At 41.0% G+C, this 137,047-nt stretch overlaps 6 protein-coding genes across 13 annotated transcripts; 4 read left to right on the forward strand and 2 right to left on the reverse strand.

Annotated features, from left to right (window-relative positions):
* Positions 1–2,557: 2,557 nt before the first annotated feature.
* On the reverse strand, positions 2,558–19,963 carry znf821 (zinc finger protein 821). 4 transcript variants are annotated; one of them, XM_084541964.1, is made up of 6 exons: positions 19,866–19,963; positions 10,656–10,787; positions 10,395–10,513; positions 9,258–9,353; positions 8,394–8,560; positions 2,558–6,431 (listed from the first exon to the last, which is right to left on the reverse strand). In XM_084541964.1, the coding sequence occupies exons 1-6, from the start codon at positions 19,867–19,869 to the stop codon at positions 5,441–5,443; spliced, it is 1,509 nt and encodes a 502-aa protein (XP_084398090.1). In that variant the 5' UTR covers positions 19,870–19,963; the 3' UTR covers positions 2,558–5,440. The 4 variants fall into 4 exon arrangements, with proteins under 4 accessions (XP_084398090.1, XP_084398089.1, XP_084398088.1 ...); XM_084541963.1 differs by lacking the exon at positions 19,866–19,963 and adding an exon at positions 17,815–17,940 and having other exon boundaries at positions 10,395–10,510; XM_084541962.1 differs by lacking the exon at positions 19,866–19,963 and adding an exon at positions 17,815–17,940 and having other exon boundaries at positions 9,258–9,350.
* A 77-nt stretch (positions 19,964–20,040) lies between these two features.
* ap1g1 (adaptor related protein complex 1 subunit gamma 1) lies at positions 20,041–40,789 on the forward strand. The gene is made up of 23 exons (XM_084541960.1): positions 20,041–20,140; positions 26,250–26,453; positions 26,557–26,681; positions 26,877–27,018; positions 27,191–27,287; positions 28,485–28,561; positions 30,334–30,429; positions 30,800–30,880; positions 30,970–31,068; positions 31,143–31,198; positions 31,352–31,465; positions 31,580–31,720; positions 32,183–32,237; positions 32,324–32,446; positions 32,583–32,672; positions 32,770–32,894; positions 33,476–33,580; positions 33,701–33,842; positions 34,060–34,183; positions 34,589–34,693; positions 34,849–35,009; positions 35,841–35,939; positions 36,062–40,789. The coding sequence occupies exons 2-23, from the start codon at positions 26,253–26,255 to the stop codon at positions 36,161–36,163; spliced, it is 2,460 nt and encodes an 819-aa protein (XP_084398086.1). The 5' UTR covers positions 20,041–20,140; positions 26,250–26,252; the 3' UTR covers positions 36,164–40,789.
* A 2,421-nt stretch (positions 40,790–43,210) lies between these two features.
* phlpp2 (PH domain and leucine rich repeat protein phosphatase 2) lies at positions 43,211–70,631 on the forward strand (the record flags this gene model as incomplete). The annotated part of the gene is made up of 18 exons (XM_084541726.1): positions 43,211–44,516; positions 48,383–48,516; positions 54,843–55,033; positions 56,760–56,885; positions 59,083–59,237; positions 61,523–61,669; positions 62,124–62,354; positions 63,331–63,533; positions 63,692–63,752; positions 64,771–64,866; positions 65,443–65,598; positions 66,711–66,911; positions 67,605–67,767; positions 67,856–67,986; positions 68,134–68,247; positions 68,701–68,895; positions 68,985–69,216; positions 69,351–70,631. Exons 1-18 carry the CDS (start codon positions 44,242–44,244, stop codon positions 70,629–70,631), a joined length of 4,092 nt encoding a protein of 1,363 aa, XP_084397852.1. The 5' UTR covers positions 43,211–44,241.
* A 4,771-nt stretch (positions 70,632–75,402) lies between these two features.
* marveld3 (MARVEL domain containing 3) lies at positions 75,403–78,004 on the reverse strand. The gene is made up of 4 exons (XM_084541824.1): positions 77,932–78,004; positions 77,251–77,514; positions 76,960–77,057; positions 75,403–76,503 (listed from the first exon to the last, which is right to left on the reverse strand). Exons 2-4 carry the CDS (start codon positions 77,508–77,510, stop codon positions 75,893–75,895), a joined length of 969 nt encoding a protein of 322 aa, XP_084397950.1. The 5' UTR covers positions 77,511–77,514; positions 77,932–78,004; the 3' UTR covers positions 75,403–75,892.
* A 1,156-nt stretch (positions 78,005–79,160) lies between these two features.
* Positions 79,161–99,043, forward strand: usp10 (ubiquitin specific peptidase 10). 4 transcript variants are annotated; one of them, XM_084541019.1, is made up of 15 exons: positions 79,161–79,429; positions 85,854–85,922; positions 86,331–86,376; positions 86,791–86,850; positions 88,524–89,753; positions 92,035–92,126; positions 92,553–92,662; positions 92,992–93,050; positions 93,138–93,241; positions 93,637–93,736; positions 93,891–94,071; positions 94,924–95,089; positions 95,820–95,964; positions 96,608–96,673; positions 96,971–99,043. In XM_084541019.1, exons 1-15 carry the CDS (start codon positions 79,409–79,411, stop codon positions 97,156–97,158), a joined length of 2,637 nt encoding a protein of 878 aa, XP_084397145.1. In that variant the 5' UTR covers positions 79,161–79,408; the 3' UTR covers positions 97,159–99,043. The 4 variants fall into 4 exon arrangements, with proteins under 4 accessions (XP_084397145.1, XP_084397146.1, XP_084397147.1 ...); XM_084541020.1 differs by having other exon boundaries at positions 88,527–89,753; XM_084541021.1 differs by lacking the exon at positions 86,791–86,850.
* A 5,552-nt stretch (positions 99,044–104,595) lies between these two features.
* crispld2 (cysteine-rich secretory protein LCCL domain containing 2) lies at positions 104,596–119,623 on the forward strand. Of its 2 annotated transcripts, XM_084541597.1 has the most exons (15): positions 104,596–104,917; positions 106,885–107,246; positions 108,293–108,411; positions 110,181–110,313; positions 111,499–111,614; positions 112,022–112,122; positions 112,203–112,382; positions 113,481–113,541; positions 113,679–113,745; positions 113,843–113,973; positions 114,136–114,179; positions 114,299–114,371; positions 114,501–114,576; positions 115,516–115,646; positions 117,915–119,623. In XM_084541597.1, exons 2-15 carry the CDS (start codon positions 106,977–106,979, stop codon positions 117,964–117,966), a joined length of 1,554 nt encoding a protein of 517 aa, XP_084397723.1. In that variant the 5' UTR covers positions 104,596–104,917; positions 106,885–106,976; the 3' UTR covers positions 117,967–119,623. The 2 variants fall into 2 exon arrangements, with proteins under 2 accessions (XP_084397723.1, XP_084397724.1); XM_084541598.1 differs by lacking the exon at positions 104,596–104,917 and having other exon boundaries at positions 106,052–107,246.
* The last annotated feature ends 17,424 nt before the right edge of the window (positions 119,624–137,047 follow it).

Here is a 137,047-nt window from a genome sequence, read left to right on the forward strand (position 1 = left end):
TAAAGCACACAAAATCATGGAAAAATCAGCAGCTGTGTGTTTCTGTAGATAGGTGTATTTTTTTTGTATAGATATCTTTGATGATGCTTGTCGATAATGCCTTAAATTCTGCTTTATACAATTGTGTGAAACTGAAATAATGGAGTAACGCTTCTCTTAGTCTCGGTGTTCCCTTTTCAGGTTGTACAAGAGCAAATCAGACGTGTCAAGCCTTGACGTTCTTGTCTTTTCTTATGAGCAGAAATTCATATTTAGATGTCTCAAAGGGTGACAGTGAATTCTCTTTGGGCCCCAGATGTTTCATTCATCACATCTGCAACTCTGTGTTTTTTTTTTTTTTTTCATTTTTTCCGTTACATTTTTAATACATTCTTTATGCTCATACTAAATAACATTTTAATTTGTTTTATTTTGTGGAAGTGGAATAAATGGAAGCTCTTCTCTGCACTTCCAGTCCATTAATTCCACACATGGAGAGACGGATAGACATGCACAGATTACTTGTTTTTAGTGTTGTTGCACAAGGTGTGTAGTTTTTAATCCCTAGAATTGATGGCTTGTGTTTGGTGTCTCGTGCTCTGTCCCACGGTCTGTGAACAGCAGAAAGGTGGGTTTGAATAAACGGACACAGACAGGCAGGCTGCATAAATCCAGTAGCTTTCCATTGGTGGTAACGTGGTGGTTTATTTTGTTTTGTGACATTTCTAGTCTGGATTTTTGTGAGAACTTCCTGTTGATCCAGTATTGAACTGCAAAGGTGAAATTAGGGCGGATTTGGTGTTGGCGATGTCGAATTAAATCAGGAGAATGAGAACGGTTCAAAGTTTTAAAGAAGTCTGTGTATTTTCAGATTTGACATTGTACTTTTTTTTCCTGCACAAGGTGACACTGCTTTTTATGTGACGTGTAACGATCTAAAAACAAAATGATAAACAGCATCTTTTTTGAAATGCCTAAATCTGCAAAATATATGCAATTATGTAAATGTAACATCCAATCCTCAAGTATAATCCAGGTTGTATGAACTTTGTATAGTGAGTTTTAATATCGTATGGCCGTACCAATATGTATTGATCTTTATCAGAAGCCTTAGAGTTGTCAACCCAAAGTGTTCCCTTAGAATACCCTACACCTACCTGAATTTAACAAAGCATTAATATCTCTATTTTGTTGCATTTTTATTTGTACCCTTTTTGAATAAAATAGATTTGTACTGTATATTTGTATTTCTCTGTGAACTACTTAGGGCGGTTTTTGTTTCTTTGTTTTGCTGTTTTAATTCTATGTACTTTAAGGACACAAAGATATTGTATTTTTATTGTTACAGCTAACTTGGAGACATTGCATTTATCATGTTTGTTAAGTAAACACAATATAATATATATAAATATATATATACAAATATAAATATAAACAATTATCCAACTTGTGTGCTGTCTTTCTTCTATTGCAGTTATTTTTACCGCTTCATTTTGCTGGTGGTTTGAGAATTAAAGTAGCAATACCTTCGTATAAAGTTACAGGAGTAAGTGTGATCCTTTCAAAGCATTGCATATATTTTAAATCACTGATGCTTTCTGATAAAACGTTGTTTTAATGCTGTAGCTGGTTCTGGATGTCAAATCACGATCTACACAGTAAAATGTACAACTGGCAAACGCAGATGTATAAACATTAAAGGCATGAAAGGTGGTAGTAGTAGTGTTGACTTTTATAGGTTTCCAAAGGTTCCACTAAATCAGTTTGGAAAAGAAATAGCTAAAACTAATTAGTCACAACCTGTTCTATGAAGTTCAAGTCAAGTGGAAATAATCAGAGCTTAAATTTTAATGGATAAATAATAGAATCTGACTATTAGTTCCAGGTGCTAGTGAAATATCCTGCAGACTGGGAATGAGATCCCTCAGTTTTTAAAGGTGCAACATCTGAAATGGTTTACTAAATATGTTTTAAAGCAGTAAATCCAAACCATACGGATTGTTTGAAATAAAATATTTAAGCGCTATGAAACCATTTACATTGATAGAAGTTTCATTTCACAATTTGCTCCATTTAAGTTCATTAAAATAACAAACATACATAATGTACTGTTGTGTCCTCAGTGCTCCAAGTCAGTGTGACCACAAAAGTCCCAGTGAAATCAAATGCTATGCATTTTTGTATGTGTATGCGTCACCTACATTTGACCCAATGATGGTTGTACACAGGATGCCATGTTGCCATGACTATGAGAGTAGGAAAAAGTAAATGCATCACAAAGTGCAGTGTATAATCCAACAGCAGAGCGCAGTATTAATCAATTGAAACTGCGAGTGAGTCTAGAAGAAGCGTTATCATTGAGGATCCAAAATCACAAGTTGACACCGCTCATATCTCTTGAATCCTAGCATCAGTTTGAACAATGGAAGGAAGTAGAGACGTATTTAGTAAAGTCTATGGTCTCAGCTCAAACGATTGGCCTGCTCAGTCCAATCAGAATAGACTGAACCTTTTGGGGAGGGAGTGGTCTCCTTATCTTTGTTTTTCCAAGAAAAATAAATACGCATAAACAGCATTTCATGGGGACTTTAAGGACAACTGTGTGCCTGGGAATATCAAGACAAAAACCAAAGAAGACAAAAACAATGCTGAACACTCAACATTATAATAAATTCATGTTTATTTCCACATTCTTTACCAGGATTCATCATGGTCTGTACATCTGTTAATCCAGTAACAGAGGATGGCGTCCCCAAAGTGCCATCCAGCTTGAATGCATTGATATCACAACTAGTATGTTGTTGTTGTTGTTAGCAGTTAGCTCATTCATTTGGCCTTGTTCGGAGAGATTTAATCTGTAAACATGGACATTGAGAGAAAATCCTGATAGAATTTATATAGAAAGGCCAACTTTTTTTTCTTTTTTTAACAATATCTTTTGATTAAACTGTAAAAAACAGGCAGGCATAAACTAACAGTAGAACACAAGCTCATATTGAACCATTCTAGGACAAGTGCAGTTTCACGACATGCAGTGCTTCCCTAATCCATACAGAGAGTACTGCTTGTAAAGTCCACAGTACGTCTTTTGCGATAGTACGTCAGACCACAGACGCTGAAGTTTTCTGCCCCATTATTCCACTGCAGGGGGGTAACAGCAATTCCAAAGAGCAACCTCTGAGAATACCCAGTATTCATAGTCTGAGAGAGGAGAGAAATAAACGACACCTGAAGCCTTTGTTGAGAACTCTGATCTGCCCTTGGTAGTGTGTTATGAGTAGGATGGCAGTAAGACCCTGTTGCTTTCATGTGCTAAACTAGGAAGAGAAACTCAGAAGAAAAGGTGTCTCTAAAAAAAAAAAAAAAAAAAAACGTAGTTAAACTATTCCTTTCACGTCACATGACATAAATGAATCTTATGGACCAGGGTGTTGTATCGAGGCTCTGAGCCCTCTCACTGAGTTTAATTGCCTGAGAAGCTGAACTCTTTACTTTGAAGTCTGTTTAAATTAAAGTTGGATTCTGCATAGTTTCAGTGAAAAGTGAATGAATTTCCCTTAATAAATAACACATCTGTTGCATAGAGGTTTGATGCACTCCTAGAAAAGCCTCTGAGGATAAAACCAAAAGTCCCTGTATATATATATATATATATATATCTATATACATACACATTTTATATTTATTTTTTATTTAACTTACTTTAACAAACAGTAGATCGCCAACCAGATAGACTGACTCTCGTCTAGGAGTGACTCAAACAGAAAAACTACTAGTCTTCGTCTTGATATTCTTCGCAGAATATTTCCGAAACTGCTCATTTGACGCTGTAAATGTTTGCATCTGGAGAAGCAAAGTCAAGAAAACTGGGAGGTAACAGTGCAGACAGGAAACTAAACAAGGGATATCCAAATATGGCCTCAAATATTTTAACATTAAAACAATTTTATACCAACAAAATTGCCCCAAACACTTTCACAAGAAAAATATATTCACATCATATTGCATAAATATGTGCTGGAATGAGGTTGATGAATATAGATAAATAAAATCCTCTGGTGGGGGCTGTACATGTCGTGAGATTAGCCTCAGTGCTCAGTAATGGTGAAATAACTTTTTTTTTTTTTTTTTGTTAAAATAATTTCCAACTGTTATGTGGCTCAATAAATACGTTTCTGCTGACTTGCAGGTATAAAAAAATAATAATAAAACGTACAGGGTACTGTTTACACATTTTGAAAGTACTGCAGCCTTACAAAGCATGTGGATGCTACGCAAGCTGCACGAAGCAGAGGTGGCATCGTCTATGTATGATTCTCTACAATAATGACCCATTTTAATACTGTAATTAACTCAATATCAGGAAAACAAATACATCTTTGTGGGCAGAATTCAAGTAATGAGACAAATTCTGAGGTCAACAGGTAACGTAGCAGATACTGTTTCAATAAAACCACTTAATAGAACATTTTAGCACAATATTCATCAACTTAATGAGCCCAAAATACTGTATATAAGAGGTAACTAATGTACTGTACAGTACAATAACAGCAGCACAGACTGAGTTTTCATGAGTTCTGTAACAGAAAGTAAACACAAATAACATTGGCAAGTGTAAAGATAAGTGATTCAAATCTTGGCAAAGACAATGTGAAGAGGAGGCTGCATTAAGATGCACAACTCAGGAGGGGAATGTTGTTCAACACTGGGCGTGTTCAATAGGACAAACATTCAGAGTTTATCTGTTAGGAAATGTCATAATCAACACTCTAAATACATGTTGTAAATCAGTCGTGAATGTTTGTGTCCTATTAAAGTGCCTGAATGATAAATAGAAACTGAGGAAAACAACCTGCATCCTCTGTAGTAGTGTACAGTAGATATAGAGCTTTGGAAGCTTGGAGTTGGGACGCAGTAAGCCACAGGACAGAGGGCGCCACCGTGGCGCCAGCTGAGGTAGTAGTTTGACTGAACACGAACTTCCCAGGGACCCACGGAGGCAGCTTGAAGAGAGAGGTGTAGCTACCGGTAAATCCGAGTCACTGGGCTGGCGGAGTGGACCAGAAAGGAGGAGGCTGTGGCTACAAAGTCCCCACTCCCATCACTGGAGGTCCATGTGCAAAAGATTCTTTCCACAAAGGAATAGAACTGCTCCTACTAGAGTGAACTGCGTTAAATCTGCTAGTCTGCTGACAAACAGATAAATCTCTTTACAACATGCTTTTAAGTCATCATCCGTACAACATGAAACATTCTCAACCCTGTTCCCAAGGTTTTCTAGACTGCAATAAATTAGAAATTGAATCAGTTTTTGCTGTATTTAACAGAGCAGTTTGTGTGAAGCTGAGAGGAGACCAGCTAGGAATGGTTCACTGTGACCATGGCAGCCTGATGGCACAGTGCAGAGGTTAATGACGCTGCTAGAAGCCAGTTGGTCTCTCCCCAAAGTAGCCTGGTCCAATTAGGGCAGCTTCATGAACAGACCATTATCAATGGAAGGGACAGGCATAGGGCAGGGGAACTGAAAGAGACTCATGTCTGCTGTGAGGGCAGCCATCGCAGCAGGATCATGCTCTATCTGTGTCCTGAGAGCAGGGTCGATCTTCTCCAGGCGTCGCTTGATCCTCTTTGCCTCCCTCTCGCGGATCAGCCTGGCCTGCCTCTTCTCTGGTGTCTCGTTGGCCCTCTTTAAACGCATGGCCTCCCTGTCTCTCTGCAGCCTGCGCGCCCGCTGCTCCTCTGTTTCCTGCATCCTCTGCATGCGCTTGGCCTCACGGTCCCGCAGCCTCCTCATTTCCCTCTCTTCTTCCGTCTCACACGCCCGCTTGTTCTTCTTTGCTGTGCGCTCACGCTCTAGACGCTGCAAGCGTGCCTCCAAGGGTTCATTCTTCCTCCGCAGAGCCCATTTTCGCATCGGCGACTGGGCCTCCACTAACTGCTGATAGGCCACGCAGCTGTTGCATACCAGCAGCACTCCTGCAGGATACACAGGCATAGGGCTCAAGATGTCAGGGATAGGGGGAAGGCCTGAAGAAGAGGAGTTAAGAGCGTCAGGGATAGATGCGAGCGATGGCCCTTCAGAGAGGAGACTGTCGGGCAGTGAAGGAAAGGAGGGTCCTTGATCAGAGCCTGTGCACGGTCCTGGCCCAGAGCATGGTCCTGATCCCAGGACTGAGCCGTGACATGGTCTGGGGCCTTGACACTGGTTCGAGATGTGGCCTGGGCCCTGGCAGGTGCGATGGGCTTGACATAGGTTGGGATTGGGCTCAGGCGCTTGACATGAGCGAGGACCCTGACAGGAACTGGGGCTTGGACCTGCTCCATGACACGAGTGAGTGCCTTGGTCTGGACTGCTCATGGGGCTGCTGGACAGGGACTGGGACAGGGAACAGGAGTCCCTTCCACAGCTGACATCTATCCTGGTCATGTCGAGGACATCTTTAAGTTTCTCCCTAAGAGAAAATACGACATTGATCAGTTTGGTAAAAGGACTCTCAAGACATAAAGCCTTGATACAATGGTTCTAATAAAAGTGATTCCAGTTATTATTGCCACCATTTACTTGTGATATCAACGCATTTGAGAATCCATCAGTTTGACAGCCACTAGCCAACAGCTTGTTACCACAACCTGGTCCATATGGTCACATATTTTTAGAGAAGAAGCAATTTTAGCTTCATCTATCAAGCTGCTATGACTGACATGATCTGAAACCATTTTGTCCAAATGGAAAAAGATGACTCATTTCAACTTACTCACTTCCTGAAACAATTTATCACAAAGATGAACAAGACAGTGTGTCCGGTGGTCCATAGCTGGTTGAGAGAGAGGCTCAGCCCACTGCTCACAGAATAAGAGGAGGCGACTGTTTTTCACATAACACCAGAAAATGTGTGTCAGATTAAGATGCTTTATAACAGCTGGCTAGATTAACATCAAGTAATGAAGACGCATCTTTCCTCAGTTAACACGTATTTATGAGGTGGTTCTGTAATGACATTCCTCTTCATTGCTTTGTACGACTTCTCGCTGCTTTTCTTTCTCCTATACATTCTGACCTTGCTGTTTTTTGTAATGGTGCAATGGTAGTTGCTAAGCAACATGCAAGTTTTACATTAATCTGTTATTACAGTACTAATTTTATTCATGCCTCATATTCTGCTTTATTCTCATATTGAAAGAATCACTGCTCCATTGTGAGAAATGCAGACAATTAATTTTAGATTGATCAATTTGATCTTTCCACAGGCAAAATATCTGTAGTTTAAGGACTGTTGTGAACTGCAATTTATTTTTTTTTATTTTATTTCCCATTACACTCCAGCTAAAATAATTTTTTGATGTTCTATGAGGAATTAAACTGACTCTGTCCTGTCTGCGTGTATGCTCATAAAGTGACTTGTTACTGAACCTTTAATTAGTAACACTAGAGATGTTACTTCAAACTCAGCCTTGATTATGATCTCCACTTTGTAGTGGAGATTTGCAATGTAAAGTTTAGAGACCAGAGACCATATCTTGATGCAATTGTGTTGAAAAAAATTAATAAAACAATACTGAAAAATAGACAGACATAGAAACACCCACAAAAGTATTCAAAACCACCTCAGCGGTATTGCCTGTGTTTCCAGGAACATAATTTGCCATGATGACACACACACACAAACACACACACACAAACACAAACACAAACACACACACACACACACACACACACACACACACACACACACACACACACACACACACACACACACAGAGAGAGAGAGAGAGAGGGTGCTTTCACTTTAGTTTCACACCTTGGACATTGTTCCACAACCAGTTGCCATTTAACAGCAGGTGTAAAAACGGAAATGACACTCCATCCGCAAAATCAACTGAGCTGAGACTAGCTAGAATTGCTCCTTGGAGCGATTTGTTTGCAGTGAAAACACAGATTACCCACAGAGCGATAAGTCTACTATTGACCTGACCTGACGTGTCTTTGGAAGACACAAACTCAAGAGTAGTCTGGCAGCAGCATATACTGTCCCTATACATTACCCACCTTCCTACCTACCTACCTGTATATATGCACTGCCTATGCATAGCCTAGATGCTTGATCAAACTTAATAGGTTGTTCAGAAGAGCAATAAATGCAAATGCCCACACTTGCTGCTGATGCTCCACTTTTCATAGGATTATCTAATGAAATCCAATCCCATTTTTCCAGAATTGTGTCTCGTCGAGGCTGTGTCAGAACCTTGTCTCGATTGCCAAATGAATCAAGTTGACATGCAACACTGTAACAGTACAGAAACTAGTACTGTTACAGCTCAAATAGTTAATTTATATATCGCTAACATCCCTTTAAAAGTGAAAACTGTCTGCTTTAAAAACCTGAGAGAAGAGCTACGTTAGAGATGAGCCAAACCTGTTAAAGTTGTTGGTGTCTGTGAAGCGTGCTCCACAGACAGCGCAGTTGGAGAGGCGGTCCTCGGAGTGGATGAGAAGATGCCGTCCAAGTGAGCCAGGAGAACTCAGGGCTCGCCCACACACTGGGCACACATAGCTCTTGGTGTTGCTCATCATAGTCGTGTGCTGTTAAAGACAGCAACAGAAGATTAAGAACACAAAACCCAAGCCCACCATCATTAAAAGATGACAGCTGTCTACTTTTTGTTGTGGTCGGTCGATTATAGCTAAATCAGCGTTTCATTTCAACATTTAATTTCACGATTGCTAAAGATTAAGTCAAAACCAATGATGGGGCTGTACTGCATACAAAGACGCATGCTATAAGCATTGTATGTCAAATTTAGTCAAGGACCACGAACACGGTTTGTTTGCCATTTTCAATGTGTATGTGTACAGTGTTGATGCTGTGGATTCTGCAAATCCTGGAGAAAGGTATAAATCAGTGACTGAAGGTAAAATGAGACTTCACAGCCACTGCTTAAAACACATCATGAGAGGGGAACATGTAGATGACTGCAGGTTAAAGAATTAAAGAGACAGGATGAAGATGTGGACCTGTGTAAACTTCAGCAGATACACTGTATAATAATTTTCTAAATATGTGACACTGAATGCCACTGAACAGTAACTACCACAAGATTGTATGAAATCAACTTTGAATAGCTCATGGCGATGATTTTAATTTGTTTTCGTTGCAAACTAAAGGACTCATGTATCATTATGGGACAAACTAAGCACTACATTAGATGGCTGTGAGCACACTGCTTTGCTTTCATGTGGCTGTATAGAATTAGGACTGCTGAGGCAGTGTAGTTCTCACCTGGTAGACATGGGAGATGAGTTTCTCGGGGCTGCTGAAATCCAGCGTGCAGAGAGGACAAACAAAGTTGTTGAGGTCTGCCCCTTCCTCGCTCTCCTGAGGAAAATCAAGCTGCATTAAAACACAGTTTAGGAGCAACACTTGTGCCATATGCTAAAACACTGTCTACAATTGAATGTGAGTGGATATTACATCTATTTTGACAATTAAGACAATAATTCTAAAAGTAGACTGAAGATTGAAGCAGTATTTGAGTTATTACATGCGAGTGAACTTGAGCCTCATGTAGCAGAGTCACGGTTTGTCTCCTGACAAGTGTAATCTAAGTAGTAAACTGAAGCAGTTGCTTGAGGGGTTGCTACTAGCTTTACATGTTTCCATCTGAAGCATCTTATCTAGTGTATGATGATGTGTTGAGTGTATGACTGAGCAAAATTCTCACAAGACCGAGTGACTCACTAACGGTGGCACGATGCTGTGTGCTGTCACAGATGTGACTCAATACAAGCTGAAACACAGAACATTTTCAAGCAGAAGGTCCAGGCAGAAAACATATTGTCTCATACCAGGAATCTATAAAATTGAAGGGCATGTCACTTTTCTTTTCTTGGTAGTGTAACGGTAATTTTTCTGATTTACAAAAGCCATAAGCTGTCCCTCCTTAGAAAAGTGCTTAAAGATGCTAAGAAAATTGATCTCATTTTAAGGTATGGACATACCGAGATCAAAGACACTGCCCCACATTGCCCTTGAACACACCGCATACACTACAGCCAACAGCTAGGAGGCTAGGAGCTACAAACCTTTGTACAGAGCTGGCCTGTCCTGAATCATAGTGATCAGATGGTCTATAAATAATTCATTCTGTATGATCGTATAGTTCTGAAGCTGTATATCACAAATCTGGCTGCACACTGAAGTACAAGCAGCTGAAACAGTGTCTGTATTTTCAAATCAATCAAATCAAGCTTTATGTCATTTTACATACAACTGTAATGCAGACAGAATGAAATTGTGTTTCTCTCTGAGATCTGTGCAGACATAGTTAGGTAAGCTAAATAGGTGGGACAGCACGCTCATAAAGAAATGGAAGTAGTTCCTAATATTCCTGTTTGATGCAAGTGCCAGCCCCCTCACCTCTTTGACTCCCGCTCTTTGTAGGCGGCACGGCGTTCTCTTGGTGGTCATGTGGTCGTCTGCAGAGGTGTTGGAGGACGAGTCTTCACCGTGGTTGTCGAGGTCACTATCACTGTCTTCTATGGAGGCAAACACAGCCCTATCAATACAGACGGACAACAGAACAGAGAGCAGGGCTTACTCTCACTAACACCCGTCAGTCCCAGGATGATCCCACAGTGTCCATCCAGTCCCTCCATGTCCCGTGCCTCCATCCTGTACCTGAGAGGCTATCCTGCCCTTGGACTTCCTGGGAGTTGTTGCTGCAGCATTCACTGTCTTCAGTGAATTCGTCCCTGCCGTCCATGTTAATAGTATGCCCGAGTCCTGCTATGCCTGAAGTGTGGAATGGCCCTGGAGATAAAAAAACAACAGCAGCAGGCAGTGAGATGTGTGTTTCCAGGGAGATCAATGAGCTGTTGTGACTGAGGAGAAATAGTGAGGGATGCAGTCAGAAGACTTCTGTTCTTCACTTCTGTTACAAGCAGAATTTTAAATTTTATACAAGTTTAACAATAAATGGGCATAGATGAAGAAAGACACTGGCAGCAATGTAGCAACCAGATAAAATTCAGAGATTGTAACGACCATATAATTCATTGACATTATGACTGATTGACAGTAAAGCAAATATGCAGTTTCCCAAATGTTTACCGTAAGGAAACACTGTCCACAACTCTGGGTCCTACTACCAACATCACCATGCTGACAGTGGACACGGAGCACCTGGTGAAACAAGAAGCGCTAGCTCCATCCATGCACTATCAATATTTTCATGTTCTGCTCCGACACATTCTGGGAGGGATATAAACAAAAGGGTTGCTTTCGACCAACTGTCAGCCACAAAGAGAGGGCCAAGGAGGGAATAGCTGGTGTATGGACAGGGTTTAAGGCTGAGGGGGATAACAGTATGTACCATGTCCTGATTAGAAAAACAATCAATGGATTTTGCATCACCATATTGTGTACTGGTCCCTTTAATGTGGAAAAAAATGACAATGGATGACTGGATGAAGATTTCACCACAGAAACTGATGTGACAGGCTAAAGATGTGAAAATACTTAAGTTTGGTGTCTGTTTGGTGTAATAACGGTAAATAAAAAGCACTATGTCACATTTCCGCAAACCCTAAACCATGCAGGCAGAACACAAGTGCATCTACAGACAGAACTATGACTGAACACCAGGATCTATTTCTGAGGAACAGATTCTCCAAATAACGTGTTTGGAGTTAAACATGCCGCTATATTAAGTGGATTATAGTACAGAAGCCACCATTTTACCACACCTTGTGTTATCTCCATAGCAACATAGATACAGGATCTTTTGTCATAGTGTACCACAAGATGGTATGAATTTTTCAACACTGGTGCATTCACCTATAGCTGACGTTTTATTGCTTCATCCAGGATCTCGCGACCCAACAACAGCATTTAATTAATAATAATAAAGACAAAATGATGTGAAACAACACAGTTCACCAAGAAGATTGCATCTAATAAATTATTGATGCAATCCCACATTTTTCTCAGGACTTGTGTGATCCGCTCAAGACGTGGACGGTGGAGAACTTATGCTGGTTCCACGTGAACCCTCCGACAATGAACCACAATGCATACTAAGCCAGCAAGGCGAGCCCACTGACATAAATGCACGCACATTAACTTAATTTGCATCCCAACCCCCACTTTTTCACACACATATACACTCGCAGATACACTATATTACCAAAAGTATTCGCTCACCCATTCAAATGATCAGAATCAGGTGTTCTAATCACTTGGCCTGGCCCCAGGTGTATAAATTCAAGCACTCAGGCATGCAGACTGTGAAACAAGACATTTGTGAAAGAATGGGCCGCTCTCAGGAGCTCAGTGAATTCCAGCGTGGAACTGTCATAGGATGCCACTTGTGCAACAAATCCAGTCGTGAAATTTCCTCGCTCCTAAATATTCCACAGTCAACTGTCAGCTCTATTATAACAAAATGGAAGCGTTTGGGAAAACAGCAACTCAGCCACGAAGTGGTAGGCCACGTAAAGTGACGGAGAGGGGTCAGCGGATGCTGAAGCGCATAGTGCAAAGAGGTCGCCGACTTTCTGCACAGTCAATTGCTACAGAGCTACAAACTTCATGTGACCTTCAGATTAGCCCAAGTACAGTACGCAGAGAGCTTCATGGAATGGGTTTCCATGGCCGAGCAGCTGCAGCCAAGCCACACATCACCAAGTGCAATGCAAGGCGTCGGATGCAATGGTGTAAAGCACGCCGCCACTGGCCTCTAGAGCAGTGGAGACGCGTTCTCTGGAGTGATGAATCACGCTTTTCCATCTGGCAATCTGATGGACGAGTCTGGGTTTGGAGGTTGCCAGGAGAACGGTACATTTCAGATTGCATTGTGCCAACTGTGAAATTTGGTGGAGGAGGAATTATGGTATGGGGTTGTTTTTCAGGAGCTGGGCTTGGCCCCTTAGTTCCAGTGAAAGGAACATTGAATGCTTCAGGATACCAAAACATTTTGGACAATTCCATGCTCCCAACCTTGTGGGAACAGTTTGGAGCGGGCCCCTTCCTCTTCCAACATGACTGTGCACCAGTGCACAAAGCAAGGTCCATAAAGACGTGGATGACAGAGTCTGGTGTGGATGAACTTGACTGGCCTGCACAGAGTCCTGACCTGAACCCGATAGAACACCTTTGGGATGAATTAGAGCGGAGACTGAGAGCCAGGCCTTCTCGACCAACATCAGTGTGTGACCTCACCAATGCGCTTTTGGAAGAATGGTCAAAAATTCCTATAAACACTCTCCTCAACCTTGTGGACAGTCTTCCCAGAAGAGTTGAAGCTGTAATAGCTGCAAAAGGTGGACCGACATCATATTGAATTCTATGAGTTAGGAATGGGATGGCACTTCAGTTCATAGAATGAGTAAAGGCAGGTGAGCGAATACTTTTGGTAATATAGTGTACATGCTAGCTGTTCCGACAGCCATGCTGCAGTCCCACGGGGGAAGCAGCCTGCGCTCTTTTCCTCCAGCTAACTGCCTAGCTACCAGTGTGTTTCTCTCCCTGTCTCTCTCTCCCTCCCTCTCTCTCTCTCAGTACCACCCACACATTGAACAGCCTGGCTCGCCCTCTGTCCTCCCCGCGTATATGTAGCTCTGACTACTTCCATATCTATACCATCGGATCTGAGGGGGAGGATAAAGCTTCATACCATGACAACCCATATGTAGCTCATTTCACTCCCTTGGATGCCATTCTTTGTTATATAGCAGCACTTTTGGATGCAGGATGCTGTAAAATCCCTTCACTTCTCTTCCTATTCCACGTGACACTGTATTAAATTGCCAACACTGCTTCGCTGGATACAGTTTTGTCGAACGCTCCTCTGGCATTCGCCCATAAGAACATGCCACTTCAGATAGCTACAATTAATGATAGCTTAAAATGCAATTTTTATCCCTTGCATTCTCCATCTACATTAACACAGACCACAGATGGGATAGACATCCCGACTTCAGTTACCTGAGACGGACAGAAGTAATTACAGCTCTCATCACAATCCTGAGGTATTACACTCTCTCTCCCTCGCTCTCCTCTCTCTCTCTCTCTCTCTCTCTCTGAGGAAAACAGAAGTGTCATCTTAAGGTTTGTCATTCAGCTATTTGGCTACTTGTGAGAAGTTGGTATGTGAGCGCAGTTTGGGCACTTTTCCCATAGATATCCAAGCATTCATTAGCAGTGGTGGAGTGGGTCGGAGTATTGAACTATGAACTACTACAACAAGCTGGCTCCTCGGCACATAGCCAGTGATTGATGTGTGAGAGATACCCATCCCCCCACCGCTAGGGCTCTGTCTGTACATCTGTCTCTCCTTGCTCCCTCGCTCCCTCCCCCCCCTCCCACAGTCTCTGCCACTGTGATGTTATCTCTGAGTCTGTGTGTCTGTAGGCAGGAGGTGACGCAGTGTCTGACTGAATCCAGACAAAGAGACAAACTCATCAGCCAACAGACACACAGAAGAGGGAGAAGAGAGGTGTGTGTGTGTGTGTGTGTGGTGGGGGGGTGATGGAGGGGTAGTGCACAAAACAAAACAGACAAAAGATAGAATGCCAAAACTCTACTCAAACACCAAGCAATGGGGGTCCTGTTGAATTCAAAGGCCCCTCCTTCTTCTTTTCAGCCGTCGTCCTTTCCAAAACACACACACACACACACACATATGTGGACACACAGACACACACAACAGCACCCGGATCTGCAGGAAGCACTGGGGCCCCCGTCTTCCATCGGCGCTCACGCACAGGAGAGCGAGGACGGTGGGCCAGACATCTGATCAATTCTCATCCTGATGAACCGAAAAGACGAAGTGATCAAACAATTATCTCGAAGATTTCCCGGGTTAGTTTGGCGCCTGACATCAGCCAAAAGTTTCACTGACAAACACATCAAAAAGTAATATTTACGTAGTCGGATAACACAAGCAGTTATGCTAGTCTGTCAAAGGATCTCGCCTGTCTCCGAACTCGGCCTTCGTTTGGGTCTCAACTCAACACTTGCTAAGTTCTGTGAGAGTAACTTGCACTGTTGTGAAGCTATTGGGGTGACACAATCAGTCCATAGACAGACAAGGATATGAACAAATGCCAAACACTTTTGCTACAGTACCCAGAAACATCAGACAAGTTGAAAATAATAGCAGTTGGTAAATATTTAAGCTGATGTGTACACATTGGGGTGTGTTTGTGTATACACATATGTACACTAGTGAAAACTAATACATTCTAATATAACAATCTCCACTAAATCCTCCTTTCATGACTGTTACAATGTTGTTTATATAAAAACAGCATCAGAGAGGTGGTTTTTTAACTGGATGATCATTTGTGGTGCTGTTAAACTGGACTGAATTGTCTCTGTTATTCAAAAAATCCTGAAATAACTTTATACTTTTTGGTACAAAATAATAAAGACTCTACAAAAATATATTGAAAAAGGTGCAGAAAAAAATTGCAACACTTCCAATCGGGATTCATTTGGAGATAATGCAACTTTTTTTCCCCCCTTTGTGTAAATCTATCTCAAGAAGGAGCACACATAGCTAGACAGACACCACTGTTGTATTATTGTCTGGAATTCTGTGTGTGTGTGTGTGTGTGTGTGTGTGTCAGCCCGCCTGCCTGTCAGACTGTCTCCCTGCCTGTCTGGTCTGTCAGTCTGTCTGTCTGTCTGGGTGGGGGTGGGGATGGGGTGAGGGGGGCCTCTGTGCATGCAATTCATTTCATACCTCACAAGAAAAGACAGGTAAAACAATGGAGGTAAAGCTGTGGAAAGTCAGTGCACAGAAGAACCATGAACTCACACTGCAGTGACACGGGGCATGTTGGGATTGTCAGTCTAAAACAAAATTTTATAGCATTTGTCACTGCATGCGCAGCGCATGGCAGCGTGATCGTATTAGGCCCTCTTGAGGGCTTTCACGTCCCTCTCTGGACTCCAGCACTAGTTCCAGAGCGACAAATGAGCTCATTAGCACATGGGGATTACCGCAATCCAAATAAGTGTGAGATGTATTTTCACAGCAGTTTAAACAAACTATCTTTAGAAGGCTGCGGCAGGCATTGCTTCAGTAGATTACACGGGACAATCCCCTTCAGTGGACAGAGACTTGTTGAACTTAAGAGGGCAGCGTGCTGTCCGCCAACAAGGGATCCTGGCAGAAGGTCAAAAGTCACACTTGTCTCATCCAGAGACACCAACAACGTATCTCTACCAGGGGTCATCTTAGAATCATGATAACTGTGGATAAAGCTAACTATTGTGTAAAACAATGGCTAATAAGATGTTTGTCTGACCCACAGTCCAAACCTTGAAAATATTCACTATATTCACTAAATATATCAGAGGCAGGTAGTGGTATTTTTTTGTATTAAAATTGTTGAATACTGACTTCACTAATAATTTCAGCTCTACTATGGTATGCTATTGAAAATGTGCAGGAAAGCTTTTCTAAAGAAAAGTGCCCAGACGCACTAAGCCATTGAGGAAACAACCATCAGAAGTTAATCAGTATCAGAACATATCTATGAATAGCAAGAAATACTGCAGATGCTTAATTCTATAAAAGGAAGAAAATAAGACATTTCTGAAAAGTCAAGGCAACAGCACATATTTTGACAAGCTGGGGCTTCTTAAATTTTTGCCACTTGGGCGCTCTGTATTTCTTTTCTGCAATGCTGCACTTAAACCGAGATGTCGGAGTCAACAGCCTGCCGATCCACCATGTGCAAAAAGCTGCAACACTTTTCCTCTCTGATCACCCTTTACAATGTGAGGGCACGCTTTTGGGACGCTAATCTACAGAAATAACATCTCGAAACAGAAACGCGGTGAGCTACAAGCCCTTACACACAGACAAAACAACAAACAAACAAACAAACGCAAGGCTCCTTTTGAAGGACTGCACAAGAACATACCGGTTTGAAAGGAGGGATATTTACATGGTTGTGTTGCAAGAGATGAGATCAGAGTGATGACCACCAGTCACTTGCCATTTCATTAGGTACACTAGTGAAAACGAATGTACTCTAATGTAACAGTCCTGCACTAAATCTCCCTTTATAGCTGTTATAAATATTCAGTTTATGTTGAAACGGTGTAAAGGTGGTGATTCAGCTGTTTGATCATTTTGGAGGATGTGTTATGTGATGCTGTTAAACTTCATTGAATTAAACACCCAAGTGTTTCTGTTATCCTAGCCCACTGACGACAATGGCGTGCTCAAAATAATAGAAACTGAAGCCTCCAAAATGAAAACTAAATTAAACCAACAGCTCCCTTAATTATATTAAATGAAGGCTGAATACCATAACCTTACTGAAGCTATGATTTACTGCAGGACTGTTATGTTAGAATGCATTCATTTACACAAGTGTACCTAATGAACTGGCAAATGAGTGTAACGGCCATGCTGTTTTTCCAAAACAACAGCGTTAAGGTAACTACTGAACATTTAACATGAACATCCGTTCAAATATGATGTCTGTTACTTATCATTTTCTCTTATTGGTTGATTGACTGACTCTGTGATTGATTTCAATTCACTGCCAACTACATTTCTGTCTGCAAAAGGGTCACTGTGAATTCAAAAGAAGAAAATCACACATCATTCACTAAAGTCTTGAGGCGTATTGTGTTGCCACAACACATCAGTATGAATTCATTACAGGGAAAGGAAAGCTGAAACACTGTTAATGCGGGTCGCCACAGAAACAATGAAGCATACTCCCCGTAAACCAACCAAAGTACACACGGATAAAGGACGTGACATGGACAAATAACTCATCAAATAGTAACAGACAATACCTGAAATACCTACAGTTAACTTTGAAGGGGTTGGTCTGTTTTCGCCTGGACATATTATTGCCCACTCCCGGTATTAAAAAAAAAAACCGGAATCTCCTCAATCCGGACGGTTACCCCCTTAAACAGTCCAGGTGTATTCCGCAGATGATGAACGAAATCATTAAAAAATGATTAGACAAATGGTCTACTCGACCACCGGAACCGGGCCGTTTACGGAGGTTATTTATTTTTTTAAAAACGGGTACATATAAGAGTCACATTCTTGCAGTTTCAGTTAAAAAAAAGCCCCGTGTCCAGCCGCTTTTAGGATGATGTCCAAGCCTGAGCAGAGAGACGCCGAGCAGCCCCGAGCTGCTCCGATCCCGAGCCGCTGGCAGCCGTGCGCTCACTGCAGCGGTGCACGAGCTCAGCTGATCTCTAACGTAAAGGCAATGAAGCCACGCCGAACAGCATTGTGGGATGTGACGGGACGGGGAGTTCACGCTAAACATACTATGCTGCGTTCAAGTAATAAGGGAGTAAAAAACGACCATGTAGAAAAATATGTAAGACTAGTTTAGGGGAAATATAAGAATATCTATAAAATAAAAAAAATAAAAAAAACTATTTGATTTGCTATTTGATTTATCTTTAAGATAGTCGTGGAAAGAAAATACACGTCTAGTGTCCATAATAACATGAATTAATGCCAATTTAATGTAATGTTGTATAGATTATGAGATATATCTTTATATACACTCACTTGCCAATTCATTAGGTACACTAATGAAAACAGTCTGATAGAATAGTTCTGCATTAAAACTTAGCTTCACGAAGGTTATGGTATCCAGCAAGTGTACATATATTAAGTATTAAGTCAAAGTAAATGAATTCAAATACATTTTCGTCACATGACTGAAGCTTCATGTTTAATGTTAATAATTCTTGAAAGTGTTTAAAACATTATGACATAACAGCCACAAATGTGCATGTCAACAGATCCATTTCCACCACCGCACGCTCATCTCTTCTTTGATAAATACAGAGAAAAAATTGAAAGCTGCTGGAAAAAAAATCAGCAGAGTGAGTGGACCTTAAGGTGAGAGTGTTTCGGAATTTGCTGCCCAATTTTTCTATTAAAAATATAATTCATGCTCCCTCAAGAAAATTAGGTATGGGTATTTGTTTGTGTATGTCATAGCTTCAAAATACATGTTTTCTTCAATGTAAAGAAAGAAATAAACACAAACAATACACTAACAATATATCTGATAACAACATACTGGCCAGTATTTGTTTTTTGAACATGGACTCTTAATTTAGTAGTTAAATAATTATGACCAAGTTGTGCACTGACTAGGTCATTTTACACTTAAACTTGCAAGTGCTCTCTGGTGGACAAAACAAGCAACGGCAACACCGGTGCTGAACAACTACAAACTACTGGAATTTCTGTATTTGTACTTAATGGCTAAAACAAAGACATACTAATGAACTGTATCTGTGATAAGCTAATACTGGAAGACAATGAAGTAATGTACTCTAGTGTGAATAAATCTGGCTCTAAGTGGAAATGGTCTGGGCTGTGTCAACCTACAGAACAATTTCGTGCATGGCGCAATACCACCACTAGGTGGTGCTACAAACCACTGGACGGCTAATGTCATAACATTGCATGTAGTCGTCATCACTGACTGCCACGAGTAAACTGACCGCAGCACGACATTGGCAGTGTAAAAATGTACTCTTCCGCAAGGTTAAGCGAAAATATGCCATCTCAACAAAATAATCTCGTCGTGTCATGAAATTCTCATTTGTATAGGGAGTGACAAGTGACAAACATTAATGTGCAAACCTAAAGTCACGTTACACAGTTATTTTGTTACTCGGTAAATGAGATCAATGAGATAACGTAAGCTAACTGGCTAACGTTAACAAGCCTAACATTAGCCCTTTATAGTCAATGCGAGAGCGATGAAAGCGAACAAGCTAGCCAGACAGCAATTAGTAAATGATAGCAAGGTTTTATAGGACAGTCACCTAGCTACACCGCTCATGATCATGAAGACATAATTCAACTATTACCCATGGTGTCCAGTGAACACTGGCATATCAGGTGGGAGTCTCTGGCAGAGGCACAGACTGTGATGAAGTCCTCTGGTACAAGCTAGCGTCAGTGTACGCTGATGATAAACTCAGTCCGCGCTTCTTTCACAAACCTCTGGGATATGTCAATGTATCCCTCCGCCTGCGGTAGATGTGCTGAGGCTGGAGTAGCCACCATTTTGCATGTCTAGTGTGTTCCTCCCTCCATTGCTAATAGAGAAGATTCCAGTTATTTTCTGGCATCATTACGGCTAGTAAGTACATTTTAAGAATAATATGTCGGCAGGAATGTGTAAAAATGAAGTTGCGTGTAAGTAATTATCCGTGGTTTGATTGTATCAACATTGACAACTCTCACTGTGGCGCTGCATAGGAAGTCGCAGCCCTCAGTGCACCGGGGTTGTGCCTGTCAGCAGCTAAGTTAGCTAGCATGCTTAGCATGCCTTGCTAACAACCTGCTGGGCTAGGGATGTGAAGCTCAATAGCTTTATATGCTGTATGGTTGTCCACTCAGTCACAATCATCGTGACAACACGTATTGCCAATTTTATATATTTCTAGCTAGACGACGCAGCTAACCCTTGCATTTATTTCAGATAGTATTAGGAACAGGTAGTACAGAAACAAACGAATGGACAGGTGCTAGCTAACGCCACAGACTCGCTAGCTTGATAATCCAAATGCTTCAAGAAGGCCTAAACTGCATCATGTCCTGATCAATCGGCGATCAGAGTCAGGTGTAATGGCCTCTGGTTTCAATTCGTCAGTGTTGTGTAATGCTACTGATGTTAACTACAATTTCGTGAAATAATGTCAACCAAGGTGAAGCTACTGCTAGAGTGTCAATCTAATTTCTTGCCCTTTCTCTCAAGACACTAGTGTATATTAGGGTTAGCTCGTTGTTAGCTGGCTTTGAAAGGTGTCTTTTGGGTTAGTAACACTGACCATATGTCGCTGGGCTGCGTGTTTAGTAATGAAATTAGACTCGCCTAACATTTAAATGGTAAACATTTAAGCCTTAAGTCAACGTTGCATTTGAATACCCAGGAAGCTAACGATAGCTAGCTTAGTGCGCTGAGGACGTGGAGTCGGTTTTTGCTGTAGTTTCGAAAGAGTGTAACTTTGAGTTGATAGCACCTTAAATAACAATGTAGCACCCAGATATATGTTTTTTCTAATAATGTGTCGTGGTCATATGAATGACAGTTGTTTTCATAGAACAGTTTGTAGCTTAAGGAAGTCGGCTGCAAGTAGGAAGTGATCAAATGAGTGTGACGTACACTATTGGTGACTCCTGCATGTAATTGTAAGACAAGTTTTCTGTAGTGCCGCACTCGTAGTCGGTACAATAGAGCAGACATACTTTACACAAATGCAGGTGAAGCCAGGTCTCCTGAGGTCTTAACTGTTCCTCGATCTGTTGCATTTCTTATGCCGACACAGGAAAACTGCTTTAGGAAGGCTGGAAGTAGTATGTGTTTGCCATATTGTGAACCACTGACAAGGTGTTTGGGACCAACTACACTGGTATCTGTGATGACATGATGTGAAAGTTCGATGAACATATTTCTACACCACTCCATCTACAAACCAAGCTTTACTTACCCTTCATTTCTGATATTGCACCTCCATTCAGCTTTCCCTGCCTCCACTATGTGGGACTACGCACACAATAATACAACTATACTTTTTGGAACTTCTCTGTTTCTATGTATTGTCTGTTCTATAAGTCAGAAGTGAGTGAAACGCACCTTTACTGTAATGGCTTGTCATATGTGGAAGTTTTTATGAAATATCACTAAACTTACTCTGGGCTTACATGTTGCTGTTTGAAAGCAGGTTTTAATTGTTCAGATAGTCATATTGATGTTAAATTACTCGGTGTTAAAATCTGATGATGATGCTTGAAACAAGGCAGCAGTTAAATACATGAAACCCACTTAACTAGTTATACGAGCAGTGACTCAAATAAAACACGTTTGACTATATGGCTCATATGCAGGGATAACAGTTCATTATCGCACCATATTAAACACATCCATGAATGACACACTGCCTTCGAACACATTTGACTTGGAAAGTGACTACTCAGCCTTCCAGATTTTTCATTTCATCACGTTAAAGTCAGTGGTGGAGAAAGTATTGTAGGAGTCTGCATTAGTAGCAGTTTTTCAATAGCAATAGTGATGTTTATTTGCAGGCTAGTTCTTTGTTGAACCTTCGTTATCTGATCCGTTCTGTTGAGGAACTGGAGAGCCTCTACAGTTAAAATTTAGCTAAGCAATGGCTTTTTGCCATCTCAGCTGACCACTAGACTTTGAGCATATACTTCAAGTAATTTCACATACATTCATGTTGTGTGTGCATGTAGTCGACCTTGGTGGTAGGAGCAACGCACAATGGCTGAGTTGCAGGACTCAACATTTGAATGTGCCTGTTGGAAGTAGGCTGTGAACATAGAAGCTGACTCAATATCTCTATTCTTTTGTTGCTCACGATTGAGTATTGATAACGTCAATTATTTGTGACTATGTAAATATGCTGATTTCTTGAAGTTGAATAAGGAATAGTGTGGTTTGCTTTGATATTGCTGCATTTATAACATCTGAGTGCATAGCTGATTACAAAAATAGTGCAGTGCAGTGCTTTTCACCAGTGGTAGCTCTGTTTATGTTTCATTGTAGATCTGTCTGAGGAGCTGTATGTGTAGTTTAACTGCACAACTCTTTTCCAACAAAGGATGTGTCTATCCCCTCTAAGCATACAGTCTTGGTTAGTAATCTTGTTTAAAACCATGTTAAACTGTGCTTATAGTTTTATTGATACTATAAGGGTGACTTCTCAGAGTGGATAGGTTTACTGCTCCCTGTGGAAAATGGTAGGTGTGGCACGCTTTTCACTTGTTGCTGGTTGTCAGGCTCTGCAAGCTGATCTAGGCTGCCTCCTAAAATCTCAAGAGAGGAAACGCTTGTTATGAACATTTCACAATGTACGCAGAATATGCCATTAAAAGTGAGATGTGTGTGAGTGAAACATTGCTTATATATCAGGATTGGTTTTGTGGGCATAACCTCGCATGATCAATAATAATTATCGGTGATGGATATATGTTTAGCCGTATGACCCAAAGTGTCAAGCTATTATACTGTAGCTCCAAGTGGGTGACTGCACAGAGATGTTAAAAATACGATGCCGTCAAACTCATTGTTTTGTCATAGTGAGTTGTCCTGTAATGTACTGTAATCTGCTCTTTTACTTCTTTGTCATTTCTTCAATCTGACGGAAATAATTCTGATCAGAGACTCCAAACTGTTTAATAGACGCTACATAAACTTATTTTATAAAATTATGCATTAACATGACCCAAAACATCAATCCGAATATAACATATGTGCAAAGTTCTGTCTGCTGTGGATCGTCGATTCTGCCAGAAGTTTGCCTTTTTCCTAACTTTATGGACATCATAAATTCATTTAGCAGAAGATGACTGAGGTGGACCTACGTTCTCTAGAGCACAGGCCACATCAAATCTAGCTTAGTTCATCTTTTCAAACACATTCTTTCAACCATTTGTTGTTTTGCTACCACTGTGTTGCTACTGCCATCTTTCTGTCCCTCCTGGAAACTTGTTGTATTCCCTAAGTGGGACAAACATGCACAGAAAAAAAATCTATGTCTTTCAAATGGAGAGAAACAATTGGCTCAACAGTTACAAGGTTATTACAAGCTGATATTCTTCTTTTGAATGGCTTATCAAATGTTTACACCACCCCCTCTTAATCTGATTGAAAATTCCTAGAGCTGGATCAGGCCAATCAGCTCTGATTGAGGTGGATTTTATTTTGATTGCCCTGTTATATGTAAAGATAGCAACTGTCACACCTGGGCAAGATACCTCCACTTACACTGAGCTGAACTTTATGCTGCCCCCCAACTGTTGAGTCAGTTTATGTGTACTCCATCCTCTAGACTGTCTCACACATCTAATGTCGTTGTCTGTTAAACTAAACGCACTGTTCCATGTTTTGGAAGTGGCAATAAAAATGCTAAGTAAATGGAAAATTAAAAAAAAATTGAGTTTGGATTGTAGAAGAATGTGTTGTTGTACTTCAACTCCTAAGAATGAGGAAATGTAATTTAATCAGATCTCAGCAGAGGCTGGATTTACCTTCTTTAAAGTGTTCACATTTGATTACAAGCACAGCAAGAGCAGGGCAGCTGTGACTTATGGAGCCCAACACTGGGTCCTTTCAGTTCAGGTAATTTAAATGGTGTTAAGACAGACAGTAGATCTCTAGCTTTATTAAAGTCTGGCCTTGCACAACCACCACCCTCCCCACTCCTCTTTGATCACAGTGAATTCTTATATTCTCCACAAACCTCCACCTTATTCAACAAAGGATGCCCTCATTCCCTCTATGTCTGGGTCCTTATTTCCTTCAGTAGACTGGCATTTTTTTTTTTAAAGAATTTCTTTTCATCGCATCAGTGATGGTTGGTAATAAATGGGTAGGGATTTTTTTCATTTGGATTAAATATAGCATCTTTTAAGCAATACAGGTATAAAGTCAAAAGCAAACTGGGTATGTCAAAGCTAGATTTAAAATGAATGCTAGGTTAGTTTGTGAGTCATGTGGGAACAGGAGTCAGGGTTGATTTTGTATTGTAAGGCTCTCTGGCCTCAGCGTCAGCTGATTCATAACCTAGTAATATTTCTATAGATGTTATTGCAGGGCTCTAGGGAGAACAATGGCCTCAACATTACTGGATAAAACGAAAGCTTACAGTACATATTTAACCATGTAACAAGTGAAGAGACCCACAAGATGAATCTATTTTTGGCATTTGTCTGCATAATGGTGTCACCTGTACTCTATGTGCCGTTGGAAGCTGTGAAGGAAAAAAATCATCAGACTGATAGCCAGTTTCTAATCTCTCCTTTGAAATCACTTCTCAAATTCGTAGGAAGACGTCAGTACCGCAATAAATACATTCTCACTTGACTAAAATACATAGTAATGCAGCCAGTGTAAACATATCTGTAATGTTGTGTGACATGTTCTTTGTGAGATACATGGTCCTTGAAATCCTCTACCTTACTTGGATAATAAAACCAAGGACAGACTACTCAGTTAGAGTTGAAGTCATGCTTTTATAAAGTGCTTATCGATGCAGTCTCACATCTACATGAGTTACATTATTCATGAGAGATGTTGTGGGTCAGCAGTGCCATCCACTAGTTTACATAGTCATTTATTTAGGGTCTCTGCCCTGTCTCCTCTATGAAAGTGCATTGTGTGCCTCTCTACCAAACATCCACTTCAGCACTGGGTAGTTAGATGGAGAAAATGTGTTTGTTTGACAGGTAATTAGCATTGTTTTGTTGTTGTAGCAGCACTGTGGGACAAAATGTACCTATCTCTAAGTTAAGGGTCACCACTAATAGCTCTCCAGTCTAATCTTAAAATGCAATTACAACTGACCGAGTACATGAGAATTTACATTTCCTAAATGTTTTTCCTGATGAAATTTCTAACATGAATTTATTTGTGTGAAATAAATTTGTTTAGTCGTCATAGTTTAAAATAATCTTGCAGTCCAATCAAGAAGCTGACTGAGGCTGTCTTGCATATTAAAAACAACCTACTCGCTCTCACAGTCAAACGGTTGTCATAGCACTTTGTGCCTTGATGATTATGAAACCCTGTTCATTAAAGATTACTGTACAAGCTATTACGGAGTGTAATGACTCTAAAGACCTCAAGAGATTTGAAAACATATTCTAAGAGCTATGCATAAACGCAGTATCTCTCTACTACTCAAAAGATTTTGTTAAGTATATTGAGTTAAATTTGAAGATTGTTTTCTTGCCTGATGAGACAGCTTTGCCTTTTACCACCTTTGTGACTATTGCATCTGTTTGCGTGTTTGTTTTTTTTATTTATTTATTTTTTTTGTAAAATTTTAATTTTGGGTAATTGCTAAACATAGAGACATGAGATTTTATTCTCCCAACTAAACATGTGCTTCTTATAAATATTTAAAAGCTTAAAGCCTGTGTGCTCTTAGAAGCTTCTCTGTGAGGGAATTGAATTTCACCTGCTACTCTCCATTGCCTCTGCACATGTAAGACTACTTAAATGCTCTTAGTCATATTTGTGAAGTGAAATCTACATCATACCAATGTTTAATCATATTTTAGGATGTGGTCAGTATGTGGTCTGTATTCATGAATAAATTCTGACATGTTTTAAGTGTATAAGTGAACTTAATTGTCTCTGCCAGTTTTCATCATTTAAACTTTAGCGTTTTGGTGTTATGTAGTCTTTTGACTAACCCCTTTCTTTCTTTTGTGTTTTCCAGAGAATGCCAGCCCCGATCAGACTGCGGGAGCTGATCCGGACCATCCGGACAGCCCGGACCCAGGCAGAGGAGCGTGAGATGATCCAGAAAGAGTGTGCAGCTATCCGCTCGTCCTTCAGAGAGGAAGACAATACATACCGCTGCAGAAATGTGGCAAAGCTTCTTTATATGCACATGTTGGGCTATCCGGCACATTTTGGACAGGTAAATTAGGTGATGATAGGAAGACAGAATGTATTGAAGGTGTTGTTTTCCAATGATGTCATAGTATCACACAAATATCTGAGTAACAATGTCTTGTTTTTAGCTGGAGTGTCTGAAGCTGATTGCGTCCCAGAAGTTCACTGATAAACGAATAGGTTATTTGGGAGCTATGCTGCTGTTGGACGAGAGGCAGGATGTCCACCTACTAATGACAAATTGCATTAAGAAGTAAGTGGTGGCAAGACTTGCTGTTTGAAGAAAGATTAAAGCTGAGACATGAAACTTTTTGCTTCTCCATTATCAAATCCTTTGTCATCATGACACGTCTAAATATGCCACTGTGTATTATAGCATTCAAAGTTCTTCATTGTATTTATATTTTTGTGTTTCGATCGCTTATCTGACTCCTTTCTCCTGCGCCAGTGATTTGAATCACAGCACACAATATGTCCAGGGTCTGGCCTTGTGCACTTTAGGCTGCATGGGTTCTTCAGAAATGTGTCGTGACCTGGCAGGGGAGGTAGAGAAGCTGCTCAAAACATCCAACTCTTACTTGAGGAAAAAGGTAAGCTTCACTGTTTGTTGTATGTTTATATAAATACCTGAAGAATGTTAAATCCATTGCACTTTCTGAGATGAAATGAAGGTGTGTGCTCTGTGGTGTTCTGAGTCAATTTTCAGAAATGAAAATTTGTGTTAGATGTTAAACAGTGTCATATTTAAATATTTGTCGACAGGCAGCTTTGTGTGCAGTTCATGTCATCAGGAAGGTGCCAGAACTCATGGAAATGTTCCTTCCAGCCACAAAAAACCTGCTGGGCGAGAAGAACCACGGTACGTGTAAACGGTTTGTCAGGATGCTGTCGCTGGTTCATGAGGGAGTGTTATTGTTCTCCACAAAGACAGACTTCCCCCTATTTTTTGCTACTCATAGTGCTCTTCTCAGAACAGCTGGGCAGCTGATGTCCTTTTATGTAGTGTCCTTTCTAGAGGAGAATGGAATTAATGAGCCTGTCATAAACTCTGAACCTGGTTTGCCCCCTCCACATATGGGGGATATGCCAAAGGAAAAGATTTTCTGTCGCTGCTGAAATAACCTGATCTTCTTTGACACTGTGTGCCAATGCAGTAGTGATTGTTTTACATAGGACAGAAGATTGTTATTGTCTGTCTTTTAAAGGACACCGTGTATAATTGGAGCATGATGTGACATGGCCATGAGATGCACAAATAGGAATAGTCAGAAACTGCTATTGTGAAATTTCAGATGTGAACTTGTAACTATACATAATTGTAGTAATTGGACCACAGATCCTAATCCTACTATGTATTTTCACTTGCAAACACCAACATAATTAATGTTTACAAGTTCTCTTGTGACTTCTGTTATTGGTTTCACCACCTTTCATAATAGGACGTATTTATAGCTGTGTGGCATCAGAGCTCACCCACAAATGCTTTCCACTGCTGACCCTCGGTGTGTTGAGACTTGTTCCATTGAGATCAGGTCACTGGGAAATGTTTAGCCCCAAATCATATTCATGGTGCTGTCATCTGATGTCCACGACAGTTAATCATACGTACTCTATTGTGGCATGTTTTTTGACGTCTGACTTCTGTGTGACTGATCAGCCTTGGTAGTGGCACATGGAAATTTTGCATAATTGTGAAGATATGTAAAACAAAGACTGGGTGGTGTGGTTGACAAAACAGAGGACTTACAAAAACAAGGCAAACAAAGAAAAGCTGCGTTGTTCAGCAAATACAGTGAATCCTGATCAACTTGTGGTTGCCCATAACAAAATATAAATCAAATGCATTGGCAAATGTGTAAAAAGGAACATTACTGCGAGATTGTTCTATAATTGAAAGGGGAAAGTGTTTACCTTTTAAAGGTCATTGTAGGGAACAACTTCTTTATGATAACATATATAGTATACTGTGCTGCGCAAGCCTACCATTACTCACTGTATTTCTGAATGCTGACATTTTCATTCAAACCAAATAACCTTTATTTTTCTGTTTCCCCAGGTGTTCTCCACACATCAGTTGTCCTCCTCACTGAGATGTGTGAAAGAAGTCCTGACATGCTGGCCCACTTCAGAAAGGTACAAGCAGAATCTCTTACTTAAAGTAGTTTAAAGTAATTACTTATACATTTGTCTTAAGCTCACGTCACATTTCATTCTCCGTTTGCGCACACATTTTCGGTTAGAGTTCGGTTTTGGTTAGAGTTAAGCTAGACAAACATGTTGAACTGTTTGAGGTTTGGATTGCTCTACAGGTTTCCGCTACATTCAGTATTTGTTCTTAGTCTTTGATCTCCTACCACTGTCTTTTCCTCTTGTATTTCAACTGCTACTGTACCTCTCCTTCTCTAGGTGAAACCAAATTATGCCAGAAGCACCACTCCTCATGCTCATGATCTGAACATTATTTTAAACTCTCTGAAAGTGAATGATTTCCAATTTCCCCTCCCTAACATCTACCTCATATTTTTTCTGTCATTTGTCTTTGTTACAATTCCTGCATTGTGTTAGAATGAGAAGGTAAGAGTACATTCTGATCTCATAGCTGGTGCATGCTGTAAATAGTAATCACTCCTCACAGTCACCTCAAACGTAACCTGATTTGTGTTGAGTAATGTCATGTTGTGTTTTAATTTAGAATTTTAATTTCTTTAACTTGTACAGTGATCATTACTCTGTCAGTGTTTTAAATATTTAAAAAAAAAAAAAAAAAAAAAAAAAAACAACTGGTCCATTCGTCAGACACATTTCTCACTATTGTTTTGAATGTCATTATTTGCCTAAAATGCAACTCATTAGATCACTGTCTATTTGAAAGGGTGGGTGTTTTCACATGGTTGCCTCAGGTGTTGTCACCTAGAACAGATGATCTTCACTTTATCTGTGAGACTGCAAGAGGGAAGCTTATTATTTCACTGCCGGTCTTAGGCTTATATAGTTGTGGAGAGGTTCTGAGGAAGAGTTTGGCAGAAGTGCTACTGTGGTGTCATTCTTCAGATGTTTATATTTCTTTTAAAATTCCACTCTGGCATTTGGGGTTGATCGTTTGTCATCACAATAGTGAAGATTTATTCCCATGTTATCTCCGTGCTTCCTGTAAAGTGATCTGGTTTGGTATAAAGGGGAGTAATCCAGGGAGCATTCTGAAAAAGAAAAAAAGGCCTTCGAAAAAAAACTCCAAACCTTTTTATTTACATGCAACAAGTTGTTGGTGAGTCACAGTTAAGCTCATCCACCAATCGGGCTAGCATGTTCCCTTCTGCTAGTCTTCTTTTTTTATTATTTACACCTAACACTGTTCACGGTGCAACGTGTTGAAAAAAATACACAGTCATCTCATTTAATGCTTGATAAGATGGCAAACTAGTTCCCTAAATGTTGGAGTATTCCTTAAAGGCTATATTTTGAGGACCTATTTTAGAAGCCCAGGAGAGGAAATATCGATTGTAATGAGATATTATCCTGTGGTAATCTGATACATGTTTGTATTTTTTGCTGCCATATAATTAAACCCTAGTCTTACATGTAGCCATGTTGGGAAATGACAGTGTACATCACAAAGTCAAATGTTCTAACCCAATTTGTTTACAATCAGGGTTTTGATTTAATAACCTCAAAAAATGTATGATTCTGTCACACATTTTTGTTTTAATCATATTACCCTCCTTCAAACAAGAATCTCAGTACCTTGAATTTGGCTGGATGCCACCATGAAAGAGAAACTGTAAACTTTAAATGTTAATGAAGAACATTGTTATATAAATGCTGATAAGGAGAAGTAGATCATTTAATAGATCCACACTAAATATTGTGACACCTCCTCTTTTCTCCTCTGTTGTTGGTCTTTATAGCTGGTTCCACAGTTGGTGAGAATCCTGAAGAACCTAATAATGTCTGGGTACTCTCCTGAGCATGATGTGTCGGGCATAAGTGACCCTTTCCTGCAGGTACATTTTCCTTTTTCTTGAATTCAGTAATCTCCATTTTATGTGCATCCCACCAACAAGAAAGCATAACCGGAGCTTGTGAGGTGTATGCAGCTTAATGAGTTTGTTGTTTCATTAGGACAGAAATGTAAAATAAAAATGCAGTATTTAAACCTTTTTTTATTAAGAACTTTTGTTAGTGTTGATCATTTGTTATTAAACAGGGAGTTAAGTCAGATTCACCAAAAGTTTAATCATGTAAAAGCACGCCTACAGTAAAAGTAGGTCAAGTTATTCCAGTGTAAAATCAAAGTAAAATTACCAAGTTACCCGTGGCCAACAATAAATGATCTTACATTAAACTGACAGGAATGTTGTTTCCACTCCTTAGGTGCGGATATTGAGACTACTGCGGATTTTAGGCAAGAGCGATGATGACTCCAGTGAAGCAATGAATGACATTCTTGCACAGGTAAGACTGTACAAATATTTCATTACTTAGACTCAAAAGTCCATGGATTAAGTATTATTCTGACAAATTCATTGCTTATATTCTTGCAGGTTGCAACAAACACAGAGACAAGTAAAAATGTAGGCAATGCAATTCTGTACGAGACCGTACTGACTATAATGGACATCAAGTCTGAAAGTGGACTGAGGGTGAGTTGATTTAATTTAAAGGGAACTTGATAGCAACATTTTTATCCTGTCTAAATACCTTTTGTTTTTTACAGGTCTTGGCCATTAACATACTAGGTCGCTTCCTTCTTAACAATGACAAAAATATAAGGTAAATAATTCAATGTACTTGATCTTGAAGGCTAAGAAGAATCCTAAAATCCATTATGTAATAATTAACCCTAACGCTGGTGACATCTCTTACTTAAACTCTGTAGCTCTTATTATGTGAGAATATGAATACTCTCAAACTCTGCTATTCCAGATACGTGGCACTGACATCTCTACTAAAAACGGTACAAACAGACCACAACGCAGTGCAGAGGCATCGGAGCACCATCGTGGATTGCTTAAAAGACCTGGATGTATCCATCAAGAGGTGATTCACATTGCTCTACTACAACTACAATTTTACCCATTATTTAGCCATGTTGTTTCTCACCTTGGTCTTATTATTATTATTATTATTATTTTTTTCCCCATTGATGTGTAGACGTGCAATGGAGCTGAGCTTTGCCCTGGTGAATGGCAACAACATTAGAGGCATGATGAAGGAGCTGCTCTACTTCCTGGACTCCTGTGACCCGGAATTCAAAGCAGACTGTGCATCAGGAGTCTTTCTAGCTGCAGAGAAGTACGTCACCCCCACACACTACTTTGTAGTCATTTCAAAACACAATGTTTCTGCCCATGTCATGCTCAAAGCTGTGAAAATTTCAGATTTTAATTGTGTGTTTTGTACTAGCACGGAAGTTCATAGGAGTTTTTTTTTTTTTAAAGCCATTGTATTTGTGTGAATTGGATGCATTTAAACTTAATCTCTCTGTTGAGAGGTAATGAAATTGGCATGTTATTACAGAATACAATCAAGACAAGACTCATATCCATCAAGCTAAATGTTTGTTCGTACCACAGAGATGTTAAGCACTGAAATGCTGTATGATGATAAAATGAGTGATCCATCGTCTGACAGACTATGTTGATGCCATTTATTTTCTGACAGCATTTGTTTCATGGCTGTATAGATTTAATAGAACATAACATTTACGTCTTAGCTCTTTTTCTGGGACTAATCCATGTATGCTTTGTGTTCCAGATATGCTCCTTCGAAAAGATGGCACATAGACACCATTATGAGAGTCCTGACAACAGTATGTACATTACAAAAAACATATCTACAAATAAATATTTAAGGTTACTCTTCATCCCTCATTGACGTCTCTGTTCTTCCTTATAGGCAGGGAGCTATGTGCGAGACGATTCTGTTCCCAACCTCATCCAGCTCATCACCAACAGTGTGGAGATGCATGCCTATACCGTTCAGAGACTTTACAAAGCGCTGCTGGAGGACATCTCACAGGTCAGAGCAGTTCTGGTTTGGGTCATTACTAGATGCAGGACATATTTGTCTTTGAAGCTTGCAGTTACAGACTGTGCATTTCAAACTAGCTTAAAGGAGCATGAGAGACTGACTTGTATTTGTCTGTGTTCTGTAGCAACCTCTAGTGCAGGTAGCGTCTTGGTGCATAGGAGAGTACGGGGACCTGCTAGTGTCAGGGCAGTGCGAGGAGGAGGAGCCTATTCAGGTACACCAGCCACACACAAATTTAAGATCACACAAACCTAAGATAAACCCTGGGTCAGCAGTTAATTGAGCTGTTCTGTTATTTCTTTTGAATTAAGGTGACTGAGGATGAAGTTCTGGATGTGTTGGAAGGCCTTCTAGTGTCCAACCTGTCTACACCTGTGACTCGGGGTTATTCCCTTACTGCCATCATGAAGCTGTCTACTCGCTTCACCAGTGTAAAGTAAGTCATGTCCTTTTGCACCTGCCCTGTTGCCTCTCTGGTATTCCCTTTACATTTTTTTAACAGCGTTTTTTGATAAAAGATGAAAAACATTGATTTGATATTGTTGTTATTCAATATGACAGTGACACAGAGTTTTGTCCATGTGACTTTTTTGTCACCGTAACAAGATGGCGCTTCAGTCGGGTTGCAGGTTTATTTCCGAGCAGCCTTTTCTTTGAGACTGGGGTGTTTTAATGACAACAGCTCTGCAAATGAGATGCTCCTGAGGTTGATGAGAAATTAGTTTTGTCAGATCACTTTAAAGTAGATCCAGAGCATGAGCATAACAACTGTCAGAAGGCATCCATTAATTAGTGTTTGTAGTTTGGTATTTGGTAAGTAGTACTGTATGCCTGTTATTAATATTATGCTTTTAAAAGGTTATAAACAATAACAATGCCTTTTTTAAGTCACTTGTGACCCATGACATGTAATGCTACACAAATATCTGGTTGCCAGTATGGTAAAGTACATGATCTATAACCAGTGCCACCTTTCCTCTTTGCTAACTTGTAACATTTAAACATTTTTTGTTACAGCCGAATCAAGAAGGTGGTTTCCATATATGGCAGTAGCATTGATGTGGAACTTCAGCAGAGAGCTGTCGAGTACAATGCCCTTTTCAAGAAATACGACCACATGAGGTAAAAGTGCTTCATTTTCAGCCATCACATCTGCCACATTGTACCAGTCAGTAAATTTAGAAGAAAAAAAAAGCTGTGAGTTTGGCCCATCATTTGTCCTTTCATGTTTTTTGACAATAGGCCAGCTCTCCTAGAGCGAATGCCCATTATGGAGAAAACTGCTACTAATGGCCCCACAGAGATTGTACAGACAAATGGGGAGACAGAGCCCTCTGTTGTGGAACCAAAACATCCACCACTTGTCACCCAGCCAACCAACCAGGTGAGGGCAGCTAAACTCGCTCTATTATCGAGAATATACAAATCCTGAATGACCTAACTCCCTATTTTGCATTGTAAGATGGTGTTGTGTTGGTCAGTAATTGATAATAAACCTTTTTTATTCTATAGTATTATTGTAAATGGATATATGTATACATATGTGCATGTACAGCATTGCAAGTGTTTTATAATCTTTACGTTTTGTCTTCTTTCCCAAGGCTAATGATTTGTTAGACTTGCTGGGTGGTAATGATGTGCCGGTAATCCAGACCACAATGCCCACCAAGCCTGCCTCAGCTGGTGGAGAGCTGCTTGATTTGCTGGGTGACCTCTCGCTAAGTGGTAGGATGCTCTGTTTCTTCTCTTATGCCTTATAGAACATAACAAGGACATGGCATTAACCTTGATTTTTGTTGTGAATGGGATTCCCAACCCTTGACTTTTCCTGCTTGATCTTAGTATGAAAAGTGAATATGTCTTCCTATAGGTTTATTTTAACGTCATAGTGTGGATATTGGTAGTGACCTTTTGGCCTCTAGACCAGAAGTTATAATCGTCAATTATTGTTCAAAATGTGGTTCAGAATTTGTGACAACTAACAACTGTTGGTAACCGATTTTAGCGATGCTCCAGCGTCTCATTGTAAATGACTCTCTGTTATGATATGAGACACGTGGAAAAGGTGACTCATATATATTATGTGTCAATGTCGCCTCAAACCCTGGTGTGTTGCTCTCCCCTTCCCAGGCGGTCCAGCCCCTGCTCCTGCTCCCTCAGTGCCCACTTCCCAACCTCCTTTCCTCTTGGATGGCCTCTCCTCACAGCCCCTGTTTAATGACATTGCAGCTGCAGGTGAGTCTGTTGTTCCCTTTGACCATCCATCTACTGCCAAATACAGAGTAGTTGAGTTTTTGTTTTCTGGGATTAGCATGACCCATCTAGTGAAATGTTACTGGTCATATCTGTAAATCTATTGACCATCTACTCCCTCTGAAATCTCTGTATAGGTATTCCTCCTATGACGGCATACAACAAGAATGGTCTGAAGATAGACTTTACATTTGAGAGAGCTAATCCCAACCCAAACATCGCTGTCATCACCATCCATGCATCCAACACGACGGAGGCTGACATGACCGACTTTGTTTTTCAGGCTGCAGTACCAAAGGTAAGCAGGTTTGACACTAATATTGCATGGCTTAAATATAAAACGTTCCTCCGTGTAGCAGTCTTCATTTTAATGTAGCTTCACAGTGAAGCTACTGAATAGCCTACAGTCTTCCAGTGGTTTTACGTGGCTGACTCAGTAAGTGCTAACAATGTGTACTACAAAAAACTATGAATATAGTAAATGCAGGATCTTTAACACGATAACACTGCTCACACTGCCCTGACTTTTTGTGGAAAAAAGTTATTTGCTGGGAAATAGACAGTTTTAATGTATTGATGTTCATGCTCTTGTAAGTATATATTTTCTTTCCAAGAACATGATGTGTCTAGTGTCAACACTATCTGAGATCAGACTCTGTTGGTTGACAGACCTGTTTGATGTTTTTAAGGAACTTTCGGTGTCAGTGGAATACCAAATCAACTCCAAGTATTTGGCTGCATTTTGCAAAGCGATTTATGTCAACAGGAAATGATTGTTTTTAGAAGCTGAAGAAGGGAGCCTTATGTCAACCATACTGCTCGTGACGCCATCCCAGTCTCCATTTTGCAAGACAAAAAGATAAAATCCATAAATAAGTGGAACCTCATACAGAGGTTCAGGCAATTTAAACGCCGTTTGAGTGACTTTTACTTGCCCACATTACCTAGTTTACAGTCAGCTTATCTAATGGATAAATTGTGTGTCATTAAGTCATTTGAACTGAACATCAGTTGTGATCAGTGCCTGATCAAAGCGAGCATCCTCAGTTTAAACTGTTGCAATGGCCTCATTTCTCCATGGATATCATTAAATTTTCATCTAACAGTGTGTCCTCTATCTGTTTCTCAGACATTCCAGCTGCAGCTCCTCTCCCCTAGTAGTAATGTTGTCCCAGCACTCAACCAGGGGACTGTCACACAGGTCATCAGAGTTCTAAACCCACAGAAGGTGAGTTTATCCACAAACCTATGTGGTCACTTTTGCTAATTATTTGCACACCTGGCACGTGTCATTTGTGATCTGTAAGAATTTTCTCTTTAATAAACGCAATCATCCTCACAAAATTTCAGCAACAGCTACGAATGAGGATCAAGCTGACGTACACCCACAAAGGCTCGGCTGTGCAAGACCTGGCTGAGGTTAATAACTTCCCCCCTCAGTCCTGGCAGTGATGAGCTGCTCCCGTTGCTCTTAAAAGCCCCACCAAGGGAACTATGAAAACGATTTTCCTTTCACCTCCCACCTTTCTTCCAACGGATCCCCCTGTGACATCACTGCAGACCGCTGCCCTCGAGTTGCATGGGAAGCAGCAGAGCATTGAACACAGGAGAAAAATACAGATGTTACGAAGACCCTATTGACTATCGACATCACGAGAATAATTGGGAAAAACATATCAATCAATGAACTTTCTCCTCTTTTTTTTTTCTTAATTGGTTTCCACAGTCTATTAATGCTTAGTACAACGCACCCTCTGCTCAGCACCATTCCCATCCACTAAAGCACATATGCACACCATCCACTGTGGTACACCTTACCTCTCAGGTCTCTGTAGAGAACAAGTGTGTTCCACTATGAGCACTTCAGTAACCAGTTTTATTTTAAAATGCAGTTGAAACACTTTGCTCCTTTGATATTTATGATTGGCTTCAGATTTTTATATGAACCTTCAGTCCCACGATGGCAGCAGAAAAACCTCTGAAATATCTGTTTAGTGCAGTTATAAATCACCTTGTTTTTGACCCTCCACTTCATGAGTGATATAACTTGTCAGAGTTGTATTCATTTTGAATTACATTAATTTGCTTAAAGCATGTTTGAGCATCGTCTAGATCACAATCACTCGGAAGGGGATTTTCTGATTCCAGTAGTAGGCCTCTTTTATCCTATGTTTCTATAGGACGGCGTCTACATTTGATTTGTCACTATGATTGGAATGGGAACAGCCCTCTTTGATCACCTGTGGTTAGTTGAAGAAAACATCCTCAGATTAACCCAGAGCTTTCATCTCATCTGTAGTAAAGTGACAGTTTTTAGATCTGTGTGATAAACGGTTAATTGTTCTGCATAGTTTGAGGACGTTCATTCGTTCCGATGGATATACAATAAATCCAGGCCTGAACATTATCTGAAAACAAATTGATTGCGTTTGTGTTTGAAATCTGTGTTTGAAATCTTTCTGCATCTGTGTCCTCAGTCTGGCTTGCAATTTAGTTACATTTCAGATTTGTTTAACTTGGTTGAACGTGGTCATCATATGCACATACATGTAAATTAAGCTTGTTATGAATGTAGTTACATGCACTGAATGCTTTCCCTCCCCCTCCTTAAGTCTTCTTTTTCATGTCTTCTTTGACGGTGACACTCATTACTATTGCCACTATTTTTGTGACAGTATGTTTTATTTCTGCAGTAATTTGACTTAATTTATGCCTGATATCAAAGTGATGTGCCTTTCTGACTTAGCTAGATAAAAGCCCCTGAAGCATTGGGTTCATATGAGCGCTGTTTGTAAGTCTGCTTGTGTGATGATGTTGTTTTCAATCTGAGGGAAGTGGTCCTGATGGATTAGAGTTGGTATATCACTTAATTTTATTAGAATTTAGAATTTCCTCACTTATTTGTCTAATAAGTTAATTATCAGTCACCCACTAATACTGGCCCACGTGGATATCCACAGAAATGTCTTGTTGTCTTGACAAAAGTATAAATTATTGCTACATGTTGTTGATTGTTTCTTTACAGTGTGGCAGATTTTTAAATAAATTCCTGCAAGTCTTGCAAACAAAGGAAATCTCTAAAGATAACGGCAGCTAAAAGATGTAAACATTTCATAAGCTGGCATGAAGGTTTCAGGAGAAAAGTAGGAATGGCGTTTAAATATCACTAAGGACTCCCTCCCCCAACACACACGCACACACACCAACAAACACTGAAATGTCAGTTTGGATCACTTGGTGAGGTACTGGAACAGGTTGTTCTGTGGTGACTGTTTGATGATTTGACTCTTTGATTTCTTTGCTCTCGTCTTCTCCGAATCAGAATTCTGACCATGCTGTCGGGGACGGTTACCTTAATACCTCACAATGTTCTCTTTCTTTTTTCTGTTAACCTTCAGTGGCAGTAGACAGCTTTGTTTAGTCATGAATTGCAATCAAGGGGAGCATCTGCATGAGAGAAACTAACAGTAGTTTGTATCTTACTTAACCTGCGATGCTGTGTTGACGTCCTCGGATGTTCAGTCGGGCTGTATAATTCTTTTCACTATGCTTCACTATCTTCTAACTTCTGTGACCAAATCAGAGAGACTATTAGCTTTGGAAATATTTTTGAGCTATGATATGTGTATATGGAGAAAATTATTTCGGTTTAACTTTTTTTTTTCTTCTTCTGTTGTTGACAAATGCTATATTGGCTTTTTTTTCTGTACATATTGAGGGCTTTTACAATTTTGTCTCTTGTACTATCTTTCATCCTTTTTTTAGATGCCATTTTCTAAAAAATTCCAATTATTCACAATGTATATTGTCTAAATAGATCTAGTCAACATCAGTCTATTGAGACTTCCCTGTATCATCACTCATTCATTGTAAAAGATATATGATCTGCTGCCTGTACATTGTAAATAGTTGTAAAACAAACGAACGCTGATCAGATTAAATAAAACCCACATGAAGACTTAAAAGAATAGCTAGAAAGTATAATTGTATGCATATATGTAAAAAAAGAAAAAAAAATAGAAGAAAAAAGATGCAATTGATCTGGATTTAATTTACTATTTGTCCTTCATGATCAGATGTGTCATCTTCTTTTACAAAGATAGTTGGCTGGTCAGCAGGTTACTTGGTGGGGCTCTTTGGGATGTTGAAATAAGGGTTGAGTCTGTCTTAACAGATGTTGTCTGAATGACGTACTGTACTACTGAGAAACTGAAGCACAGTGCTGCGCAGCGGCAGAAGTGGCACCTCGCTTCATCTGCTTCCCCTCAGTCGCCTCATGTATGCCCTCCTTTGAAGAGGAGGAGCAGCTTTCTTTGCTGAGAAGCAACTCTTCCTTCTGGCCTTACGTGCACTCTTGTCAATTCACATCTATTAAACTCTCTTCAACCTACAAACTGCATCAGGAAATGATGCCCCCTGTGATTTCTGATTTCGGTGTGTTCGCTCTCTTGTAGTTGCCTGGTTACCTTTTCGTCTGCCATGTTGCACCTTCCTAAAAGCATCATTTCAAGCAAGCAAGCAAGGCCACGAATAGTATGGTTTTTTTAGAACTCATTGTAAATCTTTTTTTTTTTTCCACATTGTGATTTAAATAGGTTTTTAGTAGGTAATGGGTGTGTTAAAGGATTTCAAACATGTATGACCCTGGGTCTGAACAATATGGTGCATTCTTTTGGTTTCCTTTCTTTCTTTTAGTTGCTTATCGCCGAAGTTATTTGTGTCTGCATGGCACGACATTCACTTAATCTTTGCACTCTCCGAAACAAAAGGTGATGCTGTAACACATCACGTGAAATTGATCTGAGCCTACGCTATTTTATTGATTCAAACTTGACGTGGCTGCAAATCAGGGCAGGATACGACGGTGAAAGGCAGTGGACTTTGTAATCCAGCTCTGGTTAACCAACACCTCAACAAACCTGGGGAAAGTTTGTGCTACACGCTAACAACCACAAGGGGGAGCTGTGCAAACTGGAAGTCTGACTGGGATGAGGAAAGGAAGTTTCATTCATCTATTCCTGAATGTTTTTTTGTTTGTGTTGTATGTATTATCTTATTCAACCAGTATGTACCCTTATTAATCACAACAGATCATTTTGTTCGATGATCAAGTAATTCATGCAGTTTAAAATGTACAAATGGAAAATGAACCCAACGTGAGCGCTCTGGACACTGTAACTTAAAACAAGAAAAGAAATGGAAAGCTATACCTATCAGCGGTGTGCTCAGTGATGTGTGTGTGTGAGTGTGTGTGTGAGTATATCAGAGAAAGACAGAAGCGTGATGGTGTGCAACATGTCTTTTAATCAACATAGGACAGGATTATTTGGTTTTGGCTGCAATTTCAGCTTTCATCTTCTGATCTGCATGTGAAAACCAGTGTAAATAATGCCATTTCTACTCTTGACCTGAGACTGGGTTTCTTTGTTTTTCTGAAACGCAAGAAAAGTTCAAATTGTAAAATCTGTCGCGCCATAATCCTGGGTCAGTTCTAACTTGTAACATTAGAGGGTGTTCAGGTAGTACTTACAATGCTGTTTTTAAGAGGGTCTTGAAAGTGCACATCTGTCATTTGAATTAATTGGAGAATTGATTTTTGTTTTAGTTTTGAATCCTGTGTGTAAAGGGCTTGGAGGAGCGTCTGAGTTACCACCACGTTCACTGTTGAATCAAAAATGAATGCATCGACTGTACTTTGAGAACAAAATCTGTAACCTGTACCCCCCCACCCACCCTCCCCTCAAAGACCTTCCCCGACTGACAGCAAAATTGTATCTGATTTGTTGGGGGAAGGTGAAGTCATGAGTTTCACTGTCCAGTTTGACGCGTTGAACTGTATGCCAGCTTCAAGGCTTCAAGGTGAGTGTGAATGTCGGACTGAAAATATGAAGTGATGATTAAAGACGAGAGGTTGTAAACTATTAAATGGGATATTTTCAATTTATGCTGTGTATTCTTGTCTTTGGGTTGGAGAAAATGATCAAGCGAATAAAAAGTCAAAAATCTAGTTGAACTATGGTAGTTTGTTTTCTTGGTTGGGTTGGGGGCTATACATAAATGTTCCATTTATCACCTTTATTATCAAATGGATGACAAGCATTGTTCAGTGTCCATATTGGATTCAGTTTCTACATTTATGGCATTGCCACATATAGAGATTTGATCAGAATAAAACTTTTATTCGTATTATCCACACTTAACCTTATTTTTTAATTTTTATTTATTTTTCTAATGGTGTCAGTAAACAAGGGAATTCAGTCGAACAAGTTAAATGAACATTGGTGCCTTTTAATCAGCTTCCCCACCTGTAGTTTAAGATTAAACTACAGGTTATGGCTATGGCTTCAAGATAATGTGTTTTTAAGAAGTATGGGAAATTGATGATTACTGAGGAAAAGTGGTGCTCTGCAGAACTGAGCTTTCAAGATAAAGTGTCAGAGTAGGCTTTGAAAAGCACAAGTGTGAAATAATAAATAAATTATGATTAAAAAACTTGCCTAACTGCTTTGGTGCCTGGGTCCTAACATTGTCTGTGGTGTCCACAGTCACCACTGAACACTTGAAAACACTTGTGGATTCTCCTACAAGTTTTATAAAAGCTGTTAAAAAGGCCTTACTGCACGATAGGATTTCAGAATTAATGTTAAATCAAAGCGACCTCTTTTGGCAATTCTGCTATACGCCGGGCATAACATTATGACCACCTTCCTAATATTGTGTAGGTCTCCACTGGGGACTGATCCCACAGATACTTGATTGGTTTGGGATCTAGTGAATTTGGAGGCCAGGTCAACACCTTGTGTTGTTCTTCATGTTTTTTGCTGCATCCTGCTGGGGATGGCTGCTGCCATCAAGGAGTGTCATTGCTATGGGGTGGGGGTGCCTGGTCTGGTCTAGGTGGGTGGTACATGTCTAAGTAACATCCACATGAATGCCAGGTCCAAAAGTTAAGATGGTCAATGTCATTCACTTCTCCTGACAGTGGTTTTAATGTTGTGGCTGATCAGTGTATATATCTTAAGCTCAGGGGCGTTCAGGGCTCCTGGACAAAAATGAGTTGTGGATTTAGCTTTGGCAGAGCAAAGCTAACTACACTGTCAAAGATTAACCAGAAATATTTCATACACAAATTCATTTTTTTCAATCTGTTTGGTTAAATCCATGAGAGCCGAAGACAGTGCCGACGATGAGAAACCCAGATTATCTTTGGTTAAACTCACAGACTGTTTAAAGATATATAAAGTGTTTGGTTAAACTCGCCCCATCATTATCACAGTGATGCCTCTCCCCTCGGAAAGGCCCATCGGCTCTTGAATAATAAATAGCCTGAACACGCCCACCTAATGTTTATTGATCAGCTCTCCGGCAGGCCTGTCTGACAGCAGTCAGATTAGTCGGGATATGGCGTCGCTGCACCGACACAGGATGAATTTTCACCGCTCCGTGGGAATTTACGAGTCGCGCACCGGGACGGCGCTCTGTTTTTGTCTCTCTTTCTAGGGGATCATACATGGCGATGGAGGACGAGGATAACAACGCGGCGGTCGTTGCGACTAACATCCAAGCGGGTACCAAGAAGGGAGGTGATGTCGGAGGTAACGGGGCTTGCATAGACAGGCAGCCGGACACGGTGGTCCACCAGGCGGGGCTGAATCCGACTGCAGGTCGCGGCAGCCGCAGTGGTCCCGGAGCTCACGCTGCAACGGGGATCCGAGTGCTAAAGGCAGGTCATAAGAGAGGGGTTTCTGTTCCTGCGATGCAGTGGGTGATTCAAACAGGACACGACACATATCTGTGTTGCGTTTGTAGGTTTGCTTACACTGCAGTGGGTGATTGAAACAGGGCAAAGTGCATGAATTAAAAGGCATCCTGGCAGCATTATGTAATGCCTGGAAGTGATTGATATTCTCTAATTGATGACTGATTAGTGCATGATCACCCTTCAGTGAGGACTGTGCCCACTAGTAGCCACAGACCACACATATATTGTAGTAAAGGAAGGCCCACTGCTGAACAATATTATTTTAGGGCAAGACTCATGATGTGTAATGACATGTAAGTCCCCAGCTATCTCAGGGACACAGAGAGAGAGAGAGAGAGAGAAAATCTCAGCTGTGGAATCTAAGTCTGTGTGCCTCACTGGGCTCTACATTTTAAAGAAGAGGCTGTATTCCCTAATATGCAGTAAAATATGTTTAATATGCAAGTATTAAACATATTTTATGATTTGTCTTAGGATTCCATTCAGTGTTACTGCTAAAATATGTTGTGAGACTGTTGACGTAGTGTTAAAGCTTATTTCTGTCAGTACTTTTCCGTCTTAACATGACCAGCCGGCAAAGATTTGCACACAGATCACATTCCGACGTCCGTCAGTCATTGACAAATATGTGAATTTATTCATCCAGAGTTGACATGTCGTGTCTTTATATATTTGTACTTCCTCCTGAGTCAGCAGGGCCTGCTACACATTCACACAGTGACACACACCCATACCTGGGAGCTGCCCACTACATCTGTAGTCGACCACTGAGTGACTGAACAGCAGCGGCTTAGTCTTAGTCCATTCACACGCTGACAGTAGCTGACAAGGGAAAGGGTAGATAGTTCCTTTCTCTGTGACCAAGCATTTTTTTTTCTTCCAACAGGTGTGGGTTTTAAACTCGCCTCTCTCCCTCACTGCTTTAAATTCTGGATCAATGCTGTAAATGTATAAAAATGTAGCTTCCTGTTGGAAATTGAAACTGCAGCTCATAGTGAAAGGATGTGTCACGTAAATAATTCCTTTAAGTAGGAGAAAATAACTTTGATTCGTAATTTTTCATTAAATCATTATTCAAGTAACAATTCCTAATATTAATTTGTCAAAGCTGCTGTGGTTTTGGCAGGCTGTGATCAAGATTTGTTTTTAAACTAACCAAAACTGTGTGTGACAGTTGCTACTCTTAACTGCACGGCTCATTGAATATCACGGAAGCAAGTCACCAACCTGGATGCTGTCCAGACGCGTGCTCTCATATACAGTCAGTGAATATTCTGGGTAGACGTGGGGTCGAGATGGATCCTGGACAAACTTTACGAGCAGCTGGTGTCGCTGACACGTTATCATTTTGGCGTAACGTTACTCCTGATAAATGTCGGTTTTAGATAGTCCAGCGCTGCATCATTTTTCAGGAAAACATTAGGCTATCCCACATCCGGCTAACATCATCACAAGTGATTAGGGAGAAGCACAGCCAGCAGCAATGCAGACCTATGGACAGTGCTGCTACAGAGAGAAAATGTAGAGTGAAGTCCAAATTTAAGTCTGATAACAAGCTTTAAACCACAAGTAATGAGGGTTATTGAGTTTATTCAGGTAACTACCAGCACAGATGTAGGGTTATTGTGAACACATGGCATACTGTGCATAGCAGGGTGGGCAGCACATTTTGAACCACCCTCTTTAGGCACCTCTTGGCTGTTATGTTGACACGTATCTGATTACAATCTGTGTGTTAAAGAGACTGTTTCTGTGTCAGCAGCGCAACATGAAGCGGAACGGGAGTCGAGGCTGCGTGACGAGAAAGACCAGATTTGGATCACGGGAGCGCGACTGGCTAAAGGGGGACACCCAGCGGGGCTGCGTGTGCCTGTATGGCGGGACGGTGGACCCCCAGCCACCTGCCTCCGGCCCGCAGGCCTCCTCCACTCCTCAGACAGACCTACAGCTGGTACTCTGCTCCACCAGCACCACTGTGGAGGAGCTGTGCGCTCAGAGGGACGGACAGGGACTCTACGTTCAGCTGCACGGAGACCTGGTCAGGTAAGAGCGCGCTATGACAAGTCATGACTGGTCTTTTTGTCCTCTGTATTTGAGCCACACTTTGGAATAATATATCCTTATTAAGTAAGATGCCCGCTCAGAGTCCAACTGCATGTGTTTGTTTGTAGGGTAGTGGTTTATTGGTCAAGGGCTATGAGAGGAGTTTCTTCATAAAAGTGTGGCTTAAATCTACTTCAGTTACTATGAAATGACAAACTCACGCCTCCAGTCCTTCAGCTGTGTCGTTTCAATCCATTCAGTGATGTATTCCTGCGCAGTCTGCAGCTCACAGCTGATTGAAACTCATGCATTGAAAGACTAAAAGCGAAAATGACGCAAAGCATGAAAAAGATGCTTCGGATCATTGTTGTGTGAGTATACTGCAAGTGAAACACGAGATGGTATGCAGCTGGTTTAGACAGTTCAAATGGAAGCATATCTCTAGCATCTCTCACAAAACACATCTGAAATGGGTGTAATGGCTTATAGTATCATCTAACTGAGGCAAATCAGAAGCATTTTGTTCTTGAATAAATGTCCATTTCTCTTTGCCATTTATATAATATATAAAAACTATATGTAAAAATTAAAATATACAATGAAAAGAGAATGTCACCTTGAAAAAGCTTGAATAAATTCGAAGACCACAGCCCTACCACCCCATCACAGACCTCATCTCCACAAGACATATGTAGACCCAAATAGCAAATGACCCCTTAATTATCTGTGAAAGGATAAAAAGCTGCTTCACTGATGCGTGGCCAGAAAGGAATCCATCCCTCATTTACTTTCTGTGGAAAATCTATTTGATAGGAGAGTTTAAAATCAGAGCTCAGCTATAGCTTATATCTCAGTGATTTATAGCCTGTTATTCTGTCTGAGTGCTTCTGTCCATTCAGGATTTTTTTGTGGGATATTGCCAAAAATCATTTCCATTTATTGTGTGGAAAGAATTAATTACTATGATGCCATGGGTACTTCAAGATGCATGACTGGAGGCTAAAGGTGTGAAACTAATTCTTTGACTGGAAGCTGTTGGCACTGGAGAGTAGTGCAGACTGGTAATGATTGAAAGGCTTTTGATAAGCCTGTGGAAGGGCTCTGTTGGTTCACTTTATATTTCAGCAGTAAAGCTCTTAAACTGCAGTCTGCCAGCGAGTATGACCAGGTGGATTTAAATTCAATATTAATGTCCTCAACTTTCAAAAACAGACTTTTGGCAGCTTGTGAGAACTTTGGTTTCTGTTTATTACTACAGAGAGACGGCACACTAAGGCGCGTCAGGGTAGCGTTAAATGCGTTACATTTCAAAACGTTAATGGGAAATACATGAACTAATACTCCATTTATGTTTAACCTCAAAGGTGCCTCTCCATGTTGTAAATCATATTCATAATCTCCTCTTACATAATCACGTAGTGTGTAATAATTTTTATTATTGCAATTGATCATAGATACAGGTACTGTAGAAAAGAGCTTCTGAAACACGCAAAGCTGTTGACAGCAGAAGGAAGAAGGGTTTGAAGTATGAAAATGACAGAATCGTTTTTTTTGTGATTGTATTTGAATAGTTTGTAGCAACGTGCCGCTTGTGGTGAGATTTGGCCTGGGTTCTTTCCTGCTTGTATTTTCAGTCGGACAAATCCCCTTTTAAGATATATTTACTGAGGCGGTAGAGTTGATGGAGGACATTCATCCTTTCATTCATCTGTTTTTTGAACCACTTATCCTGGTCAGTGTCACAGTGCCAGCAGGGTGAGCAAAGCCGTGCAGAGCTCTCTTTCCCAGCAACAGACTCTTCCTTGGGGGATCCCTAAGTGCTCCCAGGACGCATGGGATATATAATCCTTCCGACATGTTCTGGGTATGCCCGGCGTTTCCACCCAGTTTGTCATGCCCAGAACACTTCCAAAGGGAGGCTCCCAGACATATCAACTGGCTCTTCTCAGGGGAGTTAACAGCTTGATACCACGGGCCTCCTAAATCACTGAGCTCCTCATTCAGAAATGTAAACACGGGTGACCTTTGCAGCTCAGTCAGGTACAACCCAAATAAGTGATCCGGAAGCATTATCTTCTGACCTTAAGGGTGATAAGGAAAGGAGTTCTGCCTGGGAGAAAGGTATGCTGAAACTGATTGTGTGTTGTAAACCCTGGCTACAGAAAAAGCTGAAACACATTTCAGTCCTGGTTCATTTGGTGAGATCTGAAGTCACAGGTGGTTACAACAAACATAGTTTAATACTGCAACAATAAAAATTATCGTAATTTTGAATAAAGACGTCTGGCAGTAATTGTTGTTCTTTCATCAGTCGGTGAGCAGCTGTGATTTGATTTCATGTGCATACATCATGCATTTGCAAACAGTAAGGTGCAGAGAATGGACTTGGTTACCTTGTGAGGTGGGCAGCCGGCAGCTCTTTAGTGTGGCTGCTCCTTCTTGTTCCTTCACTCAATGCAAAATGTCAAAATGATCTACCAAGAAAACTTCTGCAACTGTTTTGTAGAAGAAGAATATGGAGTGTTACGCTTACTGAGAAACATATTGCATCCGCTTGTTCTTAAGCTGGAGCTGTAGCACGAGGAACTGTTTAGTTTGATTTAGCAGCAATCTCACATTCATATGCAATATCTGTTTAAAGAGATTACATTAGCATTTCTTTCACAGACAGACCGAGCTCAAAATAATATAGACCTATAAACATCACAATACTTTCATTAGAAGGGTCATAGGCTCAGTTAACATTGCGTTAACTAACTTGGCAATACATAACGACTTAACAGACATGATACTGGCTGGATATACAAAAGCACTGATGTATAGTCGTCTCTATACACTGATCAGCCACAACATTATGACCACTGACAGGAGAAGTTAATAACATTGACCATCTTGTGACAATTCAATGTTCTGCTGGGAAACTTATAGACCTGGTATTCATGTGGATGTTACTTAGACATTTACCACCCACCTAGACCAGACCAGGTACCCCCATCCCATAGCAATGGCTCTCCTTGACGGCAGCAGCCAGCCCCAGCAGGACGCAGGGGATGGCTGCTGTCAATGGATAACCTTTGTTACCATCTACTGGTGGTCTTTATGGTGTATTTGAAAGAACTGCAAACTGAAATTAAAATCCTTAAAATGGATGACTGTGTCTCACAACAGTCATCAGTAGTGATTAGCTGAGTGAGCTGTTTTGACAATTTCCAACTCATCAGTTTGAAAGTGAAAGTGTTATTTAGCTTTTGTTCTTGTGCTCACAAGACTTCCTTCATACAGGCGGAGAGGAAGCATCTACTGTATGTGAAAGGTTTCTTGTATCAGAACAGGGCCCCTCGGATGTCTTTAAAGTCACGACACGACTTCTCTAACCTTTCTTTGTACAGTTCAACAAATGCAGGGTATTGTGGTCTATAAATATGTATCTAGTTCAATTTGCTGATGAAACTTTGAATGGCTATGCTCTAATGGTATGAAAACATTTTGGAGGGTAGAGATTTCATTCCCATTATTATCTTCTTATTCCATCTCCAAAACTGTTGAAGGTGCAGATTCAGTACCAATTACATTTTTGGATTTTTCACAAGTGCACTCAGTTTTTGGTCTGGTCAAATTCCAGTTTGTTTCAAAACCATAAACGCTGCTATCCTGATTATGGTAATATTCTTGGCAGTAGTGGTACCAGCTTGGCCTGCTGCCCCATTGAAGATGGTTTATGCTTTAGTGGGTGGGTGGCTGTTGAGAGATGTTTTATTCCTTGCTGTACTTTGTCGAGTCTGATTGGTCAGATTCTCTTTTTTAACAGCAAGATGATATCTATTTGTGCATTGTCACTCCACCTCTCCCTTTCTCTGGCCCTGCAGGAGGCTCGACCCCTCTGAGCGTCCACTCCAGATGGTTTACGACTACCTGGTGTCTATGGGTTACGCAGACTCTGCACGAGTGCAGCAAGAAGCCGCCAACTCAGACCTGAGCTGTTTGATCCGTTTCTACAGTGGTGAGTACTCAACCATAGGGGGCCGTCCTCCCTTATTTTCACTACGCGCGATCTGGTATATACTTCGTGTTTTCATCTATAAAGGGATCCGAAAATTCAAAAATAGTTCTATTACATGTTTTTTTTAGCATGTGCTGCTGGGTAAAGCTCCGGTCAATTTCTCTTAGTATTGTGCCTCTCTGACGTTGTCTCTAGTGTCCAGCAGGGCCAAGGATACCATAAACACACACCCATCAAGGACTCATGATGGCTTACTGACCATCCTTCATCCTGCTTCATTGACTCCAGGACTGTAGTGACTAAGTGTACCTGTCAGTGTGATTAATGCAGCACCAGAATGGATGTGACTTTGGAGAAACCAGTGACAAATGCGTGTACCTGAGTGTATCTAAATACACCTCACACATCTCCAGCCCTCCTAGTTTGAGTTGGTACAGTGGTCTAAAGGTATTCGTACAGGAGCGGCAACTAAGGGTTTTACCATTAAGGGTAAATGGTGAGCGATATTCTGTAAAGCGTTTCCACTTAATAAACCCACTGATGTTCCTGCTGAGTCAGAGGAACTCCTTATGTTTGGGGTTAGAATTGCTCATATAATGCTCTGCAAGAGAAAGAGGAAGACTCAGTAAACCACAACATCGAAGGGACTTACATGTACTTCCTCCCACATCTATAATGCAGCACTTATTTAATTCATTATTAATATTTGGGTTTTGAACTTTATGGTTCTCAGCTGGAAAACTTTTGAATCCTAGACTATTTCTACTACCTGAAGCCCCATGGCGTCCTGTTTCATTTTCTGTAAATAGAACCAGGAGCATAATTAGAGCTATAAGCAGCCTTTATATTGTGTTTTGCTTTGTAAGACTCTGATGCCAAGCTCACTGTGGCCTCAGTTATTCCCGGTCCTCCTTATGTGTCCAATGGCCAACTGTTTTTCTTTTTCTCTTGACAACATGAGAACTGGTCAGATCTTGGCTACTATCAGTAGTCAGGCCACACTGAGTCTAGCCAGGCCCCTTGGAGACTTCCTGCCTCTTTTTGTTGTCTCATGGGAAAAGAGGACCAGGGACAAGGCATGAGTGGTATTCAGGCATTATTAATGCCCAGCTAAAGGCAAAGGGACAATTTAATATGCCCGTTTGGTGCCTGTAGAAGTGGTCAAGGAGTAACCGTAGATAGATGCGTGACTTCAAATGTTTCCGAATGAACAGAGGAGGAGATAATCTCATGTTGCAAGTAGGAAATCCTTTTGAAACCACAGCGTTTGCTTAGACGCTTGTTTTTCAAGCGCATCTAACAGCTGCATTTCTTGGGCCGTATACTGTCACCATTATTAGACGTTAAGTGCCTTACGATAAACAGCTAGTGGCACTGATTCTCTCCTCAGGTGCCATATTGACAACAGAATTAAGTGAGAGGGCATCATTCAAACCTCAAATGGTGGTGGTCAGTGATGTGGAAATAGTGATGGACAATTCAGGGGAGTAGAAACAAATATCCAGAGTGAATGTGGTCAGCTCAAATAATGGTAATCAGAATATTTACAGTGACAAGCCCAGTTGACAGCCACAGGTCATATGTTGCAAGTTTCATGAAATGAACTTCGGACGTTCTCTGATCATACAGCAGCACCACTGAACGACATTTTTGGTGCTGGCACAGGATAACCATGTTTGTTACCTTAGTAACGTCGTATGTGGGCTGTATGTGTGGATTGTCAGGGGTTATGATCTGCTACAGAACCACCTGATGTGATAGATAGACAGACAGACAGATAGACAGATAGACGGACGGACAGACAGACAGACAGACAGACAGACAGACAGACAGACAGACAGACAGACAGACAGATAGATAGATAGATAGATAGATAGATAGATAGATGTTGACCTGCAGTCAACATCACTGGACCTTATTAGTTGATTTTAGTCTTTGTATATGTTGCTCACAGCATTTTAAAAAAATGACATTTTAAAAGGTTCAACAGCAGTCTTTCTTTCCAGAAACTATTCACGTCTGTGTTACTCTGAATAATCCACAGACCAGATTGTTAATGGGTTTCACAGTAAGTTATTTCTGCTAGAGAAGTGCTCTTTGTGAAAACTGTTGATAAAGTGAAAATATGTTTCTTTGGTGAAGTGTATTTGTGACATCATTGTAAAGAAGAAGAAAGGAGCTGATTTTCTGAGCTTTCCTCTTCAGCTCTGTCCAATTCACTCAAAGGAATCAGTCTGAGGAGGAAATTTGCACTTTGGTCCCTGGCTCATGGGCACAGGGTTACAGGGTTAGATATTGGTATTTTTCATATTGAAATCTACGTGTGAATATAAAGGCGTGCTCTTATTTTGTCTGTTGCTGTGCAGCTCTCCACATTTGCCTGCGCTCCCATGCAATTTCAAGTGAGTTTTCTTTTGTAATCACATTGCTCCACGGCCTTATTACCTCTCGAGCCACTGAAGTGTTTCAAAGTGCAATGTGGCAGGTAATTTATTAAACTTCGCCACTGTCTTGCTCGCTCAGAATTCTTGTCTCAAATCTTCTCAACCGTTCTGCCCCCCCCCCCCCCCCCCCACCCTCCGGTCCCCGAACACACCCTTCTGCTGTGGTGCACAGGCGAAATTAAAACAAACATGAAGAAGGGAGTAAACATTTCTAAATACTGACTTAATAAAAAACGCTCCTAGTGAAAACAACCGCAGAGACCTGAGAGCCAGTGGTTCTTTATGTTGGCCCATGCAGCTGCAGCACAGATGAAGCCTGCTGTAATATCTGGCGATTGTCCCCTGGGCCGTGTTCCACCTCTGCCTGGGTGATCTCTTACATCTTTGAGCTTAGAGACCTGAAGCTGCTGTGCATACTTCATCCTAGGCTCACTGTCAGGGTCAGAGCAGAAGGAAATAAGTCATGTGAGAGCGGTCTGAACTCACCTAATAAGTTATTGATTTGACTGGTGCTGATTTACAAACGGAAATGAAAGCTAAATGAAGATGGTGGACGCCCTAAGCTGTGAGAGGCGAACCAGTGTCTCAGTTTGAGTCAAAATAATAATGTCCTGGAGCAACAGAAAGTCTACAGTCACAGTAAATCATCAAGCACAGGGTTACATCTTCCTTTTATGGTTTAAAGAGGACAGAGCTGGTTTACGGGGACAAAGAGAGGAGAAGCAGTCGGACTGAGATTCAAGAGAAAAATTAAATTCTACTCAGATCCGAGTTTCGACAGAATTGCCCAGGGCAGCAGAGCTCCGCAGAGAGCAGGAGCTCTGTGCTTTCCTGCCAGCTCCTCGTAATATGCCATTTCTGTGATGGAGTTCTGTTTCTCCCAAGGATTTTCTCTTTCCCATTTTAAACCTGCAGACTGTCTCATCCTAGACTCATGCTGAGATGGCTTATGAAACACAAGCACCATTTGATCTGTTATGTGTGTATTGAAAAACTGTATTCAGTTTTCTGTCTTCCATTGTTTTTTGCACAATGCACAATGATATATTTTTTCAGAAGTTAAATTCTTGCACAAAGTTTCAGTATTTTGTTTGTTTGTTTTTTAATAGTGGTAAACACAGACCACCAAGGGGAGGCATCTGGGTGGTGGGTTGAATTTGAATTTGCTGCCAAAAAGAGCTTGCTGTTCTGAGTCAAATCAGACTGTGTTTCCGCCTCCACTGGCCCCCTACTGCATGCTAATGCAATCGATGCAATCTTGAGCAACACAAAAAAAGCTCTGGGATACAAGAACTGTTGTATTCAACCGAGTGCTCGGCTCCTGAAATAATCTGATATGTGTATAAAAGAATTATAAGAACCTCCTGACCAAGATCAGGAGCGACAGACCACGCAAAAGAGGTGCAGTTTTTCGCCATGTCTGTCCTTTGACTAAAGGAACTTGTTTAGATTCCGTGTCACTCCCGCAGTGATGCATCATTTTAAATTTAGCATGTTTATGTGTTGTTGTTTTTCAGTACTTATCGAGTACACAGACATGGGAAGTTCTCTTGTTCATTAAAAAAGCATTTAAAATCAGTGAAAATGTCATTAAATTTCCTACAGCTATCGACCATCAAATGTCCTATTTTGTCATAAGTGACAGAATAAATAATAATTAAATATTAGTAATAGACAACTTCACAAGTATAGTTATTGAGACAGGCACTCTAAGGATCCATTCTTGCCTCCGTTTTACTACTTTGTTTCTAGCTTTCCACTCTGTTCTTGATCGTCAGATCACTTCCTGTTGTATCACCCGGTCACATCCTATATGACACCCTTTACGTTCCTCACAGATCCCTTTTTTCTCCCTTCTCTCTGTCGCCTCTCCCTCCCCTCCCCCCTTTCTATTTGGGCTGTTCATCTAACATGCCGCGTGAGGTGAGATGTCACAGAGTTTTCTGGGTGAAGGCTGCAGCCACACTTAAGATGAGCAGCATAGAGATAAAAAGCCTGTCCTATCTGTCATGCTGTCCCAGGAGGACATTTGACATCAGATGATGATTAGTGTAGTGGAGGCAGCGTGGGCCGTCCGTGGCCCTGCTCCTTGGAGAAAACAGCGTTTCACAACATGTCACCAAACCCCTCTGGAGCTGCTGGGAATGGTCAATATTACTCGTCATCTTTGGATGGGATTGAGTCGGCTGTCTGTCTACGGAGCGGGAGAGGTTGCAGGAAACAACATGGAGGTTTACCAAGTCAGCTTGGACTTTGATTTTTTTGAACACCCTGTTTCCCTAGCAACTTATCGACCTCGGGGGATAGAGTGTGTGTTTGTTTTAGAAGTTGCCGTTTTTATGCCTGGGACTTAAGTAGGGTAATGATTTTCAGGCGGGTGGTTGCAATGATATGGAAAAAAAAAGTGCGTACACGTGAATGGCGACACCCTGAAACCATGCATTTTCTTTTCTGCCCGTGCATATCACGTGCACATTTTTCATCTCAGTAGCTACAGCAGAAGACTGTAACTAACCAATCCTGACCAATTGTGAGCAGGTTGTGAGTATGCAGTACTTAAGTTGTGAGCATACACAGAACCATAAATAGGCATTTTCTGCCTCTCATCTGCTTGATAATGACGGTCACAACGAAACATTTCATTTAAACAATAAAAGGAGATTATTTGTGATTATAACAACTTCTGGCAGTTTTTTGGGTTGGTTATGAAATCTTTCTTCCATTGTGGATATTCAGAACATAAACTGAGACCGTGTCTGCATGTAGCAGGATGCTCCTCAAAATGTGCTCAGCGTAACAGTGATGTACTGTGAAGCCAAAGAAAGCATCCTGATATCTTGTGTCAGTTTGGAGAGAGTTGATATGCGCACTGTAGTGAGTGTGGCAAGTGTTCTTGTCTGAAGCTATGAGAAGTAAAGAAGAATACAAGTACTTGAAGCCTCCATTCTGCCCCACATTGACCCAGTCTGCTTTTGTGTCTGTAATTTTCTCTCTGAGTGAGGGGACACCCAAGGAATTACTATCGATCTGCCAGCCAGCCAATATGTTTGTCAGAAGCACTTTGCTTGTTCATTATCAGTTTTCTTGGCCAAGAAAAACACGCGGAGGCTTTCGTTTCGTTTGGATGCCCTTGTGAAGTGAAAGGGGAGGTGGAGAGAAGAAGGAGTTCGAGAGAAGGAAAAAATTATCAGCGAAAGCCAGTGAGAGTGGGAGGCAGCATAAGTTGGTTTGAGGGAAATGAAACAACGGAGGGCAGGAGGCTGAGGCAGTGTCTCCTCTGAGCCTGTTTGCCCTGCCATTAACCCGAGTGTAGTGGAAGCCTGGCAGAGAAAGGAGGACTACTGTCTGATGTGTCCTTCAGCATCGGCCAGCTCAGGCTGCCTGCTGTGCAAGTTGGCATAATTAGATTAAACCGAGCAAAGTTAAATGTGACAAATCCATGACTCATTCATCACTGTGACTTCTTCTATGTTACAACAGCAGAAGAGAGGAAACCTGCCCAACTGGGTTGAACAGCAGAACTCTAATGTGGCTTAAATTCAATAGATTGTAAAATAATGGAGTTTGCTTTAAGATCAAATGTGTCGTTCTGTTGATTTACTCGGATGTGTGATATATGAGCTAACAGGGCTGTGTCCATCCTAAGTACTGATGTAAGTTCCTGGCATTACTACACCAAGAAGAAGACTAATCTATAGGTGATATCATGCTGACCTAATGAGTAACTATATGACTTCATTTTCTGGAAACCTCATCCAGTGTGCAACTGCAGAGCATTTGCTATTAATTAGCTGAATTTGTTTATCACGACAAGGGAGGGAGTGCAATAGATGGATGCCTTTGGATCTGTGCTAACCTTTGTGTGTGGGCTTTTTCTTCCAGAGCGTCCAGTGAATGCAGACCAGCAGGAGAGGACCTTGCTGAAAGGCGTATTCAGCGTCAGGAAGGGCAAGACGCAACTGCACAAGTGGGCAGAGCGGCAGGTCATTCTCTGTGGCACCTGTTTAATTGTGGCCTCTGTGAAAGACAGTCTGACTGGGAAGATGCACATCCTGCCCCTGGTGGGGGGAAAGGTGAGAGTTCAGTGTGAGTGGGTCAGACACATCTGTGCTTCCTTCAGGGTGGAGCCCTGTTGTAGATAATCTACAATAGCACAGCTGGGTTGAACGACTGGATGAAGTTGAAAAAGATGACGTGCATGCAGAACTCATCAAAATGAACGTACCTCAGTCTTGTTTTGTTTAGATAAAGAAAAACAAAAAGGTTGACATTACAGCAAATGATGTCTAAAATTGACTTTACCTTGACCCTTTATATTCTGCTTTTTGTTGTCAAGAAATCCCATTTATAGAGACCTTTTACAGAACATTGTTATGCCTTGGACCTTAAAGCTTAGCTTATGCAGTGGGCGGCAGGTTTTGGCAAGAAAGAAGAATGTGTGTCATATCCATTTGGATTGTTTTTGCCCATCACCCAACAGTTTAAAGAAGTTAAAGTGCAACATGGCTGTGCTATATATCTGCAAAGTTCTCAGTCATCCATATCTTGGTATATCCAAGACCGAAGTTTCAAGTCGTGTATTGTCTCTTCCACATTATGTTAATAAAAACACAGAGATGTGCAATACTGTTTCTCCTAATCAGGCCTAATATTGTGTAGGTTTCCCTTGAGTCTCCAAAACAGTTCTGGACATGGGCCTTCAAAGGGTGTCCTGTGGTGTCTGGCAACAGGATGTTGTTAGTGGGGGCCTTTGGGTCCTATGGGTTGAGGGGAGGGACCTGGGATCTGCTGAATTTGGAGGTCAGGTCAACACCTTGTGCTGTTCTTCATGTTTTTTGAGTTGTGCCTAAACCGTTTTTGTGGGTGTTCCTGTGTCAGGCTGCATCCTGCTGGGGATGGCTGCTGCCATCAAGAAGTGTCATTGCTATGGGGTGGAGGTGCCTGGTACATGTCTAAGTAACATCCACATGAATGCCAGGTCTAAAAGTTTCCCAGCAGAACATTGAATTGTCACAAGATGGTCAATGTTATTTACTTCTCCTGTCAGCGGTCATAATGTTATGCCTGATGGGTGTATATGCTGACAAGACACACAGAATAATTACTATAACTATATCTACTACACTACAACATATTACGAGACAGAATACAAAAAGATTTTCTAACCAGAAGCTATACAGAATTTACAAGAGGAACTTTCAACTACAGTGAATGCACACTGCTATTGATACATACAACTGTACACTGTGTATAAAAACTGTTATTGATACTACAACTACACAAGATAGCTGCAAGTACAGAATGAATGAATACTCCTATTGATAGACCAGTAGAGGCTAACTGTAGGTACAACATTTAACTAGAGTGAACATCATTACGAGTATCCAGAAAACTGAAACAAGGGAAACTGGACCTGTAGAGTTTGTTGAAGACGTTTCTTCCAAGTAGCTTCTTCAATTCTAAAAGACCGGTGGAGAGCTGGGGTTCAAATGGGAACTTTTGTGGTTGTGTTACTCATCAGAAACTCATATGACCATAGCTATTGTGCTATTGCTGTCATCCTTCCACCTGATAGCTTGTCACGTAGCTGAAGTGAACAGTGCTTTAGTAATGTCATAACTCAGAAAGTCATGACTCAGAATCCCTGAAGTGGAGGACAATGATACGGCTACACTGAATGTGATGCTGCAAACAAAAGCATTATAACATGTATCAAGATGACAGAAAACCAAAGTCTGCTTATACCAATATCATCATTGTAATGCCTCTTTTGTGTCTCCGTGTTCTTTTTGTATTGAGGTGGAGGAGGTGAAGCGGAGGCAGCACTGTCTGATGTTCAGCTCAGCCGGATCACAGGCCCAGACATACTTTGTCAACTTTGACACACTCGCAGATTACCAGCGATGGCACCGGCAGGCATCAAAAGTAAGCAAGAGACAAACCGTTGTGAGTGTGCATTACACAGTATGTATCTGTCATGATTTATTTCAGCAGCAGTTTGTTTGTTTGTTTCCAGTTGGTCCATCTTAACTTGCTCTTAAATCAGAATTTCAGTGTTGGATCTGTTGTATTCCGCCTGGTTAGAGACTGCCGGTCGGTCTGAGTGTGTCTGCTTGGCTCCACAGAGGCATAATCTTAAAAGAGATGGGCATTAAGTGAATATCAAAAGACTTTTCAGACAGCTGATCTTTTTTTTTTACTGCAAAAAGAGAATCTGACTGATGAGGTATTTTTTACGAAGGCAGCTTTTATACCTAAGTCCCTTAGGATCATAGTATCCTAAATGACCCAGACTTATTTTTGTATTTATGTTATACACTGTGTGTCTTTTGGAGAATCCTGCCAGTTCTTTACAGCTGTTCTTCAACGAAAAAGGTTTCTGTACTGCTCAACTTGCTTTGTCTCTAATATCCTAATTAATAGCTGTTGTGCCGTTGCTCCTTCCTGGAGATGAACAGCCTCTGCGAGAGCCTCCAGAGAGGCAGAGCCAGCATACAATTATGGACAGAGAAAGCCAACAGGAGAAAAAAAAAAAAAGAAAATCCAATTAGTTGCAGATTCATGCTAAGTCCAGGATCTCTTTCTACCACGGTGGTATGGATTACTGGGTTAGAGTAGCACTGTATTTAGGCTGGGATTTAGACCAGAGGTTTCTATGGAGACCACTGATGAAGGTATTTGGTGGATCCGGGCCAGTGTTTATGCTACACTGCATAAATTGAAAATATGTGTGTGTGCATCAGGCGAGAGGGAGTCAGCAAGTGCATTTGTGCTTGCAGAATGGACATGCAGGATGAGAGGGAATACTGGAGTATAGAGACAGATTATAGAGCAGAACATCAAATGAGAAACTAAACAGATACTGTGGGTTTAGCTGTCAGCTGTGATAGTTGGTCAAGTTTGCTGAGTGTCCTAGTTACTCATCTATGCAGGAAATAATCAGACTTGTTGATAAATGACTGAGAGAACAACACTGAATGGTAAAAATCATATTTCTTGACAATGTCTCACAGTCACGATGTTTCATTACAAAGCAAATCATCTAAAGCAGCAAATAATCTCTGTAACTTTCTGTTTCTATCATCCACTCTCACATCACTTATTTACTCTTTTAAAGAAGGATTGTTTTTTTGTTTTGTTTTTTAAGTGGCTGGCAGATGAATCGTTTGGTGAGGAGACGAGCAGCTCTGTCTCCGTCTCTAAAAGCAGTGATGTGATGTCATGCTCTGCTGAGCAGCCGCCCCATTTTCTAGGTTGCTGCACAGTGTGCAGGCCTGTAGTAAATGGAGGAGACAGTCCTCCGACTAGACCGGACGAGCACTGATAGGTAGCCTGGAAAGAAGTCATCTCTGGGATGATAGAGGGTCTAATTTGCCTAGCATATTTTTTTTTATTTTTTTTTTTTTGGCGTTGTTTTTCATTTTTGGAAGAAAATAATGTGAACCAAATGCTCAGCAGTGATGTTGAACTGCGCTAAAACAAAGACTGTGATATCGTAAATGACCAGTAGTAGGATTTATTGCACATCTGTACAGTACATAATAAAATGCCAACTCCATGTATGACTGAATAGGACTGAACCGATCTCTCTGGAACTGGTTTAATTAAAATATTTATGTCCCAATTTTAATTCATGACCACTGTGGTTTTCCCTGAAGGTCAGTTTTATTGCACTGGAAGGATGTCTGTGTGAAAACATCCTTGACAAGGCTGCTTGGTACTTACTTACAGTTGCTTTCTCCGCAAATATACTCCGTTTAAAGAAATGGAGCCCACTAGTCTATTTCGGATTTACTACAAGGCACAAGGTGCTTGCATGCTGGTTTTCTTGATTAGGTTTGGTTTGTGCTGATGGGGAAGCCACGGAGGTTCAGTTCTCAACAGTGTTGTATCATAAAGTTCCCAAAGCCTTTTGAGGATAAATACTAAAGAAAGAAATGTGAGCTACCATTTTTCCGGTCTGTGCATTACACCAACATGCTGCTCAGTAAACGCTGAGTGTGGTTTCAGATTTGGAATGAGCTCCGTGTTATGATGCTGAAGATGTGAAACTTACACTCCAAACAGAAAACAATAGCACTAAACCCACTGTGTGTCTGTGTGTACCTGTATGCGTCTATAGGTGGTGTCTCAGACAGTAAGCTTGGTCGACCTGTCCTGCTACAGTCTGGAAGCTGTACCTGAGTATCTGTTTTACAGTCAGGACATCACCCACCTCAACCTGCGACACAACTTCATGAGCCTCCAGGGACCTGGGGGTCTTCTCAACCTCCCCAGGTAATCACACAAAATTTACTTTTATTCTCGTGGTCCACCACCAGCCTGGCCTCTTTCGTGCTGCTGAAGCTCACCAGGGGCATTTATCAGTAGTTCAGACTTGACTTGTCATTCTGTAACTGAAACAGTAGCATACTTGATGACGCCTGTGAAATGCATTCTGGGATACCTGGCTATCCTAAGTCCACTCAAGTTACCTCCCAATGTGTCTTTGATAAAACGGGCTGGACAAGTACACATCTGGGCATTTGGACTGTACTTGGGCATACTTTGAATTGGAACCGTTGGGTAGCAAGCGGTGATGTTACATACGTCAAGCACAGACGAGAACGCACACTGATGAACGGCCCAGGTTTCATTTTCGTGCCTATTTTCCTTTTTGATATAATTTATTGAAATAAACTATAACCCGGCCTCCACTGCTTGTTGCGGCTCAGAAGCCGTGGCCTAAAGGCATGATTCTGACCTGGGGTGTGAGAGGTTCCAAATCCTAGAGACGAACCCATTCACGGCTTGTGGGCTGTTTCACATCCGTGGCTTATTGAGTTATTCGAACCATTGCACCACCCTAAGACTTTTACACTGCTCCTGCAAGCCCAGAGGGGGTGAAGAGGGGGGTAACATTCAGTTGGAGAGCACATGATTATGTCTTCATGGTGTTAGGGATATGTCTTGCAATATGGCATATTTTAGCACATGAAAGCCTCCCTGCTGCAACCCCAGCTGTTGAGGCCATGCTCTGGCCTCAGAGTGGATGTCAGTGAAGCTGAATGTTATTTAAATGTTCAGGGCTTTAGAAGAAAAGAGTTGCTGTTGTCAATAACATCAGTTAAACTTTGCTGTTCAGCTCCAACATATTGACGGTTAGCACGGCAACTGCAGCACGTTGCTCACTCCAGAGTCATCAACCTCACCAACTTTCCAGCTACATTGCGGTATCAGTCATATATTGTGACGTGATCATTGGGATGCTCTTAATGTAAGCTTATAATGTGCTTCCTTTGCTCTTCGCACAGCTTATGATTCCCTCCCATTTATATCAGATGCATGGCAACAGAGTGGGCTCCATTTGTGTATGACGCAAGACAGGAAATTAACTGCACGTACATTTTTACATTGGGGTCTATTTAAACAAGTTGGCTTTATTATACATTCATTGTTATTAATCATCTTTGGCCCCTTTATCCAAAAAACTACTTAACAACTAGTAAACCAAGTTTCTGATGGGTTAACCCACAACTCCCCACCAGTCCTTTAGAACTAAAGAAGCTACTCGGATGAAACATCTTCAAGAAACTCAAGTCGAGTTGCCTTTCTTTAACGTTTTTGGATTACCATGTCCTGGATGACTGAGAATATTCACAGACCTTCAGCCCCTTTAGTTTTAGTTAGATGCATCAAGCCTTACTTGTTTAATGGGTGCGTGTACTGTATATTGTATTATTACTGAATACCCTGAGTACCTAGTTTTATAAAAGGACCCTGTTTTCTTCTTCAGAAGATGTATACATACACGTTTAACCCCTGAGTTTCTGGTGCTCCATCCTTCTTATAAAAAATGATGCGTGAATAAACAGTGTTGTGACTCACGACAGCCACCTCCAACACTCGCAGCACCTGGGGGCTGAAGAGTTACAGTAAAATACAAGAAATAAACCGAGCAGCAGCACAGGCCAGCTTCATTCATCACGCCCCAGTCTCTTGGATGTCACAGATGTGCACATGCAGTACAGAACACAGCCGTTTTGATGCGTAGGATATATTTTTATTAAGAACACCCAGCTGAGACCTTAGGAGGAGCTGACAACACTTTTTAACCACAAACACACTTTCAATTATCTTCATAAAATGTAGCAGGCGGTTTAGAACTGGCTGATCCGAGTCACTAACAGTCCTTTTTGCCCGCCACACTGCGACTTAACTCTGCAGCTTTTTAATCATCTTAATGACGTGGTGCAAACTTGAAACACAAGTAACATCATAAAACACCCACTGTGAACCTGTGGGGAGAGATTCTATAGTGTCTAATCTCCACAGTGTTCACAACATCACAGGCTTTGATTTCCATGTTGCTGAAGAAAAACAACCTCTCTGTGTTTTTATATGTAGATTTTTAACTTCTTGCACTTTGTCAAGTGCTACAGACACGTCAAACTACGTTGGTGTCCATTACAACATAGTGACGTGATTTAAAAATTGAGCAACAAATACAAAATGAAGAAAAATGTTTTTGCAGGTGTTTTTAAATGTCTTACATGCTGTGCTCTCTTTCTTCTTCCCTTTAGGTTTTCTCAGCTGAAGAGCCTGAACTTATCTCACAACCGCCTGGGTGTGTTCCCTGAATGTGTGTGTGAGATCCTCACCTTAACTGAACTCAACCTCTCCTGCAACAGTCTCCAGACCGTTCCCGTCCAGATAGGCAACCTTCAAAAGTGCGTCTCACACGTACAGGACAATTCAGATGCATGATTATCATTACACACAAAATTCTATTTGATGATGGGGAAAAGTGCACTGCACAGACAACTACACATTGGAATCATGCCCAAATTTCATCTTTTATTAGAAGAACGGTTTCATTTTTGCAATCAACTAAAGCAAACCTGGTCCATGGATAATTGAATTTTAAGGTTTTTATGTAGATGAAACAATGAAAATGACACTGCAAACAAATTAATAAGCTAAGAGTGATAATAAAATGTTAGAAATCATTAATTACTCGTTTTATATAATGCTGTCTTCTGTTGTGCATGTTTTGCTGTTTAACGTAGAATGCTGCTCCGTAATCAATGGATGTAACCACAAATGGATGCTAGCAGGTATTTTAACCACTCTCTAAAGTAAAAGGAAACCAAACTCTCCTGTTCTGTGCTTTTCGTCTCATAGCCTACAGACGTTGTCTTTGGATGGAAACCACCTCAGCTCCCTGCCTGAAGAGCTGGGTAGCCTGTTTCAGCTCAACAGCCTGGGGCTCTCCTTCAACAACTTCTCTCACATCCCTGCTGTGCTGGAGAGGCTGAGCGCGGTGGACAAGCTGGCTATGGCTGGGAACAGAGTGGAGAGTCTGGAGCTGTGCACTCTGGTCAGAATGAGCCACTTGAAAAACATTGACCTCCGGTAAGAGGCCGGTCAGGGAACAAACAGCTGTTGGCCCCTGCACTTCCTTAGTCTCTATCTCTTTTTTGTTTCCTTCCTCTCATAAGTAGCCCGTCTGTGTGTGTGTGTGGATGATATTATATCAGCATTTAATATTTAAAGAACCCAATAATCACTGTCAGTCATTCATTGACAATGAGAACAGATGGAAAATAATTCTCCACTGCCATCTATCCTTTTTAATTCTTTTTCCATCACTGACAGGAAGATACATGTCTGTACTTGTGCTTTTTTCAACACCCCTCTAAGCTGCGCCTTCTTATTTAACATTTTATTTATAGATTCTACATTTGCTGAGAACAAATGCTTTGTCCTGCTCCGCACCAACACTCACACCTGGTAGATACCCAAAACGATATTCATAGGTGTTTGTTGGCCTCTTATCAGCTCCACAAGCTGCTGAGTGGTCATTGTCTTGCTCAAGGGGACCTCTACTGCAGGGAAAGAGTGTCTGAAAAGCTCCTCTTACTGATTACTACATGTCTGGAGATCAGACCAGCAGCCACTGCTCTAACCGCACCAGATAATAACTCTGCTATGGTAGTTAAGCTGTGGCTTGACAATAGCTATACTTCTAAGGGCAAGGTGCATCTGTGGTTTAATTTGATTGCTGGCAGTTCTCATAAAACAGGAGTTGTTGTTTATTAACACGATGGATGGGCCTTGATCTCAGCTCAGGGCCTTAGCAAACAGCCACAAACTCATAGATTACATGAGAACCAAATGTTAACCACTATTATTTAGTTATGTATTCCACATCGATCTTTGAATAATGTCTGTCCATGTCCTGCCACTGGAAAACAAAGATGGATGTGGTGTTTTGGAAAATAAACTTGCCACAGCCTTAAATATCATGCTGCATCTGCATCATCACTGTGCTCCCTGCATGTAACGTTTACTTTATCATTAATACTTAATCTCCTTCTGTTAAATGTAGGCTGAATGGGCTGAGGTGGGTGAAAAGTGAGAGTCTAGAGGCAGTGAGCCAGGTGACCCAGCTGGACTTGCGGGACAATTGTCTGGATTCACTCGACCTGAGCTCCGTCTGCAACCTGGAGACTCTGCACTGCCAGCGCAACCATCTGGGGACTCTCACACTCAGCGGTTTCACGCTGCGCATGCTTCACGCCAGCAGCAACCGTGAGTCAAACCGAGCGTCAACTAGCTTGCTATTATTGCCCCGTGTGAATTCTTTTATGTTCAGGCCCTTCCCTTTTGATGGTACATTCATCACATAACCCACGCATAGAAATGGTCCAGATGTTTAGTCAATGATTGGTGCTTTTATGTGCCCACAGGCCTCTCAACGGTCAACATCTATCCAGTTCCCAACCAGCTGACGCACATGGACCTATCACAGTGAGTTCTTCCTGGGAATAAGAAGAAACTCTGGTGTCAAAAAATAATATCTTTATCATAATGGTAACAAATTCAAGTTATGTGGCGTTTTAACTGAGTTCAATCTAAATATTAAATTCGACAGTGAATATCTAACAACTATAAAGCACCTGAGGTCTCCTGGTGGTTTGTGATCTGACATATTTCCTTTTTCTGGGGTGTAAATGAAGGAATTGCACATCAACAAGTTGGTCTTTTGACTTCCATCTCATTTGCCATAACGACTATGGATCTATGTCAGTTCAATTGGTGGGTTTGTGGCCTGAGGTAGCGAGAGTAAATTCTGGAAAGCCTAGCACGTCTATTTTTCAACGTAGTCCCCTCCTACGTTTACGCATTTAGTCCAGCGCTTGTAGAGCATGCACAGGACTTCTTTGTAGAAGTTGGCATCTTGGACCTCCAGAAAGTGGCCTCCTCCCCTAGTGTTGTCGCCGTGTCCTTGTGAACCTCCCTGGAGGCTGAGGTGAGGGATAACTGTGCAGAGGGCCATGTTGTTGATATTCTCAGCTTTTCTGCATAATCACGCAAAGAGTTGAACTGCACGTGCATGTCGCAAATGCTTCAAAAACCCATCACCCTCTATCTTAGGCCACAAACTAATCAATAACCACTAGTATCTGCAATATTAAATAGGCTAATCTATTTATAAGGCAAACATTCTGGATGAAGGCTTAAAATGACTGTTTTAACATTAGACTGAATTCCCCTTGTATAGAATTTACTCTTCCCCCAGCTGCCAATATAAGAAACATCTGTAAAGTTTCTCAGTTAACTCCACTTCCGTCACTGTCTGAACAGTTTTTATTCGGATGCAGATGATTTGCATGTCTAAATAACCCTGGAGCAAATCAGTTGGGCCTCTTGTTTACCGTGATTTCCAAGCAGTTTGCTCCTACAGTTAAAAGTGAAACGTCAACTCTACTCACTTTGAGTGTTTGTGTGTGTCTCTCTATGTGTGCGACTGTGTGTGTTGAGACAGGAACCTCTTGGAGTACCTTCCAGACTGGGTGTGTGACTGCCGAAAAATTGAGATGCTGGACGTCACACACAACCTCCTGTCTGAGCTTCCTTCCAGGTTATTCCAGCTTTTTTTTGTCTCTATTCCCAAACCTTCACTGTTCTCAAATCATATATGTATGTAGAATAATATAAATTTATTCATTCTTGTGTAATAAACTGCTGCCCCGGGTTTAAAAGAGCAGGTGTCACATTGCACGTGGTCATGGGTGAAAAACAGCTTCACATAATGCTCATATAAATATTTAGTTTTGATAGTAGAGCCATGGAAAGAACATGGCACAAGTAACGACTGATCAGTTTCTTTGTCAAAGATTGTGTGTGTCTTGTGGTTTCAACATAAAACCATACTGTAGTGCTTGGCTCAGAGTGTCAGCACTCACTGCCAGGTTTTTATATTCCACTGAATCAGAATCGAGAATCAGAATCAGCTTTTGAAATGAAACAATATTCCTCTATCCACTGTACCCTCTCATAACTTTGGTGCTAGATCACTGAATGGATTGGTAAACATCACAATCACTCAAAGAAATATTCACTCATTCAGAAGTGGTCACTCTTCAATAGACAATGTTCCCTGTCTCTTTTTCTCGTCTTAATCTCGCGCTGTAATGTGTCATCTGGCATCCAACAGACTTCTGAACAGCTTGAGTTTGAGGAAGCTGCTGACGGGGAATAATCGTTTGCAGAGAGTGCCTGACCTACTTGACCATGTCCCCCTGGAAGCCCTAGACCTCCAGCACAACAAGCTCGCTGAGCTTCCTGAGAGTCTCTTTTACAAGGCCTTAAAGTGAGTGTCTCAACCCCTTTTCTCCTTTTCCCAGTGTGTCCTCATTATTACTTATAGTATAGCGCTTTTTTATTATCTGGTTCCTCTGTTTTTAATCCTTCGCTGTGTGTTTGCTGTGATGTTGCAGAGGACAGTTATTGTATCACACGCAGCTCATTGTTTTAGGTTTAGATTGTATGAAGGGATTGTGGTCAAGATCAATGGACCATTCTAGTCTGTAACTGGAGCTTCATTTGCTCTGCTGTTTCCTGTATGGTAAATCACTTAACACCCATTAGCCGCTCAAATGCTCTAATGCATTTTTCTGTCTCTAATGCGAAGACATAATGTCAGTCACTTATTTTTGTGTAATGGGTTTCCTCCTGAAACTGTATGTTGTTTAAGAACTGTACAACCTAAGTTTGCTCTTAAGCCTGCATGAAACTGAAACTAGGCTGATTACTAATCATTTTTACATATTCATATTTGTGTGGCAAAAAAAATAAAATAAATAAAAATAAAGAAACACAAGGGCAGTTAGATGTCAACAGTGATGCAGTGAGTTTATGGTCTGTAGAGATATTGTTGCTCTTCACTGATGTGTGTTAAAAGGAAACAGTGTGACAAGGTTCGTTCTTTAATGGATCAGAGGAACTGGTTTTATTACTGTTCAGTATGTGATATGCACTGATAAACCTTTAACAACACCAATTACAATAGAATCGCCCGAGCTTAAATTACTGCCGTCTATCTGTGCAGGTTAAGCAATATCTAAATCAGTGCCATTATAAATTAACAGCTTGTGTTTAAGAGTACCCTCGTGACAATGATAAGAAGAAGAATGGATGCTGGAAAACTTGAAATCTTGTTGAACCTCTCTCACCATAAAAATGCAAAAAATGACACCTCAGTCATCTCCATGTATTACTGCACTATCCTGTCCAGTGAAGAAGCAGTGGCCAACTTAAATAACATTTAATTTCCAGTTGGCTGACTGTTTACTCTGACCCCACCCTCATCATCTGTGTAATTATTTTCAAACTTTTGGCTTCTCCAGCCGTAATCATGAAAGGAATTTGTGCAATCCTAATTAGTCTAACATGTTTCTTGTATGTATTTGTATCCCATCACAGCCTAAAACACTTAAATGTGTCAGCCAATGCCCTGGAAAGTATTCCCCCCAGCAGCCAATCAGAGGAAAGCCTCAGCACGCTCCAGGAGCTCTACCTGACGGGGAACAACCTGAGCGAGAACTGCGGCGCTCTGCTGGTCGGGCACCAGAACCTGCGGATCCTTCACATCGCCTACAACCAATTACTCTCCTTTCCTGCCAGGTGTGTCACTCTACCTTCTCAGTCCCTCAGCTGTTAACTAAGTTTAACAATGTTAAAAACAATACAATGTTCTGCTTGGAAACTTTTGGACCTGGCATTCACGTGGATGTTACTTAGACATGTACCACCCACTTAGACCAGACCAAACCCCCCACCCCATAGCAATGACACTCCTTGATGGCAGCAGCCATCCCCAGCAGGATGCAGCCTGACACAGGCACAACTCAAATAACATGAAAAACAGCACAAGGTGTTGACCTGGCCTCTAAATTCACGAGATCCCAAACTGATCAAGTATTCATTCTTTATTCTTTATTAGGATCCCCATTAGCTTCCCCAAAAAAGGGTCGCTAGTCTCCCTGGGGTCCTGTAGTAAAACAAGAAAATAATACTTAAACATTTAGTCAGGAAGTATCTGTGGGATGATCCACAGAGGCCCCTCCCCTCAACCCATAGGACCCAAAGGCCCCCACTAACAACATTCTGTTGCCAGACACCACAGGACACCCTCAGAAGGCCCATGTCCACTCTCTGATAAGTCTCAACTGTTTTTGTGGCACAAGGGAGATCTACACAATATTAGGAAGGTGGTTATAATGTTATGCCTGATTGGTGTACAGTAAATGTTAGGGATGTGTTCTGCTTCTTCAGCTTACCAGTGTTTTTTTATATTTAATGTTTGTGTGTCTTCAGTAAACTGAGTAAGCTGGAACTGCTCGAAGAGCTAAATTTAAGTGGCAACAAGCTGAAGACTATCCCCTCCACTGTGTCCAGCTGTAAGAGACTGCACACCCTCATAGCACACTCCAATCACATCACTGTCTTTCCAGAGATCCTCAACCTGCCCGAGATCAAGGTCAGACTGGTTCTGGTTCTATTTGCCTCACCTGAACAGCGTGCATGTTATTGTCTTCAGCTTGTGTGTATGTTTTGTGCATCTTTAGCTTGTAGATTTAAGCTGCAATGAGCTGACTGAGATCCAGCTGCCTGACTCTCTGCCAGCCACTCTGCAAGAGCTGGACCTGACAGGCAACAGCAGCCTGATGCTGGAACACAAAACGCTCAATCTCTTCAGGTGAGTCACAGGATCCCGTTTAAAATTGTTCAGGTATAGTTAACACAGGAGCACAAACAGCTTCACTTTTGTCCTAATACATGCTAGAAGGATATGTGTTCAGTTTATGCAGTCAGTTATTCAGTTCCTTTCCTCCGTTTATTTTAGTCACATCACAACGCTGAAATTAGACCAGAAATCCACAACGACAGCCGGAGACTCACTGAGTGCCCCCACACCATGGAACCACGGATACTCTGAGATGAGTGGCCAGAGGAACAAGTGTGTACTGCTTTGTGTTTCTGTGTTTTTTTATTTTTTATTTTATTTTACTGCCACTGAAAAGTAAATTAATTAATAATTTTTTCTGGTCCAAATGAGTGGCCCAGCTATATCTTACTTCCTCTGTTGTCAAGGACATATTCACTGTTTAAAACTTGATCTGGTGCAGTGGATACACCATGTTTCTCTCTGTTTCGATATTGCAAAACAAGCACAGAGAGGTGTCCTCCAACATGTCAATATCTGAATCAATGGCATCGGTCAGTGGATATTTTTGTGCAGCAGAGCCTAATAGGTTTTCTGGATTTAAAGGCTGTAATCACCGGTTGAGGGCATAGTATGCCTGGCTGCTCCTTCAGACTCCTGGTGACTGCAGGGACCCACACAGCAGTGTCTGTTATCAGCTGTCAGCAGGGAGCTGTCTAATCATCTGTTTGTTTTGGTTGGGGACAGGTTGTGTGTGTCTGTGCTGGCTGTAGACCGGTTCGGAGACAGTGTGGAAGCCTGCTATGGTATCTTTGATGGCGATCGCAATGAGGAAGTGCCTCGGCTATTGCAGTGCACCATGGGAGATGTGCTGTGCGAGGAACTGCAGCACTCCAGCATTGACAGTGTGTATATGTGCAACACTTTCATCACGTCGCACAGGTAAGACAGATTTTTTTTTTAATGTTGGACTTTTATTAAAAATGCGTTGATTAGTACTGAGAGTGAGCAGCTTTGCTTTTGTGGGACAGGAAACTAGGTATGGCAGGTCAGAAACTGGGCGCCTCTGCCTTGCTGTGTTACATCCACCGTGAGACTTCAGATCCAGGTGGCTACTTCAGCCTTACTGTGGCCAACGTGGGCACCTGCCAAGCAGTGCTGTGCAGGGATGGACGACCTGTACCTCTCTCTAAGGTTTACAGCTTGGAGCACTGCACTGAGGAGATGGACAGGGTTAAACTCAGTAAAGCCATAATTACAGAGGTAATAAACAGCTTACCTGCATGCTGGGTACCTAATTTTAACCTTTTGATCGAGTGTTAATATGCAGCCCTTATTGTGTAAATATTATTGAGCTATACACTCATCTATTGTTCTGTGGGACTTCTGTTTTGTAGGATAACAAAGTGAGTGGAGTGACATGCTGCTCCCGCCTGTTGGGCTGCTCTTATCTTTCTCCCTGGGTGCTTCCAAAGCCCTGGGTACACACTGAGCCTCTCTGCTCCCAGGATGAGTTCTTGATCCTGGGGAATCGTTCCCTGTTTGAACGAGTGTCCTACCAGGAGGCTGTGTGCACTGTGAAGGCTGTACAAGATCCACGCGCTGCTGCCAAGAAGCTGTGTTCACTCGCCCAGAGTTATGGTTGCAAGGACAACATCGGGGCTGTGGTGGTGTCCCTGCGTATTGGAGAGGACAGCTGTACCTGTGAGCCACCAGTCTCCACTATTGAACCACGGGGTCCCGCTCCCACCCCTGTTCCTGTGTCTGTGACCCCAGGTCCCGGTGACCCCGCCAACCTCTCATCCAGTAGTGGTATTGTGACTGAATTCAGCAGTGAGACGTCAGCTTCAGAGGTGGGCAGCGAGGCAGGCTCCACAGCTTCAGACGAACACCCATCCTCTGGCCCTGGGTCCCGCCCAGAGAGACGCTGTAGCATTCACCCTGCTACTACACTGTGTGGGATCATGGTGCCAGGCTCAGCTGGGGCAGGTACCCATCCGGGCCTGTTCCAGCGGCAGCCCTCCTGTGCTGCATTCTCAAGTAACCAGTCTGACAACGGCTTGGACAGTGATGACGAAGCTCCGCTTGACGGTGTTATCTCCAATGGCAGCAAGTTAGAAGTGGAGGTGGATATTCACTGCTGTGCTTTTCAAATCCGGGCCGTTGAAACCCCCAAAGATTTGGACCTTGAAAAGCGAGGCACTGACTATGGCAATGGCAAAATGCGCAGACAGAACAGCGTGGTGGTTTCTGCTACAAACGGCTGTCTTCTAGCTGTATGTGGGAGAGAGATTGCTGACCTTAAGAAGTCTCCCTCCACATGCAGCCTGTTTGCGAAGAAGATGTCCAATGGCTCTGTGGTAGCCCCTGAGGACAGTCATAATCTTATTGAGGTTGCTCTAGAGGCTCCTAAGAAAAAGTCTGGCTACTTCACTGCCCCAGCACAGCAGGACCCAGAGGACCAGCTGATTGTGCCTCCTAGTCTGGAGCAAGAAGTCAGGGAGCAGCTCAGAGGCCAGAGCCCACTAGTGCAAGGCCCCTCAGCACCATCCACACCCACCTCCTTAAAAGATCCTGTGTGGGATCACCCACATCCCTCTTCATTTCCCTCCAACCTGGTCCCTGGTCCGGGCCCGACTCCCATCCTACACCAGGAAGTCTATGATACTGCCCTCTAGAGGGGGGCACAGCACAGTGCCATGAGACTGCAATTCTGTGGTTATACCATTCTGGGATAAGATTTTTCTCATACATGTGGCATATTCCAATTCAAGTTGCCATTCAGATTTTTGTGAGGACAAGCCAAACGAGCGGGACCCTGAAAGTTACTAAGTGATGCTGTGCCATTAATGTGAGGTAAAAAGGCGCAGGGTCTGAGTATCCAAGAGAATATAGGGGCGAAACCAAGATTCCACTTCATAACATGATGCTGTGAAACGGACAGCTGGCTATTACTGACAAAAACAAGCATGACCTGAAACGGGACCCCTCGTGTTCGTCAGCGGCATTTCCCTTTACCTGGAAAGTCAAGCAATCTGGTGGATGCGTTAGAGATCGTGTCAAATCTCCTCTCTGGGGGCTCTGTGGTCTCTCAGGTCCTGGTGTGAAGCCCTGTGACTGAAACTTGAAAAAGTGCCTACTACAGACAAAACAGCCTTGAGCTCCCCACATCCAGGCTGTGTTTGAGCTTGTTAGTTAAATGTGGAGGAGGGACAGTGTCTCAAAGAGACCACAGCTGGTACAGCTTCTGCTCTCCTCGTCTACCTGTGGCTTACAAAGGAAATCAGACAGTGTAAATGCTCATCAGACACAAAGGACTAAAAGAGGTGAAGACAAACTAACTGCATTTCCATTGCTAGAAACCTTACGGATGGGTTTTAATTTTAACAGTCTCACATAATATGTATAGAACCTTCTATATAGGACAAATCAATTCTAAACGGTATAGTACACACTCACAACAAGCAGCCAGCTGAGCTGCTGACATTGAGATTAAATAGTATCGCTGTTTAGGCCAATGCAGTCATTTGATTGTACAGAGCTAATATGTTGTAGAAGTCAAAAAAAATCCTTAGAGCAGTATATTCTGTGCATGATCAGACGGTCTCCTTAAAAACTAGATTCAAAGGAAAATCAGTGCTTCATTTAAATTAAGTCATGAATTCTTGTTCATAGTTACGATCATTGGAATTTTGAATATCATCTAATTTCATTCATTCGAACAAACCAGTCGGGCCACAAACCAGATGAATTACACAATGTACTGTAAAGAGATGAAGGACAGAAACTGTTTTTGTATGTACTGTATGTTTGGAAATATCTCCAGTGGTACCAAGATTGTACAACTGAGTATACTGAGACTTTGGAGGCTTTAAATTTGTAAACATCAGCCCATGTTCCTTTAGTCAGATTTGGCTCCTCTCACAATTCTTTTTCAGCTCAGCTCTCTGATGCACTACTCAAACAAGCAGGCGATGTTCTAGGAGTTAGAAATACATAAGAAACCAAACTGACCTTGAATTATCTAAGATCTGCTTTGTGTCCATGAGGTGTCACAAAGTCAGTGCGGCACATATACAGAAATTTGAGATATAAAAATATAGCCCTCTCTTTCACCTACATTGAATACAGTATATATATATATATATATAATATTTGACACAAGGCAGTGATTAATTAGAACTCAGCTCACATGACTACTAAATATTTTGCACAAACAGCATAAGGTACTGCTATAATAACACACCAGTTCAGTCCCTTACTATAAGAATAGTTAATATTTTTTCACATATACTTCAGTAGCACTGTATCATCATTTTATTGTAATACAAATGGAGGACTAGTCATATTTATTTTAGCAAAAATAAACATTATTATTTGAATTTTCAGGTAAATATTATGCAGTCCTGGAAACCACAGTTTGTCCAGTACTGAACATTCCCACCTTGTGCCAAAAGAGAAAGCAGCTCTGTGGGGCTGCTGTGGTTAGACTGAGGCCAAAGTAGGGTAATTACTCATTACCAGTGATTACTTACATTAGATGTATATTTTTGGGTTCCCGCTCCAAGTGGGCAGTGGTGCAGTTTGGGGATTCCACAGTTATTTCATAGCTGGACCTTTCAATGTTCCCCTGTAGCCTTAAAGTAACACTAATCCCATTCATGTTATGTTTGCTACCGAGGTCTATAGCTCTGACAGTGTTGTTTCCGTCGCTCCGTGTGAATGACTGAGAATCAGTGATGAAGCCTTAAAATGATGTGTGAGTATGAATGCTTTCTTGTTTTTGTCTTTTGAAAGGAATAAACACTGTTAAAGGCACTTTGTACAGAGAAAATAGTGATATACAGTTATGTATATTTGAGTTTAATATATGAGCTATTGATCAACATAGCGTGCTGGGATTGTTGCGGCTTGCCTCTGCCCAACGCATCACCTCTTGTCCGAGAACGCACCGACAATGGAAATAATGTAAGGTGACATAATGGCCATTGATTCACTTTGTGGCGTGTTTGTGATACAACAAATATTTCTCGTTTAATTAATTGTGTTTTTATTGGCTCTCGATTATGTCAGATTTTTTTCCCCCACCTTAACTTATATGTGACTATTCAACATCACCACCACAAATATTGACTAAATATTCTAACAGGCATTAATTAATAATAATCCCTAACAATTTGTCATACTTGTAGATGTATTCATTTAAAATAATGATATGTAATGCAGACTGGTGTTGATGGTTAACTAGAGGCGTTATTGCCCTTATTGTGCTTATTTAGAATTCAAACTATTTTTTTGTTGTTCTGAAATTACTAATCTATAAGGCTAAAGATATATTTACAGACATTTTATTGCAGACTGCACAGCGTCTGAGTTGCCAAACAAATGGGACTCCCCTTTCGCACACAGACATCTGGACTGATTACAGTGAAATATCAATGGGCACTGAAGCTTGTACCTGCCACGGGGAAGGTAGGGGAGGGCGGGGGGGGGGGGGGCTAAGACAGATTATGATTGTGAATAATATATCTGAAATGTTTAGCAAGTTCCAAGAGGAGGAATCTAACTGTTCTTAAGGTAATGTTGTTCGCAGCAGCGCTTGGGAATTACCTTGTAACATATGCAAATGTCTACTGTATATAAACCTGTATATGAGCGCTTCATTTTTCCATCACCTAAAACTAAAAGAATCCTACTCCTCCATATGTCTGAAAATGAATATTGGCTGGTGTGTGTGTATGTATGTTGTACGTAGGGGTTGTGTTAGTAGGTTGCATCTCTCTTTTGATTGGCAGTATAGTATTATTATTTTTCTCCTCATAGTCACACTGGGACTGCATTGCACTGCTGCTTCAAACCAACTGGGTCCATTCTTTATACACTTGTACCCTCACCGTCTGTCTCCTGGATGATGCCATGTATTCACCCACTGTCCTGTTTAATATACATGTTCAGTATACTCGGATTATGGTCCATCTGTAGACTCATCGGTGTGCATGTATCCGTATGTATGCAGACTGTATGCACAAGTACAGGAACAGCGAGCACAGGGTGCAATTTGTCTTAAAATAGTCCCTTTAATACATTAGTGGAAGGAGTCCGGTAGTACTCATAAATCCCTTCATACACCAAAGTGAAGGGTGTGTACCTTTGGCTACCGTGTTGTTTTAAACTGCTGATTGATTTAATATCTGTAAGGGATCATTTCCTCTTTGCACAATTAACAAGCTCCCTGTAAAACTATGTTGCAAATGGTCTGTGTTTGTGTGTAGTTCAAAGCTTTAGTGCACACATACAGTACGTGTATGCATGCCTGTGTGAATAATGGACTGAGTGTAATTCTGCGTGAATACTGGATGAAACTGATCGGAGATGTGCCAGTTGTTTAACATGTGACCAAAGTAGCCATCGTTTAATCTCACGATTCCTTTTCTGTATATTATTTTCGAGAAATGCTTGAACATTTTTTTTTTCTCTATGCCAAGGAGCTGATGTTTATTTTTGTACTTCATTGTTTCATGCAAATTTATATTTCCCTGTCCGCTACAGAATTTAAAGGGATTCCACAGAAAACTCGCTACGGTACTATTGAGGGTGCAAACTATAACTGTATCTAATGTTGAAAGCATGCCCTAAATATAAGTCGACATGAATACATAGAGTACATACAAAATGTGATTTGTACAAAATGGAACATATCTAATATTTTTAGGTTTTTATTCCAAGCATGCAGATGCTAAAATTGATGTTCAATAATTCTAAGCGGATTTATTATTCAGAAACAGAACTAACAATGAGCACTTTTGCCGTTCGTCAGACATAACTATACTCCCTTGAACTCTGAGAGTGGAAGATGGTCGTTATTTTATTTTAAATGCTGCTATCATTAGTTTTCAGCAGACAAGCTGTTTTTTTTTTTATTAACTTTAAGCCAAGTAGCAATAAAACTTTCTACTGTGATTTTTTTTGTCCCGTGTCCATTTTACTCACCATTTTTATGATGATTTCATACCAATAAATAGTGTCAAAATGACATTTTGAGTCAGTATAAGATGTAATGTCTGATTTAATCTTTAAATCTAGAACTATAATGAAGAGGTAGATTATGTTTTTCATAGATGTTTTCTTCTCTTCGATTAGCCTAAATGCACAGAAGCAGTGCACAAATTGTTAAAGTTAATCAGAAGAAATGCAGAACACTACTTGGCAATAATGTTCCACTTGGGTAATATCTTAAACTCAGTAGTTGCCATCTGTTGGCAAAGCTGAGAATGACATCCTAAATGCAATTGTTTGGGCCCCTCAGATGACTACGATTTGGCATGTTTTGCAATGACAACCATAACCCCCTTAAATCTATGAAGGCCCTACAGCGCATTACACAATACTCCACAGACGCCATAGGGGCCCCTTCTATCTTTATACCCTGTGTCAGATTTTGCGAGTTTGGACTGGCCTAAGGTATGCACAAAGAATCAAGGTTTTTAACAGAAGTTGTCTTGTGAATCCTGCAAGGATTGTACCTAGGCAACACATCTGACAATCTCATTCTAAACATTACTGCCAAAGACTGATATTATTTTTGCAAGTTGCTGTTTATCTTTGCAACTGACTTCTATAAAGAATTAATGGATATACACTACTGTAGGTGCTTTTCTTTTTTTTTCTGCAGAAATAATGTAAAATAAAGACTAATAAAAATAAATTATGTACTGTTTTTAGTTTATTATAAGTACACATTCATAGATGTGTAATGTAAGTAAATGTAGATGTGCAAAAGGGGAAAGTGTAAAAGAATAAAAATAATAATAAAAAATAAGTATTCTAAACTTTAAAGCATACAAAGTCGATAATAAGCTTGTAAACAGGTGTCATGTAACAAGAGTGAATATCACAGGAAATTTGTTCTACTTTTGCTCAAATAAGAGGAGAAATGTGCTTAATAATTGGCGTCCTCGTTGCGCCTCTCCTTCTTTAGCTCTCGCACCGTCCTGAAAGCTTTGACAGCTAACACTGCACCAAAGATGAAAACAAAAACACCCAGCACCCCAAAGAGTCCTCCTGCAATATCTGCACCATGGAACTGGCACTCAAAGCCCTGGTGCCCTTTGCTCTTGTACATCTGCTCTCTCTCCTTGCAGATGGGATCATTGTAGGTTCCCTGCAGTTTAATGAAGTAGAAGGCCAGCGCAGGGATGTAGCCGAGGCCAATGAGGGCATTCACCAGAGCCTCCCCCAGTAGCACAGGAGGCCAGCGGTAAGGGACCCTGAAAATCCCCAGGCCAAGCATGGCACACGCATAGATCATTAAAACCCCACCACAAGCCATGGTGAAGATGTACGGAGGCCGCTTGAGCTGATGGAATAGCTGGTCCAGCTCCTTCACCCTGTCTGCATCCGCTCCAGTGAAGGCACTGGCTCCCCCGAAGTGATAGTAGTAAATCCCACCGAGGCTGGCCAAGTCACGGTAACCCCCATTGTTGCTGTATGGCACTCCAGCACAGATCACAATCAGCAGATTCACAAACAGCTCCATAAGCTGGCAGAGACCTGTAAGACACAAGATAAACACAATACCGACACAACCATGAAAAATAAAATAAGAAACTGATATATTATGGAATTTTGCCAAGAACCTCACAATTTTCTGACAACAAATATTTAGAATTCAGTTAATTGACAGAAAACTAATTAGTTAAGTTAACTAAACCAGTTAATTAATTGTCATGATAATCAATAGTATATACATATACAAATCCACATGAAAACGTCTGTACTTGTTCCTACCAAGCCCTTAAAATAATACTAATGTATTGTACATTTTTCAATCAAGGAACTTTTCATCTGCGATAACATATAAATTATATGCAATAAGATAATAAATATATATTTTATTTTATAACATTGAATATATATCTGGAGGCATCTTAAAAAATTACAGTACGGGCTTTGATGCAAAAAAATATAACAGATATAACAGAATATGCTGAACATAAACATACTCACCTCGACTGGTCAAAACATATCTGAAATTGTAAAGTGATTGTCTGCGTTGTTGCTCATAGTACTCCCTTTCAGAGTGATATATCGAAGTCTCTCTGGACCTGTAAAGAGAACACGATACATTTTCTTTAGTGGGTTAAATGAACTCTTTCTGCATTAAATATTTAAGTTTACGTTAAAATATAAATAAAGAAGCTGCATAACAGTGCCAAGGGTAGTCTCTATTTTTGTGTGGACGACATTACATAGTTGTTTAGGCCTTGTTTATGGAAAGTACTGTCCATGATCTCTTACACTCTCGAGGGTCCTTCAGGGTTGTAGTCCCTGTAAACAGGTGGCTCCTTGTGAGAGGCAGTTGTCATGTCCCTCTGTCTGTTGTCTTTGGCCCTCCTGTCACCAGCAGAGCCTCTCTCGTCCACATTTCTAGGCTTTTGGTTGTGGCCTCTTTGGCTATCATGCATAGAGTGGTCTCCATTGTGTGGATAGGGCCCATCCCTGCTCTTGTCCTCTGCATACACATCACTCCTCTGAGGGTGTCTTCCCCTCTCTGGCATCGTCCTGTGCCGGCCAAAGAAGATTATGAACGTGAATCCTATTAAAGACTCCAATAAACACAGTGGATAGTTGGCTTGCGTCTCTGTACAAGCAGAGGTAGGCTACAAATCACAGCCAAGCGCAAAGCATCATGGAGGATTATTTAATGAAGTTTGATGGCAGGGTGAGCACCACAGAAGCTCCCTTATTCATGAAATGTCTAGCAGAGCAAAACGCTGTGATAATCTTGGGGCCCAAAAGCAGGTGTATGAAATGTGAACTGAATCAAAATGAACATAAAAGTAGACCAAACCATTTTTTACGTGTCTCATTAATGGCAGCAACGTGCATCCCAGTCTCCCAAATCATCCCAGTCTTAGCATTTTCACCTAAATGGTTGTTGATTCGTGAATAAAATTAAACACACTTATTGTTTCCTACCTTCGAATTATGTCCTTAGTTTCGTCTTGTTTTCGTTTATGCCGAGAAAATAACAGCCCATCCCAGCTTCCGGTTTGACATTTCCTCCTTCATACACCTGTACTGTGCCACGCCCACTACCTATGAAATCCCTCTCCAGCAGCGGCTTATAGTGTGTAAAGAAATCTGTAGCTAACGTAACATTGTATTGTACTATATTTTTAATTTAATTAAATTCTTTATTTAATTCTATGGTGTTTATAACAGAAATGGTCAACATTTATTTCAGTGTTCAGTTTCGTAGAACAGACAGCTTCAACAATAAAGGTCAGAAAAACAAGCAAACAAAGAAACAACAACACAAAAACGTTAAATGATTATAAATGTTATTAGTTTCACTTTGCGAAATTTTTAAAAACTAACATTTCTGATTCATGCCTCAACCCGGACAAGAAGGGACAGGGCGCACGCGGCCACGATTCAATCAAAGGCGCGTGGCAATAATCTGCGACATTACTTTTAGTATTTCCGCCGAGGCACAGATTCATTTCAATATAAATGTCACTTTAAGGAGCGACTGCTCCTCAGTTCATGCTTTGTCATCCTTCACGGGGCTCATACTTAAATGTTTGTGTAGGCTATATTCAGTCATGACAACACAAAGAACAAAGAGCTGAAAATCTAGATGTGACAGGTTGAAACTGCGATCTATTTGGAGACGGACAAATGTATTTTAGGATTCAATAAATGACTGTAAATTATTAGTGATCTTAATTGCCCCATACGAAACGAGAGGTACGGAAAAAGCATGCAACTGGGTTTCAAAATTTCAAATGCCCCTCAAGATTAGGGTTGCTGTTTCGTTTGCTTGTTTTGGAATATATAACATTTCAACTGATATGATAATTCAGTTGAAAGATTAAGATGCTCTTTTTATGGATAAAGAAGGGACATTGTGTCAGTCGTTTGAAATCATTTTAATGTTTGTATAAAAGTTAAATAATGTGATTAATTTAACTGCCACATAACAAAACTGTTTCACGGCTACTGTACGTACTGTAACGACACAAAGGAGTGAATATAATATGACTGTAACGTAAGTTCTGACATGTGTTGCTCGGTGGGCACCCCAAGTGTCTCAGTGGTGGGACGAGTCTGTGGCGAGATGAAGACTTTTATTCTGAAGTCCTTAAATCAACCACCACCGGAAGTATTTGCCGTTACTCCTTGAGCTCACGCTGCCACTACAACCGACCGCGCGCTGGTTTGGCTAGCAGGCGAGGAAGATGCTAGACGGAAATGGCGGTGACTGCAAGGCGAGCAGCGTGAAGTGCTGATGCATTACACGGATCAAAACTTTCAACTGCCAGGACATCGTTGGGCAACTGACAATGACGTCGAAGTAGAACATATTCTGTAGCTCTCGTTACAAACGTTGAACATCTTCCCGGGAGAGTTTTCATCTTGTCAGCGGAGGAGAGAAAATCTCACCGGGAGCATGGCTTCTTACAGCAACCAGGTAGCTAAGCTAGCTGGCTAACATTAGCCTGCAAAACAACTCCTGCTCATCGCAGTGTAACTGTTATTTATAACCTTACGACCGCCCCTCGTTTGTACAGCATGTTGACCACATCTAATGACATATTATAGCAGCATATTGGGTCGTTGTGTACTGTTATTTGAATCATTTGGCTAGTCGTGTCATTGAAAATGTAAGTAGTGAAAAGTGCTTGCTAATGCCCCCCTAAGCCTCATTGAAACACCACCAGCATGGTTGGCTAACAGGCCCTAGTTGCCTCCATTCAAATGAGCCAGCGGTACTTTCTGCTGCAGTTCTGAAGTATATAACAGCCATTTTAAGCTAAATGACACGAAAGCGTGCTTAATTGTATATCAGTGACACTTATGTGTGAGATCCCGCAAGTGTCATGTGTTATTTCACAGAGAAAAGTGCCAGAAAACTGCTGCGTGCATGCATGGCCCACCTGCTCTGTGCTGCGGCAGGCCTTCTTCGATTGCATATTCCCATAACTGGTAATAACAGCGGATTAGTTTTGCTTTGGGTAGTTCGGAAGCGTGATAACGGTTTTATGGAATATTTTGCATGTGAGAATTTTCCGTTTCTAAGCAGTTGTAAGAGTCCATATGACAATTCAGAGCTGCTCATGTAGCATTTAGCAAGCTAACAGCTTTGCACAGGTGGTGTGCTTACACTTTGCTGTCAGTTCGCTAGCTGGTTAGCTAAATACAAATGCGACAGTGTGGGCCTTCGTTGATATCGAAGATATAGTTGATATAGAAACGATTAGAAACAGGATTGAGCTTGCACCCTACTGTGTGCGAGTTGCTACAGAGCCAGACTGAACTTAGGCGGTAGATAACTCGGCGAGTTTAGTATTATTTCTGTGCAAGCTAGCTGTCATGTGGGAAGGCCCATTTTGAGATCTGGCTATGCATGCAGAGACATGCCAGGTCTGAAGTTTCTAGCAACATATGACTGAATTAAAGTGCAACTTGAGACTAAAAAAAAAAAAAGACATTTTGAAAATAAACATTAAATTGGGGTTATATGCTGTGTCGAAATCACACGTTTGGCTAGCAGTTAGAGAAACGGAACATGGCTAACGACTTCAGAAAGGGAAATCTCACTGAAAACTTAAATGTGCATGCTTTTACACTTCTTCCTGTCCTCAAAATTGAGCGTTTCTATTGGCTCACACTTCAGCAAAGTGAAAGCTTAAGGGGAAAACCATCTCAGCTTCGTTTGTACAAAGAATATTTGCTTCGCTAAATCAGTCATCAGACATAACAGCGCCAATATGGTTTTTCTTGCCTTGACTGGTCATTTATGATTACAATATAAAAATCAACAGGTATAAATTAAGCGTTGCCCGACAGTGCTTCGCAATGACAGTTGCCCAGGAGATTTGGAAGTTTGTCAACTATTTCTTTTGGTTGGTTTTCCCCAAAAACTCCTTTCAGTAGCCATAGTAGGTAAATGCTGCTGCTGTGTTGGAAATAATATGATATGAGTAGAGGGGAATAGACTAATATTAGAATAGATATCATGTTGATCAAATCCAGCAAACAGAAAAGTTGCTGAACAGGTAGTGCAAATAATGAGAGGCAGAACAAGCCATACCAGCAGTGAGGGGGACAGCACGCTTCTGAGTTGAAACTGGGCAAACAGGTCATTCTGGAAACGCTTATCAATATTCTGTTCATGCATGTTTTTCAACTGTATCTGCAAATAATATTTTGTCATATTTCTTGTTACTAGCAAAAGACATGCCACGTATTTTGTCTAAGTTGTGCTACTGTGAGAGATCGCACTGGATAAAATATTTTACTAATCAAAGATGCTATGCACAGTTAACAGAAACAGTGCAGCTCCTTATTCAGAAGACTGTTAGCAGAGTCTTGAGAAAAATAAAATAAGTCTTTAGAAATGTCTTTTAAATATCAGTTAGATAGTTATGAAACAGTTTGTCTTTGAACTGTGGTTGCCCAATGTGGCTGTAGATATGTAAGTTAGGCTTTTCCAAAGGGCTCCACTGTGAAAAGCCGAACACACGTTATTGGTGGCATTTCACTGGGGATGAAGATTGATTTGATTTAATTTTCTGTAGCATTCCTAGAATATTTGTCGTCTTCTAAATACTATTAAAATACATTAAGCAATCATATGTAGTATTTAGGTGACATTTCTTAATGTTTGAATCTGGCAGCTGCAGTTTACTTATCTTAACTCATCAAATTATTAAAACTCAGATCTTCATCCCAGAATTTACACATTAATGTTTACTCTGCAGAGATGAAATATGCAATAATAGACTTTAAAAACATTTAGGTTCTTTCTTTTTACTGTAGTAAAGAAAAGTTGCTTAATGCAGCTTTGGGGTTTGTCACTTTAAATTGTTAATGGGACATCCTAATTTTTTTTAAATGTCTCATTTTGAAGAAGAAATATGAAAGTGGGATAGGAATTCTCGGCATGATTCTTCAGGTAACTGCACACTATATGCATAAACAAATCAGACTGTCATCTAGATAAGTTTTCAGCTAAGTCTTTCTAAATACAAATACAATGGCTTGTCATTGTGTTTGGACACTAAATATAATGACCCGATAGCATATATCCATTTACATGGCCCGAAACAGAAGGTTTTTGACATGCCCAAAGTGATTCTGGTCACTGGAACTTCCAACCTGGAAGAAATATAACTTTAAATATAACTGTATTGATAACATTGAATACGTTCAATAGAAAAAGAATACCAAAGTGGATTTCTGAAACAGCTGGTTAAGGCTGTTCTGAGTGACACGGGTAAATTAAGCATTTTTATTCTGACTGGCCTTTTATTCCACTTCTATGTGGAAATCTAGTGTTCATGTAAACATAGCCATTCACTCATTCATCCTGATGCCTTACTATGTTTTGAAATTAGCATGTCACAATAATTATCACAACACGAAATTATTTTGCAACTAGTAATTATTTTTGATTTCTATTAGCTTGTAGCTTATTTTCTCAATGAGCCATTTGGTCTAAAATGTCTTGCGCTGTCAGAAAGCTTGAAAAATGTAAAAGATTTGAAAAGCTGGATGCAGTGTTTTAGCTTTTTTCAAGAATGACATGCAATTAATTGACTATCCAAATTGTTGCTGATTCATTTTATGTTTATTGGCCAATTGTTGCCGGCAGTCATTGACTGTGTCACACAATGACAGCAGAACACACAAACTAACTCTAAAGTTCAATAAGCACTTATCTAAAACTGTCTTTCCCAGTCAATGGGGAATAGGTGAGGGTTTGATTACAGGTAACTGCAGAGAGGATTTCACTTATTAAATAACATTGTTGATTGTCTTTGGAATATTAATATCGGGGTAATTCTTCCAACTCTAGAAGGTATAATAAAATAATTGTAAAAGGAATAGGTGTTATGACTTTCTGCCTTGACAATTAATGAAATTGTTAGCTTACAGTTGCATTGCTAGGCCATTGCTTTTGTACGTAAGCAAGTGTCTTTAAGCAGAATAAATTCCTTTCTACCAGTCTCATACTCCATTAGTTTCATGGTTTGTAATCATTGTGTCACTCTGTTACTACATCACATCAATATGCAGGCGTAACAGGCATTCCTCAGAGATTCATTAAAAAAATACTCTGACCTTATTTGTATTAGTGCCGTAGCATTTTCATGCTCAGCCAAGTTGTCCATTAATAACTCTGCATACCAGTTTAACAGAATAAGGCCTGTGGTTGTGGTTGGAATACACAAATCATCAGTTTTGGTCCCATTGTAGAAGTCACATTTCACACTTATCTAGATAATTCAATTGTATTTTGAAATTCCACCCAGTTGTGTAGAGTGTGATGGAGATCCAGATAAAATGTGCGTTGCTTCAGCTGTTAACAATGCTGTGTATAAGATTGCTGAACACAACACTCAAGAATGTCAAGATTTGTGTATTCTTGTTTGGCTCCACATGGAGAAAATAGTATTTTCAGTGGCTCACTTCTGTCAATATTGGTCAAAGATGAAAAGTCTTGGAAGTAAATATCATCAGTAATAATCATCCAACTCTGCATAGTCATTCTTGAAACTTGTGGGACATACTCACACTATAAGTCACTAAACGATAGCTACTACTTTATATTCTCAGTCCTTCCTATAGGTCAGTTGTGTGTGTGGTCGTGTGCACGCGTGTGTGGTGTCGTCATTAAACTGCGCTGAAATCATACAGATGGCCAATTTGTTGTAATCCACAGTCCAAACGAACAGCAAAGGAAGCTTAGTGTGGTACGTGTGGCACGCCTGCAGAAAGAAGCAAAGGGACATTCTTTCTGTTGTGATTGTATTAGCCATTCTGAGGCCGTTGGATTATAGCTGGCTGTTTGTCGCTTGTAGTGCCATTTCAGCAATGTGGGCCCTCGCGTAGGGCCTCGTTTGCAAAGAGTTACATATGCTTGAGCTGCACTTTCTTTTCTCTGTGCTTACCCTTTCACGTTCCACTGTTTATTGCACTGAGAGGATTAACAGCATGGCTAGTGAGTTCATGTCACCTTTCCTCAGTTGCATTGTGTTGTCCACGCACGTGATGGACACTTGGGTTGGTAGAACGTGGTGTTTCCCCTGCAGCGATGAGGGTCATCTGTCAGGGTGTAACACCACTACACAACTTGTGGCAAAGTCTTAATAACTATTTCCACTATATGGAAGGAGTGTTCCCTGTTGATTGGCTCGTTAGTACTCCATTGACTATGGAGGTTCACCCCAACTCTCCTGAGGGCAGACAGTTACGTGCAATGGCAGAAGGTTTTTTGGAACCTATACGACACAACCACTTACTGTAGCTCTTAAGTCTAAGCTTTAAGCCTATGTGTAGGAGACTCTGAGTCACAACGTTTTTTATTTAATTAGGTAAAAATTACTACCCAGGACCTTTCCTCATCCTTGTGTTTATTGTCCAGTGCTATGAGTATTGTTTTCGTTAGACTGATCTGTCAATATTTTCTTGGTTTACTGATTAGTTGACTTCAATGAAGACTAATCAGTGTACTTGTTTTAAAGATATCCAGTACATTATCATGTAAGACAAAGAAAAGCAGCACATTTTTGCTTAAAAGGAATCCAGTGTCATTAGTAACTGATTATGTTACACAGTAAATAGGGTTTTACGTCAGATAACAGTGGCATGACCATTTTTCTCCAATTTTACTGTGGACGTATTGTAGTTAGTTATTCTACAGCCGAGTAAATAGATGACTGGCTTAAAGTTACTTATCACGCTTCACCTTTCACAATTGTCACATATTCACACACAAAAGCTACAAAAAGGAAAACACACAATCTTGTGCTGGAGCAGATATGTTTGATAAAATGTTGTTGAGTCACTTGTTGCTTTTGAGGCTTTATGATATAACGGATCTTTCTCTGTCATTTAACTGTGCTTAGAGTGTATCCAGTCCACTCTCATGCTGTTATCTTAAGTGACTGAGTGATCGTTTAATTATTGACTATTTACTGCTCTAGATATTTAGCTGAGGTAAGGAGAAACGGTAAGCAAAGAGTCTGTCTGCATCTGTACTTTTTTGAAAATTTGAAGCACAAAGGTCAACTCACTAAGAGGTTGATACACAGTAGTTGTGATGATGGGGCTGCTTTGTGGTAATCTCTTCACTAAGCGGAAACGGTACTGGAATCAAATGAATGCTGCTTGGGTTCATCGTTTATGTACTCTCCCTTGCCAGTTCATTAGGTACACTAGTGAAAACAAGTGTATTCTAATATAACGGACCTGCACCACGCACTAAATGTTAGCAGCATGAAGGTTATGGTATTCTACATTTGTCTGAAATAAATGAGAGCTGTTGAATCTGTTTTCTTTTTGGACTGGTTTGTGGTAATATTGAATGTATTGCGTTTTACAGACACATTTTGACGACCCCGTATTTGTCACTTCCAGTCTAAATTCCAGTTTAACAGCACCACAAACTACATCCTCCAAAATGATCACCACCTTTCTCACACTGTTTCAACATAAACTGAATATTATAACCGTTATGAAACTAGTTCCACACTCTTACCTAGAATTCATTCGCTAGTGTACCTAATGAACTGGCAAGTGAGTGTGTAACACTGCATGACTCATTGCTTCGTGCAATCCCTGATATGTAGATATCTAATGACACCACCTTTTGAATCTGTGCCAGTTATGAGGTGGAACGTCTGTATGTCATTGGACCTATCACTTGATGTGATCTTTTCTCCCCATGTATGACCTGAAGATTCTTTTCCATTTTTTTGGGGGGGGGGGTCATGACATTAAGATCACTTTCCTAATTATGAGTTGGAAAACAGTTTTTTGTTTTGTTTAGTTTTTTTACACAATTGTCGTTCTTTTCAACTAATTCTTGTGTTGATTTCCTTCCACAGTACATCTTCGGGGAATTCAGCCCTGATGAGATCAATCAGTTTTTTGTGACTCCACGATGTTATGTCGAGGTAAGAACATGAATTGATAGTGGGTGCTTTTACTATAAATCATGATCAAATGGGTGGCTATAGTAGCTCATAGACATGAAATTCTGGTGGCCTCTACTGGTTATTCAGATATTGACTGACTGGAAGCAATGAGGAACCGAGACTTGGTCAAAACATGGAATTGCAAAGGGCACCGCCATTAAGTAAAAACGACGTTGCTGGTTTAAGGTTTAAATGGTTATTATACATGATATTTTTGCCACATGTGGTTCTTTGAGTTTGAAATTTTATTTAGATATTGAGCTTGTTTATTTCAAACAATGTATTCTTTCCTCTTGCCTTTCCATCATTTAAAAAGAAAAAATGGTGGAATTTTCCAATGTTTATACCATTTCTGTAACTCATATTTTTTGTTTTGTGTCTTTACAGCTTCCTCCGTTCAATGACAAAGTCCCATGCGTCAGTCAGTCTTCTGGTACGTACTTTTCATTGGTGGCCAAATGTGTTTTAATCTTCTCTTGTACATTGAATAGCATCAGATTATCCTACGCTAACTTTCCTCCTAGCCTTATGACATCTAGTAGTGTTTCATAGCACAGCAGCTCTTTAACATGTACAAATGAAGCCCAGGCTGAGCTGACCTGACTTGCCTGGCAGGAAGATGCTTTCATGTGTTTGTTCTTTAATTTTATGTGTCTTTTTTATTGTTTAGCAATGAGTGATCACACATTCCAGTAGATTTTGGCCTTGTCATTATTTTAAGAATACTATTTCCATTCTTTAAAATTTGCGCCACCACATTAAAAATGTTATAGCGGCCACCGTTCTCTCAAATGGTACCTATTTGCACATGACATTTGCCTTACCTTGATTTGTATTGATTATTTAGGAAGTTACTGCACTCCTGCTGTACCTTATATTATGGAGTCTATGGGACTGCAGGTTTGCGGTGAGTTGAGGAGTCTGACACCCTGTGGCTTGACTAGCTTTTTGTGCATTTGCTGTAAAACTGAAAATCCAGGTTTCCGAAACTGGTGGCTTTCTTAACTCTGCGCCTGTGTTCTTTCTTTTGCCTGTTGGTAAAATCTGTAGAGCTTTGCATGCTCAAGATACTGTCAAGTATCTTACCTTCTCTTGCATATAAAGTATTTTCACTTCTGGAGGGATCCAAGTTGAACTGAAATGAGACTGACTTTTTGTATGATCTAACAATCAAAGCTGGTTTACTGTGGGTTTTATGTGGTTGCTAACATGTTGTATACCTTACATTATTAAGATTTTTCAATGCGTTTTACAGTAATGAAGTGTGATTTCAGTGGCACTAACAGAATATCCTCTAATCACAGTAGAGGAGGAGAGATTTAATGCCCTTCTAACATCTGGGCTTACAGTTTGAGTGACCAATCGGCTGAGTCATGATGACAGTGATTTTTCTGATTTGCACTTACTAATGTTTCCTGTTTATTCACCTCTGCACTTTACGCCTCTCACTGCATAATAATACACAATTTAAGCTGCCATTCAACACATTTTAACCAAATGTTTCTTTTTGTATTCTAGTAATGATATACATTTGTTACATTGTTCTATATTACTCCCTTATTTATGAGGGAGTTAGTGACCCTTTGAAATACAAAAGTATTCTGTTTTTAATAAATAATTTGTTTATGTCACGTAACTGGAGTCTGTTAAGAGACATGTTTTGTCTTATTTGTGCATATTGCATTCCTTTAATATATAGTTTTAGTTGAGTAAAGAAAACCTACATTTGTTAAACAATTGTAGGTTTTCCTTATTTAACTGAAACTATACATCAAAGGAATGTAATATAGTGCACAAATAAGACAAAACATGTTTTATATTGCATTCATTTAATGTATAGTTATTAGTTAAATAAGGAAAACCTACATTTGTTAAACAATTTTAGAGATTTGTTTTTTATTATGTATTGTTTAAAATACATGACGTATTATCCTCCATTCTTCCAGGTTTTTATCAAGAATTTGTCGAAGGACCTGTTTTGCATTAGTTTCAAAGCCAGTACAAAGTAGTTGTGAATATTATATATTCATTTATTTCTATACCTTTCATGTTTTGGTTGGATTCATTTCAAAGGGAAATTATATTTGCATCCTAATCTATATTAATTGGACAGAGTGAAATTCCAGACACTTAACACGTTATGAAGAACCACAATTGGTTCACAGCTTTTGAAGACTATTTAATACTGGCTTTGACTTATTAGAAAAGGGAAATCATTATTATACATAAGTGAAGTCGTGGAATTTGTAGCCACAGGACTCCTCCCAGGGCCTAATTGCAATTGTTGACTCACCCCACTTGTGGCATTCACATAAGCCCAGTGGAAATGTGGTTGTGGATAGACAAAACACTAGCTGACGAAAATAGGTCCGGCGGAATGTCTTTTATTTTTGTTGGTCTTTCTAATCTTATCAGATTTCCCACGACCCCCTTGAGTGATGACTTGGTTGTTCTGTAAATGATATTTCATCAACTTCTGCAGCAAAGATAATACAACATCATCTGTTTTTATATTTAGGATTGAGGCTGTATTTTAATGTGATTTTCTGTATTTCTAATTGATTGAAATGTCATCTGCAGCAGAAGACTATCAGCGCATTGAGTTTGGTGTTGACGAGGTGATGGATTCCAAGCCCATTGGAGTGAACGATCCTCTATACAAAGTGTCGAGCACCCTCAACCCACAAGCTCCAGAGTTCATCCTGGGCTGCCAGCCGGCCCCGAAGGCTCAACAGACAGCTCTTCCAGCAGCTGATGTCCCAGATGGAACCCACTTCAACTCTCTGGATGGACCTGATTCAGAGGCCTCAGCCATGGACAATCACCAGGCTTGCCAGGATATGGACGGACTCCCTGGCAGCCTGGGACAGCGAGAGAGAAAGAAAAAGAAAAAGCGACCGCCGGGGTACTACAGCTACCTGGACCCATCAGCTGGCAACAACAGCAGCACCAGTGCAGCAGATGGAACACCTGTGACAGCGCTGGTTAACGGACATGCGATCGGTGGCCCACACCACAATTCTGAGGATGTGGACAGTAAGGCATTGCCAGGGGTTGAACTTTGTACTCCTGGATCTGTCTCTGCGGCAACATCAACGGCTGCTGTGGCAGCAGCCAAGTTTGCCCCCACATCCGCTGCCAATCAGAGGACTTGTGATAGCCCTGATGATTCTTCTTTGGACTTAACAAGTGGAGCTGCCTCTTTATCAGATGGCAACAATGCAACTTCCTCCTCTTCATCCTCTCAAAGCAGAGGGATGACAGAGGGAGCAAGGACTGCAGATCAGCAGCCAGATAATCTGGCTCCACAGAGCCCTGAACTTTCAGATACTCCATACAGCCCCCACTCCAAATCACCTCTTCCTCCCTCAGCTGCTGTGGCCACATCCTCTGTCATCACTTCCATTACTACTGAACTAGAGGGGAGGGAGGTAGCAGATAGCGGGGTGGCCAATGGCCTAGTAGAGCCTAATACTCCTGTCAGTGCAGATGGACACAAAGAAGACTGTGAGAGCGGGGAGCAGGCTCAGCAGGTCACCCTGGACTCTGCTGCCCAGCCGGCAGTGACAGAGCAGGCACATTTGCCTGCAATTCCAGCTGCACCTACTGCCAATCTTCCCAAATCCTGGGCTAGCCTCTTTCACAACTCTAAACCTCTGCCCGGAGGCCCTCAGGCCTTTGTAGAGGTAAAGAGTGTTGTGGAAGTTGCATCTCCCTCCCTTACTATGCCAGAACAGCCTGAGAAAGTTGGGGAGGTAAAAGAAGGTCCTGTCCACGTATCAGAGGATCCTATGGCCCCTAAACTTGCAGGTATTATTCGAAGATGCTCATAGTATATCTTCAGAAATGGTCCAACTTACAGATTCTGAGTTAGGACTGGAAGTCATGTTTAAAATGTGTTGCTGCAAGAAATATGTTCACGGGGCTAAATTCACTCCTCTCCACTTGGTGGCAATGTTGAGACATTATTTACGCTTGTCTCTAAGTGAGCATACACTTTAAAACAGTTGGATGTTTAAGAAGAGGAGAGTATTAGTGTGGTTGTTCATGCCGACTCCACTGAGTAAAGTGTTACTGAGCAGTCCCTCTCCAACATGTAAAGGCATGTTGCATTCAAGTCCGTTAACACTAGATGGTGGTACCACATCAAGAATAGCTGTCACACATTCAGACTTCACTCATCTTTGTGTATCATTACTCTGCACTATTAAAAGAAGGCCAGGAATGCCTTGTAAACTTTATACCAAGGGAGCAAAATAATAATTTTATTACACAGCTTTAGTTCAGGAAGGTGGCTTCTTTCTCCTTATTCCTTGGTTATGTTGTAGATGCATCCCCCTCTGAACAATAGACCTTAGTGTCCCCTTTAAGTGTGTGTTGTGTGCACATATTTCAAATTATTTATTGGAATATTATTAAATTCAATTAGCTTTGCATTAAGAAATTCCCAAATCTTCACACTACAATTTAAACAAAATTTGACCACTCAAATGTTTGTGTCTGACACACGCTGCACATTTGAGTCAGTTTCAATACTCTCAAAAGTGAAACATTAATTTCAGCTAAAAGACAAGGAAATAACTTAAAATATGTCTTTGATCACGTCAGTCTAGAAAACACGATATGTTTTGGTGTCATGTGCCGAAGGATCAGTTTATTTTACAAACACGCACAGTTTAGTATGATTTGAAATATTATTTATGAGCTTGCAGATGGGTGCAATATGCAAAGTGTTTTCTTCTGCCAAACATTTTTTGTCGAATCAAGTCGACCCATAATCTGATTTGTCTGTTTAGGTGAATCTGATTAGTGTGTGTGTGTGTGTGGGTTGTTGTACAGTTGTCCTCAGAGACACTGATTTGAGATCCATTTAAAGGAGTATACATATTCAGCGCTTCTAATATAGTGGCATGTTTTATGTGCAAGCTGAGATGCAGTGTGCATTTTACAGAAACAATATTTTAGAAATAGAAATTCTGTAGCTAGATGCCCATCAGTCAGTACCCAATGTTTTAAATCAGTGGAACCACTGGAATTACATACAGTGCAAAGCAGCAGTTGGTTCTATTAGTCATTTATTTATTTTTTTGTGGGACCATGGTGTGACATAGAAAGACTGTAATTGTGACTGCAGACAGATGCAAATGTCTCCTCATTATTGAGTACTGGGCATATTTAGTTCCCAGGCAGTTTTATTTGAATGTGTTTATTTGATGTTGGTTAGTTCATCTGAGCTTAAAAGAAACCAACCTACTTTAAAATGCACCAGTGTGGAGCCTTCAGAAAAGCTCTTTATATGGTCTGTATAAGCAAATTGTTGAAATGGAACAAAAACAAAATCCATAAACTTGCAGTAAGCTTCAGCATGCGCACTTTTTTCATCATATAGTTAAGTGGGCATAGCATATTTATAGGTATAATTACAAAACTGACATAAGCAGACATGTATTTGTGTGTCTCTGTTGAGTTATTTGTAAAAGCTTCTCTTTAAGATAATGCTGCATTCAAGTGCAGTGTGTAGATCCAGTTTACCACACAACTCTGCCCCCCCCCCCCCCAAGAGAGGGGAGTCAATATGGTCCACTAGCAGTTTGGGTCTAAATGGATCTGTTTAAAATTGTTGTTCCAAAGTAAGCTCTGTTATTTACTTGTTTATAGAGATGTCTTTTTAAAGCAGTAATCGGATTAATGACCCAAGTATGTGCCGGGGAAAGATGCATACGTTTGAACACACTGCTGATTAATTTGTATTTGTCATTGGCGTGTTGGCACAGCTATTTCAATGATTTCTCTCTGTAAATGCATTGTGTAAACTTATGTCCACGTTACCATGGGAGCTGTGTTTCTGAATGACAGCCTCCCTTCCTAGGCGTGGTACAGCATTTCTTCCTCTTATTCAGACAGCCTCTTGAGCTGTTGTCACTAGAGGCGAGAATAGAAGAAGGAACATTTGATGAAATGAAAAAATGTCCTACTGCCATAATGCATTTCACTGTGACCGAAAGTCACAAAATTGATGTGGTTTTTATTGTTTTTTTGCACTTGTGCGGGCCTACCTGTTTAAGTACGTTGTGTTTGTTTGAATCCCCAGAACTTATTGAGAATGTGAAGTTGATACATAAACCAGTGTCTTTGCAGCCGAGAGGACTGATCAACAAGGGAAACTGGTGCTATATCAACGCTGTATCCTTTCGCTGCTTTTTGCTGTGCCAAGTCCTCATGTTTACATAGTTGGCTGTAATGTGACTTGCTCGTGTATGTCACTGCTAAGCAAATGGCACAAAGTATAAATAGTGTTAGATCCTGTACATATGCTGTGCCATATACAGAGCCACTTTGAGTTCCAGCTCTGCCTGTAAAATGAAAGACAGAAAACAAATTGTTATTTCCTAATTGGCCAAAACACACCAATCAATGAGTTGAGGTTAATATTTTTTGTGAGTATTTTATGGGGAGGTTGGAAAAAAAATAGCCATGACTTTAAAAGACAGTTCACTTTCAAGACCAGTATAATGACCATCTCTCTCCCCTATTTATATCAGATTTTATAAATATTAAAGCAGCTTGTTCTTCTACCTGTTGATTTCCTCCCTGACTCTGAACACTCAGACCCTACAGGCCCTGATTGCATGCCCTCCCATGTATCACCTGATGAAGTCCATTCCTCTGCATTCTGAAACGCAGAGACCATGTACCTCCACGCCCATGCTAGACAACTTGTAAGTAGCGCCTATAACCCATTGCCCTTCCGAAGGCCTGTCTTGTGGGCCGTCGGTTATTTTCATAACAGCACATCTTATACACCGTTGGAAAGTGTTCTTTTTCCTATTCATTCTCCAGTAGCACAGATTCTGGGGAGTATTATCTTTCACAAGAGGCCAAAACCTTGCCTATACTCCAAATGGTTTAAAAACCGCTTTAAATTTACTCTGGGTATACCTTATTTAGGCATTTTAGGTGAAAATTACAGGAAATTAAAGGATTTATCACATTTCTAAAATCTGTACTGCGACATCATTTTTTATTTCTTATTTTTTCTGTCTGACAGTGTTAGGCTGGTGAATGAGTTCAACAATATGCCTGTGCCATCTAAAACCAAACAGCAAGGTAAGGTGTGAAAGCAGCATGACCAAAGACATGTGGTATCATTTTCTGTCGGCACCACTGATGTATGATTTCTGACTTTGTCCACAGGTGTTGGTGATAAGGTCACAAAAGATATTCGGCCTGGTGTACCTTTTGAACCAACTTACATATACAAACTCCTAACTCTCATCAAGTCAAGTCTTTCTGAGAAGGTAAGCTATGATGTGTTACATATTCACGTTAAAACAGTGCGTCAAGGTGATGCGTCTTTTTTTTTTTTTAATGATCACACTTTGAATGCACCTCCCTGGAACAGACAGTGCTTGAGGCAGTTACTTGTTAACTCACATTTTTTGGTTTGGAATTGTGCAGATTTCATGTGTTTCATGCTGACTCAATTCTGATTCAGTTTTAATTAAAGAAATTACCTAATGCTTAAAGATGTTTTTTGGTATTTAATGAGGCTTAATCTCGTCCTGTGTCACTGCCTACACACTTCCCTGTCTGTTTAAATGAATGTGCACATTCAAGTCTGCATGCAGGCATTTTTATTTGACAGTAGGCATTCTCTGTAATTGGTGCTGATGCCCTTATTCTCTGCTTCCAGGGCCGACAAGAGGATGCGGAGGAGTATCTTGGGTTCACGCTCAATGGATTGCACGAGGAGATGCTGGCATTGAAAAAAATAATCTCGCCTCAGGAAGAGAGTAAGCAACTTTTACCACGATATCACAAACTCTTAAAGTTACTCTTTGCATGCTACTGAGTTCCCTGCAATTTTGTTAACTGTCATGAGAGGTCACTTCACTTTGAAGTACTTTAATCATTTGACTTTACGTTTATTTTTTGTTTTTTAAACAGAAGCTCCCACACCCAATGGACCGGAGTCCCAGCCAGGTGTAGAGGAAGATGTTGCTGATAAGGAGGAAGAAGGTAGTGAGGATGAGTGGGAGCAAGTGGGTCCCCGAAACAAGACTTCCATCACTCGGCAAGCTGACTTCGTCCGCACGCCCATCACTGATATCTTTGGTGGACACATCAGGTATGTGGATAGATTAGGTGATGTTTAAATAATGAATGGGATGTGAAGGAAAAGATTGTGATGAAAGTGTATGTCCTAGCTCGATGGCTTGAGGTAATATGCCAACATTTAGAAATGATAGTATTGGCTCCATCTGCGCCTCCTGGGCTGGTCGCACAGCTTCAAGCGTTTGACCTCTCCAGCCGCATTACAAATCGGCCGTCCGCCCCCAGTTTTCCAACAAATGCCGCAGTCCTTAAGAATAACAGCCACTGTGGGCTAGTTGTGGTCAGAAGTCTCGACAGCAAGACATGGGGCACCCGTCCACAAACAAAGGTCTTAACTTTCAGGCTAACTGGAAAGTTAAGAACCTGTGCGGCTGCTGCCTGCCTAAATAATATGTTCTGTGAGGTTCTGGTCTGGCACAGTGCTGGCGTCTTAAAGGACTGTTTTCTCAGAAATGGTTGTGCCCAGAGTGAACTAGAATACACGGGTGTATGTTTACAGAGAGTGGTGTGTGTGCCCACTGAGCTTGGCTGTTACACACAAACTTGTATTTATTTATTTTTTTAGAGTAACTGGTTAGTCTTAAGACTCACTGCAACAATTATTAGAAAATAATTTGGTCTCGAAGTCTTTTAGCAGCTATCGCTTGATGCATAAGATGTATTTTCTTTTCAATTTTCTTTGTCAGATGTTGGACGTTAATACAGTCAGATTTCAAAAAGGAATGGCAGGAAGTAGCTGATGATTGTATAGTAATATATATAGGACATTTGGTGCCAAATACATGTGTGTTTTTCTGACATATGTCTCAATTGAGGTAATGTTGAGGTAATGTTTCAGAAGTTCTAACTGTTGTTTCTTCATCAGATCGGTGGTGTATCAACAAAACTCTAAAGAGTCAGCCACTCTGCAGCCTTTCTTCACTCTGCAGCTGGACATCCAGTCAGAAAAGATCCGCACTGTCCAGGAGGCTTTGGAGACCTTGGTGGCTCGTGAGTCAGTCCAGGGCTACACATCTAAAACCAAGCAAGAGGTATGTACACAATGTGCGCTTATTCAGTTGGAAATGTACCAAGTAGGAATAAAAGTGTATTAGTTTTGTTTTTGTATTGGTTATTTATGTGATCTTGGGTCTCACTGTGTTTCTCAGTGATATTCGGGATTTGCGTAATAAATCAGTGCACTACAGAAGAATACTGTTTACACATTGTAAAAATATAAAATACATAAATCTTCTTGAAAATTTCTTCACAAATACAATTATAGTTTTTCTGTGCCCCAGTACAGCCCTCATAACTACTAAAGAAAATGGAAAACTATCTGAAAACTGTTCGGTCTTTGAACATTAAGCTGAAATAACTGGTGCTGGGAACATCTGCACTCCAGCTGTATAATAGGCATCTTTGTAGTTTTTTTTTTTTTTTTTTTTTTTTTTGGTAAGCGATAAACCTATCATTTTGTTAGTGTCATTCTAAAGAAATGGTCTACAGCTTGACTGTCGTCTTTTATACTTTTAAAAGCCAAAAAACGAAGTGATTCATGAGTCGCTGCTTCGAAAAGCTTAGCATGTGCTTGTAATTCCAACAAACTGTCACCTCTTGTTCTGTGCTTGTTTTGTTCATTCCTGTTTTGTTTACTATTTCATTTGATCTCAAGTCTACAGTTTCAAATAAAACTTTGTGAGCCTGCAGTCCTTTCTTTAAATTATATTTTATTACTGTCACAGTACATTCTCCAACTGTTCTTTATGTCCTTGCTTCCAGATTGAGATAAGTCGGAGGGTAACTCTGGAAGAGCTGCCACCTGTGCTGGTGCTCCATCTCAAGAGATTTGTATTTGAAAAGACAGGAGGCTGCCAGAAACTGACCAAGAACATTGAATACCCTGTTGACCTGGAAATCAGCAAAGGTATGGATGGACCCACACTCCCCTGAGCACCTTTATCTTGACCCAGTGACTTTCCATACGTACATTACACTGTTGTATTCAGGTCATGAACAGTGTCCAGTGCCTATGTTGAAAGTTGATGCACATTTTGTGTTTAATGTGCATACAGCATCCGGACATGCTAACAATATTTTTTCCAAAGCACTCAAATCACATGTTCATGTAACCACTGTCTGCCCAGTTTGGGGGTGACACATAACCATGGCGCTACAAGTCACACTGATTTAATCAGACTGCCAAATCACTCTCAGGCGAAGCTGAAGTAAGGGATTGAATTCAGAGTAAAAGGAATAACAGTGTTTTAGTAAACTCTGTAAACCCCATATGTTTCGTTTGATTGGAAATGAAATTCAGTTTCCTCATTTCACAAAATAAGATGTTCAGATTTAGGTTGCAGCTGCTATTTTTTAGTTCCTACCATTCAAACTGCTAAAATGATTCAAACTCATGACAGTGTTTCTGCTGTTTAACAAAGTAACGTTGACACAAAGAAAACTTAATTCAAGTTGAGCTGCATAACTTTCTGCAATTTATCAGTATAAGCAATGTTTTAGAACATCTTGGTCTCATCAGATTTTTTCCTTCAACCTTTATTTCCTTTCAGATCTCTTGTCCTCTGGAGTACGAGGCAAAGTTGTGAAAGGCCAAAGAACTTACAGGCTCTTTGCAGGTATGTCTGTTATTCCTTGTTTATATATTTGGGTCACGTCTTATCGGCTCCAGAGGGAGTCATTTTGCTGTCACTGAGTGAATTGATGATGGGATTTCTTCATCCACCAAAATAACAATTCTGCCAAGGGGAATCGCTGTTTTTTTCTGCGTTGAACCTCAATACATCTAGTTGACAGTGGTCCTCTCAGGAAGTACTTAGGAATCATAATAAATTGTTAAAACAGCCACAATAAAATGAAGCTAAACATGGGTCATAGATAAGTAATAACGCCTTCCCTTCTCTCTCTTTTACCAGTTGTCTATCACCATGGAAACAGTGCGACCGGCGGTCATTACACCACGGATGTCTTCCACATTGGTCTTAACGGCTGGCTGCGCATTGACGACCAAGCAGTGAAGGTCATCCACCAGTACCAGGTGGTGAAGCAGACTGCAGAGCGCACCGCCTACCTGCTGTACTACCGCCGCGTCGACCTGCTGTAGACACACACGCGCATCCCAACACACACACACACACACACACACACACACACACCCACACACACACACGCGCAACGATACCCAAACACATTCACAAACACACAAGCCGGAACATACATGCTCAAAATGCACTCGTTGACAGTACATCTCCACGTGACACAAACACACACCAAACTAATGAACAGGAACACTGCCCAACTTGTTCTCTTGCAAGATTTCCCTCTTCTTCCCTCCTGTTCCCGCTTTCCTGAGAACCAGCTTTTCCAACACCTCTTTTTCCTTTGTCTCCTTTTTTTCTTGTCGGAAGAAGAGAAGCAAGCTGCATTCACAAAGATTTCCCTGTGACTGCTCTCTCTTCTCTGTGCACCACTGCTGTTGTTTTTTTTTCTTTTTTTTTTTTCCTTTAAAAGCAGCAAGGAAAGACTGTTGAATAGACAGAGGTGGGGTTGAGGTTACACGTCAAGACCTGAGACTCACCTCTGACTGAGCCTACAGCTTTGGCTCAGATAGCGAACAGTGGACTCACTCACACAGGAAGAACTATCTACCACAGGCTGCAAGTGGACTGCTGGGGTAATTCTCTTGTTCAAATGACCTTTTTTTTAAGGAAATGTCCTAGATATATCAGTGTTTGCCTTTTAGTAAAGGGGAACTGTCGGCCTAATGAATTTGCAGCAGTTTAAAAGCCTGTTATTTGCCCTTGTGCATTGAAAAGGCCCAGCACCAGCATTATCATGAGTCTCTCCTCCCAAGGCCAGATTGTTTTCTTCTCTGTCACCACCAACCTCCCCCTCCTCCATTTCCTCACTTTAATGATGCTTTTAAATCTAGGTACAACTTGAGCCATCAAAAACAAGAGAAAAAAAAAAAGATAGGTGGTGCATTGAATGGGGAACTGAACCGCTTCCTTGTTTTGAGAGATCCTTGTCATGGTATTTGGGTTTAGATATAGAAGGCCTATCTTAAAGAAAATATTAATGCGCTTTAGAATTTAATAACAAATAAGCTTCTGTGCACAAAGTATAAACAGATTGATTACAATATGACAGGCAAATGCATATTTTACAAATATTTAGATTCAAATGTTAAAAAAAAAAAGTTCTAAAAAAAATAAAAAAAAATAAAGAGATCTAGCTGACTGAAAACATGTTTGGGTCCTAAAGGACTGTGCCAGTTTTTAGACTCAGTTCTTGCACTGGAGATGTGGCAACCAATCAAGACAGATTCCACTGCAAAACCTGCCTTTGTACATTTCCTTCTCTCTCTCCATTCATTTTTGTTTTGTCTTTTCTTGTCTAGAGGTTCCACCTGTGTATTGGTGGCTTATCAGTGTAGTTTTGAGCCACACCACCCATCTTATCCCCCCAACTCAGCAGAAAGCGGGGGCTGCCTTAGGTTCAGTGTGTGACGTTTTTCCACTCGGTGTACGAGTCTAACCGTAATCAGGCGGCAACTGCTAGTCTAATGTCTGTGAAGAGTTAAGGGAATGTACCTGACACCTCTGTATTTACTCTTTTGTGGCTCAGCGATTCCTCCCAGTCGAGGGAGAACTGAGTGTTGAGGGGAAATGGGACTACATCTGTGCTAAGCGCTTCATTAAGGCCCTGGACATGCGCACAAAAGGAGATAGTGTTTGCTTTAGTTGAAGACATTGATTTATTTTTTTTTTGTTATTTGATCATTCATTGATTGTGATGATTTTTGTTTGAGTTACTAAAAGATGTTAGTTGTTTTTTTTCTTCTCTCTTTTGTCATTGATCATTTATTGGATGTCCTAATGCTCTCGCTCCCCTCAGAAAAATATGCTTGCATTTGGATTTGTGTTTGAAACGAAATTACACAGGCTAAAGCACAACAACAAATAAAATTGAACTAGTTCTTTGCTTGATATTTATTTCCATTTTGTCATTTGTTTTCTTTTGACAATTGTTTTTTTTCTTTTTGTTTGTTTTTTTTTCATTTCATTCCAACCACCAGAATCTCAGTATTACCACTTTAGCTCCAGTATTGCCACATAATTTAGGCTAACTTTAATCCAAAAGTTCCACTATTCTCTCTCAAGCGTTGATTTTACTTTCTAGCTCGTACCAACAGTGGGATATTTTTCCACCTTCAGTTTAAAAATAAAAAAAATAAAATAAAAAAAAAGGTACAATGTTAAAGTAATTTCATGTATTTTAGGGGCAGCGTGTGGATTTGAGTTCATTTAACATGTCACTCACTTGAAAGTTTACAAATTTTGAGTAGATTCAGTCTCTCAAATTCAAATTAAATTCTGAAATTAACACAATCGATTTAAATAATTCCTTCCATTTTTTCTTTTAGCATCATTGTGTAGTTTCTTGTGGGTTTCAAAGTCAGAAACCTTCCCCAGCTAAACCAAAGGACAACATTATATAGGCCCTTCTGCCTTCCATGAAGTTTTTAATTTCCAACTTTATTTTGCCTTTTCCATCCGAGGTCTTGTTGGCACGGCTCATCACATTTCGCAACTCATCGCACACATGAAATGGCACGTGGATCACATAATTTAACCTCCACCATAGTTCAGTTGTGTTGCCGGCTTTGTAGTCATTTCTGCACAAATTGTTACATTGTTGATTTGCATATTTTCTTCTCCCCGCTTTCAAAGATTGTTTTGGAAGTTGGGGATTTTAAAACCGACACCTTGAGCTTTCTGTTGTACAGTTTTATCTCGGTCTCTGACAGCTGGTCAGGAAATGTGCTGGTGAAATGCTTCAACAATGTTTTTTCTTTTTCTTTTCAGTGTGTGCTCCTAACACTATTGTCTGCTGGGAACTGTTGGGATAATGACCTAAAAACAAAATCTATACTGTCTTTTAATTTTAAGCCTCCAGCATTCTATTTTGTTTATTGTTCAAATAAAGGATTGTGCTAAAAGCAGTTTGCTAATCGAGCGTAGTCAAAAGACTACTTGGCTTTCTTATGATACAGTAAATGCTAAAAAAAAAAAAAAAAACCTCAGCAGCCTCTACACCGTGGACTGGCCTACAGGATAATGTGCACAATAAACCAGAACAACAAAATGATCCACAGAGTCTTGGTCTGCCGCACATTGTTAATTGATTACTTGTCCTTGTGTGTCAACATACACTGTGTGTAGTAAATCCCATCTTGTGGTCTGGCTGCCCGCCTCTCTGCTCTTAAGGGCAGCTGCTCAGCTCGCCTCTGCTCGGTTTTAATGGGAAGCAGACCCATCATTGAAAAATTTGCCATGTAAGGTTTTTTTTTTTTTTTTTCTCCTGCCCTTTAGTATTCCTTACTATTTATTCCATCCTGACTATAGCGTGGCCATCCACTGAAATGTGGCTTTGCTCTAAAACATACAATCAAGCATTTTCCTTGTTAGTTTGAGAGGGCAACTACAAAATCGCCTCGTTTAAAGGCGCGCGGCCTGAAGATGTGATTACATGTTGGGTTACCTACCGATCGACCAGCTATACTCACGAGTGTCCGCTTCAGCCTTGCTTTAGGATCCATGCTGGCTGTGTATACGTTAGCCAGCTCCTCCCCACGGTCCTTTTTAAGGCTTTTAGTGGTTTGTTGAAACACCGCAGGGCATATTTTATTTTAAACACACAGCCAATCCTCTAAATGGCCATAATATTGTAGGATCCACCGCAGCTTAAAAATCCAAGTAATAGTTTTACTGTCGTACTACAATTTACTTTTCTGTAACACAAGATTGTTGTTGGGCCGTTTAAAAAATAAATAAAAAAAATTCAAAGTGGAGATGAGCGGCCTCAAAACTGAGTGCTCTCCTGGGGCGACAATAAGCTCTAACACATGTCAAGAGGCAGATGAGAACGATGAATCCTCGTCACATCTGTCTGTTCCACAAACAACTCTAATGAGTCAAGACTTCAGTAGACAGGAGGCGGCCATTTAAAACCGCCACGACTCGTCAGCAAACAAATCATTGGATTCGGTTAATTCTACCAAATTTCCCTAATGTCAGCTGCGATTTGTGCGTTTTAAACCATACGTGTATGAATCATGATCCATCAGTGGGAGGTTTTTGAAATGTAAGGCACCACTTCCTGCTGCGGTTATTAAGCACTTAATGTGGAAAATCTTGGACACCTCTGGTAGACTCTTTACTAAGATGCATGATGTATTTATTTTTATTTTTTTCAGTCGCATTCATATGGGTCAGACACTGGCTCTAAGATGGTTAAATCTTAGTTTTCCAGATGCAGTGACTGGCAAAGTGCCCTCAGTGTTGCCGCTGATGTTTTTGAGCCAACCGTGCTTGAAGCAGGTACACGAGGGACTGTCGTGTACTTTGTAGGTGCCAGTCCGTGATTAAACATACTATAAATCACTAAAGCTTCACTTTACAAGGTCCCCTCAATAGCATTCTCATCTTGTTTACATTTGACAAACCTGGTTTTCCGTACTTGTCAGTAGTTTTTATATGTTTCCTGTTTCATTACAATCCTCCCACCGGCTTGTTTTTATAATCAGCCTCTCGCACCATATGGTCTCTTCATTTAGTCTCCCCCAGTTTTTTTTCCCCCCTCTGCATCTCATTTTTGTGCGTCTTGTTTAGAGGCGCTCCAGCACTCACACAGTTCCTAAGGAAAGTAAACATTATGGCAGCCAGGGTTTCAAGGACCTCCACGAGCTCCTTGTCCAAATAAACCAACCACCATACAGTGTGTGTGGTGGATGGTTGTTCCCCTCGATCTTCACGTAAAGAAAAACTCACGTCCCACCTGCTTATGGTTATAATGTTGAAACGTAAACAAGAAAGGGATGTTTGAGTTGTGTAATCCTCCTGTTGTCTTCAACTGAGGCTACCCCAGAGCTGTTTGGCCTGGAATCGGTTATATATCTGGGTTGATGCATCTGAGTAACGAGCAACGCTTATGAGAAGAAAACCCTCATCCTGGGATGCGTTGTTACTAAAGTGCCGGGAAATGTAAAGTGAGGTTTTGTTTTCTACGAAAACAGCTGTCTGGGAAAAATGACAAAATAGTACATTTTAAAAGGAGCAAAACAGGCAACGATGTGCTTCTGATCTGACATTAAACCAAACACGAAAGACTTCATTAAGGATGCAAGAAACGAGTGAAACAGCACCAATGATTTGTGTCTATTTGTTGGATGGTCTCGTTTCAGTCACGAAGAACAAAAGAATCCAGAGGAGGAACGATTCTACAAACAAACCATGGAGGAAAACAACTTCAGCAAATAGGAAATATGGTTTATTTGTGAGCTTGCAGTTCTTGAAATCAGAAGCATTGTTTAAAACCTCAAAAATCTCGTCTGGAACCTCTGAATCTATTTATCTTTGCCTCTGCTCTGATGAGCTGACAAACAATACAAGTTTCATGATGGTGTTTTCACGGTCTCTGAGTATAATTGGTTTTCTGAGTATCCTCATTATCTTTTGCGCATTTACAGAAAACCTCTCATCCTGGTTGGATGGTATTATCCTGATTGCCATCCGTGTGTGTGTGTGTGTGTGTGTGTGTGTGTGTGTGTGTGTGTGTGTGTGTGCATGCAGCTGTGTCTTTAACTCGAGTTGCCCAAAACCGAGTTAAGACAGCCAGAAACCCAGTCTGTTCATTCCCAACTGCTGAGGTAACTCAGCCAGGACAGTAACAAGTGGTGCACATAGTGAAGAAACGTGACACACCTGCTTTCACGTGGTCAGGAATCTGGATGTTCTACTCAAAACTAGGATGAGACTGAAAGAAAGGATACCAACAAGAGTGTAAACACACTGGATGTCAACATGCAAAGACATTCTCAAATGAGTCAAGTAATATGGTTTAACAGTTTACTTTTGTTTCCTACTCTAACCCTAACCCTAACCCTATCTGTAATGATAGCTTCGGCCAACACGAACATTATCAGGATCTGACTGAACTGCGTCACTGTGTCTGTTTTATATGATGACACTACAGGAGATAACACACTTGTTCGATAGTGTTCTCATATTACCGGTAGAAGAGGGCCAAGATCTCCATTAGACATCTGGATAGATTTAAATATCAGCCACTAGATTGAAATATAGCTTTTATAGAAGGTCTGGAATTGATAACAAACCTCTCAAAGAGATTTCACTCAGTGAAGAGTCGTCCGGTGCCATGTCGTGCCAGGGGTAAGAGGGATAAAAGCAAAGCGTCTCTTTTTAGTTTATTATATATTTTGGGGTTGTTTGGCCTCACTTAAGAGCTTCAACTTCTGTCTTTTCGTCTCCCTACAGAGAATGGCCGATCTCACTAGCATCTCTGCAAGACACTTAAGAAAGAAAACTGATGCGCGATGGGCCAGACTTCCTGTTAAACATGTATTTTACAGAGTTCAGAGCCAGAGCTGGCAGTGTCCTTCGGGGAAGAAAATCTGTCTGAGGGTTCAGTTTGCTGGCATTCCTTGTGAGTGGCCGCGCTCTTGTAAATATCTGAGATGTTTCAGACAGAAATCAAGCACATGATGGAATAAAATGTGAACTATTTGGGTCACAGCACAGCTGCCGCTCTGCAGGGTCGGTAAGGAGATACAACGGTGACACATGGTGAACCTTGTTTTTTTTTTTTTTCCTTTTAAGCAGGAGACCCTTATTTCTCCGTGCCAGCAACTGTAGTCCAGCTCTCCTTACCCGCTCTGTCCCAGGTCATAGGAAGTGCTTTTGCTGATGAAGCCTTTCATGTGGCTGAGATCAAAATCAAGTCTTAGTGTTTTCATTCCAGGTTCTCCAAAACAGATCCGCTTTGGCTTATCAGACCTCCATGCACGAATGAGACTGGAAAGCTGGTGGAACAATCTCAGTTTACAGTTATAAAGATCTGTTCATATGGGCGGTTGGAGCAACTCAGATCTCACTGGGATCTGTTTCATTGGTTTTAACACCTGAAAACACCTGTCTTGTTTGCCCTTTGATCCTCTGATGCCTTTAAGGATAGTCCATAAGCTAAAGAGGACAGCTGATACATGATGTTAAGTTATAACATTTGTCAACAGTTTTTTGCACAGTTTCTGAATGTGATGGTGAAAGATCACACAGAGGTAGCACAAACTAATAGGAAACAAACATGCTGAAGGTGATCAGCCCCAAAACTAAAAAATGTAGTTATATTATGTCAGAAATGTTCCTTTATAATGGTTTGGATAGGCTGGGTTAACTAATCCATGAAGCATTAGCAACCGATGCATTTACCAGTAATTTATTAAACCATAATAAAGCCTACAATAATACTTTTATAAACAGGGTCTTATCAGAAAGTTCAATATAACATGATTTGTTTTGTAGCATTTCCGGTTGGCCTCATCCACTACCCACGTTTAGTTTAAAGTCTGATTCTCATATCTGGGTTAATAACTGTCCAACTATCCAAACGTGAATCAGTGACGGTGATACAACCTCAGCCAGCCACTGACGCGTTTGATTTTCAGCATTTGTAGTTTTCCTTCTAACAGGCTGCGCGTCAATTTGCGCACACGGCGCGCTTTGTGCCAAGAACATAGCCTACTTCAGGGAGGCTGGCGAGCCGGGGGAGTGAGGAGAGACAGTAATTTTTTCCTCTGGTCCTGAGGGGTCTCCTTCTCTATATAAGGCTCTCGGAGTTGCTCGTGAGTTACACGGTTCCTATCTGGCCCAGGAACACCGCCAACAAGCAGCAGCAGAAGCAGCAGCCCGCTCCTCTCATAAGGGAATAATACAGCTCTCCAGCGCGCCGAGGAAGCTGTTTCTAAATAGTCAAGCAACCGGATACTAACTGAGGAGACAGAGGTGAGAAAGATGAGAAACTGGATGCATTTATTTGCTTCTTGTTGTGTTGGATCTTTAAGCTACGCTGTGGTTAAATAGCGTGTCCACATCACTCATCACAATATGAGCTGCAGCTACCGTGATACTTTAGTTGTTGGTTACAAACTCTGCCATTCATTGTCTGCAGCTTCACTGTGCAGTAACTGTTGCACAGTGTACTTTATGAGCAAAGTTTAAAAAATTATTTTTCAATGTGAATACAACTTTAAATTATACATATGCCTTATGTATGCAATAAAAAAATACAGTATGTTCTAGAGTTTATAAGGGCAGACCACAAAATGAGTAACTGGCCTAGTGCCAAACTTTAAATGGATCTTTGTTTTAAATAATTAACAAGCAACTTTTAAAATGTGTGTAAATCACATGAGGTGGAATAGAGGTCAGTCCCTCTTTAAATCGGACTGGAGCCCAGCAGACCCAGTTCCCATGGACAAGATGTGGATATGTCCGAGCCTTCTTCCCTGTCTGTCACTGTGGTATAAAATTCATGAGAGCCATGAGAAGGGCCCAGACAGAGAAGCTGGTAGAGGCACAGTGTGAAGACGGGGCACAGGGAAAGGAGTAGGGTGTGGTGCTTCTGCTGCCCGCTGGCTCACAGTGCCCAGAGCTGGCACAGCATGTTGACACAGAGCCGGTGCCAGACCTCAAGCTGCCTTTTCAGCCAAAGGGAAAGAGGTGAAGGGATTCCAGGATAAGAGCAACCAGTGCAAGCTCGAGTTTGGTTTATTTTTTCTCTAATCACGCTCACTGAGTGCTCTTCTCTCCTTTTAAAAGTTTGTGACCGTGAGATATTTGGTTTAGCTTTAAACTTGGACACGTTTCCTCTTGCTTGTTGCCTTTCATACACAGGTCAGATATGGAGTCGGTTACACAATATTGCTCCTGGATGTGTCGGTAAGACAGTGTTTTGCCCAAAGAGCTGAGTGAAAGCTTACCTCTTCAGTGTCTGACCCTGCAGCTCACTTTGATTAGACAATATTCAGAGAACATCAGGTGATGAGGATGAAGAGAAACTCAAGCTGTGATGATGATAATCAGACAGGATAGGTTACAGAGTATTTACCTGCATTATTGCATTATTATGACACTTGGATTGGTAATCAGGATGTCACCCATAGATTGATAATGTAACAGTAAAATGACACAAGCTGCAGAAAGACATGTCGACATCATGACCCAACTTTTTCTCAGTATATTGCATGATGAAATGCTTCACGATATCTGAAAAGGGAAGCATACTTTCATTTCAAATAACTTTTGGAAAATAGTAGATTTAATCAAACCGCAACACACAGACTCTGTAATTTATGTGACAAACCTGCGACTCTAAAACCAGACTCTAATGATTTGTTTCAGAGAAGAGTTGATTAGTTGAAATTTACATTTACATTCATGAGGAGGTCCAGTGTGATGCTCTCCACTATGGTGCCACTCCTCCAGACTCAAAATGAATCAGTTCCATGAATTGTAAATTAAACTGAATGTCCCGATCTCTTCAGGAGAAGGACTTCTTGCAAGTCAGTTCTGTGGGATTGCATCAGATTCTATTAGTGCAACTAGTGAACAGTCATAAACTGGCAACAGGCTGAACTGACAGAAAAAATGTCTACTGTTTAGTCTCACCATCACAGCAGAGTCCATGACTCTGTGCCATGACTGGTTGTAACATAACAAAATAAGGGATGAACTAGAAAGACCTACATATTACTACGCCTATGTTTTGCTCCATCCTATAAGAAAAATGAGAGGTAGGTGGTAAATATTTATGGAACGTTTTACTGGGTAATCGATTTTCTCACAGCCTTGTAAGAGGAAATATCTCTTGCATTAGTTTAATAATCTTTACGCCTATATTTTGTAATCTGTACTCTACTTTGTTGACTCACACAGTGACGAAAGACTCAATAAATATTTCCTCCCTGCAGGTTGTAATATCTGGGCTGGAGTATCTGCGTTCAAGCCAAAGTTGCTGCCTGTTGTATTCTGAAAGCACAACTCAGACAGCCGAGGAGTCAGAATGACCTGCATTGCCGAGACTTGGCTCCTTGTCCTCTCCCTCGCGCTGTTTTGCGTCAGGGATTCAGCTACCCTCTTCCTGCCTGACTCCAAGGAGCTCAGGCAGCTGCTGAGCCGCTACGCGGAGGAAGCAGACCATAACAGCACCGGCAACGCAGCTGGCTACAGGACCAGACGAGCCATCCGCTGGTCCGATCGCGAGGAGATCCTCCAGCTGCACAACAAGCTGAGGGCAGGCGTTTACCCCACTGCCTCAAACATGGAGTACATGGTGAGACATGTCCCATTACCACAGTCATTATTCTTAGTCAAAGAAGATAGTTAACATTAAGCAGCTTTAAGATTTGGCTTCACCACAGAAAGAACTTCATTTTGATGTTTCAGCAACAGTGAGCACTTAAATGAGGCTGGTAATTAGGGTTTTATTTTGCCCAGAAAAGTGGTGTTGCTGTAAAAAAAAAAAAAAAAACATCTTTTCTCTCTGCTGGAAACATGCAGTCATGATGGTGAGCTATGGCCAGCCTGCTGTGCCTCCCTTTTACAGGGAGGATAATAATGCTGACTCTGTCCTACCTGCAACACAGGAGGGTGAACGAGTTCTGGGTCAAAAGAGGACAGAGAGAATAAGACTATGAAGGAAATATTAAGGGATTGCATGGCACATTCAGTAGGAGACACATTGACACAGACACACAGAAATTTACTGAATAACACTCGGTGCATAAAGTTGGGAGAATCAGTGGTGGCCCGTGCATCTCCGGTGTGGAGGAAAGTGTCTGTACATTTACTCTGCTCTCTCAAATTCCAGTGAACAAGCAGTGTGTGTGTGTGTTTGTGTTAGTGTACGGGTGTCGGGGTTACAGTGGTGTCTGTGTGTGCATGTTTTAGCGACCACCAAAAGGCTGGAAATTTACTGAGGGGATATACTTTGAGGGGCCATGCTGTTTGCAGCCCTCGCTCCCTTCACAGCGCCCCCTCCGCGCTGGGAGTCAGGTGTCTTCTTTGCTTTCCACCCTCCTCTCCGCCACTGTAAAGAATCCCACTCAGGAAATGTGGATAATTCAGCTGTGATTGCTGGAGATTTGTAATGGACCGGGGCCAGGCGCCAGCAGCTCAGCTCAAATGTCACCATCTAAGGTTAATGTTTTACTTGTGTGCAGCTCAGTTTCAGTTAACTGGGAAAGGAAGGAAGTGCAAGAACAGAAGCCGCGAACAGGTTGAGATCAGTTCTTAAGGACATAGTGCGGATTATTAAGCAGGTGATTTTCAGAGCCTTCCTGCTCAATTCCAACTAAGAAACTTGTCTCATGCTTGCAGGTTTGGGACGATGAGCTGGAGCGTTCTGCCACTCATTGGGCAGAGGTGTGTCAGTGGGACCATGGACCTCACGACCTGCTCATGTCTATTGGACAAAACCTGGCTGTTCACTGGGGCAGGTGAGACACAATGACACACGTTGTTTGGGTAGTATGCAATGTGTAAGAATCAAAACGTTGAGACTGTAATTTATATAATTAGATTATTGATATCAAGTTAAAAAGTAATAACAATTACTCAGCCTCATTTCACAATTTATATAATTACCACTGGCAACAGGCTTCAACAGGCTGCTGCCAGTGGTAATTCCTTGCTTAGGCTGTTGCCACTAAGACCCGACCTTGGATGAGTGGATGAAAATGGATGGATGGATAGATCACTGACATTAGAGCATCATGTTGTGTTCTGTACCAGTGTTTATTACTGCTTATCTTCTTGAGGGACTCTTGAGGGTTGCAGAAGGGGTGGAGCATACTGTAGCTATCACCCTGGGCAGGTTGCCAGTCTGCCACAGGGTTTGCACACAAAGACAAACAACCATTCGCAGTCACGTGCACACATACGGCCAATTTAGAGTCAGCCCGACTTGCTCGAAGCCGGACAACCCTGAGAAAACCCACGCAAGCTCAGGGAGAACATGCAAACTCCTCACAGAAAGGCCCCAGGAGGCTCCACTGGTTTGAGAACCTTCTTTCTGTGAGGCATCACAAGCACTACACCATAGTGCAGTACCTACATTTCAGTATCAATAAAAAATAAATGCATATAGGCTTGTAAATTGTTGCTACTAACCATGTTACTGGTGAGAAATTACTTATACGGTATACAAAGAAAAATGAATAAAATCCCTATTAACTTCTGTGTTGACTAGTGTCCAATTTATTAAATGTGAATGCAGCAGGAATCTCTTTAACAAACCAGATTAAGAGAGTGAGGTCCAGACTTTTGCAGCCTCATTTCAGAAAGTGTTATCATTCAGTCATTCAAGGGGTTTAATAGCCATACTATCTGGCATGAGTGTTGGGATGGGACAATGCTGCTCATTATTCTGCAGGTTTGGGCCTGAATGAAATATCTCAGCATCCCTTGAAACACCAGGCGCCCCTCACACGTGCTTCCTGTCCGTCTCCACTATCAAATAAGCGAGAAAAAAACATTTCCCGTTTACTTAAGTCAGTAACTGAGTGTTTTGCAGCAGGCAATTCTTTCAAAAATCAGTTTGTCACAAAGTTTCTTCTTTAGAGAAATCTTTCTACGCATGAAGGACAAGCACAGGTGATGCGCACAGGTGATGCTATCACATTAAGGTTGATGTTTGCATGAATAAGTGTGTGTGTGTGTCTGAGAGGACACCAGATAGTAAGCCTCTGTATATAACAGTGTATGGCTATCGCAGCAGGTGCCCTTCCAGGAATCTGCTCTCATTCTCACAGCCCCATCCTCCCTCCCTGTTCCTTTCTTTTCTTCCTGTGCCAGAAACCCTGATGCAGAGTCATTTTTTTCCGCTCCCCCTCCCTTACTCTCCAGTTGTAAGCTCAGCACTTTTCAATACCGTAAAAAGAGATGTTTATAATAAGAGCCAGAACTGATTTGTTAGGCTGAGGAGCCATGTTTAGGTTTGCCGTGATTATTTCTTTTCAACCTGATTTGATTTCCTCTGTTATGGAGGGAACAGGCTACTGCTCTGTGTGCCAGGTCAAATTCAGACTCATCATTTGAGGACCGAAAAGGGGAGGGGGGGGAGGAATGGGTGGGGTTCATGCAGTGTTTCTCATGTCTAGCCAAAGCTCCTGGAAGCTCCCTCGGATATTTCCCTTTTACCCTTGCTACCCTGGATGCCCTGTGACTGAGCTTATTGTTTATATGTCTGTGTACGTGGGCCCTTCAGATACCGCTCACCTGCCTTCCATGTCCAGGCCTGGTACGATGAGGTGAAAGACTACACCTATCCTTATCCTCAAGAGTGCAACCCCTGGTGTCCAGATCGCTGCTCCGGGCCCATGTGCACCCATTACACCCAGGTGAGATGAATGAAAGAAGCGGGGCTTGTGTTCTCTGCTTCTCACTCAGTGGTCGGGTTGCATTGTGGGTAATGTAGGAGCCATGTTTATACAAGGAAGAAAAAGGCATGGAATTAAAAAACAAATCATATGCATCAATTGCATCGCCTGCTGCTAGGTATATTCCGAATCTGACTATGTTAAAGGAGCACCTTCCTAACGCGGTATGAGCCTACTCTGATCATTGTTGTAAAAAGCTGAAAGAATGTGACAATTAATGGAGCAAATAGGAACAGAAAGAAGAGAAGATGAGAAAATGAAGAAATCACTGAAAAGGAGCCAGATATGACTGACACAGCCTCCTCTTCCCCCAAGACTTTACTTTGTAGCTGTTGGCATTAGTTTACTGAAACATCCAGACTCCTCCCTGTGCCTTCACCCTGAAACCTGATCTCTGTCATCTGGTGGTCATATCCAGACATCCCTCACTGCTTGACCTGGATTCTTTTGAAGTTGCTATAAAGAGGGGACGGTGCCAGATCTGAGCACCCTCACCCTGTCTCTGTCTTATATGTGCTGATGTATCTGCAGACCAGGCAGTCGTGCTCCATAACTACATTTGAGTGCATTGTGCTGGACTAACAGCACTCATCGGTGTATGTACTGACTCACTACTTCCAGTGGCCTCTGAGCGTACCAGGAAAAAGATGAACATTCCTGAGGAGGGAGAGCGCACGTTAGGGAGGAAAGTGTGGAGAAATATTGGAATATGCTGTGTTGTATTCCCCTTCAAATGGCACATCATTCATCTGCAACACCACTGCAGCAGATTTCCTTTTAATAAGCTCTAAGCAGCTTTATTTGACCATGGACAGATTTGGGGCTACACTGAATGCTGTTTCTTCCAGTTAAGATATTAAAAACTTTTCTAACTGGATGGTGACAATGCTCACGATTGTGTCATAGTGGGCAAACCGTGTTCATGTGACGAGCATGTGACTGGGGCAGAATAACAAACCAAGTCACTCCTGGAAGTCCCGAAGGCCCCATTAATTATAACTGCCAATTTAGTCGCTTCCTCTGCTGTGAGGAAAGTGGGCAAGAAATCCACACCATTAGTTCAACAGCTTGCTCTGCTACACGTTCGTGTTCATTCAGCAATTTTACGTGCTAACTTTGGCCATTTATTTATTTCCCTTTTTACAGCTGGTCTGGGCGACCACTAGCCGAGTGGGCTGCGCGGTGCACACGTGTCCAAGGATGAACGTGTGGGGAGAAATATGGGAGAACGCCGTTTACCTTGTGTGCAACTATTCCCCAAAGTAAGATCAATATTCCTCCATGGTCCACTGTTCATCAACACCTCTGGACTCTTGTTTATATTCCTTCTCTTTACAGGGCTGACATATTCTACAGTATGTGCTCCAAATCCACTGCAGATATGTAGAACTAGTTGCGTACGACATTTATATGACATATTGGTGCCATTATATTTCTTCCAGAAGTGGGAATAGAAAAAACAATAATGAAGGACGGGGAAAGAAACTAAGAGCAGAGCAGGCGTTTGTTTTCCAGACAGGATGTAATCCACAGGATGTAATTGCCTGAGAGACAACAAGGACTGTTTTTATTAGTTTGTGGGACTAATGACTTTTAGGAGTGTTGGCCACGGGCAAAGATGATTAATTTCCACCTTAGTCAAACTGTCCATTGTTCATTTCTTCCACAGGGGCAACTGGATTGGAGAGGCTCCGTACCAGCATGGCCGCCCTTGTTCCCAGTGTCCTCCCAGCTACGGAGGAGGGTGTAGAAATAACCTGTGCTACAAAGGCGAGCAAACCTGCACAGTTTCATGCATTCATTTTAACATCAAACATGTTACTGACCTCAAACTATCTGCACTTTTACAGACTCTCAACACTCAGAGACCGAGGACATGAATGAGGTGGAGAAGCCTCAGGTTCCGCTGCCGCCCCGCACCACCGCACGACCTGCCCCCAAACCGAAACCGGTTGCTCCGAAGAAACCAGCGTCTAAGCCTGCATCACCCAGGGCGCCGTCATCAAAAACTCCCAGCAACACCTATCTTGGTAGCTAAGAGGAATGATTCAAAACAACCTCAAACGCTCAGGTTTTTACGGTGGCCCTGAAGTGCAAATCACAACGGCAAAAGCGAAAACACAACGGCAAAAGCGAAAACACAACGGCAAAAGCGAAAACACAACGGCAAATCAGAAAACACAACGGCAAAAGCGAAAACACAACGGCAAAAGCGAAAACACAACGGCAAAAGCGAAAACACAACGGCAAATCAGAAAACACAACGGCAAAAGCGAAAACACAACGGCAAAAGGGAAAACACAACGGCAAAAGCGAAAACACAACGGCAAAAGCGAAAACACAACGGCAAAAGGGAAAACACAACGGCAAATCAGAAAACACAACGGCAAAAGCGAAAACACAACGGCAAAAGCGAAAACACAACGGCAAATCAGAAAACACAACATGCATTTCGTCTACAACTTAATGCATACCAGCTGAACATGAGCTCATATCACACATACTATACACCATACCATCTTCTCCTACATAGCATATTTTCTTAGGCCTCCCAAACTATCACTCCCAACTTCAAGTCTGCTGGTCCTGACACTAATATAAACACTTAACCATCTGGCCATCCGCCAGAATCCTACAAGAATGTTTTTCTTTTAGAAGTCAATATACCTCACTACCCTTTCCGTTTTGGTTAATGTCGTTGTGTTTTCTCTTTTGCCGTTGTGTTTTCTGATTTGCCGTTGTGTTTTCGCTTTTGCCGTTGTGTTTTCGCTTTTGCCGTTGTGTTTTCTGATTTGCCGTTGTGTTTTCGCTTTTGCCGTTGTGTTTTCGCTTTTGCCGTTGTGTTTTCTGATTTGCCGTTGTGTTTTCGCTTTTGCCGTTGTGTTTTCTGATTTGCCGTTGTGTTTTCTGATTTGCCGTTGTGTTTTCGCTTTTGCCGTTGTGTTTTCGCTTTTGCCGTTGTGTTTTCTGATTTGCCGTTGTGTTTTCTGATTTGCCGTTGTGTTTTCTGATTTGCCGTTGTGTTTTCGCTTTTGCCGTTGTGTTTTCGCTTTTGCCGTTGTGATTTGCACTTCAGGGCCACCGTAGGTTTTTGTACTTTTTATTAATTTGTTGTGTCGTTCTTGCAGCTCACAGCATTAAGTGCGAGACTAGACTGCGTGATAAGTGCAGAGGAGCAACCTGCAACAGGTCAGTTTATCTTGATTAGTAGTGTAAAATTATTTTCTGAACATGCATAAAAACATTTCCTATTCATTCTCATCTGTCATACAGTTAATCTCCAACATCAGCTCACTCTAGTATCCAACTAATTTCTGACTCTGCAGATACAACTGTCCAGCTAATTGTCTGAACAAGAAAGGCAAAGTCTGGGGAACTGTCACCTACGATGTGGTGAGTTTCTCCTGCATGAAACAAACACCCCACATCAGTTTATCTTGTAAGTGCATAATTAAATGTTCACTCCTTCTACTTTTTCTTATTGTTTCAGCAATCAAGTATTTGCCGAGCTGCTATCCACGCTGGCGTCATTGACAACAATGGAGGACTGGTCGACATCACAAGGAAGGACAATTTCCCATTCTTTGTCCGAGCCACAAAGAATGGCATCGAGTCTTTGAGGTAGATATCATCTCTGCCCGGCCTCAGTCAGTGAAATAAGCTAAAGCCTCACTTTCCGATGCAACACACATTTCTATTCTATTATTCACATTTTGCGCAATAATGATAAATGTTTCTACAGAACCATTAGTGTTCCTGATTTTTTTATGATGTCTTTTCCAGTAAATACAAACCTGGAAACGCCTTTGTGGTGGCTAAAGTGGAGGGTAAGTGGAGCACAGTTTTTATTATTTTCAGAAGAACTCTGTGTCATGTAGAGCCCTAGTCAGCCAACATATAAAGGGAATTTTAAGTGTTTTTTTTTTCTCTCCTCTCTCTGCGACAGAAATTAATGTCGATTGTTACACCACAGTGGCTGAAATCTGCCCTTTCAAAAGACCATACTCACACTGTCCAAGGTACCTTCACTCATTCAACATTTTGGTGTTCAATAAAGCATAAAAATAGAATTGTTATAATAACCTATGATCTGATTATAAGAATAATTACAACATGCTTATAAATGCTAAATATGCCATCTTTCTCAGAGTCTTCTGTCCACCCGACTGCAAGGCTCAGCCTTCTTACTGGTCGCCTGTAATTGGAAACAACATCTACACAGATGTAAGCAATGCATTTTCAAATGTGTATCTTTTGACTTTTACAGTCAACTCATAAATCTTCAGCTTCTCTTATTTATTTATGTGCTATTAGTGCAGACAGAATGAAAAGCTATTTGGGTCAGCTGCATGATTAGGATACATGGTAGCTATGGAAAGCACTTGAATCATGGAGAATAGGAGTAACAGTATGCCACGAAAAATACGGATGTGTTATGCTGCGTGGGGCCTGCCCATTAAGAGGCTCACTCAAGCATTATCTCAGTCTAAGTGGCTGTGACCTCAGAGGTAAGTAGATGGAAAGAAATACCTCCAGGAAAGCTGGTTTAGATCATCACATCAATGAAGTCATCCAAATCATATTCACAGTGAATTACTGTAAAGTACCCTTCAGACTAAAACTGATCGGATGTACAGTGTGAAAGTTATTGTGGCCTAAATTGCCAGTCAACACAGTCAGACAAGGTCAGTGTTGAATTTACCGAAGCTTTACCTTGAATGAAACTGACCCTTAATGACTTTTAGTGGGGCACAGTTTGCTGTTGCTCACATACACTGTGGCATGTGCCAAGGAATGTTTTGCAGTCTCAGCCACTGGTTCTCCAGTGGTGTGGAAGCTGAATGTCGGTTAAACATGAGACATAAACCGTCTGGTCCGAATCGTTGGCCGGGTGTATGGACAGTGTGATCTGTGTTTGGACTAGGAATGAATGATTCTACTCCAGACTGTTGATAAGAGCTTATGGTCTGTTGTGCTGGAGCCAGACTTCTGGCACAGACTCTACTCCTTATGTGTATGTCTGTAAACCAACACGTGTCTGTGTTTTACTAGAATATATTTTGTAATCTATTTGAGAATAAGAGAACTGTTACAGTGTTCGTGTAGGGAAAAGGTCATTTTCCGTCTCGTAAAAGGCGTCTTTTCCATATTTTCTCTTCACAGAACTCCAGCATTTGTAAATCAGCCATCCATGCAGGGGTAATCAAACCAGACGGCGGTTTTGTTGATGTTCTGCCACTGGACAAGAGAAAGAGCTACATTGGGGTCCTGAAAAATGGCATCCAGTCTGAAAGGTATTACTCATGTATTTATTGTCAGCTGTTTTTATCGTAATTATAAGTTCCCCATACCAGAACTGTTACCAAAAGTACAAAGATAGATGGATTAGACGCTGTGTCAAATAATTCCAGCCATGTTCCACAGGAACGTTAGCTTGAAATCCAGACATCCTGAAGATTTGCTGTATAATATTTTTGAGAAGCCATGGCTAAATATGGAAACATGCATGTTTAAACATAGTGTGTGACAACTTCTGCTGTCAAACGGAAAGCCTCCTTAGTTGTAATGTTAGTTATCAGTAAGTATTTGTGGGAGTGTATTTACCAGAATCATACATCAGAATGAAAAATAACAATCTAGTCTGTCTAATCGGGAAAATCCCAAAACGATAAAAATATTATGAACAGATATGACAAGATAATACAGCATATGTTTGGTACTTTTATTCACTATGTCCCATCTTGATTTATGTCTGCTGTAATACTGCATGTTGTGGGTTCTCTGCATGCACACCATGTTTCTCAAATCGCTCTCACGTCTGTGGCAAGCTCCAGTGGACTAAGCTTGGGCAAGGAAGCCCCAGTGGCCAGTTCTGCTGGCATATGGGGTTGTAAGAGTAATGATGTGGTTTGGTGTGTGGAAGGGCCACACATGGGATCTTTGCTTATTTTGCCCAGGCATTTCAATTGAGTGTGCAAAGTGCTGAATTGCCAAAAACAATCCGAGTTTGATTCTATGAAATGCAGAGCTGCGAAGGCCTCACTCAGGGCATTCTTATAGGAGGTCAATAAATGTCTGCGAGTGAGTCAGCGTGCCAACATGATGGCAGGGTGGGCAGTTTGGATTGCGCTCCGTTGCTGGGGAAGTAATCACAGCCTATCCAATTACTCGAGGATGGAAATGCTGTCAGCCACTTAGTCAGTGCTTTCCTTTACGGATAATTATCTGCGATCGGATACCAATTGCACTGGCCTATCATGATTATTGATCATGGCAGAGCTTCAAGGTCTCTCCACTAATGAACTAATTACAGTCATCAAGTTCAACACTGTTAGTTGGAAAAGTCAGGCTCAGAAATACAGCGACGATGAGTCATCCTGCCAGCGTGCCATTTGGTGGACATTTTTTTTCCAAAGATATTGTGAGCACCATGATTCTGCAGTTGGCTGCTGGGAGGACAAAGGCATATAAAAAAGGGCTTCTGAGTATCTTATCCTAAAGCTGCACACAATATAAAAGGGTAACTCTGGCCTCTGCTGCCTCAGCAAGTTTATTTCTCAGAATTCCCCTGACTGTAGGGATGCATACTCGGGTCTATATGTTTGGACACTGACACATTTTGCCTACTTTTAGCTTTTTATCAAAACACATAGTCAAGTTACAGTTATATAATGACTATGGGCTTAAAGAGCAGACTCTCAGCTTTAATTTAAGGGTATTTACACCCATATCGGTGGAAAGGCGTAAGAATTACAGCTGTTTTTATGCACTGACCCTTATTTTCTTGGACTCAAAATCAGTTTCATGCACAGGTGTCGGATATTCCGTTGTTATTCATTCATTGATTAAGCGGGACGAAGGTCTGGAGCGATTTGCATTTGGAAACTCACAACATGTGCTCAGGCCAGAGCAGTTCTGGAGCAGCATTCTTTGGACGCCTCAAGCTGAGCTCAACCGGTAGAGGAATGACGGGAAGAAAAAATATGTCTGCTCAGATTCAGCCAAATGAAGCAACGATGGTGGAAGGTGCTTCACGGTACAGATAGACAATGTACCGTACAATACTGTGAAGACGACCAATGATTTCAACCCAATTAACCATGCATTTCACATGCTAGAGACGAAACTAAAAGCAGACAGACCCACAGGCAAATAACTTCTAAAGACAGCTTCCTGGCATTCTTTGGTGAGGTCTGTAGCTTCCAGACTTCAGGCAGTCTTTGCCGGAAAAGGATTCTGGACAAAGCATTCAAAATGAACATTTTATTTATGATTACGTTAAATTGGCCAATCACAAGGGAAAATGGGAACGGGACATAAAATAGTTGTAATTCCTACTTCCTACACTTTTACTAGAATTTAGAAATAAATACCCTCAAATTAAAGCAAGGAGAAAAACAAATCTGCATGTTAAACCCATATTCATTTAGGTACTAACAACTAAAAAAATGTGTCAGTGCCCAAACTTGTATGGATCTGAGTGTAACATGCTAAACTGAGCTGAGTGTCCCTTCAACATATTTAGTATTAATTTACATGTTTGCTTTCACGTGTGTTTGCAGCAAAACCAACACAGAGGGAGGCTCCTTCCGGCTCTTTACTGTGAGGGAGTGAGACTTTCGTTCATACGACCAACACAGTCACCTCAGCTACGGCTTGAAGAACAGGAAGTGCCCACAGGTTGGATGCCATGTCTATCCATCTGTCTTCGTGCCTTCAGTGGAATCAGAGACCTTTCCCCCTCAGTTGTAACTGTAGTCACCCGGTAAAAAGTCATTCTGTATCATCCAGTCATGTAGTAATTTCATGGTCTTTTATAATTTTCTTTATTTACATCCATAATCTGTGAATACAGACTCTTTATATATATTATGATCCAATGAACAGCTGGTGCTGCAAGTTTTGAGTTAGACATGTTTTACAAAAAACATTATGTTTACATTGATGTTCTTAGTACAAATATAAATTGTTCTTTCATACACAGGAATGTATACTGGTCACACTGTATTTAATCAATTTGTACATAATATATAATATTTTATGGCATTTTTTTAACAATGAAATATTAACGTGTTCTATTCAGATTGTTATATTATAGCTGTCTTCTGCACACCTGCTTTTTTTTTTTTTTTTTTTACTCCTGAACGTTTAGACTGTGAAGCGTAATCTAAGTCTAAATTGTATTTAAAGTGCTGTGCTGGTTGTGAGCAAGAAGGTTTCATCTGATGGGTAGACTAGAAATCAACTGAGACCCAAAAAGAGAGGGAGTGGTGTGGTAAATGAAAGTGAGTACAGGCAGGTGTGTTTGATAGCCGAGCATGTGGAGCAAATCAAAGGAGAACTGGTGGATATGGGCCTTCAGAATGATGACAGTGTTGTGGATTTATTCAGGTACAATCACAGTCGGCAGATATGTTTAGAATAATAATTAGCAGTAATATCCGGTTTTATATTTATTGTTGCTCAGTGCTTTCCTCGTTTCTTGTTTTCTCTTATCTCTGTACACAACAAATTGCTAAATTTCCCCCTTACCAACCTTAGACTGATGAATGTGTTGCCTGTTTCAAGGTCAGGGAGGGCTTTTTGTTAAGAGACCAGACCACATTGTGAAGGGTGAATGTGCTGAAGATTTGTAATGTCAAACTGCGTCTTATGAACTTTGGAACGATTGACACCTTTAAAGTTCATCGCTACACTGAATCGAGACACTGTTGTGTTTGGTACAACACTGATTAATACTTATTTGGTCTTCCTACACCGGTATTGATTTAGATCTCCGAGTAATTTATGTAATGCCATTAAATGCACAGAAAATGTAAAGTCCATTTTGTGTTGCAGGACTGCAGCTGGGGTCCTTAAACACACCAGGCACATTGTAGCACCATTGAGCCTCATTGCTCTGCCCGTTGGTTTTCTTGAGAATACAGATCTCATTAAGTATTTTTAGAGTGAAAGAAAGAGAAAAAAAAACTACAAATGTATTTCTTCAAGTTTATTCCTGCTTCCTGTCTCTTTATTCTACCTCAATCCTATCGCTATGCTAAGCATTAAGGTCTATATGGGAATTTTAATGGGAAATACTAAACGTTTTGTAAAGTTATGGGAACTGTAAATACTTTTATTTTTGTTTTTGAATCATCCTTTAATCAGTATGATTATGATTAAAATGTGTGAATTTATTTCAATTGTCTGGGCTGTATTGTTTTTATACAGGATAGGATGAGTTCTATATTTTTTGCACAATCTGAAAATAAAGTCTGTCTTAACCATGCCAGTGTACATATTCCTTGATATTTATGAAATGCATTGCAGATGTTTTGAGACTGTACACTTTGTGTCCCTTCATAGTAGGTGCTACCTTGTTACGTACAATGTTTCATAGCTACAAAGCAGAACTAACCAGAATACACAGTATTTTACTCTCACCTATGTGGTGTGACTTTGAATGCATTACAAAAAAAGGGGAAGGAAGAAAAAGAAACATGGATTCCCACATATTCAGTTTTATGAATAACAAAAGTTAAAAACTAACAACAGAGCCATTGTAACAAGATTCCATTGCTGTATTAAGTGTACTTTCACCAGAACATCAGAAAAAACTTGTGTAATTTATGAATGAAATTCAGACCCAGGCCACCCAGGTTTGGTCCGTTATCTTTGGAGTAATATCACTGACCATGTTCATAACCTGGCTCTGCTTCCTGTGGAGCAACAAACAGTAGTGACCACTTCTCATGGATCACACATTGTATTTTCTGCCAATAGGGTTTTAGCTTATGAAGGGTGGGAGAAAGGAAGAAATCCACAGACTTAAATTTCATAACCACGTAATTTTCCACTCCAAGGCTGAAGTTTTCATTTCTCAGTCTGAATTAGCTGCTAGGGTCACCAAACCATTAATAAATGCCTCATTTACCTTGGGAATGAGGCATAGTGGAGGTCACTGGATATAAAGAGGAGAATGGCAGAGAAAGTCCTTACCAATCTTGGAAGCACTAATAACTCTTCATACCTCTGATACTTTTGTATTAGAGGCAGATGTGCAGTTTCATGCAACTGGACCAGGTCTGGGACATCTTGCTGATAAACAGCTGCAACTGGCTTGTGTGATGACTGTTTTACTCCCATTGTCAGTGGAGATAAAGATTTGTACTCACCCTGTAAATCCCCTGACTGCCTTGAGGAAAAAGTTCATGAGCTCAGTCCAGCTTTGGGTTTGCTTGATTGTAAAAATAGCTGCATCACCGCCTGTCCCAACAAGTCATTACAAACATGCAGATGCACTGGTGAAGCCAAACCACTGTTTTAACACTTTTCTGGAACTGAAGAGTCAATAGTCCTTTCAGAAGGCTTATCAAATGAGCTTAGCTGAATGTGAATAGTTGGAAAAAACAATTAGTGATACATAAAGAGCTTGGTAATAGTTTGCATGTGGCTGTTAGGGGTAGAAAATGATCCCTCATTGTCTCTGTAGTACCATAAACAATGCCACGCTAAAGTTTTATCAACCGAAGTTCAAATGTAAGAGTGATTTCTACATTATCATCACATAAATGAAACTATTCACTGTATCTTGTTGGATATATTTGCAAATGCAGACGGACTACAGAACAGCATTCAAAGCAAGGCATTCATAGTCTCCAGAGGATCTATGAGACTTTGTCCTCTTGCTTTGACATAAAGATTACGTTTTTGGATTTTACTGAATTGTCTCAAAAACTACAGCACGTATTCAACCGCTGTATGATTTGGTGTAACTCTCCAAAGTGCCCTGGGCATGAATTCTACTGACAAGGCTAATCTATACCTTTTCTGAATCAGCAGTTTGACACTTGTGGTTTGGGGATTTTTTACCCAGCCTTTAAATCTGCACGATGGATCAGTTTAAAATTGTAAACAGACATTCACAATCCTGATGAATTCAAATGATGTTGGCAGTGCCCTGACCTTCCTTTAAAACATCAGGTTGAAGTTTGTGGTTTTGAGACAGCTTCGACTCAGCCCCCGGAGATGATGATTCGGCCGTTGAATCACGTCGTCTTTCAGTTCTCACCAGTTTTGTTGAGAGTGAAAATGGATTGGCACATGTTGGTTGAAATCAGAGTATCAAATAGCAGTCATAGGCGCTGCTGAAGTTTGAGCCACTGTGCTTTCGTGCACAATTTTACATGATTATAGTGGGACAACCATGTGTGTGGCCATGCTAACAGTATAATTACCAGAACGGAATATTGTGAATTTTATTATTGGGGTTTCGGAAGATATGATGAGAACTTACTGCAGTATAGCTCATATACACCAGTCAGCACCTCAAGACCCTCTTGATCACCGGAGAAAAATGTGGAGTCCAAATTATATGATTGTGCTTATATTTTTCTGGTCAGAAGGGCCTTATAGCACAGCACGTCGCTTCAAGAAAGCTGGCTGGGACAGGTTGGCTTGTGTGGAGGAATGATTTAGAGAGACTAGAATTAAATGCTGCGTGTTTCAAAGGAGACAATGCAGAGAGATGGTGTTATGATAGGATACAGTCTAGCCTGCTTGGTCATCATAAAAATGCTGTATGATTTGTAGATGCAAATAGACAACCGAGGCTTTACCAAAAGCCATCCATCCAAAGGAAACATTAAGAATGTGTTTAGCATTGATAGATTAAAATGTCTTCTCTCATAATTTATTCAATATATACAGTGTTCATAAGGTTACACTGTTAATAAAAGATCCTGATTGATTTTCACAGTAATTCTGCAATAGTCGATGAGGTATCTTCTGAGTTAGGGTTAGGTTTAGTGATGATCTCTTTCTTTTTTTTCCATCGCCAGCCAGATTCACTGTCTACTGCCTCCACCAGCCTGGAAGCTCCTTCCTCTCTTTTACTGATAGTCCTGAGTGTGAGAGTATCTTCCACATCCCCTGTGTTAAGAGTCATCCTTTGTTTATGCCCTCTCAAACTATTTGTACTCACACTTTCCCCTTAAGGACGCATTCTGATATATGTATAACTCACTGAGCAGGGAGTGTCTGGCTGGAATCTCCCAGCCTTTACCTTTCTGAAAGATGTTGTTCTTGGTCTTATTTTGTGATAATGATGAACTGGATAGATGGTGTTGTTGCGCTTCTAGTTTTACTGCTTCTTATAGTTCCTCTGCTCCAAGATAATCACTGGAGCCAGGAACACTTTGTCATGCTTTCACCCGTATCTTTCACAGTGGGTCGTTTCTCATCGCCGAAGATGTACATCAGCAATAGGCTCAGTTTGGCCATTTAAGCTCTTTGAGACGTCCCATTTTGTCCAAGATGCGTGGGAAGCCAGTTCCACTGACGAATGCCTGTTTTAGTTGGTCCAACAGTTTGAGGTTAATACTTTTATTTGTTGTGTAGGATAGACTTCCATGACATTCAGACATTCAAATGTCAGTGGGACGCATGGATGATTATTTTTCTTTACATCTAGAAGAACTCAGTTGTCATTGTTTTCTCTTCTCCAGAGGGAAAACATAAAAAAACATAATACAATCAGCCGTACATTCTTTATACACTAACAGAAAATCATTCTGTCAAGTAGGATTTAAGGCTTGACTTTCTAAAATACTTTTACAAAGCCTTAAAACACTGAATTTTAAGTGACATCATCATGCTCTGTTGCTGCCAACCTACTCAGGGAAATTCATTCAATGATGCTCTACTTAGTAATGTATCCCCACTGCTATTTTTATTTTTTTTTGGTTTTGTCTACTTTGATTTTTCTCAGCACAAGAGCCACCGCAGTGAATCCCTGGCTGGCTTCCCTCAGGAACTGGTTTAAATTTTGGCTCTGAAGGAGGCTACCCTAAGCGAGAGAACAAAGACTGTCTGTCAGAGAGATGATGAGGAATCTGTGATGATGGTGTGTAGTCAACCAATGCGGACTGGAACAGTTAAAGCTCCACTGGCCTGGTGGATCTACAGGCTCCATGTAATAGTCTGAAATGATAAGACCTCCATGATCTCTGTGTTGACAGTCTCACAGGCAGTTTTTCTTCCTCCCTCGTGACGCACTTTCATTCTGGGAAGAGTGTGCTAAAGATTCAGAGACCACTGATCAAACACGAGAGTGTGTAAATATGCCTCACTCAACAGTCAGGGTTTTGTGGTATAAAACCATAACATATGTTGTTTTGAAGGCCTACTTTTGTCCATCTCCAACGAGTCATTTATTTATTCATGGTGAAATGTTTCTGTCAGTAAGTGGCAAGACAACTGTTGTCTTTGTGACTTAAAAAAAAAGGAATCCAACTTCCTTCCAAAATAAAAGCCTCAACAAAGAATCTTTTGGGCACATCTTGTGTTTACAGGAAAGTTACACATGACCCAGTTTTCATTCATTCATCTTCTGTAACCACTTGTCCTGTGAAGGGTTGCGGGGTACACCCTGGACAAGTTGTCAGTCTATCACAGTGCTAACACAGAGATAATGTATAGATAATTAATGCTAATTAGCACACAACACAAATTACAGCTAAGAGTGATGAGCATGCCATTATTTATGAAGATATTTAGTCAAAAAGAAGTACTGGCATAACATGTGTAGTCCATCCAACTAGACATTGCAGGGGATCACTGACATATTAACCTTTTATTGTTTCATCCTCAGATGATCATGAATTTCATGGCAACCAATAGCTGTTGAGATATGAGTGATGAGTGGTTATTTTACTAACTAATCAAAAGTGTGATCAAACTAGCAGCCCTGCTAAAAATCATTTGTAATGATTGTGTCAGGACCACGTAGTGTCTGTTATTTTTAAGTTCAGTTTTCTGTCACTTCCTGTTTTATTTTGTAGTCTGAGTCTACTGAAGTCTGTCTTCCTGTCTAGTTCTGTCTGTGATTGCTTTCCCCGCCCTCATGTGTTTCACCTGTGTCTCATTGTCTCCCTCTCCCTCGTGTATTTAAGCTGTGTTCCCCTTTCCTCCTGTGCTAGATCGTCTTGTAGGATTTCCTTAAGCGTTCCATCCAGTTTCTTCCTTGAGTGATTTCTTGTTGTGACTTTAGCTAATCTATATTACCTGAGTTTTTGCCTGCCGGACCTCTGTACCTTTGCCTGAATCCTGCTTTCCTGGTTTTGACCCTGCATCTGATTAAACTACCTCTGAGCCTGCCTGATCCCTGACTCCTCCATTTGTGCCCACCTGATCTGTACGTGATAGATTGCACTTAAAAGGGTCAAACAGGTCTCCTGAGATCCATGATCATGTCTCCATACTATTAAGTCTGTCGATATTTCTAAGAAAGCACATTGCTTCTAGGATATATACAACTCACTTTTCACAGTAAGTTTCACAGTGAGGTCTGGTAAAAGACCTCATTCTCTCCTCTTAATGACCTCCCTCAGAGGAGTCCCGTTAGTCCAATATTTGTCAGCCAGCTTTCAATAATGCTGTCTGAATATAAAGAACCTCGTTATAGATGTTATAAAAAGGGCTTATTCATAGCCCAGTGCTGTTTTCCCAGATCACACAGTGGAGCCGACACATAATCACATGCAAGTAATGGATGGATGATTCTTTTGTGCTTCCTACTTTGCTGGTTATTGTCCTGCTTGGTGAACATATGAATTGAATGAGTAGCAGAAGAGTTTGCTGGCAATTTGTTCTGAGGGGAACAGCAGGACAGTGGAAAGTTTAGCTGGAGTAAACGAGGATTGATTGCCAAAGTTATTTGGTGTTCAAATAGCTCTATTCTCAGAGGATTCATGGAAGAACACAGCCAGTGCACCACAGAAGAGGAATGGAGAAGATGGTTCATCAGAAATAAAAAATTTCTTTCGGTGAGAGGTTCCGAGAGTTTGGATGAAACTGACATGATCCTTCTGTGGGCTTTTAGTTTGTCTAATCAGTCTAATATCCTGACAGCGATGATGAAAACAACGCATAAACATTTACCTTTCAGCAACAGAAAGGTGAGACAGCGTGCATCAACAGTGGTGCAAAATCAAATGTGGGTGTCAGGTCTGCTCTTCCTGGTATGAAGCAAATACAAGAAAAACTTGAACTGAGAGATGTTTTCAGTCATGAAATTATAATGTCCTTCTCTACCATAGTGTGTCTTCTTCTTCAGCAAGGCTACGGTTCAGAGCGGCAGAACTGGCTCATTTTCCGTAAAACTAAAAGTTGGAGTTCAGCGCCCTCATGCCATGGCAGCATTCCTGTCACTGCCTCAGTTTCTGTCATTACCTCTTGTTGTTGTGTTTCCTTAGCTACGTTTACATGGACTCTAGTTTCCCACTAATGATCTGAATAACAGGCCCAGTCAGAAAAAAAATGCCTCAAATAACCACCTTAGCTTGATCAGACTGGCTCAGTCATCAGACTGAGAGGGGTGATAATCAAGATGTCAGTCAATTAGGTCACAGCATATCCGGATCTGAGACAAGTCCAGTTGCCTTTGTTTTAGCTGAGTAAGCTTAAACAAAGGCAACTGGACTTGTCTGAGTTTTGGTTTGAGTTGCTTCATCAGCTTCAATAATAGGTTAAATATAGAGATAACAGTTCAAGTGTTGGAGACAGTAGCTCCGCTGAAAACACAACCACCGTGGGCAGAACTCAACAGTAATATTCTGATTGATGCTTTGGGGCATATCAACGCAATACTGTATATCTTTTCACATATTGCCAGTAACCTGCCAGTCACTTGCATCCACACCCTACATATAGTTCCCATATAGTTCACTGCTATGCATTTCTCAGACTCCTGTGCTTTGAGTCTTTCGATGTTAATAGTCTATTTTTTTTTTTTTTTTGTAAACCTGTTTAATTGTATTCTTCCTCTAACTCGCCCATTTGTGTCATGCTTTTGAATTCTCATGTTAAACATTGTCAGTTCCCATGAATATAAAACGACAATGGAATTTTCAAATACTCAAATCAGGCATAACATTATGAACATACTGACAGAAGAGGAAAATATCATTGACCATCTTGTGACAATGCAATGTTCTGCTGGGGAACGTTTGGCATTCGTGTGGACGTTACTTAGACATGTACCACCCGCCTATACCAGACCCACCCACCCCATAGCAATGACACTCCTGAAAAACAGCACAAGGTGTTGACCTGGCCTCCAAATTGCCTAGATCCCAAATTGATCAAGTATCTGTGGGATGATCCACACACATACCCCTCAAACTATTGGACCCAAAGGCCCCCACTAACAACATCCTGTTGCCAGACACCACAGGACACCCTCAGAAGGTCCATGTCCACTCTCTGATGAGACAACTGTTTTGGAGGCACAAGGGAGACCTACACAATATTAGGAAGGTGATCATAATGTTATGACTGATCCGTGTAGACACCAAACACATAATGCGGAATTTCTTTCGTTCACTAAGTTACATACAACACAGCTGAAGCTAAATTGTTTTCAGGTGTTCTCACAGTATGCTTTCAGTGAATGTGTTTTGTTTTCCTTATGTTATATAACGCCACTGCCTCCCACTCCATATGTCACATACTACAGTACAAAATGTGTTGGGTCTTGGAGGAGGTGATAAATCACTGCTTTAGCCCTCCCTGGTTCTGTCAGGCTCTTTTTTTTTAAGAGTGAAAGACAAATACTTTGTGTTTCCATCAAGTATGGAAAACTATCCCTAGAGTCTTCTGACTTCTTCCCAATTCTGAGAAAAAATGATTATGTGATGAATCGGTTACTGCTAACCTCGGCTTAATTCAGAGAGCATTAATTATGGAGCATTCAGTGGATGCATCCATCACAGGTGGAGAAGGAGGACTCTAGACAATGACATTTGGGCAGATTATAAAACAGAGTGTGCGGGTCATGCTCTCCTCACAGTGCATTTCTTGCTTTGGGCACACTCAGGTGAATAATGAGTTGAGACCTCCACCACATAGTTTTTCCATTAACGGGCAATAAGGTTAAGTAGTGGTTAAATTATGCATTTTATACTGATTACAGCCAACGTAGCGAGGGATCTTTTGCATTTGTCTGTTGTGAAATTATTTTTAACGAACAGAAACACAGACAATGATGATGAACATTTGAGACAACATGTTCCTGGATGTTCAGACACCGGCAAAACCGTACACAAGAACCATTGCCAGTCCTGTTTTATTAATATGGATTCTCATGGGTCCAAACTGAATCATCAGCATCTCCTTGAATGTCATGAGGCCACTTTTCCCATGTTACTGATGTCAGTGGGTGATGTGCTTTAACGTTGGCACTGAAAACTCATGCCAAGACAAATGTCAGCCTGGGCCTCAGTGCCCAAGTCCCAGCTTGTGGTGATAGGTTTATTATACTAGATTCTGAAAATCCCTTCAAAGCTGCCTTGTGCGCAGTGGTACCGCAGGGGCTCTGGGAAAGCTTTGGTTCCCAGACAGAAAAGGCAATGTTGAGCGTTGGTGGCCTTTTCCCCGAAAGTATGAACAGCTGATTGGCGGGTGCTGCAGAGAACTCTTTTTTTCTTTTTTTAACAATGTATTTAACAATTCTCAGATTTTATCTTCTTTTACACAAACAGTGAAAGACTCCAGAGCTAGTATGCAGGCCATTGTGGAGTCATTTAAATATCTGTCTTCCTATTTTAGGCTCATATCGACATTGCTGTTAGGTTTACACATTAGGTTAAGACAGCTGTGATGTATGTTGTATTTGCTTTTGTCTGTGTAATTATGCATGCTTTTTTTCAATGAACTGCTTTCACTTTATAGGAATGTTTCTCTAGCTGTATCTGGACTTCATTTGACATGCGCTGTTTCTTGTTAAGAGAGCCATCCAATATGTTATCATGGTATAAAACACAAACCAGAAATGTTTCTCTTTTCCATTCTGTAATTTATAGTCACCAATTATGATAGTGGGTGGATAGCCGTGTTTGCAAGTGGAGTTATATTTGAAATCAGGTTCAGACACAAAGTCTAAGGGGGGAATAAAGCAGGGAAAATGTTTCTGTCTCCCCACGAACCATAAATTATATTTTGGGAGTGGTCGGACTTTGACGTTTGAGCTAACCAACTTACTCACTGGTTGTGGCACTGTCTGTTTTGGAGTGAGTGGCAAGTGGGAGATAAAACTGCTGACATAAGCCTGAAGACATCATGACAGCTGCTGACGCATATCAGCTTCAAGAGGACAAGTCAACATGCTTTCCTGGAACTTGTAATGTGTGCCTGACTGACAGAGAGGTCATAATGAAGGGGTCCAGTCAGTGTGTTTTGTTCAGCTAATGTCCAACCATGTCTTCCTCCTTCACTGTGGCCACAGGGAATCATTTCCATGGCTTATATTATTCTATCAGTGTTTTCATTCCTCCGTTGTATTTCTAATGTTGTAGTTCTATTTAGTGGGACTGAAATGGAATGATGATGAGGATGATGATGATGAAGGCAAGATGGTGAACTACTTGGCTCTGGAGGTTGACATGAACTTCATAGCAGGAAAGGCAGCAGCAGGTTTCAGTAAAATGTGAGTTTAGAAATGAAAAATAGCCTCGGCTGAAGGGTTGAGGAGAGGAGGAGAGTTGTACACCGAGAATAGCAAAGCCCATCTGATTCCCATCTGTGCACTGCCTGAGAACTGGCATACCCGCTAAGCGTGCTCTTTCTAAGACCTGGAAAATACTCACAGTCCACATCAAGGTTGTTATAGTTAACTAAAACCAAGTGCTGTGTTTGAACTCCTGTTCTCAGCTTCTTAAATCTTAACTCGGACAAATACCAATCAAAACATATTTTAGTATAAATAACCAACACAAAAACTGATCAAAACTAAACTGAAAAGAATAAATCCAAAAATAATTTCCAAAAAAAGGAAAATACAACTAGAATTAACTGCTGTTCAGATAAACAAACTTGATCTTGGAGAACAAGTAGTAGCGGTAACAAGCTTTATGTGAGTTAACATACATTAAATGTCATTATTACCTTTATTAGATTGGTGGACATGTAAGAAAGGTACATAAATAGAATATCTATAAGGGGCTTAATTTGTGGATATAAAAGACTATTGTAAGACTCTTCATAGTCATAGTATTCATAAAAATCCAAATTGTCTCAAGAGGCTTTACAGAACCCAGAGCCTGAAACCCCCAGAGCAAGCACTCAGCGATGGTTACAAGGGAAAACCTTTAGCAGAACCCGACTCCTATGGGGTGACCCTTTTGCTCAAGGCCAACCAGTTAGACTGAAACAACAGAGATGTGTAATAGAGGAGAAGAAAGCGGCAGAAGCAAATGGATAAAATGCATCCAGATGATGCACCTGCAGCAAGAGTGATACATGCATAGACTGACGGCGGATAGAACAAATGGACAAGACCTTAGCCAAAGTCTAAGTTGTAGAAAGCTTAGTGGATATACAGTGGAGATTTATGAAGATTTATGGCATGGAACAATGTCAGTATATTACAGGTGAGTTGGCTGCCGTAATGAATGAATATATGAGGTATAGTAAGCAAGTCACACAATTATACATGACATTTAAGCAGGAATTGATAACTGTAGGCAATGAACACTGTTCAGGATGGTGAGGCCAGGACCATAGATAAGAAACATGCAGCTCTGAAGATCCGGCATAACATAAGCAGCTGTTTTCATGACAGAAGTCTATACATGGCCAGAAGCTTCTGTTCTTGCAATGAAAGAAATAATTTTCAAACCCTCCTTTAACAAATGTCCTTGTCTTTCAACCATGAACAGTAGAAGATCTCCCATAGAGAAAATTAACCTGAGACACTGACACAGGCCTAATGTAGAGGCCAGTACTAGACCAGGATGAAGTTTCCTCAGAGCATCGACACTGACGAGACTCTGCAGGACAACACTTGGGTGGTCTAGAGGCAGAAATGAGATATTGTTCGTGGCCTGATAGGCCCTAGCAGATTAACATGGCTTCTCCTCCTCAGGAGATGAGAAAAACGACTGCATGAAATGGCCCATAACCAAAGGAAGCTGAGGACAAACATAAATGTCGAAATTAATCTCACAAAGGTCAGACACCCCTGGAGCAACCCTTCAAATAGACGTATGACAACAGAAGTAAAGCCTCTTTTACAGTTTGTCCATTTTCAAGTTCTCTGTAATGCCATTTTGTTGAAGTCATAACAATTATCTGTCTCTCTGTGAGCCGCATTTAAGCTTGCAAATGATTTTTTAGCTGGAATTTGTTATTTTTATGAAGGCACTTACTTGGCACTCAGTGAAACAGAAAGGAACATTTAAAGCGGTGAAATCAGAATTAAAAAGACAAGCTGTTTGTTACTACACATGCTAGTGTTGACACATGGATGATGAACACGTTTCTCTGCTCTCGTTGTGCCACTGCACGCGTCTGCTTCTCCATGTCTGTCATCGTCTTCCTGCATTCGTGTTTCCATTGCTCCACAGCTGTTTGTCCTTCACAGGGAAAAGAACATTTTTATTTTGTACTGGGAGCTCTTGTGCTTTTGTGGATTTTCTTGTCAAGGATGTGCTTTATCACTGTACAATCTATCACTGTGATTACATAACATAGCAGTGAAGGCAGAAAAACTAGGTCGGTCCAGATAACGAGTCAAGAATAATTTGAACCTGCACGATGTTCAGCTGTTGTACCTGCGCTGTACTATAAACGACCCCGACTGCCATTATAAATTCTTCTGGCGCCACCTTAGAGATGTTTATAACCAGTTAACAAAGACAGAAAAACACAGGAAAGGAATTCAAGAATTAAAAGGCGGAACATATCCAAATCAAATACAGTAGTAATTAAAGAAACATGGTTTGACTGCACAACTATAAAGTCTGTTTGAAGATGGGACATGGAAGATGACTCATTCTGACAGCCTAAGCTCCTAGATGATGGTCCCAAGCCATCAGGCACACATGGAAAAAACCTCTGATGGACAAAGACACGTCTTTGTGGAAAGTTTTGTTCTGCACTGTAGACGAAATGTCAAGTTCTGTGAGAGACACATTATAAACGGAAGGCACTTTCCTCATCTGTAATGTAGTCTTTTCCAAATGGGTAAACAGATTAACACGGAGTATGACACCTTTTTGTATTATTTATGCTGCTGTCTTGCAACAGGTCGGTCCGACACATGTTTCCAGATTTTGGCCAGATGTAGCTCCAGGTTTAAGAAAGTGTCAGACAAGATTAAGCTGAAGTGTGCTGTAGCCTATAAAGCCTTGCTTTTCTTTTATTTGTGTTGTTAAGCGTCCAAGAATCGTTGGTAACCATCTGATGTTGGCATCGGTAAGTGCTGAAAGGAGGCCGTGAAGTGAATCAGGTTGTACAGTGTGTATGTTTGTTTAAGGACAGTTATCAGAGGTAAGCCAGATCCTAATGTACTGTAGGCCATGATATTTTAGTCGAAAGCGGACAAAAGGTCACAGAAAGTTGAATATTTTTATATTTGATTTAGTTTATTGGCAACAGAACTGTTAAAGTGTTAACATGGATAGATCCTAACAAGCATTTCTACAACTGACCAGTGACATTAAAATGTTGCTCTAAGAAAATGACAGTTAGAAAGCCGTTCACATGTTGTTTACCTCTCCGTAGACTTTATAATCCTGTTTTACTGGGATGAAAAGACCAATAACTGCACAGCTTGTTCAACTCTATCTGTTCTCCATCTGTTTTTTCCCGTTGAGTCCAGACCACAAAGTTTAAATCCTCGCTCTGTCATATCTGACACTGAAGAAATCCACAGCCAGTGACCAGACTGGAAGCCTTCTCAAACCAAGATATAAATTTACATGACACGTTGATTTAGGGGAACTAATGCACATACTGGAAGACATTACGCACACATGTTGCAAATGATCCGATCTGTGCCCTCCTTAATTGCTGCATTTGTTGCTCAACACAGTGCTTTTCACAGTATACTTCTCAGAAACCAAACTGTGAGTGGTTGAGTTGCAGTCTGGTCCCAGCTGAGTTTCTCTGTTTCTCTGTGTAAGCAGGTGCTCTTGGGGCTCCTCTGAGTCACGGTGGCTAGCAGCCTCAATGGTCTGCTGCCTCTCACCCAGCTTCCACTTGTAAAAGTCTGTCACAGAAATGCAATGGTCTCTCTCTCTCTCTTTGTGTGTTTGTGTGTGTATTGCCCAACTTTGGACTTACTCTGGCCAAAATTCAGCATTGTGGAATTCTTGGAAGGTATGCAGCAAGAAGAAACTCAGCACACATCTCTGCCTTGTCCTAGCAAACACAGCTGCTCCTGCGTCCCCACATCACCCCTCTCTGTCTGAACTCCCTCGGCCAGAATTCCCTCGGCCAAAGAAACCACACAGGTCCACGCAGCGGCGGTGGCCAACTGAACTGAAGTGTGCTAAACAAGGATTAGTTTAGAGCTCTAGAGGCTACTCTGGTGAGGACTGCGAGCTCTGTGCCTCTTACGTTTTTATTAGAGACATAGTGTCATGTAATGTGAAAAGTACTGCCCAGGCACAACAACAGCTTTTACCTTTTGTAGTATTTATTAAGGGCGGAAATGTCTTCCTGTCTTGACCGTAATTGTTTGCAAATGTGGCTGTTTACAAGTTTTCTTATTGCTTTTATTTGATACCTCTGCAAAGGCTATGGAAACAATTAGTGATGTCATTATCTCTTCTTTCGGATTTAAGCATGATGATATATCAAGCTGTATAGACACATTTTCTGCAGTATGGGTGACTGATGGTCTCAGAGACTTTCATAAGTGTAGTTTTTAAGTTTTATCCTTTGGGGACAACCTAAAAAGTCATAGGTTGGGAACTTTAGGATTACGTCTGGACCTTTGCCATGAGGTGCTGTTTAAAATTACCTTTTTGGGCATTATCACAGCACATGAATTATAGCTTCACATGGGACATGTCCATGCTAAACTACTTCTAATAATAGGAAGGATTTGTTGGGTCGTCTCTCTTCAAACAGAAACTTGTACAGAAAGGCCATGTTTCCACAGTTTGTTTAGTTCTGGGATGTGGACTGCAAGACATCTGCACACATAAGAACCTTGTGAAACTTTATATATACCTAACACAGAGGCCAGACCATCTCATGACAGAGTGAGTCAAGGTTTGCTTATTCAAGATAAAGGGGCTTTGAAACCTTTTAACATACTGTGCTTGTATAGTTTCGGTAAGAATCACTTTATAGTTGCACTTTAAGGTTCACTGATCTAAGAGTGGCGTTCTGTTGAAGACTGAAGTTGTAGTGGCAGCCCAGTTTTTGTCTGCCTCCATCAGTTAAGTGGCACAAAGTTTATTGGACAGTACAGTACACTTAGGTTTCTAGTACTCAAACCATTCCTTTTATTCTTGCTCTGGCTGAGTCTGTAAGCCTCCAAACAATATGGACTGAGGGCTGAATTATATGTATATACTTTAATGATCGTAGGGTAAAAAACGACTGTCTTCAAGAGGATGATTTGTGAGTGGCTGACAGCAGATCTTATCTTGCCCAGTTTTTCTTGCCATGGCAGCAATTATTTGTACTTCAAAAAGCAACTTCTTGTGTGTTTTCTTCTATTAAGATTAACTTATATTTTCTTTTTGCCTGTGGTATAACATACAAATTCAAACTTAAAGTGCTACATCTCCTTACAGGAGCCCTGATTGAAATTCATACCACAGGGGAGAGCAGCTCCCTGCACAGCTATATTTAGGTGGAGCGGTTTCTTGTAATAAATCCATAACACAAAGAAGACTGCTGTCCGTCTGCACTACCTGAGAGGGCCGTGAAAACATCTGGACAGTGGACCGCACTAGCCTGACTGGATAGAAAGACACATGCTGTCTTGCCTTGCTGGCCAACCAAAGTGTTTATTACTGGATGAATATGTACTGTACACACTTACAGAAAAACATACGCGTGCATGTCATAGATGCAAAAACGCCACATGCTCGTGTGTTTTTGAACATGTGAAATCCAATGTGGGAAACATTTCACACATGTGTACTTGTGCACGGGGGAAGTGTGTGGTTTTGGAACACTTTTGTGGTGTGAATGTGTGAATCCTATTTAAATTCCCACATGAAACCGGCAAAAAATGTGAGACCTATGGGAAACTGCATGCTCATTAGCCATTCTTTACCTTTTATACTATCACATGAGAGGTTCCGTTTGGTGGTAAAAGTATTTTAGTTAGTTTTAAAACACTTCTCTGTGCATTTGGAAATTGTGCCATGTCTGATCAGTGCAGGAGTAAACTGTAAATGAAAATACCAGGCAGCGGAAGATGTTCAGTGGGTGTATCTCAGTTGGAGGTGATATGAGTTAAACAGACAATCAGAGGAAGGCAGTACAGGGGCGAACATGGAAAATCCCTGTAAATCATTAATGAACTTTTGGTACTGCTTCTGCACCATAAGGTATCATCTTTCTCATTGGGGTCTTACCACCACCTTTGTGGAAATTAGATGTGGTTGATTCACCATTTCTGTTTTCTCTCAGACAGTCTCTATAATGTCAGTTGAAACTATTATTTAGGTCAGGATAGTTGCAAAGTGAGTTTCTTAGAAAAAAACAAAAAAAAAAAGCCAAAAATACTGCACACAAAAAATGACTTGACTTCCAGTCAGTAATATCACTCTCAAAGAGGGAATCTGGTCACAAGATGGAGAGTGAGTTTTACAGCCTCTCTGTATAAAGTTGAGATTCTTTGAAAATAGTAACAAGGTACTCAACTACTGTCTGTAACATATTTTCCATTGTTATTGTGAGCTGTTGGAGTCTGTCTACACAATACTGCTTAGGCACAATAGTCCTTTATTCTCTCCTTTATTCTATTCTTAGTATGTTTGGAAAGATGGTTTTCAAGCAGTATTCTGTTTACAATGCTCTTGTTTCATGTGGTGCACATTGTCAAAGTTAATAAATACCAGATTTCAAAAAATGGTTGGATAGAAATTTCATTTTAACAACCTTTGATTTGATGATGTCAGTGTTTCCCCAGTGTTTTCCACGCTAGCACAATCAAAAAAATCAAATAATACAGTGACACAGCCATGGCCATCAGCAGGGAGAATCCAGAAGGTATGTGGTCAGCATTGTGGATAATATTTACACCCCAGCAGAAATCCAAGCTCAGAGATATTTGGCAGTCTCCTGGTTGAAACACAACAACCGCTGGTCTGTGATGCAGAAAGACAAAAATAAGAGTTTTATTATTATTATGTGAAAGGACATTAGTAGAGACAAAAGGCCTGCCTCTGGACTCCCTCCACTGTGGATGTGGTGGATGACACTTACAACTGTTCAGCTTTTAACCCTGATCACTGCGCTCACTGCTGAGCTTGACAGATCAATAGACTGCCTCACAGCAGGCCCCTGGGAAGGAAGCTGACATTACAGCAGTGAGAACCTTTTAACAGTAATAAATAGTGAAACCTGAGTGTAACAAGGACCCCATGTTCCTGTAGCTCATGTTCCTATTTAAAAGCTTAATTAACAGTTTGAGTGGATGTGAGAGTGTGTGTTGGCTGAGTAAGAGTGTTTTGTTTTGTGATCTGAGGAACAGTTAGTGAGCTGGAAAGAAAATGCCAACTTTGATGTCTAATTTACATAGACTTTGCTCGGAACCAAACTTTAGCCAAAAACGAACAGCCCAGTTACCACTGGTTTGTGTTCATAACTTGCCCCCTTCATGAATGACAGTAAAAATCTGAGACACTGAGGTCTACATGTATTTAGACTGCATTCAGTGAGGTAGTCCTACTTTCATGATATATATCTATAAACAATGGAACTTTGGTTTGGTTCAAGTTCACATATGATGCTATGCTTTTTTGTGGTGTTAAAGAGAGGGATTCCATGGTGTGTTTACACTGGGGAATACCCATTTGCAAACTTTTCCAGTCCTGATTTTGTTTCCAAGTTTCCTCCTACAGGACAAAATAGTTTACCTCTCAGTCCTCCCACTCCTGCTGATGCTGAATGCAGGTCAGTACAAATAAATCTATGGGTGATTTTCAGCTTGCCTGAGTTAAAAATACAAATTCTACAATCTGTACATCTAAAGCATTCCACTTATTTATCATCCAGAAAAATATTAAGGATAAGTTGCAGCACAGTGGAGAAAAAGAAGATTATGCAGCTTCCCGGCCTCTCGGACTAAGTGGCATTAAGATGAAAATGACCTTATTAACTTTTCTTTACTGTGTATTTGCTGTTATGACTGATTCAAAATAGGATTTTTTACTGCTGTTACACCAGCTAAAAAGTAAATCCATGTGTTTAGAGTCACAAAAGGGACAGTTATAATAATTGATTCATCACTTTATTGGTTTATTTATTCTGTTTCTCCATTCCTGTTTATTATCAACTAAATGTGTTGCGTCTGGTCCAGAATCCATTGAGCGTGTGATAGATGTACATTCAGAATCAGTTAATAAATTAAATGAATACTACCCTTGTTTTAACACTACTGGCTATTTAAAATCATCAAGAACAAGCAAAAATGAAGTTTGCATTTATAATTTTATATGGATATTTTCAGTAAAGAGTCCATAGGACTTGTAATTGGCCTGGTCCCCTCTTTGCTGGCCTCTTCAGTGTTCCATTGCTACAACAGTGTGTCCTCCTTTGTCGTATGTCTTCCTTGCAAGAAATGTAGCTGTTATGTGGCTGACATGAGTGTAAGCCAAGCGCATACTCTAAATGCTGTCAGGGAAATGTAAACTTTGTGAAGATGTCCAGAGTAGAAGCTTTGCTTTGTATCTCATTACACTGA

This window comes from Chelon labrosus (genome assembly GCF_963514085.1).
Source record: "Chelon labrosus genome assembly, chromosome: 3".
Lineage (NCBI taxonomy): Eukaryota > Metazoa > Chordata > Actinopteri > Mugiliformes > Mugilidae > Chelon > Chelon labrosus.

What these genes read in the sequence shown, in the direction of transcription:
- znf821 (XM_084541961.1), bottom strand. Translation starts at nt 17,854, where the DNA reads ATGTCCAGGCGAAAACAGACCAACCCCTTCAAAGTTAACT. An exon ending in AAAGAGCGGGAGTCAAAGAG is followed by an intron (nt 9,354 to 10,394) that starts GTGAGGGGGCTG and finishes GATTTTCCTCAG; the next exon opens with GAGAGCGAGGAAGGGGCAGA. An exon ending in GACACCAACAACTTTAACAG is followed by an intron (nt 6,432 to 8,393) that starts GTTTGGCTCATC and finishes ATTTTCTCTTAG; the next exon opens with GGAGAAACTTAAAGATGTCC.
- ap1g1 (XM_084541960.1), top strand. Translation starts at nt 26,253, where the DNA reads ATGCCAGCCCCGATCAGACTGCGGGAGCTGATCCGGACCATCCGGACA. An exon ending in ATGACAAATTGCATTAAGAA is followed by an intron (nt 26,682 to 26,876) that starts GTAAGTGGTGGC and finishes CTCCTGCGCCAG; the next exon opens with TGATTTGAATCACAGCACAC. An exon ending in AGTCTGAAAGTGGACTGAGG is followed by an intron (nt 31,069 to 31,142) that starts GTGAGTTGATTT and finishes TGTTTTTTACAG; the next exon opens with GTCTTGGCCATTAACATACT.
- marveld3 (XM_084541824.1), bottom strand. Translation starts at nt 77,510, where the DNA reads ATGCCAGAGAGGGGAAGACACCCTCAGAGGAGTGATGTGTATGCAGAG. An exon ending in CCTGAAGGACCCTCGAGAGT is followed by an intron (nt 77,058 to 77,250) that starts GTAAGAGATCAT and finishes TTCTCTTTACAG; the next exon opens with GTCCAGAGAGACTTCGATAT. An exon ending in ATATGTTTTGACCAGTCGAG is followed by an intron (nt 76,504 to 76,959) that starts GTGAGTATGTTT and finishes TGTGTCTTACAG; the next exon opens with GTCTCTGCCAGCTTATGGAG.
- usp10 (XM_084541019.1), top strand. Translation starts at nt 79,409, where the DNA reads ATGGCTTCTTACAGCAACCAG. An exon ending in TATGGCCCCTAAACTTGCAG is followed by an intron (nt 89,754 to 92,034) that starts GTATTATTCGAA and finishes TTGAATCCCCAG; the next exon opens with AACTTATTGAGAATGTGAAG. An exon ending in ATCTTTGGTGGACACATCAG is followed by an intron (nt 94,072 to 94,923) that starts GTATGTGGATAG and finishes TTTCTTCATCAG; the next exon opens with ATCGGTGGTGTATCAACAAA.
- crispld2 (XM_084541597.1), top strand. Translation starts at nt 106,977, where the DNA reads ATGACCTGCATTGCCGAGACTTGGCTCCTTGTCCTCTCCCTCGCGCTG. An exon ending in TGTGCACCCATTACACCCAG is followed by an intron (nt 110,314 to 111,498) that starts GTGAGATGAATG and finishes CCCTTTTTACAG; the next exon opens with CTGGTCTGGGCGACCACTAG. An exon ending in AAATAACCTGTGCTACAAAG is followed by an intron (nt 112,123 to 112,202) that starts GCGAGCAAACCT and finishes GCACTTTTACAG; the next exon opens with ACTCTCAACACTCAGAGACC.